Source organism: Manacus candei, unplaced genomic scaffold, assembly GCF_025592945.1.
Source record: "Manacus candei isolate 608988 ecotype Guabito, Panama unplaced genomic scaffold, ASM2559294v1 h1tg000017l, whole genome shotgun sequence".
Classification (NCBI taxonomy): Eukaryota; Metazoa; Chordata; class Aves; order Passeriformes; family Pipridae; genus Manacus; species Manacus candei.
Genome location: NW_026138065.1, coordinates 646,818 through 768,713, shown reverse-complemented (window position 1 = coordinate 768,713; position 121,896 = coordinate 646,818). Strand labels below are relative to the sequence as shown.

Below are 121,896 nucleotides of genomic sequence, written 5' to 3'. Positions count from 1 at the left end.
TTCATAATTTCACAAATTAAATTCCTTCTTTTATTCAGTTAGTGTGTTAAAGGTGATTCACATTGCTTATTGCAACTCTGATCCTCTGGCCTGATTACACACAGCATTAGCTCTGGTCATGGGCACATCCAGGGAGCAAAGCGCTGTGCTGCTGGGGGCAACTCCAACCATGACAGGGAACTCAGAGAAATTCTCATTTGGTTTATGGCACAGCTGAACATCCCGACTGACGTGTGGCTGATCTCACTGCAGGGGCTTGTAATCACGTCCTCAGGTCCCTCCTGCTGTGTGTGTCTATGGAGTGATGTGTGGAGACACCTGCCGTGCAGGTGCTGTGCTGTGTGTGGCTGTTCACATCCTAGGGAGCCCTGACAGCCCCCCCAGGGCATGTTCATGCCAACCCATCACCCTGATTATGCACATCTATGTTTCCAGCCCCTGCACTCATTTGGGATGAACAAACCTTCACTCTATGCTGAAGGCAAGCACTGTGGTTTCATCACTTCTTGATCTTGGATGTGATATCTCACAGCAGAAACTCATGGGTTTCTCATCAGGCACTGCTGTGGTGCAAAAAATCCAGAGAAAAGGAGAAAAGGAGCCTGTTTGTTGAAGAAGCTGATTGTATGAAAAGTCCAGACTGTCTTTCAGACCAGCATATTAAGGGTTGTCAATGCAGCTACTTACATGTTGAAAAGATTTCTGTAGTGGGTTGGTTTTTTGGATTTTTTAGGCCTTCCTTAGCAACGGGGTCAGAGATCTAAGGAAGTATTCCATATCATCTCCTTCCATAACACAACTTATTAAAAGGTGCAGATAAGAGGCCTTCGCCCTCTTTGCTCTTCCAGTGGCTGAAGACGACAGGTCCCTCTCGCAGACGGTTTTGCTTGTATAGACCAAAGCCTGCCTGCTCTGACCTGCCGTTATCTCCGTTCCACTCGGGAGGCGTGGGGAGTTAGTTCTGCTGTCCCATTCAGAGAAGGATTTAATCCATTTTTTTTTTGTACTTATTCGCTAGGTGTACTTATTGAAGGTGTATATTTAGAAGATATTTGGGTTTAGGTTTCTTTTTATCCCTGTTTCCCCCTCCCTTTTCCCTTTTTCCCCCTCGGGAGCTCCCTGTTGTGTATAATATATTCAAATTGTATATATAAATTGTAAATATATGTAATATATATATATTTGACATAATCCCGTTTCATTCAGACTTCTTTCAGGTTTTTTTTTCTGTTGTTCATTTTTTTTTTTCCCTCGCTTGGGGAGAGTGGGAGGGGGAAGGAGACAACCTGGACTTGGCGGGAGAACCAGGCCAAACTGATACGATTTCTGAGATCTTGGCTGTATTGAACAGCTTGACCTCACCTTTTTCAATACTGAGCAACTTCAGAAAAATAGTCCCCTCCTGGGGACTGGATCCATAGAGATATCAAATAGGTCAAGCAGTTTGCTGCTGGTTGCTTCTTTTGATGTTTTGTTTTCCCTGAAAATCTGCCTTTTTCTTAGGACAATTTAGGTGCAAACTAAATTTCTTCATGTGGAAAACACAAAATGATATGAAGAAACACTCTGAACAAATCAGACATGGCAGCTGCCCAACAGATAGTGGCAAGGGGTCAGTGTTGAGCCACACTTGTGCACAACTGGAGGTGCCAGGCAGCCTGGTCCCCAGCAGAGGCTTTGCAGCCACAGGGAAATAAGGGACACAGGGCCAAGGTGTGGGAGGCGTCTTTACTGTGGTTGTTGACAGAGACCCACTGTACCCCCACTTACATGTTCTCCTGTGAGACTTCTGCTCCTTAAGTGATTAAGGTTTAAACCAGGTCCTAGTCACTCGCTGACTTGGAGCTGTGAAACAGTGGCCATCCACAGATCACACATACCCGGTTTTGCCTGCAAATGCCACCTATTTGGCGTGCAGGTCATGGTTTCGGTGAATACCACTAGTGGTACAGACAAACCTTGCCAGGAAGAGCCAGAGCAGTTAAGGACAAAGGGCTAGTGCTGAGAGCTGGGATAGCCACCCATGTCCTTGTGTCCAGCCCGCCCTGCCCTGAGGTGGCTGGAAAGCATTGCTTGTGAGTGTTGGGGGGCATGCTGGGGACAGTGGTCCCCTTTCCTACGCCTGTGTGCAGACTACATTGAAAGGCTTTTTAAATTCAGTTCTTTCTAAAGAAAATGGCTCTATACTCAGTGGCTGGATAAAGATGCTGGCTTTTGCCTCTAATGGTCTTAGGGTGTAAACCTGTAACTTATGTTGCAGTATATTCTCTACATCCCTTCACCTACACACCCAGAGCACAACCAAACATCTTCCCCATGTATTTCAGAAAAGATCAAGACAGAAAAGCAACCGGTAATATATCTGACTGTATTTCAAAGTTGTTGATTGTAAACAAACTTTGTCGAATAAATAAAATCACATGACAAGATATCAGAGTGATACTATAAATCCATTTTGTTATTGTTGCCACACTTCACATTTTTGGAACTCAGAATTTAGCTCATGGTGTACAAAACTTGTAAAAATTTATTGCAAGCGTGCCTTTGTGTAGAACAAAACCGGTGTCACAAAAGTAGTTCCCTGTCCTGTGCAGAAATACAGTTGTGTATCTCTTACTGGAAAGAGGTCACACACCTGCATTTCCTGAAAGACTTGGCTGTTATAAAATTGCTCTGAGAAGGTTTTAAAAAAGAAGAAAAAAAAAAAAGCAATTTGCAGTGTATGGTTTACCTCTGGAATTTATGCTTTCAACAGGAATCTTTAGAATTATAAAGAATATGGAACTTTGCAACAGAACTGCAGTTGCTGATGGTGTGAGCACAGCCCAGTAGTCTTGAAAGCCTTTGGCCAGCTAAGGCCCATCCTCATGTTTGGTACTGTCACTGCATTTGATGGAATGTAAGTTGCACACATTGAAAATAAATGAAAAAAAAAAGTTGAGGGAGAGATTCCTTTTCCAGAATCCCCATTGTTCCTGTTTCTACTGTGGTGCTTCCACAGTCTGTTACTTCCATGCTGTGCTGACATGCAGCAGTGCTGTGACTCCAAGGTTGATGACTACTGATCATGTATAGTATAAGGAAAGGCATAGAGTGAGGCCAGGGATGTAGCTAAAGCAGGGTTTATGTTGCTAAAGCAGCTGTGCAGGACTGTATGTGTTAAACATCAGCCTTTTCTTTTTAATTCAAAGGTAGCAGGGGAGGGGGGCACACATGCTGGAATGATGAGAGTTGAAGGGATCATGTGGGTCCTCTCCCTCCACATACCCAGCCTCTGAAGTTTCCTCTGCCTCCTCAAACCCACTGTTCCTCTTGAATGCCTCCTTGTGTCAGACCATGCTGATTAGCTTTACAGGATCAGATTAATCTCTGGATTAAACCTGAGTTTTGTTATCTTTAATCTCACCCCCAGACCATGGGGTCAAGCTATTTTTTTTATTTTGGTACCGAAATGCCAGGCTTATAACTAGAAGAAAAATCCAGGTTGGAAAAGAAAGTCCAAAACACCTGCAAATTGTTTTCCATCAAATGAGTAACTCCATTTCATAGAGACATGCAAACTGTTCAGCAGTCATGTTTTGCATATACCTTGACACAGATTGAGAACAAGACCATAAAGTTACTTTGACACCAGCGGGTTTAGGTTCTGGATGGTGCTTTGCTTTTCACTTTCTAGGCTTTTATGGGGAACTACTGGAAACAGGTCAAAATACTCTGAAGTCTAGAGCACACTGTAAATACTTGAAGTGTGAAAGTATTTGCCAGATTCTTTATTTTTGAAACGGAGTTGCCAGGGCTGGGAGCAAACTGCATAGGCCTGGCATCTTCCCTGCCTTAGAAAAACATCTGAGATTGTCTTGACTATGAAGTCTGTTTGTCCAAGGAGATTGGATCCTAAATTACACTTATTCCTTCCCCCATTTGTGTATCTGGTCAGGTTGTACACACTGTGGTCCTACAGCACGGCATGATGGTCCACTCCCACTGGGTTCTTCATCCAGGTCACCCAGGCATTCAAGGGTTACTCAGTTACAGCAAATGATGCTTTCATGGGAAAGATTTTTGCACCACTGATCATGTGGACCACCTTGACATCTCATACAAGCAATTATTACTTCAGCAAAGTGATACAAAAGGGGTTTACCACTTAAGGCCTTTTTGTGATACCTAAAAGCTGTTCACCAGACCCATCAGAGTGGAAGGTTTTAAAAACAAAACAAACCCCCAAAAGACTCCCCAGACCCTGTCAAAGCCCCTCTCTGACAGTGATCCAGAGCTGAGGAATGTTACAGCCATTCCAGTTGGAGCAGTGGGTGTGGTGGTGCTGATGCCTGTTTTGTGTCCACAGGAACCTGACAGGGCAGCACTAATGGGGCAAAGCAGGCAACACCCTCACAGTGATTGCAATCAGTACAGGCTTCAGAAACAATACCCTGTTTCATCTGAGATTTGCAAAAAGGACCAGCAAAGCAATGCTATAAATGTAAACTGAAGGGCCAACTCTGTGTTGTCAACTCTTCCAGACTGACCAAGAACCTGCAGGATGACTTGGATGTGCTTTAAATGCTTGAAATGAGGGAAGCAAAGGAAAGCATAGGGCAGGAAACATCTCCAAGGCTACGTTTCTGAAGAGATGGAGCTTTTGCTCAAAAGAAGAGGAAGATACCCTTTCTGAACAAAGCACAGCTGTTCCTAACTGTTTTCAACAGTGATATGATGATGATACAGGGGTGCTTCCAGTTCATAATGCTTCTGGAAACAAAGGTAGCTTAGGGAAGAATTGTTACCAGAATGAATATCTATCAAGTAGCACTGGTGACAGGCTTGCATATGAGCAGATGATGTGATCTGTTGGTGCAAATATCCTAGTTAATAGCAGGCCAAATATATACCTGTTCTCAGCTTAAGAGTTCCTTGCCTCTGTGAAACAGCAGCCTTCAACACTTGAATGTTTTTCTCAACCAGATTGAGATGAGTTTGTTTTACAACCAATCTTACACCAGTCCTACCAAGAAGAAAGTGGCATGGCAAACTCCACAACAGAGATGGATGGAAGACTTCATATTCCATCTAAGCCTCACCAACTTTTCTCAACTCAGTAATTTTTTGCCTGAATTTCACACTCATTACTGGACTATCATAGAGCTTCACATTTTCCATTTATCTCCTTTAAGTTCCTCTGAACTGTTTGCGCTCCTATGTTTATCACATTTTTTCTTACCTTTGGTGCAACTTGGTTTTGACTCATGCTGGCCTGTATGATGGAACCTGTGCTAGGTCCCACAGCCCTTACTTCAGCGGGAGAATGATATTTAGCATGCTTTCATTTCTAGTTTGGAAAAGTGCATTTGAACAAGAACCAAGTAGCTGAAAACACAGAACATGGCCTTAATCACAGAAGTGCAAACTCCACTTTACAGTTTCATTACCCCTTTATCTGTGCTGTGCCTTGGTGTCTGATTAAGAAAGGGGAAGCTCCTGTTTGAGAAGCTAACGATGTCTCATGAGTGCTGAGGTTGTTAAACCACTTTGCAATCCTTGCTTGGAAACTACCACAGATGCGCAGAATTATCAGTGCAGCATAATCCCTAAAATCAGCTCTAGGACTAGGGGACTAAGGCATGTAAGAATAAGATATTGGAGGCTTCTTTCACTACTCACCAGCTCAAGACAGACTCCTAAATAAATGTTAGAAGGAAAGTAAAAAGTACCCTCTCTAGACCCAAAAAAAAAAAAAAAAAAAAAGAAGGCCACAGTAATATAGCTGGAGGTAAAGAATGGGAATGCTGTGTTTGAGTTGCTGTCCCTAATGTCAGTCTGGAAACAGGTAAATTCGTTTTTCTCTAGGAATTACCTGAAGAAAACAAAGTTGTACTTCTATAAATTAGGATTCTTGGACTACTTGTAAATATACAAGGGTTGAGGATAGAGAATAGAAATGGAAAATGAAGATGAGATTTCTTTATACTGTGCCCTAGTGTCAAGTGCACAGACGGGCTGAAGTAAAAAGTGGCAGAGTTTCTGCAAGCCCTTGAAGCATTTTTCAACTGAGACAACAGTGGAAACCACTTCACAGTGGCTTCCAAGCTCTAGTGAGCGTTATATCACACACTGGGAAAAGAAATGTTTTCCAAGAATGGATCGTGGCATGACAGACATTTCTTGAAAGTACTGTGCATAGAAGGTGATCAGTATGTCTTACCGATGCTCTCAGTTCTTTGAAACAAAGTTTGCATACCATAAATAAGTCCGTATCAGTTTTCAGAAGTACATGTGAATGAAAATTCAATTCAGCAGGAGAGAAATGAGCCATGCTGTGCTCCCTTGGCTTCTTCAGCATCAAAGTTTGTTGTTGTGGTGGTTTTTTTTTGGTTTGGTTTGGTTTGGGTTTTTTTGTTTGTTGTTGTTGTTTGGGGTTTGTTTGGGTTTTTTTGAGAAACTTTAGAGACATTCCTCTGTGACCCGGCTGGCATTTCCACTGCATTTCATCTACTGCTGAGTTTTACGATCTTACCTAGATTGTCTTAAGGCTACAAAAAAGCCCCCCAAAGAAACCAAACTATCATTTCACAAGTCATTGCACAATTAGACACACACACTATAACTAGCATCCTTGCACTACTTTGAGACTAACTTCCCCTCCCTCCCCCCCGCCCTTTAACTAGGGAGAAGCTTTAATATTATGAGCAGGTGGGGAACCAAATCTGAGAAAGCCAGTTTGCAGTAAACGAAATGTTACAGAGGCTGAGCTGCAGTTAACAAACTTTAGCCTTTTAAAAATTATTCAATTTCTTCCTTAATTACTTTGCCTTGTTTGTAGTAACAGAGAAAGTGCAAGATGCTTTTTCAACAAGCAGAAATCCTAACTTTCCCCAACCCTATCCACTTCCAGTCAATAAAAAGAAAAGATGAGGGGGAAGAGTCATCCATAGATCTAGGCTATGCTTTGGTGACTTTTGCTTGTTGGCTTCAAGAGCCAAAATTCAAGCATTTTGTACATATAAATATATATAAATATTTTTGCTTACTTATGGAATGTTTGTGCATGTTTAGAACACCAGTTCAAAATGATGAGGGATGGTTAAGGCTAAGAAAATGAAATTCATTGCAAAGCTATAATTTTGTTTTCATTTTTCTCCTTTACAAAGGAGACTAAAGCATCTTCCCTGTAATAGTCAGCCACTGTGTAATCCCCCATCAACACTAATTCTAGGGAAAACTACTCAGGACCCAGTCCCTGAGGCAAAAAGCTAGGACCTCATGATTTGAGCTCAAGTAATCCACATAATTAACAGCATACATTAGTGAAAAATTAAATATTCCAAGGCCTCAGACCTACTTTCACCTGAAAAAGAAAAGGCATTTTCTGTATGGGGTGGCCTAGATCCAGGCCTTTAAGCATACATAGTAATTTAACAATTGGCCAAGGGCTCCAGGTTTATCCCAGGGGCCCACAATACAGCTGGAGAGTGCTCTGCCTACTCCTCAGAAATACCAAGTGGCTCTGAGGTGGTCTTGCAAACCATCCCATCTCTGCTGGGGTAAAGGTACCCTGCAAATGCTCCAGCATGGCAGGGGAATGCAAGGAAGCAGATACTGTTCATTCAAGCCATCCCATCAGCAAAGTTCCAGCCAGACCTTTCCTTACTGCCCCAATTTTGACTACCATATATATTTATGGGATATAAGGAACTATTAGCTACTCTTCTTAATGCAATATCAGCTGGCATTGTCTGAAGCAGGGAGCAATAAGAACACCATTTGTCTTTTGGTACCTCTGTGAAATTTCCTGAAAAAAGGAAACTGTGGGCTTATATTGCTGAACATTTGTTTTTAATGCTTCAGGTTAGCTCCTCTCTCTGAATATGTAGAAGACTGACAATAACCAGCTATCGCACACAGTCTGAAGAGGGGTGGTCTCAGTTCTCTGTGGGGTTAAGAAGTTCTGAACTCATCCTTGGCTTCCTATGCAGCTTGGCATTGCCAAGGACTAGAGTGGTGCAAACCTTCTCCCTCCTTTTGAGGCTAGGAGGCCTCAGTGCACAGGGTTTTGTCCTTTCTCCCATGTTTCCCGGGAGGAGACCTTGTGGACTGAGAAGCGAAAAGGGATGCTTAGGAATCCCACTCTTGTATATTGTGCAGCCGGCAGGCAGAGCAGGACATGCGGGATAGGCTCCAGGCTGTATGACAAGCAGAATCACTGTGGAGTTGGCCATTCCCTTACTCTCCCTGCAACCAGATCTGCCTCTAAGTCTACTCCAAAAAATAAGACTTTGGTGGAAACAGAAAGGTATCAGTGCAAGACTACTCTATGGGCTAGTCATTAACTTACTAACCCCTGCTCCATTCTTTCTCTGTTATTATTTACATGCTGTGCATTTGCACATCACATAATGATGAAATCTCAGGAATTTTCAAATTCATGTTAGTTGCCCTCTATTGCCTCTTGCCAGATAGATACATATAACCTGGTGATTTATGATTGTAAATCATAAATCAATAAATCAGTTGATCACTCCATTCCTCTTGAATCAACTCAAGTCATTCTTCAGTAAAACTTTTCAGACTTGGGGACCTAAAACCAGGTGGTCCTCTAAGCAACATGGTTTCTGCCCCATAAGTTAATGCAATTCTGTTTGTGTTTGTCACTGCTAACCTTTAGAACATGGAGTTTTTTGCTGATTGAGTTGTGGACTGAAATCAATAAAGTGTAGAGGGCAGGGTAGCATTTCACTTCAGTATCGATTCTCCCTTGTTTCCGTCATACCTCTCTCTAGGTATTGTTTTCTGAAGCTCCAGCAGCCTTCAGATTCCACCAGCACCAAAATGGGGCATTTCAGCCTTGGCCACCAGCTCATGGTGATGCTTGTCCTCTACAGCGTTACTAAGAACAGAACTCTTTGGGCTTGCTCTGTTTTAGTGAGGTTTAAGGTCTGGTTGCAACTGGACTTCTTTTTGTAAAAAGCGATGCTATGTTACTTTGCTAAACATGTAATCTGCTCAGTTACAACTACTGTAACAAGCCCTGAATTCTAACTAAAAGAATTCCTACAGAACACACCACAGTGATAATGGGAAACACACGGCTATTAGTGACTTATTTTTTTCCTGCCAACAGTGTGTCAAATAGAGTTCTAAACTGGACCAAAAAACTCTTGACAGTTACAAAGGAAAAAGCAAGAAACTGCTGTTCCTAAAACCTTAACAGTCCATTAGATTAGCTTTTTAAGCAACATTTAAGATACAGTTGAAATCAAGAAAAAATACAGATGTTATACTCTGATTTCTCACCTGTACACTGACCGTGGCAGTTAAGATGTGAGGCAGTATTACTTAATGGTTTACTCATTGTTAATACTTACAGTATTAATCACTGTGTGTTTGTGTATAAAATGTTTTGTCCTGGTTAAAAAAGAAAATCAATATAATGTATTTTCATTTTAAATTCACTAATGTATTTGGTTTCTCCTAATTTTTCTGTGTACTAACTGGGATCAAATTGCCTTAGGTGACATTAATAAAAACAGGAAAAAGAAAAAAAACACAGAAAGAAAAAAATCTTGACCGGTCCTCAGTTCCTGGCTGCCTGCCTGTGAAGGTTTTGTTTGTCAATATGCTTGCTTCAGTGTTCATGTATCTGAACTGCTCCGTTTATCACACTGGGAGGACAGCAGCAACGCCCTACAGGATGGCAGGCACTCCCAGCCACAGCCCATGGTGCAGACTTACATTGCTTGTCCCAGAATTTAGTAACTCCAAGTACGCTATAGAGTTTTCCATAATACCTGTCTAGGACTGCTGAGCTATGCCAGCTTACGACAAGCTCTTGGCCCAAGAGTAACTTTACAAGATGACCCTGTTCAACAAATAGTATTGAGATGACAACTAGTTTAAGTCTTTTTTGGGTGTACAGATTCCCACAGGGCATTCACATATGCAATTTTGTGTCAGCTTTTCCAGTGGCACTTTCTGCACAACATGTCTACATCCAGCTGCTATCAGGAACAAAGTTTCCACCTCTCTAGTGGCATCACTTGGCATTTTTGGATGACAGCACTGGTGGTGTCACAAGTTCCTTGCTTTGCTGCTCCAGATGTGGTATCTTCTGCTTACCCTTCAGCCTCTGCCTACGCCACCAGGAACAATGCATCAATGGGAGGGTGAGGTGTCTTCCAAGCCCAGAAGCTCCTTTACAAGTCTCTCACCAAACTGTGCACGGCTGTACCTTGTCACATGGTAGGCCTCTGACATTTTGTAGAGGATGTAGGCATTATTTATGGCGATGCTGATGGCAAACCAGAATACTTGTTGCCAGGTCTTGTTTGGTTTGTGAGAAATGAAATACCTAAAAAGCCAAGAGAGTAGAGAAAAGCACTGTTAAGCCAAACAATTGCAGCTGGGATGCAAGAAATAATCTCAGACAAAGATCCTGCAGTCATAAAGGAGAAGTAGACCTGGGACTTCATACCTAGTTCAAATATCTTTTTAAGAAGTTTTGTACAATGTATTCGACAGTCATTTACAGCTAATTTGCACAATTTTGGAAATTTCTAGTAGTGTCTAAAAGAACAGACTTCCTTGCTCTCGGAAGCTCTTCTGAGCTTGAAGAAGTTGCAAGGTGCTTGCTTCAGCAACACTCTTACCTCTCTACCACTCCATTTAAATAAAAGTACTGATAAAGATTCCTAGAGCCTACCCATGACAAACATCCACATGAATGGAGCTGTGGGTCTGAATCCCTTCAATTTGCAACTAAAAAAGCCTCAGGCACATTATGTTACAGTTTTGGGAAGCTTGGTGATTCTTCTCCTCATGTTTATTGTGAGCAAAGAATGATTTCTGCTGCTGTCAACAGTAGGTGGGAGGATGTGGGGGTAGAGCCAGAGCGTACAGTGGTGATATGTGGAGCACTGCTCCATAAGGCAGAACTAGAAAGGACTGACATCCTTATATTTAGGTTCTGACTCATTCTAAGACTGCCAGAATATTCACTCTTCAGTCATAAGATTTCCCACTTTCCTACTTTAATTTTTTTAGTAATTATTTAAATCTACTACCTCAGCTCTTTTCCATATTGATTTCCTCAGATCAGATCCTAGTACCGTTCTCCAGCAACCACCTCCTCGTCTTTCGTATATTCTACTGAATTCTTGCTGCCTTGCCCAGAACTGGCATTAAAAACCCATGCTGCTCTTTCTCTCTCTTCAGTTTTTAGTTCTTGAAATCTTCTGCACCTCATCACTATTCCCACAACCAAGCCTCACCACTGCTATTCTTACTCATTTCTGTTTCTCCCTACTACATTAAGAGCTAACACTGAAGACCCCAACTGGAATGCAGAAGACAAAAGTTCTACATTCTGCCCTCTCAGATCATGTAGATCAGGTTTAGAGGCGCAACTGAATGTCTTTTTTCTTCTGGCTCCAGGTGACACAAATATCACCAGGACAGATAATCAAGTAAACACCATCTATTGCTAGAGGTGGAGATCTGAGCTAGCCTGAGAGACTTGTGGGGCTAGTAGACCCTTGCTGAATTCTTTATTTAGCCTTCAATTTGACGGGGCCAAGAGCATCGGCTTGCTGGCTTATCCTCCCAGCACTTCTCAAAAGTCATTTACAAGATGCTAAGGACCTGTGTCTCAACATCTCTTTTTGACTGGTGGATGTGGAGATAGAGCCAAAACAACAGCCTTGTGCAGAGCCAACTTCTGACCTTTGACTTAAACTGAAGTTTTGTCTGAGACTCGGTGAAAGCAGGATTGGGCCCTCAGCTGCAGCTCAACATGGAGGACTCAAGTATTGCAGCAAGAGAGAAGGTGTGAAAGGAATACACACATGCATGCACATATTCTTACTTACTTGCTGTATTTGTCATCATATTTGCAGATATAGCTAAGGTGAGCAGCAAAGGCTTCAACTGCCAATGGACATGGAATTTCTCCACTTTTTCTCTTAATTATAACTCCTGCATCAATTAGAAACATAACAGTCTCAAATTAACATCATAAGTCTAGCAATTAAAAGATATGGTTTCTATATACAGTTTTTTATAAAATAAAACTTATTGACAGTTTTTGCCCTAATACTGGGAAGTTATCTGTAACAGAGATGCTCACTTGATTTTTTTTCCCATTGGTAATACCTTGAGCAAGTGGAAGGAGAAGAAGAGGGATCATTTTTCAGCTGGAAATGAAGAGAGGTTAGACACAAACATCTTTGCCATACATTCAGAAAAAAGCATACATTGCTGTAGTCCCACAGTAGCCCCTTACAGACAGTATTAGTCTCTCCTTTTTTGGTTCACAATAAGTTGTGATCACCTCTAGAGTGGTGACCTGCTGTTATATGCTTTGAATTCTGAAGTCCCAAATGAGTCCCTTGAAATTAAATCCTTTGCTTATCTCCACCCACGGGGGCCAAGAGCAACATTACCTCCACTTTTCCAGATGCTAATTGACACAGAAGAGAAAATACAATAAGAAGGAGTCAACTGGATAAACTCAGTCAAGACAGAGGTGATGCTAGTGTGTGAGTTGAAGGAGCCACGCAATATCTCTGAAATGGAAAGCAGCCTGATTCCTGCTGTGGGGAGCCAGAGCTCAGATGTACACTTAGGTTGCTCAGTGGAGCTAAGCACACATTTCTCTGCCTGCGAGTGATGCTCCCTGCCCTGCCTGGTCAGCTGGCTTGGTAATTCAGCTCATCATGGGGGACAATTATGCTGCCTACTGCATTAGTCCATGGTAAGGCAACAGGTCACCTTCAGCCACCTACAAACCACTCTCTGCATTGACAGAGATGTGATGCCTAGAGCAGGTTACTCCAAAAATGGGCCCCGTTCCCTCACATGGTCTATCTTTGACCTGGTCTCATTCAATACTACAGCAGTAGCTCTCCTAAGAAACTCTCCTAGCTATTTTCTGATTTACTGTTCCTGTCCTCCTTCCCCACTCCTGGGGGACGCTCCTTGTAGGAGGGAAGGGTGATTAAAACAAACTTACAGTATAGGAGTCTGTTCCCTAACTTTTGACTTATGTCCCCAAAGGGTTCAATGGTCAGCTCTCCAAGGTGTGGACCACCCTTGTTCCATGTCTACGGCACTGTCTAGTGGGATCCATACTGTCTCCCTATATATACCAGCAAAATTTCTCCTGGTCTAGAGAAGCATAGGTTTTGTTGCATCCTTTCTCAGCATTGTTTCAGTACAGGTACAATTCTGGGCTTTCTCATTTCTCAGGCGTTCAAAAAAACCTTTCATTGCCTTCTTTCTGCCAACTCTTTTACAATCATCCCTAAAATGCTACTCACGTTTTGATTATAGACTTCACCATTTCATTCCTTCAACTGGAAGTCTCATTCCATTTGTTATCTCTGCCAAGCCCCCTGTGCTATTTTGAAGCAAGACTTGTGACACTTACTAAATGTTATGTTACAGCTGAGCCATGCAGCAACTTATTTGGGGTCTTTAAAGTCTGATTTTTCAAGAGTCCAAAATGATATCATCTCTAAATTGTTCAATGCACTCTCCTTTCACCTCTGCCTCACCCAAGATGGGTGTAAATGTAGCTCAAGTGGAGAGGAGTGGGGGGAGGAACAATCAAATAAATAAATCCTTCATTACATTCACATAATTATTATAGTGTGTTTTTGATCCTTTTAATGAGTACTACAAAATCTGACCAGCATGAGGTAAAGAGGACTGATACATCACCAGCCTGCTGCATCAGTGCCACAAAATCACTTGCCATCCCACCAGGGCAGTTCAGGAAAGGACAAGTATGTTCTGGTACCAGTGTTTAAAAAGAAAAATAAAATCCCCTTCTTTCTTCTCCTGCTCTCTTTTTCTTCCCTTTCTCTTCTTTTGGAGATTCGTATTTCCTTTGCAATTTGCTTAGTATTCATAATCCTTAAAAGAATGCATTGCAGTGGCAGCTATATGGGTACCATATATTCCCTCTCACTTGCTATTATATTCCACATAACATTCCTTTGTTTTGAGAATATAAATAGCTTTATAGGTACACTATTTTTTGGCCTTTCCTAGCCTTGCTTCATAGCCTTATGTCACCTCCCCATGGAAGACAACAGCTGGAGCTGGGTCCTTCCTGGCTGCAGGTCTCTGTGGCAAGCGGTCCAAAGCCAGCCCCAAGCCAGCTGACTCACCAGCACATCTGATGAGTTGTTTCCCCTCCTGGTCCTCCCCCAGCATCACTGTGTTCCCATCCTTGGAAGCACTCCAGTGAATGCACCGCCTGCACTGCAGCTACAGCCTGCCTTTGCCTCCATGCTGGAAGGGCTACCGGCTTCTGGTTTCCATGCTGTCACCTTAGGAAGGCATCAGCTTTTGGGGTTTTTTTAAACCCTTTTTCTTTTTTATTTAAAATTTTAGACTGTATGCTCATCAAGCAAAGCTTGGGAAATACCACTCCAAATGAAACAAGGAGAAAGACAAAGGTTTGTTGAGACGTGTTTGTTTCCTCAAAACACTTCTAAGCCTATCTGTGATTTTACAAGAATCATGAGTTGGGTTTTTTTTAAATGTGAGTCTCATTAATACCAGCACTTGCATCCAACTTGGCAAACACTGAGATTTCATAACAATATAACACTGCGTGATCCAAGTGCTATACGGCTTTTTATAAGGACTTTGATTTGTTACAGTTCTTGATCAAAATTGCAGACAGTCAGCATTGCACAATGTCTGATTGTTCAAGGTCTTCCCATCAAGGTCCTCTGGCCCCCTCCCCACTGTCAGCATACTTGGACATAACCTCCTGACTGTAGGCTCACAAAGGGCACATGGAAATGTAAAGCTGAAACCCTAAGCTCATCCATCCTGAAACATACTTTTTAACATTATGCTTCTTGCCTCAGACTTCTGAATTCTGGGCCAATCTTAAAAGCTGATTTTTTCAGGAAACTAGACTGTCACCAGACACTTCTCACTCCAGCTTCTCCTGGGCTAAGAACCACACAGGGACTTAAACAACTGCTTCATACAACTGTGATGGCTCCACAGCATCTCCCATCTCCTCACAAGTCACTTGCAAGATGCCAACACTCCATTTACAGCTCTTTACTCCTTGCATATGTGGCCCAAGCTTTGTTTTCTACCCTCAATTATTGTCTGTTCAGCTTTTAAGTAGAGCTAGTTGGTGAAGAGCACCTGTGACAGTTCTCAGAAAGAAGATACTTCTTAAAAAGATCTTGGATTCAACAGTTTTTTGATAGAGACATTATTCTGGTCATCTCGCTGTGCGGCAAGTGAGGCTGCTGCCTGCTTCATCCTGCTACATATGAAAAATAGAAAATATTGTAGACATTTCTAGAAGGTACTAATGGAGATGCTAGGGAAGTGGGCACCAGATCTAGAGTGAAAAAACAAAAAATGCAGTTTTGTCCCAGAGATGGGGAGATTTGGGCCAGCACATAGATCACCTGCTTTAGAATAAGGGTAACTTTTTACTCTCTAGAGGTCCCAATCTCTTTTGACTTCTCAGTTTTTCTACAATACGGGCACAACTCAAAATTAAACTCAAGTTAAAGCTTAAGGGAAATTAAAAATCCAATCAGATTTTGTTCTAGGCAGAAACTACATACTTGACAGCAGAGAAAGGAGGACATTTTTGCAGGACTAAAGGAATGAGACTCATCCTTTAGTATCTGAGATGATGCCTTATGACATGTGGGTTTAAAACATCCATAATAAATAACCTGCTGCATCTAAGAATAGTATTCCTAGATCAGCTCTGACAAGTGTACTGCCCTCCTGATGGCTCTGGCTAGGGTGGGATTTGCACTCCTAATACAGGCAAGTACCTTCTTGATTTGCCTCTAAATTGCAATAAATAGCTAATTATTAGCTATGTCCACCCCTTTTCTTATCCTAAGTGTTCTTTTGACCATCTCTTGCCTTCTGTTTTTAAGGTTTTCTCCTTATGGACTCCTGCAGCCTGCAAACATTTATGCTCAACCAAGTGCAAACACACACCATGCATCACCAGGCAATCCCACTGGTGCCACTCTCAGTTCAACTACCCTGCATAGGTTTTAATCCCCTTTGTCCTTACCTCCTCTCCCATATAACACATGTGCTCAGCAGGTGCTCACATGTGCTCACATTAGAGGCTTGCCTCAAGGAGCATACATTCCTCCCCTTCCTCCTCTATATTTACACACTTTAGAGGAGACTTTGGTGGTCTAGCTTCAAGTTGGCTTAAACTAGCTCTGCTGCACTGACTTTAGAGATGCCAAATCAGAGGCAGGCAATCTGGTCTCTTGCCTTCCCACTGAGTCTCCATCTGTTCCTAGGTCTTCACTAGAGACTCTCTTTCCCCAGCATCACTCTTTAAAAAGCCAGTCTCTGTTTTCTGCTCTGATTCACTGTGAACTATGTCAACTGTCCCAGCCAGCATTTGGTGAGCAATGTATTGGGCAGGCCTTGTCCATCACACACAGAGGTCCTAATTCGTGGATGTTAAACTACCTCACACATAGAGCCTACAATCCCATCTATGCCAAAACAGACCCAAGGTCAATCACAAGCACAACGGCTCACACCTCCATGTGCTCCTTGTAAGGACAGTTTGCTTTTGCTCCCCCTTTTAATGGGCCAGTTAACATTGATGTTTACAGAGTATTTTTCTAATAATATTTATGAATTATGGCCAAATGCTCCATGATTGTCTATAAAAAACAGGTGACATGTAGTGATAACTCTCATCCAGTTAGTGCAGCTGAATAATCTAAATCAGCAAAATGCACAAGGAAAACAGCACAAATCCTGATGGTGAATGCCCCTCATGGGAAGCAACACTGTTCCAGGGACTGACTTTAGCAGGGTCTCCAAAGTGTAGTGTTTCCTTCACATATTTTCAGCATTGTGCTCAGACACCAGCCCATCTGAGTCACCAAGTTGTCACTCCACTGGGGTGTCCAGCAGAATTCCTCTGGATGAGCCACGTTTTGTTAAGGTAGTAAACTTCCTGGGAAGGCATTGAACAACACACTAAGTCAGCTTCTCAGCTTACCATACAGTCATTTTTGGCATTAACTTTGCTTACGCAGCCTGTACACGCATGTGAGAGTTGCTTGGGATTCAGAAAATGAGTGTAGAAGGTGCCTTTGAATTGGTGGCTTTACATTTAAAGGTTTAGGTTATTCTTATTTGTTTCTAGCAGTTATACATAAATCTGAATAATAAAAATTATAAGAAACTGAAACAATATTTTCACCGAAAAACTAATTTTAAGGAGTTAGCTAGTCATATTGCATTTAACAGAAGTTTCCAAACATTCTTAATACCATCTGTATACTTTCAAAAAGGAAAAGACTTCAGTTGCAAGAAGCTCTTGCCATTATTTGAACCATCCAAATTATCTGTTTTGGGTTTTTTTCATCAACTGCTAAAATCAATTTAACATACAACAGGAAACCTTAATCATATTTACTTCTGGCAAAAAGATGTTTGTTTGTGACTAAGTTTTTACTGAGTAAGATAAATTAATTGTAGGATCTGCTCAGAGTTCTAAGTACATCATGATGTGTATTAATTTTTCTTTAGCAGCAATCCTAGAAGACGCTTTGCAAATGGGGCTAGTATAGTCTTATATAAGTCTTATATAGTCTTATATAGTCTTATATAATCATCTTCCCTTCTCTGACCATCACCAAAGATATAATCTTTCTACCTGAAAGGATACTGCCTCCACCAGCTCAGGCAAAGGAGGCTGCAGTAGGCTTTTAACCTTTGTATACGAAAAAAGAACAGCTGTAGGAAGACACAAAAGGGAATCACTACTGCTACTGTTTATCTAGAATGTTATGACCAATTATGATCAAGCTCTTTGTTCAGCCTTATTATCAAAATCAGTGACTCATTTTGCCTTATGACATAAAGCATGTGCACTTTTGAGATGAGAAGTAGGAATATTGCTTACCTTGTTGAACCGGTGAATAGGCATTGGTCAGAAAACGAAAGTGCCCTTTATTGTACCAGCAGATCAAGGACATGTTTCCCTTCATTCTTATTCTGTACTGCCCTCTGGACTGTGGAGTTTCAGAATTGTTCAGCATGGATGGAGGTAGACCTGTGCAGTCACTCTTCCTGGTGCTCAGCAACCCACAGCAGTAAATCTCTGCATATGAACAAACATATTCCCTCATTGCATGGACCCAAAGGGCAAAAACAGAAGAGCAAGTCTGAGGGACCTAAGTAGAGAAAGAACTTGCCCTACAACATTCTAGTCAAAGAGATATGTCAGCCAACTGGTTTTCTTCTGTAATACCAAAGATTTGTGTCCTATATTAATGTCTCTGGAAACAGAGACAAGTGGAGAAAGTCTGCTCTCTTGATTAAATGTATTCACACCTCCTGCATAGTCATGATGAAATGACAAGAAAAATAATTCAGGGTATCTTCCTAGCAATAACATCTACAATCTGTGTAACAGTCTTCACAACATGTTTAAAATTGGTCTGAAAAAAACCTCCAATGGTGATACGCATTATGGGACAAATCAGAATTTATTATCCCAGAGAGTCTTTGATGTTTAGCTAAGAGAATAAATTGTGGAGGGAGCAGAGAGGTAGAGAAAGCTATAGCATCTTAGATGATAACTGAAATAAATTCTCCTACATGACTCCCATGATGCTTTTAATCACAATATACATAGGTGGCAAACTCTGGTTTAATCTACTGCTTTCATTGTGCTGCCAAGTTCCTCATTTTCAGTTCACTACCCCTTGCGCCTGCATCATCTGGTTTACTAAGGAAATGCTGCTTAAGCAGTTAAAAAACACTGAAACCACTGGCTGATTTAAAAAATGCGTATGCCAGAAGGATGGAGAAGATGGAAATACAAGTTCAGTGAAAACTGATTTTGGGGAAAGGAGATAAAGCACACAGTGCCCTAGCTGAGCGAACATTGATCTTGTCCTGCACAGACATCATAGGCTCTGCAGGCGACACAGTCTGCTGCTCACAGCTTCTTGGCCTGTGAAAGAGGCAATGAATAAAATCTAACACCACAAAACACACCTCAGTGCAGCCAGGTGGGCACAAACAAGATTTGGAAACAATATTAATAATAATGCTTGAATTTGTCATTAGGCTGTGAAATAATAACAGCCTCTTTCTGTTCGTCCAAGAGAAGCAGATCTTGATCAAATTTTTCCAAGGAAATTTTGGATGGAAATTTCCATGGTCTCCCTCAGTTTTATGTTAACCCACTTGAATGGAAAAAAACAATGGGCATGGAAGCAGGTGACATCTGTGCACATCTTGTGGTGGTTTAAAGCTCATCTGTCAGCTAAGTCTGCTTGATCAAATTTTCCATCATGCCAAATTTTGCATGGTATCCTTACAGAGGAAACGCAAAGTCAGAATACAGTGTCTGGCTTCTCCTAACCACATTACCTCTGTTCTTGGGTTTCCTTTTATGTGGCTCTTCTGCCTCTGTCTTTCTGGAATGACCTAAGCTCTTCAGTACAGGTGAAGCTTTTGTCCTTGGTTCATACACTGATTGGCATGCTGAGCATTCCCTCAAGAGCTCACAGATACTACAGGAATACTAATAAAATAATTGAAAATACTCATTAATTAGTCCAGTTGCTGTGGGCCGATCTACAAGGAGCTATGGCTCTTCCATCAGAAATTTAAGCCACTTATGTCAGAAGGTGGTAACTAACACAGCAACGGGGAAACTTCATCCTCAAGGAGGAAACCTGCACTCCATTGGTTATTTCTAATGAATGAATCAGTCCCTGGAAATCAGTAAGTTCCTTCCACAAAAGACAGTGAGAGAAGCCTGATGACAACAATCAATATAAAGGTGTTTTTTTTTTAATGTCTTCTGTTGCTGAGGTACGTGAACAGCAGGGCACGTACCTGCAAACTTTGCCATTAACATAGCTAACTTTTAGAAAGCTTTCTTCTAGCCAATATTAAGATCTGCCTGCTCTGATAAGCGAGCCTGAGAAGAATTTCTTTAGCTGCCTAAAGTTTATGATTCACTGAAATGTGATACTTTCTCCAGCAGACTGCAATGGTATAAAACCAAGCTAATAACTACATTATTGTCGTAGAGTTTCAAAACAGCAACAGCCACCTCTGAGAGCCCATAATAATTAATTGTAGCCTTTCCTTTTATTGTAGGAATAAGCCTGCAGAAAGCCTCCAGCAGATGTTTCACTCCTCATACAGAATAATGGGAACCACTTTCTCTCTCAGGAACACATTGTGTAACCTTCCTGCTGTATAGCCTAGAAAAGTGCAGCACTTCTGCAGATTTACTAGCATCTCTCATCGTGGATGACACCCTTAATCTGTAGAATTTTTTAAAACCACCCAGTTACTATGGCAATAGAAGCAATAAAAATTATGTCCATCTGGCTCAATGAAGTTTTTGTGTGTAATTAAATCAGGATCACAACAGGTATTTGCCACACACATGGGAGTCAGTGGAGACAGGTTGTCCTTCTCTGGACTTCTTAAATTGGAAGTGCAATATAAATGAATAAACCTAAGACTGTTTAGCAAAGAAGAGGAAACGTGTAGTCACCAAAACTCATTCCCAGAGTCACCAGTCCCCAGAGAGCTTGTGCTGAAGCCTGTTTCACCACTTCTTCACTAGTACCATTCGCAAAGGACATCAGGCTAGAGCTAATTCTGGCAAACATACACATTCTGCAATCATTTATTCTGCATGAAACACTGGGTCAAGTCAGAAGCTGGGGGGGCTGTTGTGGGGTGGAGAAATGACCTTGCTTTAGTCCATGTGCTGGAGTTGCAGGATCCTGCAAAGCTTGTGGGAATGCCATGGTCACCCAGAACGATAGCACTTGCAGCTTTGCCAACACCAGCCCCTCTGCAGGACAAAGCCAGCTGTTTCTCCTGCTTCAGAATGTGCAAAAGGGACTTCCAGGAATCATTTGTTTAAGGGAAACATGAGACACAGGGCTTTAGGAGGTTCTGTCCTCTATAAAGAACACCACCAATGGTTAGAGAGGGAAAAAGGGACATGCACTATGAATGGATGTCACAGTGAATAGCAGTGACAGCTGTCTGCTTGCAGAACAGAGAATCTGGGGCATTTCAGTGCAGGTTTCCAGTTCTATTCAGCGGCCAGAGAAAGAAATTCTTTGTACATCCCTTGAAAAACAAAAAAGAGGTCTATTCAGGTTTTTGATTTGGAAAAAGATCAAAGTGTTCTGTCTTATTTTCTGAAGTTTTCTCAGTTCTTGGTATCTTCACAGACCTTACAATAATGTTCAGCGACATCTCTTTATATTACTAGGCACATTATTGTCTCGTGTGGTACAGTGAAGATGCTACACAGCAGGCTCTCAATAAAGAACACTGTGTTTTTATCATGTGGGGGCTAGGGTTAGGGAAAGTGAATGATGGTTAAGATTCCACAAAATTTTTATAGGATCACAGAATCCAATCGAGTAAAGCACAATTCAGGTTGAAAACCAACTTGGGAGGTCTCTAGTCCTATCCCCTGTCAGAGCAGGGTCAGCTCTGAGGCCAGACAGCACTGCTCAGGGCTTTATGTTGTCTGGGCTTGAAAACCTCCAAGATCAGAGACTACACAACCTGTCTGGACATCCTGCTTCACTGCCCTCAGGAAAAACCTTGCATCTAGCCTGAATATCTTTTGTTTCAGCCTGTGTCTGTTGTATTTTGTCGTTCCACAATGCATCACTGTAAAAAGCCAGCTCTGTTCTCTCAATAGGGTAGCATAAGGCTGCTGTTGCATTCCCACAAAGCCCCTTCCCAACCTGAACAAGAACAGTTCCCTCCCCACAGCAGAGCCTGTAGTACAGCCCCTGGTCAGGTTGGTGGCCCTGTGCTGAACTTACTCCAGTTTATCAATGCCTTTCTTCTACTGGGGGGCATGTTGTCCAAAACCGTAGGAGACAATAATCAGCTCCCTCAATCTATAGGCTACACTCCTGTTAACAGACCCCGGGACAGTGTTGAACAACTTTGCTGCCAGGGCACGCTGATGACTCCTGTTCAGCTCACTAGCTACCAAGACCCCAGATTCTTTTTCATTCAAGAATTTTGAGAGAAACTAATATCGGTTTAGTGGGTGATTCTTTCTAGATTTTCCAGAATTCCCTTTAGTTTCCTTAAACTTTTATGTTCTCACAAAGTTTATAGCTTCCAAGCATGAGCTTATTTAAATCTTCCCCTATTTCTCTGTTGACAGTCACGAGAAAAAGCCACAGAAACCCCAAACAATAAAGCACTTAAGATAATATCAATTTTTTTTTCAGTTCCCCATGAGATCTTTCTACTGCTGATCCTGCTTTAGCCCAGAAACTAAATTTTCTTTAACAAAAGAAGTAAATTCATCAGTTTAAGAATGGGTCTTGAACTGTCATGAGCACCTGAGCATAGTTGCTTTTCAACAGGCTCTCATGACACATCTTGGTCACGGTGTGCCCTTTTCAGATTTAGATGGCTAAGCCACCTACCAGAAAACCCCAACATGGACTTACTCTGATAGATCAGGAGAGATCTCTCTGTACAGTCCAGGCTTCTTTGCTTGCCTCTTCCCAAGTGTCCTGCCAATGCAGTAGAATCCCAGCAGGTGCTGGCAATACACCATCTGCTTTGCAGAGAGTCAGTAAACAGCATCTCCTTCAAGGCTCTTACTGACTTCACCACAGCTTGGCATGTCAAGCATCTCACTTCTCCCAGTGTCTCACAGTCTTTCCAGTTCAACATCCCCCCGCAAAACCTCTGAGCTAGCCCCTTGTAACTCCTGGCAAATGCAGACAATCCCATCACCTTATTACACAGAAATGCTTTGTTCCCCATGATCTTCTTGATATAGGAGTGCCATGCTATTTTGCAAAGTCAATAAACCTGCTGTCTTACTGTTAACCCCCCACCCACCTCATAACTTCACCCCTAGGAAGGTGATAGTGTGTACTAGATCTGAAATTTAATTTTGGAGGCAGCTGTCAAAGATCATAAAGTCTCATGAAGCTATATAACAAGTCATGAACCAAACTAAATTCTCAGTATTGCATTAGCATATTTGATCAGATAGTGAGTAAAAATTACATGCTTTAAAAAGACTACTGAATTTGTTACCTGCTAGAAACCATTAATTTGAATGATCTGGGCAGTGTAAAGCCCATGAATAATTCAACCTTGTGAACAATTTGAATTATCTGCAAGTAATAAACACTCAGCTGGTTTAGTAGCCATGCATCTTTTTCACCAGGGTTACAGATCAACTGGATCACACCAGATTGTCTTTATCCTTCCCTAGCTGAGCATAAAGGATGCAATTCAACAGTCAAGTTTTTGTCTGTCAGTCTTTGTATTTAAACCTTAAAATTTAATCTCAGGTACTAGGAGTATGTGTGTTATTCTCTCCATTTTTTTAAACCCACATTTTGCATCATTGATTTAGTAGTTTTAAAAATGTAATGCTTATAATCAGCTGTAAAAAACTATTTACTAAAGATCAGCCTCTGCTCAGAGGAAAAACTCCAGTGCGCTACAAATATGCTTGACTTCTTTCCCATTTGGCTGTTTGCAGCCGTTGGGAAAGCGTGGCTCTTTTACAAGAATATGCAGGTATTCCACTGTACTCAGTGAGCTTTCAGGTTATCTAAAACAATGTAGGAGCTAAGTCCTGCATGGAACTCAACAGAGACAGCCCTCAGTGCCAGCACAGTCTGAAGCGCTCAACTACAGCACTGGTGCAGCTCACTGATGTTCTCATTTTAAATAAGAATCAACATATTGTCTCAATTCCCAGACCTTACCCCTGCTTTGGGCCATGTTTCGTTAATATAATGGTTTGTGTGAGTTTAATTTTCTGCAATGCCAAAAGCAAAACTTGGACATCAGTGGTGTGTTGAAACAGGAAATGGCCTCGCCGTGATGCATCTTGGCAGCCTCCAGCCTTACTGCTATGAAGGACCTATTCTACACATCACACCAACTCTGTAAGGCCATGATGACCAAAGAACAAGCCAAGAGTTACATGGAATGACTTATAAGTGACTGGAAAGAGTGTAGTTCTGTAATTTAAGGGGAGTCACAAGTCCTCAGCATTGCTGAAAGTAAAGCAACACGTGGCTTTTCCACGTCCAAGGTGAGGGGGGATTCGACATAAAGGATGACCTGGGATTACTCTGCACTAGCATGAAACTTGCTGGGAGAGACATCATTCTGCTGGTTGGTGTGCTTTTGCTAATGTAGAGTTTATTATGCTTCCAAAACTAAAAACTGTCCTACCGAGGTATGTTGATACCAGCAAAACCACCCCAAAAACAAACAAAAAACCCCACACAAAACCCCAAACAAACAAACCAAAACCCAAACAAACAAACAAGCCCCCACTTTTCTAGGGCTTTTGCAGTGGCATAGAATATCATCTAGAGAAGTTATATCTCCAACAGATATTAAACCAACAAAGACTTCTAAGGTACATCCCTAAGGATTCATCCCACCCATAGTCTTTCACAACGGGAACAGAAAAATCACAAGCAGATAGGAGATCTCCTGAAAAGTCCCCCAGGCCATATAGATTTGACCTCCCATTTCTAAGGCAAAGGACAAAAGCAAGGGCTTTAAATAATCTTATTAAAATGTGGTTTACATCCTCATTTTGAAGACTTAAAGCATAAGACTTAAAGAACAACTTAGAAAGTCCTCTGTATAGTACCTTCTGGTGAATGAGAACATTTCTTAGTGATGAACAACTTACCTATACAAGGAATCAAAATATCAGTGAAGACTTTAGGAAGTTTTAGGACGTTGTTTTTGGCAGAAGGTATCTAGGTCTGTCACCATTAAAACCCAGTCAGTCACCCAATACACACCTTGCTTCTCAAATTCTTCAAAGAGATTCAGGCTGGTAATGCTTGGGCCTGTGAAGATGATGTAGTTCTTCCCAGAGGCGTTCTGACAAAGGCTTTTAGCCACCATACTGTGAAGCTGCGGTTTGTTCTTTAAAGCATCCAGCCCATCGGCACCACTCCCTTCTTTGAGATGGACATAAATCTTAAATAAGAAATGGTAAGAAAAGTCAGAAGGTTATAAGGAATCCAGAGAGAGCAGATGCAACTTATACAGCTCTATGTGAGACAAGCTGAAAATCAAGGCAGCAGACACTTTTTATAAAATGCTGATTAAAGTCCCTGTCAAGGGGCTGTTGCTTTAAAACCACCTCAGGTTAGCTGGCACAGTTACCAATAAATACAGCATCCTTCACCTCATCTTAAGGACTTCCTGAGGCTCCTCTCACTGTTGCGCAGTTTGAAAATTGTTTACTTGGCAGGAAAAGACTCCAATCATAATTGAGATTATGTGTTGTACTGAATCTGTCAGCAAAAGTCTGAGAGCATGGGACGGAAAAGGAGAGCATGGGAACTTCAGTTTCACGAAAGGCCAGTACAAGATGACCAGAAGGAAATGGCCCATTACCTTCACTGCATTAATATTCAGATTTATTTCCCATTGGCAGCAACTGTCAGGCTGTGATGAAAGTGTGTCTGCACCCCCATAAATGAGAGGAGCCAGCTAAACACATACCCAACCAGCCAGAACATCATCATCAAACTCTCCAGGCACAGTGCTAGTTCTTAGATCCTTTACTTAGATCATGATTTGGAGACAACCCACCAAAACAGACTGAACCAGAGGCTGGGCACAGCACAATACACTGTGGTTAGTAGGGAAATGCCTGTCTCGCTGCAGGAGCTTTAGCGCATACCCTGCTACAGTCAGTCCACAGGGCTATGTATTTCAAGAGCTGTCACCATCAGCTGTAGGTGGACACATGTGTTTGTGTTGGAGTGCAGGAACACTGACCCCTTAGTAATGAGACTATAATTAACCAAACAAAGTCCCAACAACTGAAAGAGCACTGAAGTCAAGCTATTGCTTCATTAGTACCAGAGACCCCTCCAGGACAGGAGTCTCCTACATTGCCATGCAGAGGGAGAAAATGTGTAACCCTTCCTTTGTATACAAATTTGTACACATTTGTACTCCCATTTTATTTCAATGACAGTATTTTACAAGTATAACTTTTACCAAAGTTCAACACCCAATAAAGCCAACTAGGCATCTAACCTTCGTCTTATTCTGAGAGTCAGCAAAATAACCTGCTGGAAAGAAAAATGAGAAGAGGCAGACACTGCTCAGTCACTCAAACAGTACTTTAACACCATGGAACTTGGAAAGATTTAAAAAACATACACGAATGCAAATTTTCTGAAAAAATTGTACAGGCCTGCCTTCATGACTTTGGCTCTAAAGTACTCAAAAGTTTTATGAATTCCAGAAAATTTTACCTGTCACAGAAAAAGCTGAAACTTGTTCAGTATTCAAGGGCAGGAAAAAGGAATTTTGCCTTGTTTTTTGGAGTGATGTATCCACAACGACTTTGCTAAATTTGTTTGAAACTTCAACCGTGCAAAGCATGAAGCATTGCTTTCCTGTATAGCCTATTTCTCTTACACCCTGTTATAAATGAAAGTTCATTGCAATGCTCAGAGAACAAAAATGCTCATGTTTGCAGTAGTGGTCCCAGGAATTTGTAACTCAATGATCTTAGAGAAGAAAAAAATTCAATTAAACAGCTTCTCCCTATTTTAGATGGTGCATCTCCCAGCACTGACATTCTATATATATTTTATGTAATATTCCCTAGCAATTCGTGTATTGTGGAATAGACTTCATCAGAGTCTGTTATGTATGAAATCTCTGAGAAATGAGACATAATTTGTATTTTGAAGGTACTGACATGCTAAAGAACAAAGTTGGTGGACGGACAAATGCGCACTAATTCCAAAAAGAAATAGAGCATGTATTAAAAAGGAAGTCTTAAATACACAGTGCTTAAAAAAAAAAAATTAAATCCCCTTTTTGATAGAAACAGCTTCCAGATGAGGACAAAGGCAGAAATGTTTGCAGACTCCCTGATCCTGCTCCACTTACTTTTGAAAACTGTCAAATTTGTGCGTTCCCCAATTCTAAGGCTGAGGACTAGCTAATTATGATAAGTCATTTAGGTTATTAATCAGGGATTCAGAAAGCAGCTTAACAGTGGAATGCATTCAAAGGGCAGATTGTTCCAAATTTACAGTAAAGGTGTTTCATGATTATTGGCAACAAAATTAAGATTAGGGTACTAGTACATCAGCACAGAGACCACACATCAAACTCTTAAAATCTACAGACATGGCAGTGAAGACAGAAGATGTGGACAATTAGTTTTGACCTTGGATTAGCAGTTGAGCTGAAAACAAAGCAGGAATCTAAGTCTATAAAAGTGTCCTACACCTTACCTCCCCTAATCCAGTAAGTCTTAGCCAACCAGGAATCTCTGCTGCACCATGCTCACTCCATGTTTCTTATAGAGTGCTGTCCCTCTAAGGGATGAGACAGTCTTCTGGCTCTGCTGGTGTGCCAACTGGTTCCTCGCTGTGGGTTGGTATGTGTCTGCAAGCAGCTACTTTAAAGAGCATGTCCACCATGCAACTGTCCACTGAGGTATCCCTATTTTCATAGTAGGATGCTACAAACTCCATAGGTTTTGTTAGCAGAATTCCCTGTGCACCTGGCTGTGATTCTCATCTCCCTTCGCTCTGTTCACCTCCCCAGTGCCCTTTACTCAAACATCCATACACACTGCTAAACCTTCCCTCCTTCTTCAATGTTAAATATACTTCTTTCTTTTCTCCTTGGACACTTACTTGCCTATCCAACAACAACCTTTGTTCTTGGCACAGTATTTCTTGTTTTGGAGAAGCATCATTCAAAACTTTATCATGTCCACCTCTACTGGAAAGATGGATGACAGCAGCACAATGTTGGAAGGCATAAAGGCTGCTGTGAAACAGTGGCTGGGTACAGACAACTGACAGCTTCAATTATTTTTGCAAATGCCTGAGATCCCATATGGCCTTTACTTTCCCCTCTCCCTGTCCTCTCATCCAGATTATTTCATTCTACCTCCCACAGCTTTCCCTCCTTTTCTGTAATACATTAGTAGTATTTAAGAATCTCAGTCTGCAGAAAAAGCATAAATTGCCAGAAATTGGCTACAAGACCTTCACAGTCACAGTTGGAAGCTGCTCCTCAAAAATGTTTGTTAAACCATATACTAGACTTTCTGTTTTGCCCTGGGACAGCGTTAGAGCTTTATGCCCTTTCCATGTGCACCACCAGCAATATATCATCGGAAGTACAGGCTGAACAACTCTTGCTGGATAACAGATGGAGATTCTGGCAGCCAATATCTTCTGCTTCTGCAGGTGACAGTCAAAGCGATGCTTCTTGAATATCTGCAGAGATCTCTTTCACTGTGTATCTTTTTCTAGTGGCTACCAATCCATTTGATCTACAGCACCAAATGGGATAACTTCTATAGATGCAACATCATACGTCTTAGGAGGCAACTACAGGTTGAAGATCTTTAACCTGCAGTACTGGGACAGAAATGGAGCTTTATCTAGTCATCCCTCAACTATTTGTTTCTTATCAGAACAACAACATGGTCAATTCTACCACGTCTCTATCTGTGGCAGCCCTACTGCACCAGATACATTCAATCCAATATGTTTTCATCATCCTCATGTGGAAGGTTCATAAGGTCTCACGGAGACTGAGTAAAATACTGAGCACTTAGGAACAAAAGCTGCATCTTGACTGTTCATTTAAGAGAATGTGCCCTAGAAACTAAAATATTAGCGATTCTGCTCATATTCAAAGTTCAGATGGCATATTGAAAGCACTTGTGAATAGCACATCCCAAATATTCCACCTTCATACATAATTGAAGCACCCCAGGGTACAATTCTCAAATGAAATAGATGGCATTTGGAAGAAAAAAAAGGGCAGAGGTAGTAATAAACAGAAGGAAGATTTTGAAAGCTACATTGTGCAAAAATATCTCACAAAGGGCAGATCCTAAACAACCACAAAACAGAAAGATGACACAGTTATAAAAGCAAGAGAACAAAGAAAAGCAGTCACACTTTTTGGATCCTAAAGAGCTATCAAAAAAAAAACCTTTATTTTTTTCTATAGACTTCACAGCCAAATACACAACTGCTAATTCCTAGCACTATTTTCTAGATCCTGCCTCACTCCGTTTTCCCCCTCTCATTCCAAACCTCATCTCTAATGGCTGCCATTACCAACACTGTTGGGAGATTCTCCCCTCCAGTCTCACCCTAAACCTGTTGCAGTTCATATTTCCCCCTTCTTTAATCATCTCTACCCAGACAGCTCTTAGGTCTAGCAGTTGTTGGTACCAGTAATGGTGCTCTACCAAGACCATATATTTTCATTTTTTTTGAGTCTCTCTTCATTCTGTTCCTACTATTCTAAAGACTACTTTCAAAATAGTATGCAAGAGAGACATAGTTTTCCCAATCTGTTCCCAGCTAGCTCTTGGTGTTCCTTACAAAGCTCTTTCCTTGGTCCCCTTCTTTTCTCCCTCTGCATCCTATTTTGAATTATTTCAATCTGCATGAACGTAAAAATCCAGCTAATATCTTTGTGCTGAGGACTGACAAATGTCTGTTTTGCCTGCACATGTTCTTCAAAGTTTTTAAATAGATCTTAGTGAGACTAGCAAAAAGATGCTGGTAGAGTTGACAATGCAAGTCCAGTATGGCTTAAGGTCATGACATCCCTCTTCCATGTTATTTCCTTACCACTGAGGGCACTACAACATCTTACCTGTATGGCAGACCAACAACCCATAGATCACCAAACACAGATTTCTCTCTGCACCTTCTTTCAGGCAGCCACATCTAGGTCAAGCAGATTCATTATTATGAATATAATAATTTCCTGTTCTTCCAAATACCTAAGAACTGACTGTCTCTCCTCTCAATTACTGCAATCATCCTTCTTTTCGTTGGCCCTGATGAAATGTATCTTGACATCCAGACAGTGCTCTGCCCCTCAAATCACTTGCCTAACCCTTTGCTTCAACCACATCAGCCGTCTGCCAGTTCCCTCTTCTTTGCAGCATTAAATGAAAATGGGGCTGGAAAATAGAGACAAGCCTTTATGGTTTAGGCTTCCCTATTGATCTCCTCCCATACCTTGTCAGTATACTGATTCCTGCCCGCATCTGCCCCATGAAGCTAGGCATCCAACCAGTAATGTCAAAGAAGCCCATATTTGCCTCTTTCCATGCTGCCCTTCTCCTGCCTGGTTGGAAATCACCACTAACCTTGGCAGAGCTCTCTCCTCTTGATCTTCAAAACCTTTCCTATAAAGCATGCAATCCCCACAAGGCAATTGCTAATCAATGCATTGGTCCTGCTGCTTCTTAATGCTGCTTTTCCAGGTTCCTTCCATGTAACTGGCAGCCCAGCTCAGGTCCATGGTTGAGGCTTCACTCTGGTGCCACACAATTGCGTAACACTGACTCAGTTTTTCTAAGAAAATTACTGCTGAGCTGTGAGAAGGTGTGTAACTGAGGAGATGTGAGAAGGTATATAAGTGATGCAAGTAAAGTATAAACTATCAGAAGTGCTGTTACTGCTGAGAGGACAACACATAGTAGCTACAGGAGGAATATACTTACATAAAAAGGGCATAAAGTCTTAAGATACAACCAGTAGATGACAAATCAGTAACATCAAGGACCCAGCTCATTTCCAAGGAGGAGCAACAAGGCTGATGACTACCTGGCCCATGCAGGCTCACTGGGAGTAGGATATATACTGGTGCCTAGCAGTGCGTTAGTCCCAACTCTGCTGTATGCATTAGCCAAGAAATACTGAAGCACTCAGCCTGCTTCCAGAGTTCTCTGGGCAGCCAAAATGTATCTGAACTAAAGTGATTTGCTGTGGGAAGCTTAAGCTTCCATCTTGCACTTAGATGCTAAGCTTGCTAGGGCAGGGATCATCTTTTTGTTCTACTTACAGCACCCAGCACAAAGGGATAGGATCCATGAGGGGCATTCCTATGGCGTACGGAAGAGTAGGAGGCTCTGGCCCTTTTAGCCTCCTCCCCCAGGCAGATTTGCACTGAGTGAGAAGAGCTGCAGAAAGGACACAACTATACAGGTAGTTTTATTGCCATAAACTCCAAGCACCTCAGACAGGAACTGAAAAAAAACCTTCATTCCCACCTGAAAATAGACACTAGGACTGCATGTAAACTCTGTGAGAGATCTTTGCATTAGGTCACATTTAGATGTTTGGTTTTCCCATTCATCTAGAAACATGGTAAGATTGTAAACTCCAAAAAATGAATAGAACTGGCCCATCATACATCTGCAAAACTACCTTCCCACTTAAAACCGGGGATCAAGAGGATAATTGACTTTCAACTGAGATCTAGGATTCTCAGATACTGATGATACAGAACCACATTCAATAAAAAGCCAGAGCCTGGTGGGTGCCAGAGGAAGAAAGCAGATAGGATTTTCCAGCTAACAGTGACTGACAAATGAAGGCAATCAGATTTTCTGGGATCCCCTTCCAGCCAAAGCCTGACCTTGAGAGCCTCCTCAAAGCAGCTGCTACATCTGTGTGTTCCAGGTGCAACTGTTCCAACAATAGGGGAATTATCAGTGCACTGTTTAAAGAAATGCAAGGGCTCAGACTAATCTCTAAACAGAACTTAAATAGGCTGAAACACTGCCATTTCTGAGCAGCTTTATTAAAAAAATGCACAGATGGTTAACTCTCCTGCAACTCTGACCTTGAAAACAAAACTCACTCCAGGTTTATTTACCTCTCCCTTTCCCATTGACTAAATGCACTTAAGTGGTGTGGTATGAAATTATAAATTCTTTGGGGCACAATCTCAGTTTCTCTAAATTCTGGAAGTAAATTCTTACTCTGTAAAATCAACAAGGTTACAAAGTATTCAAACTGATTGTACTTACCCTGTCTGAAATGAACTATAGCATTTATTATAAAAGCATGGTGTTTTCATTGTTTGGGGGTTTTTTGCTGCAACTGAGAGCTCTGCCACTGATCTGTGGAGTTACCTTAAACATCTCCCTTCACTGAGACTGCTGTTCTTTGGTGAGAGAACCCTTTCTTACCCTGTCAGGCAGGGGCCACCCTGATCCAAGTTTCACTCTTTAAACATAGCTATCATGCAAGTCACTGATCCTTCAGGAACATGGAAAGACTCAAGCTGCAGATACACAGTACTTTTCCTTAATCTGTTCTGACTCATCACTTCTTCAGGGTAAGCAGTGGAATATGGAAATTCAGTCCCAGCACAAGGACCTGAAGGACTTCATAAATCTGAGCAACATATTTCACAAGGATATTAGTGAAAATTAAATGCACTATTGCAAGAATTTTCTGCCAGGGAATAAAAGCGAGTGCAGAGCCCATATACTGGAGGCAGGGAAGGGGGTGTGGAAAGGGAAAAGTGTACAGTACAGCCTCAGAGAATAAAATTAATCTCAATGAATAGAGAAGGATATACACAGCCATAAAGTAATTTCTTTCTCACCGTGCTATCAGTTTTTTTAAGCTAATAATTACGTTGATGAGCTAATTCCATTACCGCCTATCACAGTAATTAATATTGCCTGACTGTCACTTTGCAGTGCTCTCTACCATCTACACACTGCCTTCCATTTTGTTGATTGATGGCTCTTTGGGTCAGGGACTGTCTTAGGGTTACATTTGTGCTAAGTGTCTGTGGTTCAGGATGAGGCAGTATGGGAATAGGCTTGCTCTGCCTGACTCTCCATGGGGTTCAGTGCTGAGGTTCACCAGCATCCTGTGCTTCCTTCTCCTGCAAAATAATCAGAAAACCTTCTTGTGCAAGAAGAGGTATGCAAGGACTAGGCATCACTTAGTAACAGGTACTCATAACCACACTCATTCCTTTTGAGCCACACAAAAAATGCAAAGAGAGAGTACAGTGCCCTACAAAGAACAAAGTAACTAGCCCTGACCAGATATTTGGCCGCTTACTTCATCATTTTTTGATGAGCAATATTGCTATATATAAAATGAAAAAGATTCTTACAAATCATATTTATGAACACCTTTTACAAACAAGAGTTACAGATTTTGAGAGAAAGAGAGAAATAAAAACTGACAAAAACCTGACCCAACTGGAGTTTTGATTTAAATAGGATGACTTACTCAGCAAATGCTCTAAGAAAGAAAGATTTCTTAGGTACTGCAACCATTTAAAATGCAATCAAGACATAAAAATATTGGTTTGAAAAGTGCCTTAGTGATAAGTAAAGAAATATAAGTGCTAACCAGTATATAGGGAAATACATTGGAGGGAAACAAGGAAAGCAAAGAGAAGACGGAGCAGAGAGGGACACCTGAGGTCCTGCAAGCTGAGTGTGTTGTTCTCACTGAATTAGAAGGAAAGAAATAAAAAGGCCCAAGCCCTCTCCTGCAGCAGCAGCTGCTGACACCTTGATGTCCCGTATCAAGGGCAGATGTAAAAGGCAACAGTATCAGGGCAGTTTTGCCATCTACTTTTCCAAAGTCAGCTCTACTGGAGCCCTTCCGAACCCTCTGAAAGGTTTTGTTCATGTTCCCAACTGCAGTAGACATACATTTACATTGTCTGAATGATGTGTCCTTCCTGCATGTTCCCACTTGGCCAGCTGACCGTGAAAAGATACTCAGCAACAAAGCTATTCACTGCAAGAAGATGCTTTGCTTGAGAAATTCCAAAGCAGAGATATGATCTGAAATTGTGCACCCACCTTAAAACAGAGACTTAACTGTCAGAGTGGAATCAGGTTACCTGTACTACAGAAAAGTAGTCTAATATATATACATTATTTGCATTATGCATATATAAGTTTACACACCTTCCTATATCCACAAGCAGCACTTGGGTTTTATGCCACTTCTGTTCCATGTATGGCTTATTGCGCTGGATTTTTAACCAAACACCATTTGCTTAAAAAAGTAAAGGATGAGTCATCAAACAGAAGTATTTGCTCACACCCAAAAACACAATTCAGCTTTGTTCATGAGAATTAGCAGAAAGAGAAATTTGGGGAATCAAACAGCTGAAATTCCTGACATTAACAACTGACCTGTGAGCTGCCAACCAGAGTTCACAGAGTAGCTCAGCATATGGCTTCAAAACACTGATAGCCATTTTACATTAGCAAAACAGACCAACAAACCCTTTTCATCGCAGGAAAAGCAGAACACTGGGAAAACTAGGATGTCTCCTCAAATGGAGATTTCTTTAACACCAGGCTTATCAATCAGGTTCAGAGGACCTTGTTTTTGGCCAGGAGCATCATAGACCTCTTGAAGTTCCTTCCATTCCTGAGAACCACTCATAAGTAGTTCAATTCTCTCGTCTGCTTGGGTGCCTCACTTTATTATAGATATATATTATTCAGACTTTTGAAACTGCATTAGCCTGATTTCTGAAGTATTGATAGTCCTATTTTATCTTGAATGAAAGGATCCCAATTTCACCATGAGGAAACAATGAGGGAGGGAATTCATCCAGGCAGTATAACAGAATTTCTGCATATTTCCAAGTGGGTCCTGAAGGTTTTTGTAACAGCAGACAGGTGCTAGACCAGTCAGTCCTTAACTAACAGGCAACTAGTCTTTCCTTCATGATGGCAGCTTCACAAGAGATGAATGGGAGGGTGTGCACACAAAGGGGAAAACATTGGATTTTCTACCAGTTTAGATCAATTCTCTCCATATGTTAAACACAGTGAAAAACCCCCTCTGTTTCAATACTGTAAATAAACCAAACAACCATCAAACAAGTGTTTTGGATTCTGCAAGATCCCTCATAAGTGTGACACAAAAACGAATATAGGATTTCCAGCATATAAAGTTGAAGATGCCCATCCTTCCCAGACTAGGTTTTTCCATTTAGCATGAATGTTCATGTTCCCATCTATTCTTTTTCACCCTTCTCTAAGGTCCCTTTCACCCAATCATTTTAGCATATTGATAATGACAGCCAAGTCATGGAATAGAAATAGAAGGCAGCTGGTAAAATAATCCTGGACATCATCCGGATGCAAGTGAAGCATGCATATCTAATTCATTAAGGGAGCAGGAGAATTAGGGTGGTGCTGAGCATCTATTCTGTCTAATTTTGCATTCCAATAATTTACTCTCTCAATAGACAGGATGGGAGGTGCAACATAATTATAGCTCAGAATATGAAATGTCTGGCATATCTGAAGACTCATTAGTTTGGTGGCAGTTGGCTGGGGGGTGCACGGCAAGAGAGATGAGCAAACTTTGTGCTCGCTATACCCAATATGCTTCAGTAATAAACTGTGTGTGGGACTAGTGGAGTTCTCCTAGGGGATCAAAACCACTGCCTCCATATAGAAAATGACTTTCCAAGAGCCTTGAGAGCAGAAACTTTAAAGGATACTTCACAAGGTGATTCCATTTTGTATCAGACAAAACAGCTGCTTTAAAACATGAATGGAAGATATATGATCCTACGTTTCTTCTCAGAGTGAACAGCACTGCTGAAAATGCAAATTCCTGTTCCCAGCGAGCCTCTTTTCTTGCACAGCTACTCAAACAGTTGTAATGATTCACTGACCAAACTTTACTCTGAAAAAATGTCCAACTGTAGCAAATCCACAGGCCCTGCAGTTCTGACATGCATTCAGCCTGAGCAAGCAATGTGCACAGGCTACCTGCATCTCTGAACCACCACTCTGAAATATATTTTTTTCACAAAAGCTCCTGGGAAAAAGAAGTATCAGAAAACATCTGCCCCCTGACCTCTAGGTTTCAAAATAAATGACCAGATTTTTCAAGAGGTCTGAAAATAAATCAGCAATTGAGCAATCTGAGAATTTGAAAAGATGTTCCCATTGCTTCACAACACTAAAAACAAGCCTTTTAGCATGTCGTCCTCTCCAGCTCACATTTCACCTCGAAGTCACATCAAATTTTATTTCTTTGATCGAGAAGTAAATGTGTGAAAAGATACATAATAGGAACCCCCATAATATGTTTCTCAAAATAAAATTGACATCTTGATACCATATTGATTTAGTTTACTGGACACCACTGGCTATTGCAGATGCAGTGTTATACTTAGAGAGAGGGAAGCTGACTCATTAAAAATGACAGAAGTCACAGTACCTAGCCATTTAGATAAATTTAGGATGTACAAACACACAGACCTTTTAACTGCATTTCAATTTAATTAGCTTAGGGCTGGCAGCCAGATGGACAGTACTAGAGACAGACACTCTCAGTTAAATCATACAGCAAACAGAGCATCAGGAACATGTCATCACTGTCCATTGGATCTACTATCTGCGGGAGTCAGAGACTGGCTGCATTCAGACTGTAGCCCCCGGCAACATAATGAAGAGAAGTGACTGTTACCTTTGGTCCTGCAATACATTTAGGGGCCTGCTGGAACTGAATCAAGACATTTGAAGAGGTAAAACCAACCTGGCAGATGAAACCAGTGGATGAGCACTGCCGAACCCAGAGACTGAATTTCCTCTTTTTCCTCTTGCGCAGCTCCCTCTCTGTGCAGGTAGCAATGAAAACAGGATCCTCATCAATGAGGGGCTCATGTAGTACCTGCAATTGACAAGAAAAGAGAAGGGGGAAAAAACAGAAGAATACACAACTGCAGAAAAAAAATGGTGCTTTAATTTCTTTCAAGGAAATACAACCCTTGCACTGTGCTTGTGCACATCACCCCATACAAGGAAGCAAACCCACTTTTGTTCCATGCTACCACCCAACAAAAACCAAAGCCTAGCGAAGCACACTCCGTTGTGGATAGCTGCTCTACATGTGGTTTGCAAACACTGCAAGGCATGGCTCTCACTTCTTCCTATCAGCTACAGTTCAACATCCCTCCAAAATGATGGGAGGGATGGGGCAAGGAGAATGAATTGTTAACAGCATCCTTCTCCAAGTTTCATCATAAGCTTCATCTTGTTTGGCAAAATGTCTTCCACCCAAACATCCCCTAAAATATATTGTAATGTACATTCCTTGGTTACAGTAAAGGAAAATACACATCAAAGAGAGGGAGAAGTTAAGGGAGAAAAAGATATTTTCTGCTGCCACTTAAGGAGGTGGTGCTCTCCTGGTGGCAGCAGCTTCAGGAAAGTCTCTCTTCCCTCAGGAGCTGAAAAATTTGACAAAAGGAGACAAAGATAAAGCACCAGAGGCAGGAATAGAAAAAGACAAGGCAGACTGGAGCAAGTAGCAATCTGCATTTTGCATCCAGATGATATAAGTGGTTCCCTGATCCTTCTAACTGTTTTGTTACACTTCATTAATTCAGTAGCAAAACTGTTAGGTTTTACACTGTGGAACTCACCTATAGAAAATTACTAGTACCATATATATATATATATGGGTATATATAAAGGAGCCCGTTCTTTTCCAGTGACCATCCCTCCAGGAGACAGGCTCAGAGACTCTCACCCCCAGATCAATCCTTTCCATGCCTGCATGTGTGCTGCTTTTGTGCGCATCTGTGCACAGTGGCGGAAATGAGAACAAAGCTGCATTAAACCTGCAAAATGCTTTCAGGAGAGATGTGAAGGGTAAGCAGTTAAGCACCAGTGATGAGCAGCTGCTGGCCTCCTGAATACAAGATGTTTGTTGAACATCATTGTCAACCCAAAATAGGCACCCGTGCCCTCCCCACGAAGTGATGGCTGCACACTGTCATTTACACGCACTGCACTTCTTAACGACTCATAAAACATTCACAGGACCATCTGAAAGCACTCTTGTGAAATGTTCAAATTATACACCAAAACGCAGATGTGAAAAAGGAGAGCTGCACACAAAGCTATTTGTTTTCATAGCTGCAGCTGCCCTGCTTCCCCACTGGAGCCAAATCTTCTCTCAAGGTCCACACATAACACGGTCCTTCCCTTCTAAAGGTCACCTGGGGCATTTCCCATGTCCACCTCAGAGGATTCTGATGGCATTTTGCAAATATTAAACATGCCCTCATCCGCATTTTTGCCTTTCTACCTCTCTAGTGCACATCCCTTGGGATGGGGTTGGATACACAGTTAAGAATTTCTCACTTCTGGAAATGCCTTCTACCTGCCAGATCCCACTGAGTGGTGTTCCACTAATCTCCCCTGCTGTAGGATGGAGAGTAGCATAAGGAAAAGGCTGTGTAAGCATCACTTTTACCCTCAGTCTAGCTTCTCTCCCTCAACTGCACCACAGTATCAACTCTCTTCACAGCAGCTCTACTGCATCCTGCTTACCCTTCACACTCTTTCTGCCTTCTATGACACAGTAAGGCCTGTCAGCCTTAAATTTAAAAAGCAAATCTGAATTTTTAAAACCTCTCCCCATCTTCTTCTTCTCCCTACCCATGCTCAGCCCTGCCTTCCTCTAGGACCCAGAGCTTCCCCTCCTTTGTTTCCCTGTACTGAACATTTAAGTCATTTCTCCATAAGAAGACTAATGTTCCACCGAAGTCTCTACCGAATGGCTGTGAAGAGGGAACAAAAATGTAAACAGAGTAGGGCAAGATTTGCTGTTGCTGCAAAGAAGGAATGTGGACAGGCAAGGAAAATGAAATGAAAACCCTGAAGCTTGCTCTTCCTGCTTCCGTTAGAGAGGGTGGGGAGACAAGTGTTGTCACCCCTCCATACGCAGCCACTGCTTCAACAGTTGTAAAGAACTTTGCAAGCAGAGTGCTCTATGGGCTGAGCCTGCTGGTGGAACAGCTGATCCCCATCTTGTTTTCAAAGGGAGCAATTTGTTCCTTCTGGCACTGACATGGTTTTATTATGACAAAAGTTAGCCCTGTTGCCACTGGCCAGTACTATTAGTTTGTTCACTCTCCTGCATTCTCAGTCTCCTTGCTCCTCCTGTAATCTCAAATCCATGTATTTGCCAAATCCCCATGCAAAGTGATATTTGCTCCTTCCCTATTCCCCTTTCTTGCTGAAATATACACTTTTACAGGAGTGAGCTTACTGCCCCCATGGCATATTCTTTCCTGCTTCTCATCTTGATAAAAATCTACATTCAGGCTTAATTGACTCCTACACATATTCCTGGCCGCCTCTTCACCATCTTTGACTCACTCCCCAAGCCCTCCCCTCTTCCTGACTTCCTTTGATGCCAGAAAATCTTGTGGATTTCTTCATACAAATCATTCCCATTTTCTTCTCTCAAATTCCCAGTTCTGTTTAGGTCTAAGAAGCTCCTCATCCAGTTGCTTTGCTTCCCCACAGCTATCACACTGGGTTTCTTATTTTTTTCCTCTGCTTTATGGTCATCCTCATCCCTGCTAGATTTACTTGCTAAACTTTCACTCTTTGTTTTCTCCTTAATATGTACATACACTCCAAGTGACAGAGAGGCAAGACTCCAAGATGAGACTCCAGCAATTGCTCCACCTTGCAACATCTTTCATTCCCAGAACAAAACAGATAGCCACTGTCAGGAGTGCCTTTCTTCTCCATTTTAGATAATTTCCAACTCTTTTGCCACGCCAAAGTTCCACCCATCTTGCTCTCACCACAGCCCAAACAGGCTTGTAGACAAAGCCCCAGGACCACTAAGCCTTGTACTTGGAATTCCTGCACTCCTTTTACTTAGATAATGAACCAACATGTCCTTGAGATAGCTCATCTTCTCCTTAGCTCCATGGCCATCCACAGCACAGGCTGTCTCTTCAGCCCATCTCCTGGAAAAACTGCCTCAGCTTGCCTTGTCTCTGGCTTTTGGTGGGTACCATCCAGCTGCAAACAGTCCTCTGGGTAACTGCACCTGTATGTACAGAGTCAGTCACTACTTCTGCAGTAGTAGCTTGAGCTTCTACTTCTTTGCTCCAAAGCTCCTCCTGTCTAAACTAAATTCTCTTGCTGGTATCTGACATCTCTGCTTGCACATCTAGCTATCAGTTCTGATTTCATTATGCTACATTTGAGAGCATCTCCCTCCCTTAAGAACCCCCTTACTATCTCCTTTTTTGGTCATTGCTGACGTCCCTCTCTTCCTGCTGCAGATCTCACTGGCCAGTGAATCTGAATGTCACTCTTTACCTCCTACTCCTTGCAAAGTCTTCTCAGCCAGGCAATGCTTGTATTTTCCATTCTTTCTGAGTAAGAGCTCTAAAATGTTACTCATTTTAGAGTAACAACTCACGCACCCAGCCAACTTTACATCCAAAGCCCACAACCACCCTGCAACAGTTTTAGTTTTGGCCTCCAGCTAAAGCAATGCTGCCCTAGAGACTGCTGCTGGAAAGCCATTTTCCTAGGCCATCACTCTGACCACATCATTTTTCTTTAATTCTCTCTGATAGTTCTCCTCCAATATATCACAAAGATTCTTTCTCTTCTCACTTTCAAAGTCTTGATTGACCTATCCACATTTTATGGATCCTCTTTGCCCTCATTCAAAGGTTAACTCCCACCTCCAATGGAGCCATGATTACATGCTCCTTTGCCCATTTGTTCAGTCTTCAATCAACGCTTTTAAAAAACAAAAACTCAGTTTTTACAGCACTCCATTACCATTAGGTAATTTAAAAATAGCAATAAATTTTCATCATTTTCTGTTGCCAAACTCTCCCTAAAATCTGGCTTCACCAAAGGATCAACTGGCCAAGAGCTCCAGAACATCAGAAATTTACCTTCCTGTTCAATATTCTTATTGCTCCTCAGACTGTCTTTCTGTTGCTCCACATCTTGCTCCACTGTGCCTCGCGTTCTCTGAATATTTATGTATCTGTGTCATAATCACAAAAGCCCTGAGACAGAACGGTCCTAGTTTGGAACCAGCACCCTCAACTCCTACAGAATCATTTTGAAAACAAAAAATCTGAAATATAGAGGTAGGACATGAGCAGGGTCTTATAATTTGGAAATGCTCAATGCCAAATGAACTTTTATGCGTGAGGACACAAAAGCAAGTTGATCAGCCTGTTTTTCCCCCTCTATGTTTTCAAAGAAGCTGTCATCCAATCTGTGAGCTTGTTTGGAAGAAATATGTTGAAATTGCTTTACCCTATGATACCACCAAGAGTGAAACACAAACAAGCTGCCTAGTAATAAGCCAAAGTTTAGCACCATGCCCTTGGAGCAAGAGGTTCAGTTCACCTCTCTTTCACTCCAGCTAGAGACAGGAACTTAAGCACACGTTTCCAGCTGACATTTCACTGGGCAGATGCAAAACTCTTTGGTTCCAAGACACCAAAGAGAAGGTACTTTGGAGGGATAGGGAAGGAGAGAGTACCTGGAGCTGTGCTCCTGACCCCTCCCACACAAGTCAGGGGTAGCCAAAGACAGAAATCCTGTCTAGTCACATCCTGGTGTCAAGCATATAAATACTCAGCAGGCACAGAAGGATATTTGAGCAGCAATGTTATTTTCCCTGAACTCCTCTGGTTTCTAGAATTCAGTGTACATCCTTGGCAGGCGAGTACCCTTGAATTTGGTGCAGTATACCTCCTGAGCGCAGGCAGGGCATGTTCCCTGCCTTCAGGCTTGCAGACAGCAGCAGCACAGCTACCAAGCTAAGCAGTGAAGAAACAACACTGATTACACGAACAGACCCAAAACTCCACCTCTTGTTGCTCAGGTAGAGGCAGCACTTATTTATACAGAAGATGTTGAGGAAGGATAAGATGTAGAGAATATTCCTGTCATTTTTTATCCAATCTAGGTCAGAACACCATTTTTTAACTTCAGAAACTGAAGCTAGCACTGCTGATACACAATTATTAATGTTCTGGGCTTTCAATTCTTTCATAAGCTGGAGCGTAATTATTTTCTTTTGTTTGCTCAGTATATTTAGCAAAATAATTATAATTCACTTGATTGTTTTCTTTGTTTTGGTATATTGGCATAGTTCTCTCTCTCCCTGTTTCTTTTCATAGCAACAGTGGTGCTATTTTTACAGGCACATTTTGGGGAGGGGGGGAGGGGTCACAGATGAGAAAAAAACCCCGTAAGCATTTTCTGACAGAAATTCCACTTGAAGAATCTTTTCTAGCTCTCCAAAAAAAATCAAATCTATAGAAGAAACAACTGTGAAGGCAGATGTTGCACTGACTCTGAATGCAGATTGTCTCTGCTCTGTCCATAGGGGTGAGTTAAACATGGTATCTTCCTAACTTCTGTGAGTCCACACTGCCAGAGGAAGAAGGTCAGTAACAAGTCTACGTACAAGCCCAAATAGCCCTGCTGCATTTTTCAGCAAGGAACACAAGTCATTCTGCTGCTTGATGCTGCTTACAAGATGGTAGCATAAAGCTTGAATGCAAGCCACCCAGGTACCAAAAGTTTCATCTTTAAGATACAGGTGTACTTTAAGCAGCAATTCCATTTTGAACTTGGGATTTTGGGTATCTCTGATTACAGAAAGCTGGGCTCCTCTTTCCAAACTGCTTTCAGAGGCAGCACATCCAAAAGCCCATCTAAATGGCTCTTTCCCCTCATCTTTTCCATTTGTTTCTGTGCAACTGGGTTATTATTTTTAATTATTTCTATTATTTCTCACTAGACCTGACATTCTGGGTTTTATGTTTACTGCAGTCTGCTAATCTGCACTCAAGACAATTTGCAGGGAGAGGTCTTTCCTGCTGTTCTAAGCAGATGGGGTCCTCATCTCTTGAGATAGGTAGTATGCAGCCCTGATTGATGGCACCCAGGAGGATGTTACGCAGAAGGCTCCTTTCAGGAGGAGGCCTGGAACATCCCCCAGTAGGCTACTGGAGGTACACTAGGGTATTTTTAACAACAGATTCAAACCCTTATTCTTTCTCACAGAGTTATTTTTGAAGCTGTATTTTACTGCTTTTTGTTCCACTCAATACCACAGAAACATGCTGCACAGAATTCACTGACGTAAACACTGACATGGGAGCAGAGAAGTGGAAGGGGAAGTAAGAGAACTGGCTGTCTCTACTTCTTCCCCCATATTTTTTAAGCAGCATCTCCTTATGAAGCTCAGGACAAACATACATTTTGCTTGTGGAGATTTAGATACTTTGCCACTGCAAACAGGATGCTGTGATTTTGTCAATTCAGTTCTCAAACCTTGCTCAGGACAGGGAATGGGAGAAAGGATATACATGCAAATCAAATTTATCCTTTAATGGATTTTCACTCACAGCATGTCCCGCAGCACACCATTATAAGCATTTACATTAGACACAGTGATCACATTTCTGAAGCCTTTATCTTCTGCCCACTGAAGTCAGCGGCCATAAAGATTAGATTTCATACCTTAATGAGAGCTCAGTCCCAACAATACCGTGTCTCTCACTCTCTGTTTTGACTTAATGGAAACGAACCTTGCTGGCATGGCTTAGTGAGAACACCCGCTCCTCCCCTCTCTACCTTAACAGCTTTTTAGGCAGCTGTGTTCTCATGAGTTATACAGGTTTGATTTTTATTGTCCATAAAATAAGCTGTAATCACTCCCCATTTATTTCAGGCACACTTTAATGGATGTGATGCATCTACGGCTTCATTAATTTTGTGCAGTGGGCAAAAATGTGATGCTTCAGAAGGGAAACAGGAAGAAAAAGAGGACCATGGGCACAATACCCTTCCCAAATGTCTAAGTGAAATATTTATATTCTGAAAACAGAGAGTTGATTCAGAAGTTATTTCAAGCGGTAATATATTTCATGCTTATTCCATTTTCTTTTCAGACTTCTGAACATGACCAGTAGCAACAGCTCCAAAAGCAGATCACTTATACTGGAACAAAGTTTAAACAGCGTATGATGAATACTAAGAAAAGATTTTCACCACTCCCTCCGCTTATCTTCCCTTGCTCAGTTGTGAGGAGGTGGCTCTGCTACTGGAACATATAGCAAACACCTTCTGCTAAGGTCAGGGACAGTCATTCCTTGCAAATTCAGCTCCTCCATCCAATCCTCAGCCTGTAGCAGAAGCAGCTACCAGCTTTCCTTCCAGTCCAGCTGCATCAGCTCTACCCTTTCCACTCTCCCTCACAGGCAAAGCCTGCACCCTCCCATCCTCAGGATAGCAAAACATAGCGGTGCCAGCCTCATTGAGAAGTCTCCAGGCACTAAAGCAAACAGCTCCAGCTCAGAGAGCACTATTCCCACTGAAACATGCTTGGTGCATGCACTGCAGCACTGCAGTCAGACACCGATGAGCACTCACACAGGACAGTGCTGCTTCCTCTCTTGTTTCATGGCGGCACCACAGCATGGCTTCACATTGTGAAGCCCCAGCTCTTCTTCAAGCAGTGATGCTCTGCACTATCCATCATAGTGAGACAACCAAGAGCGCACAGCTTGGATGTTCCCTGCCAGCAGGTTAACTCTTACCTGGGCTTGTGAAGGTCTAAAAGCAGAGTCAAAGCCATTCTGCAGAGAGTCCAGAAAAGGCTGGATTTTGTAGAGGCCATGCGTTGTCTGGCTCGAGCGGAAGGCCACAATGTGGAAGTATTTCAGGATCTTCTCAAACCGTGATTGCGTCATGATAAGTGCAATGCTCTTGTTGCTGTAGAAGCCGCTGCTCCAGATACTGAGAACAGACTCACAGTGGTGGATGCTGGTTGATATCATGTAGCCTAAGAAGGCCTTCATTTCTGTCAAGGTGACGTCAATCCAGGCATCGTCACTACCAAACCTCTCCTGGTACTTCTTGGCATACATGTTGGTTTGGACCACCATATTCTTTAGTACATTGTCAGGGACAAAGAGCTGAAAGAAGTCCATGGCACTGGCAGTCAGGGGCATTTTTCGTGTTGGACCTAGAATAAAAGCAAGAAGGGAAGATAGGCACACTCCTGATCACCACAAGGCATGTCTAACACCAGAAATTTAAAGCATAATTAACTTCCCTAGAGCAAAAAAACAAGGCCAAAGTGATGGCATGTACTCACTGTCTGACAGACTTCACCAGGAAACTTCCCCCCGTATTCTGTGTCTTCCTCTTATATGATACAACACAGTCCGAAAAGTTTCTTCCTCTGCTCTGCACACTTATTAGTTTGTAGCATGCAGGCCTTTTGGGCAGCATGCATTTAATTTCTCCACTTATACACTACCTGCACCTTTTATCCTCAGCAGCTTTTTTCAGATAGTCTTTTATTTGTCCATACCGTTGTTGAAGCAATGCCTTCCTCAAAATGTCCCAGAAGGACAGTGCCTGAGTCCTCCAGAGAGAGTGCTGCCCTCATCCCATATGACATGATTCCTAGGCACTAGAACCTGATCCCACCTTTTCTCTTGCAGTTCTAATCCCTGCCCAGTTCATTTTCATTAATTCTGTGACTCTCAAATCTGCCTCTGCTCCACACAGAGTCACACAGGTCATGTCTATGTGTTTCTGAGTTCTGTGTCTCTGCCACCACTCTGGAACCTTATCCTGCACTCTAATACTCCCAAGAGAGCACATTACCAGAACAAGTCACAGCTACCATGTGTTTAGTGTTGCTGTCCCACGTCACAGGGAATATTTTTAGCAGTACAATGCATATATACTGTGGTCCTCTTCCTCCCATAATGTAATAAGCCTTGCAGTCCCACGCTATCATTACTCTAGCTTTTCACTGATCTTGCACATTCTCTGCCAGTTTCAACTATTCCATAAAAGGAGGGGTAAAAAAAAAAGGGGAGGCTCTAAGGATTGGCAGCACTGTATCAGTGTAACGAGGTTAGCCAGTCAGACACCAGATTACATTAAGCCAAATTAGGAACATTGAGCCTGCAATACCAGGGACACAGACACCAGTCCTTACAACCCTCTCTCCTCTAATCCCTTCCATAAATTAATTAAGCTCCATTTAAAAAGTGGTAGTTTATGCTTCCACCTCATGGCAGTGTCTTAGTCACCAGGTAAGGGCAGGGGACATTCTCTATTCCCCTAGCGAAGCAGTGAAAACCAATACACCTGAGAAGAGCAGCATGGACAAACCCAATGGACAGGGGAGTACTTAAGAGTAGTTTCACCTCCCTGTGAAAAAGACAGTGACAAGCGTATAATCCCAAACCAAGAGTTGGACAAATAAATACTGCACCTTAGTTCAGCAGCCTTCAGCCTTGGGACTGTCTGAAAAACACCTTCCTGATCAAAAGCAGGAGGCACACAGCTTCTCACTTGAAGTTCTGCCTAACAAGAGCAAGTCTTCCTTGCACTATGTGGCTGCTTGGATCTCAGCATCAGCTCTCCCCCTGGATCAGAGCATGGGATTTGCCATTCTACAATCTGGCTCTCCAAAGATCCACTACCATGTCAGTCAGGTCTCATTCTCCAGTACTGCTGTGTCTCAGCTCACATTCTTAGTTACAGCAACAACTATAGCTTGCAGAAATTTTCCATGAAACTACACAAATACTGTGTTTGGACTTGCTCTTAAGCCTTAATGTTTGGGGGCACTCTGGTGAACGCAAGCTATTAGAAGGATGGAAAGATAGCATCAAGACATTGAAACAGTAAACCTTCAGATTGCAAAGAATGCCAAAAAAACCAAACAGAAGTGGATTTTTTTTTACAACCTGTAAAAAATGGTGAAAAAAATATCTATTTAAAGATTACTTTCCAGTTTTGATTGGTGAGATTGAGAAAATGGAAGTGAAACACTTCGGCTGAAAGCACATTACTCTACATAGTAAGACCAGAGTAAAGAGCCCCACACAAACCATGTTTGGACAGAGAAGAAAATTTCAGTTTAAATGATAGAAGGTTTTCATTAACAAGTGAAAACTATGAGGCTAGAGTATATATACTAACTTAATCTCAACTGCTAGTGCAATAATAAGGCCTCTTAACAAAAAGTTCTCTTATTCTGATAAGGAGATTTATATTCCGCTATCACCTACTTGAGTATTACAGCTGACATAAAATGCTCTACAAATGATTCTGTGTGAACAACTTATAGCACCTCACTTCCTTCTTCCCCACAACTTAATCAGGTTTTTATATTCTACAGTAGTAATGGCTTTCTGATAACAACACAAAGCACAGAGTGTATTCCTAGTTATGGAATCCTGAGTAGCTATTGAATTCAACTCCAGTGCTCAGGCAACTTTCCAGGTAGAGTGCAGAGATAGTTTTTAAATTCCTGCCTTCAGAAGCAGAAGCTGGGAGTGGGGGTAACATTTTAAATCTTGTCTACAGCAAACAGGAATTCATAAAGCATTAAGTCTTATGAAGTGAAATATGCTGGTCTTGAGACACATGGATATGGACAATAGGTACATGCTGGACTCCATCTTTAGGGAGACAAGAGCAGTCAGAAGCACAAAAAAGTAGTTTAGTGTAGTTAAATTTTCAGTAGCTGCACAAGTTTATCTTGGTAAGTGAGTATGGAAAACTGCCAGGTATACTGGATAGGACTATCCTTTCTTACCCAGCAGTCCTGCTCCAGCCACATAGAATCTGCTACCTTCTCTCCTTCCTGAAATAAATATGCAGGCTTGGTGTCTCACTGGTCATGCAGAACCCACACAGCTCTAAAAAAGCAAGCTGAATCACTTTCTGACTCAAACGTCAATCTAATTGTTGATTAAATAAAATTATGAAAGTCCCTGTATAATCTCATTGTCTTAAAAAACAGCCTTTATTGGCAATGTGAGTACAACTGATTCATAATTTGCTGATATGCATATAACAAGAATGACACCGAATTTCAGTAGGAAAAGAACTGAATTTTAACATGAATTGGGTTATGCATAGTTAATGACCAGCCTAAAATAAATTATTTAAAGATGACTTTCTATCTAAGTACACAAATATAGCCCATATAGAGAGCCAACTGTCTGCACAAGAAACTCAAATAGCAAATTTGCACTTTTTAAGGATTTTTACATCGACTTAAATGACACTTACCCAGAAAATACTGACATGAAAAGAGTTCAGTGTTCCATACATGCACTGTTTACTTTTCAAAGCTTACTCAGTCAAATGAAAGAGTGGCTTTGCCTAGTTGTCTATTCTCAGAATAATTATACAATTACGACTGTACATAAAATTCAGATTTTTCTCTCTCCTCTGCCATAAAGGGTGTGCATGGAGAATATATTTACTTACATAGGGTTTTTTGCTCTAAAAGCCAATCAGGGTTTTCAATACAAGTTATAGAGTCAGAGTGAAAAAGCACTCTTGGAGTGTCCAAACATGCAGGTAGACCCAGTATTCTGTGCACACTCAGGACAGGGTCAGAGCTCCACGGAGTAACCTCTGACTGGGCAGCACACACGGCAGCACTACCACTTTGGGTTTGCTTTATGTGACCTTGTAGAACATGGAAAATAACAAACAACTTCTGCTATGATACAATGTACAAACTCAAGCTCTTTTTCCTCATCCTGTCTGCCAGCAAAAAGTTGCATGTGCAATCCGCAGCAACCAGCTTGCAAGTCATTACTGCTACTGTGACTACTTGGTTCCATCTTCTATTTTGCACTCAGAATGTCTCCAACAGGGCCACAGCTATTTCAAATTGTAAGAATAGACTCAAAATAAATGAAAAAAACTAAACAGGAAAAGCTATTTTTGTTTCCATAGTGGAGATATGACTGTGAAGTAGAGGCTGGCACCTCACCCTCCGGCTGTGTGCATTGCAGAGCCCATTTTGGTTCAACTCAGCTCAGGGCAAACTGCAGCATCCTTGTGGGTCTGATGCCTAGCAAGAGAGCAGGTTGCATGCTCAACTTCTCAGCAAACAAAGACATTGAGGACAACCAGAAAGATTTAAGAAAAAGTTCAGATGAAACTTCCATATGACAATCCTTCAGGCAGCCCCTCCATGTCCTCCTACAATCTCTGCTTTCTCTCTTGAGTGGGTCCCCACCAGTCACATTCTTCCCCCCACTTCAATCCCACCAGTGTTTCTAGTCTTCCTCATGGAACAACACGTTACAAAAAAAATAAGAACTCCAAGTGAATTAACTGGTTTTTTCTTACTTAGCTGGTTTGCAGAACTAAGTAATTTGAGTGCATTTTTAAGAAGTTCATGTATCCTTTTTCACTTTTTCTGTTCTGATTACCAACCTGTAATTTAGTAGCTCAGAGTTCACAGACTCAGAATAAAGGATGGATAAAAGATGGAAAGCTATCAGTGCTTACAACATAGCATATAATTCTTAAGGAGGTCAAGAGCATTGTCATTTTGGGCAAGATAAATCAGATTTGTAAGAAGATAACACAGTGAAAGAAAATTCTCCTTTTGCTCTGTTGTGCAAAAAACTCTGTTCTTACTCAAAATGTAATGGAGGTTCATAATAAAATATACCATTATGTTGATAGGCCCAGGTATTACCTTACAAATGATAATCCAAATTGCATGACTTGGAAACAAACCTTGTGCAGAGCTAACCAGGGCTGATTTTGAAATTAATGTAACTTCATTTGCAACTTGGCAGACCCCAATACTCCCAAATCAGGCACGGGAGTGGGTAGAAGTATCAGTTTGAGAATCTAAAAGTAATTTTATTGCCTTCTTTGAGGAAAAATCTAAAAATTTATAGTCACCCATGAGGATAGCACATTTAAGTATATTAAACACAGATACCTATCTAAGAAAAATTGATGCAGAAACTGTTATTTTTTGGCCATAACGAAGTACTTTCTCCTCCAACATATGGCACAGCTTTCAAAGACCAAGGTTTGAAAAGACAATTAATTTCTCCTTCCTAAGTCCAGATAATTAGAGACTGTTTCATATTCCTGAGAAGTTACCTTTGCAAAAGTACAATTGGATTTTTGGGTCTTATTTAGAGAACATTAAAAAGTGCTGACAGAAGACTTCTGTCAGAAAATACACATTCATCAAAAAAATCACGATGTCTTCATGGAAAGTGTTGATTGATGAAATATGACAGAATTAAAACAACTTATCATCTTTTTCAATATGTAGAGAGGAATACAAAGAGCTAATAAAATAGCAACAAAATCAAAAACTATGTTCTAATATTTGCTAAGTGAGATTTTTCAGAATTTCTGTTCACACTAAGTTTCCTCACGTAAGCTTTGGAAGCACTGGAGCTTATCTGACTTTCCAGAATATCAGTTCTTATAAGCTCTATTCTTAATGGCCTGGAAGAAATGTGTATCAGACCATCCTCAAACCATAGCCAGTTTGACAGCCTTATGACAAGCCTGTCAAGACAGCTTAAAGTAAGTGCATGTAACAGTTCTCTTCTGAGTTTTATTCCAGTTTATTTCAGATACTTGCTACTTGCTGCCCAGTTCCTACAGAAGAGCAGTATCCAGGATATTCAGGATATTATGCTGCATGTATTTTGTTCATCTTCATTAGAAAAAGCTACAAAAGCTTCAGTGACAAGCCTACTTTGCTAAGTCAAAGGAGTCATCCTAGTTTATACCAGCTGTGGTTCTGATCAGTATTTTAGGGCAAGTAGATGTCTGCATCTGTTATTTTGGTAGATGAATCTTAGTTTCCTTTAGGACTGCCTAGCACAAAAACTCAATATAAATGATGAAAACATGATCCATACTGTGGCATTGCTTAGAGCTGAGAGCCAACCTATGAAGATGAAATAAAAAAGCCGACAACTCCCAAACAGACACTATATCGGCTTAGAAAGAAGAAAATGGACATAGTCCTTATGAAGATGGTTCTCTTAGACCATAAGAGCTCTCTCTCAGCAGTCCATGCTTCTGGTTAAGTTTTTACAAGGTCACCTTCCCCTGGAAACTTATTTTGCACTTTTGCGTGGGCACTCAGTAGAGGCATTTCCGCTCTACATTTGGGTTCAGTTAAGTTTATTCCAAGCTATTTAGCAAAGTGTGATTTAACTGCACCCTTCCAACCTTATAAGTAAGCCTTTGACAATGCCTCCACGTCTGCACCTAATAACCGTAGTCAAAAAAATTGTTCCAAACAGCTTCTGTGAAAGGCCACTTTCTCTTCCCTCCCCGGCATTAAAAAGGATTGTTTTCCTCACAGCGTCAGCAATAAAGCGATCCACACACTGCAGTCTGACTTCTATCCATAGAGAGCATTAAGAGCTGTGTCTCAAAGCAACCCAAGGACAAATGAAAGAGGACTGAAAATCAGCACACAGCTGCTATGTGCTGACTCTGGTCAAAAGAGTCCCTGGCCTCCACAGCAGACACCGCTGAGTTAATGACAAATTAAATAGAGAACTTATTTAGTAAATCAAACAGCAAAATTTAAATTAAATGGTAAAATTTAACAAAGTATTTAGCAAACCACAGAACTTCCTGCAATTCAGCTTGTTTTCCTGCTGTATACTGAATCCAGACTGTCATCCAGCTTTCTTCAGCATTACAGCAAAACCCCTTGAGAGTCAAGTCTAAGCAGGTCAACCTGGCATAGGTCAGGGACAAATAATTTACCCAACACCAGACAACCTTCCCACTCAATGTGATGGTGACCCAAGGCCCGTGGTGATAACCAAGGCAGCCTGCCCATTCCTCCTTCCCTGTAGTGTTGTGTGCTAGCTGGCAGTTCAACCCAGAAAAGGTGAAGAGCTTCCATGGGGCACCCAAGAACAAGACTGGGATGCCAAAGGTAAAGAATTTTAGGTATTAGTCAGTAGATTACCATGTGTGATAAGACACTGTAGAAAACAATTGAATTTCTGGACATTTTCAGTGGATCAGGCAGCCAGGTCTTACACCTTTCCCATTGACCACATGTATGTTGTACAACCAACAGCATTGGTCTGAGAATGAGAACATGTGAGGCATGTTGTGGCAGTCTTCCATGGAAGTGTGGTTTGTTGCAGATTAAAGCCATGGTAAAAAACCATTTAATTAAGAAAGTATTTCTTTGTGTTTACCATCACGTTTTAAAGCTACAAAGCTTTCAAGTTGCGACAAGTACAAAGAATAAAAAGCCCACTGCAGCTAATGTTGACATCTTTAATTATATAATTGATTTCTCTGGTGAGATCTTGCAACCTACCAACCACCATTATCAACAGAACCTCCCAAAACACTGGTACAAGTCTTATGGTTAAAATAATTTCAAAAAGCCAAACACCTTTAAGCAGCAGAGTCAACGCTACACCAGTACCATACTGTGTTAGTTTACAAAATCCTTTTCACATTATTCATTTGGTTGTGAGACTAAATATGCTTGTCCCTCATCAGGGGGACTCCTGCTGCAGCAGCTCCCTCGGCAATAGTCCACTGCACTTTCTTTTGCCACTGTATTTTTTTATTAACATTTTACTGCACTCAACCATCAGAGCAGACTTGCTGCTCCTGGCAGACCAGATGACACTGAGCATATCTAGCAGATTAGAGACAACCATCAACGTGCTGACTTCATACATCATCTGTAATACAGCTTTTAGTAGATCACGTAGCAGTTACACATCTGGCTGGAAACAGAGCTGTGCACATTTATGAAATAACTCTACAAAGCAGAATGGATTGTTTTATGTCAGCACAACTTCCACTACCAGCAGGGTGACCTTCATAACTAAATCCCAGAAGGCTGCCTTGGGATGGTTCCATGGCGGAGCCCCCCGCTGCGCTGGCAACTCTTGCAGATGCAATCCACGATCACATCTTTCTGTCCCAGGCTCCTGGTCTGTTCTAGTGCACATTGTTCACACATGCAACTTGCTCCTTTCCAGAAATTTAAAATAAAAATCCACCTGTATAAGCGTCAGCAATATTTGATGTCAGGACCCTGCCTTAAAAGGTAGGGCTTTTGTGTTTGAAGGAGGGAAAATAGCCTAGTATGTATTCCAAGCAAATCATCAGAACATTTCATTTATCTTTTGTAAATAAAAGTCAATAAGCAAATGACCCAACTAATGAGATGCTGAAAGCCTTCACATCAGCACCTGCATTTACATGCAACACACACATATGCCACTGAAACTTCCTCGCTCTGAGCAAGTCTCATGAGGAAATGTTTTTCTGCTTTGTTCAAAAATTGATTATTTAAAAAAAAATCAACCAAGAAATCCAGATAGTTTAGAAAAGCATTAGAGACAACCTTATCATGCAAGAATGTTGATTTCAGTACAGAACCTCTTAACAATTCATTTCCATCCCAACTGAGCTAAGGTAGCTACAGTACTGATCTCTGCAGTTGCTTCCCAGCAGCAACAGGCTCTTCCTGCAGAAGACAGAGAGTAGTTGTCAGGGTAAGCACATAGTTCCCAAAGTGTTTGATGCTACTTCCCATGAACAGAACTAAGCATGTACTGCTGCACTCACCTGGGATAGGGTGATGAGCGGGGTGCTCTTGCTGCTGCCCTGCTAGAAGAGCTCAAAACCTAGAATCTGCCAAGGAGACGGATAACAGGAGCTGCATGGGAATAATATTCAGGCTCTTTTTCCAACCTGCTTCTTTTGGGTTGTATCAGCCTCCCACAAATTTTACTACTCTCTGTAGGAAAGTGTGCACATGCATTTCTAAGTGAGTTTCATCTAGACGAGCTAGCCTGGAGAAAAGGAGGCTCAGCTACAACTCCCTGAAAGGAGGTGGTAGCCAGGTGGGGGTCAGCATCTTCTCACAGAAAACCAGCAAGAGGACAAGAGCACATAGCCTTAAGCTGTGCCAGAGGAGGTTTAGGTGGACATTAGGAAGAATTTCTTCACAGAAGGGATTAAACATTGGAATGGACTGCCCAGGGAGGTGGAGGAGTCACCATCCCAAGAGGTGTTTAAAGAAAGACTGGATGTGGCACTTAGTGCCATGGTCTAGTTGGCCTAGTGGTGTTCATAGGTTGGACTCAATGACCTCAGAGGTCTTTTCCAACCTAATTGATTCTGTGATTCATGAACTGACCAGTAAGACAAGGTTTCTCTGCTGCTCTCACCCCAGACTAGGAGGCAGAGGAGCTCTTGTCACTCCAAAATGCATCTGCATTTACACACCTGCTTTTAAACTTGTAACTTTCTCACTTTCTATTCTCCATGTTCTTTCTCAACACCCTCAAAAACCTTAGAACAAGAAATTACAAGCCACGTCTCTCTGCTGGTGCATTAGGCTTAGGGGCAGATGAACGTTTAAATATTTTCTTAGGACACATAAGGTGCAAGTGGAGGTCACATGTGCAATCTTGCTAGAGTCAGGGCTCCTTTACACATGCACAGTATCACTTTGTGTGCTTTCTGTTTTATTTTTGTACTTTTTCTCCTGCCCCTGTTGTTAGACTGCCTTTTTCCATTCTTTTTCTGCCTGCCCTTAGAAGTGACCAGTGTTACAGGCTGTCTGAACATCTCAACTCAAAATAGGCAAGTAGCCAGAAAGTTCAATAAATGACTTCTTTATACTGTGTACACCAACATCCCTAATCCTCTTACCACACGCGGGACACATGGCACACTCCACAGCACTCCAACTGCTTAGGGTTCCTAATAAGTCTTATAAATCTAGACTTCGTCAGTTTTAAGAAATCAGTGCATTTCTTCAACAACGAAGACTGAAGAAAAAAGGCAGTCACCTGTGAAAGAGATGGATTTATTACTTGTACTGCCTGTGTTAACTTTGGGGTGACACCAACATGTTTACAAGTCACTGCACCCCCAGGGAAGGCTTTCAGGGAGTTGTATCTGCAGAGAGCAAGCCAGAAGCACAACTCAGAGCTAAATAGTGCATGAAGTCAGAGCAGGATCCTCAGTGGCACAGCACCACTCATCCTCAGCAGTCCTTCAGCAACACAGCACCGCTCCTGCACCCTCTGCCCAGCTGCTATGTGCAGCCTGCAGAACTGCTTCGCATCACGGCCCACGCCACGCCGCACAGCTGCCGGGGTGCAAGTGGAGCTGGAACCAGGCCATGGAACTAAGTTTGCAAAGAAAAGCATTGTGTGCTTTCCCCCACAGCCTTACAGGCAAGATGCTTTGTTACTCTGGAGCCAAAGTCTATCTCTTCAAACACAGGGTTAGTAGGCTGTACTCTGAGATTAGGCAGGTAAAAGATTTGAGGTCATCAGACTGGTATTGCTTACTGGTAGTCATCTAGAAACCCAGATCACAGCTATACTTGGAGGTCATCTTGTCCAGGCTTCTTGGGGGTTGTCAACATGTGAAACAATAAAGGCTGAAACATTTCATAAGAATTAATTGCTATAAGAACATACTTCAGTTTATAAAGGGAGAAAGTAGCTTCTATTTCTCATCTTGGACCTAGCAGCAACAGACATTTCATACAGCAGAGATTTTCAAAGAACTTCACAGTGTGCTGACATTAAAAAAAAATTTAAAAATGGTTCTTGGTGATGAAATCTGGGTCATATTAAGTAGTGGAGTGGAAGACAAAGTCAATAAATCTTTCTGCTATATATAAAACAGAAACAAACACCAGTTCTTTGAATCTGCAAATATAATTATAAAGCATGCACCTGCAAGGTAAATTTAAATTAGTAACATGGGAATAACTACTGCAAAGGGTGTCCTTCTGTTTGCAAAGTGCCAAGCACCTCACATTAAGGATTCCTACAGAGGCTTCTGGGCATTATCACAACAGAAATAATAGCTTCCCACTCTGTAACCACAGATTAGGATATTTATAGCTTGAGACCTCAGTGACTGGAGCTTCACATTTCCTAGCTATAGTATTTCTCTTACAGAAGAAGTACACAGTCTTCACAGTAGGGTTCAGAACAGATCTTTGAATGACTATACCAGAGCTAGATCCTCCACAATTTGAAAATTATCTACCTGGAACAAAAGCCAATGACAATTAGAGGCCATAGACAGCGACACAGACATGCAGAGTCAAATGCATGTTTAAGGTAAAGTTTTACTAACATAGCAATAAGGAAGTTCACAGTATGTTTTTTGCTCTGTAAATCCTGGCCCCATGTCCTGCCCTGCACGCTCTTATCTACTTAAAGATTGATTTTCTAAAAAGCGAAAAGATGTAAGCTGCTGTCTTCGTATCAGGGTGGCTTATGGTTTCATGATATGATGGAGTCTATTTACTCAGTGACAAGTAACTGGAAAAGTTTTCATTTAAATAAGGGCTGTGAATTTTGACTGTCACTCAGACAGAAGTGGTGCTTCCCTTCCAAACTGCCTGCCCATCGAGATATAGAAAATATTTCCTGAGTTCAGGAACTGGAAGTGAGCCTCCATAAATGTTTCAGTCTGTGACTGATATGCTCTAATATCTCTGGTTAATCATATCATCTGTTTTTCTGGCTTATCATGTCTCAGGCTGGTACTGGAACCTATGCCCTGCTCTCCTTTGCTCCATTCTGCACATTCTCAGCCTTCACAGCTGCTTGCTGTTATCTGACCCTGACCTTCACCCAGCTCCACTTCTCTGCTGCTTTCTCCTCCATTCCTCCTGCATTTTTGAGACACTGCCATACCTCAAAGTTTCCCATTCCATTGGCATTTCACTGAAGTAATGAGATGAGGTTTATTTAGTATGAATTTTTCAAGTCTACAACTGCTGTTTCTAAGGTCACATGTTCTGAGACAGTTTGAAGACAGTGTAACGTTACATAAAAGTGCTGAAATTTGTATTCTCTGCCTCTATTCCTACAATCCACAGATGTGAGCATGCCACATCTACACTCTCTTCAATCATCCTCAACATAATGAAAACACTGAAAACCTTAAAGCATGGATTCAAATCTATAGGCTTAAAATCAAAACACCAGTAAGGTGACATACATACTTCCGTAAGTGATCAAAGGCAGAAATGTAACCTTCTATATAGCTCAGACGGCCAGGCCACCAAAATCAATTTAATTACACAGTAGATGTGAAACAATTCACATAGAGCTACTCTTGCAAGTCTCCTCCTTGCGTTGGCCAGTTTCTGTTGGCAAGGAAATGCCCAACATCTGTGTGGAGCACATCAGTGTTTATCCAGTACCATAACATTTTCTGCGAGGAAAACTCAATTCTCTAGATGTCTCAGCCTCCACTTATGCAACAATTGAGGGTTATTTAAGCAAGTCACTGTTCTCACATGGCAAAATTCTTTTTCCTTTTACTGCTACTGACATCCAAGCATCTCTGTCTCTTTACCACTGTGTTTCATAGAAAGTTGAGAACTCCTTTCATGCCCTCACTAAGACAAGGCCTTAGCCAGTGTTCATCCATCAGAAGCCCTGGTGTCAACCTGCTTTCTGGAAGAGATCAGCATATGCTGCTGCTCCAGTCAGGATAACAGCACTGCACCTGTTTCCAAATCTTCTTTCATTTTCTAGGTTTTTTAAGCGCTTTTTGAATATGGAATCCCCCAGGGAAAGGAGTATCCGAGAACCTCAAGTTTTCATTGCTAAGTCTCTCATTGCTCTCTTGGCTCTGTATGTAGAAACAGTAAGGCAAATACAGAAGAAGAATATACATCTCCACAGGGAGCCTCCCGCTTCCTAAGCCTTCTGGACCTAACTGCTGAAGTTGGGTTTAGACAGATTTGCTCCTTTACGTGGCCCTTCCAGTTCCTTGGCCACCTGTTGCTATGTTCACAAAGCTCTCATTTAAACATTTTATTCTTTTAATTTTATTTTATTCTCAAATTCACTCTTTATTTATGTTGAATGCCTCATAAACTAAAATTAAGAAAAGAGACCTGCTGCATCTCATTCAACCCCATCAGTTTCTTCTATCATCTGATGCAGCTCCTTTCCTGCTTATTGTGAATAGTTCTGAATAGGTGAATTCTACCTTCCACATGAAGAACTTATTACATTCCTCCCTTAAGGGCCAGACTCTACTAAGTCTGAAATGCTATAACCCCCATTGATGTTTTAGCAGGAAATAAAAAAGCCTTCAGATTATTAGCAAAGCTGGGCCTGGAGTTTTTATAACCTTGCATGATCAAAACCCCAAGCCTGCTAGGCAAGCTAGAATCTTATTTATCTGGGAAGGAGAGAGAAGACAGAGAAAGCAGGTGAACATACTGCTTTTCATCACAGCTACATCTGGGTCTGGTAGTACCCCTGGCAGAGAGATTTAAGCCACTTTACAGAAATTATCTTTCTGAATCTGGACTGAAGCAGTTTGCCAGAGCAGGACACAAATGACCACAGTCCTGCTTGCCAGGCACTGTCTGCTTGGCCGTGAACTTTGTATCAAGATCCTTTCATAGGCTCTAGCACAGTGGTTTCCAACATGGGGTGCTGCACAAGACAATCTACTAGGGTGCTGAAAGAAAGTATTTTTTTGTATTGTTAACAAATACAAAATAAACAAATTACATTGTGTTTACTTCAACTTTATCTCATCTCGGTTTAATTTCTATTTTTGTGCATGCTTTGTAATGCACATAGTATACTAGTACAGCAGTGCATGTATATAATCTGTAAATAAATAAATATACATAGATTCGGGGTACCTGATGAAAAAGCTTCTGCTGATAGGGGTAAATGATCAAAAATGTTTGGAGAACACTGCTCTAGAGTTCTTCAGTAATTGCACTCAGGACTAAAGTAGCTTAGCAGATACAGTTCACCCTCTCTTTAGCAGAGAGCTGAGTGTGCACTCAAATCCTATGAGCTTCAGCTGATCTACTATAGGTTTTATACCAGTATAAAAAGGAGTCATTTCCCTTTGTCCCACTAGAAAACTGACTTCTTGTAAGAACAGGGGAGTGGTGTTATCAGTCAGAAGTACTTCTGCGTTAGTATAACAGTTTTCATGTCACTATACTCTATCCCTAAAGTAGTACCACAAATGCATTTATTTAAGCACATGCTCATACGCTTGTCTGGATTTAAAGAATAATGTACTATATTCACATCCCTCAATATTCACCTTTTTAATTTGCATCACTCACAAATCAAAAGGACATGTAACAGCCTTGTGTTTCTCCCTAGTGGAAACAGGTTTCCAGAGCACAAACTCATTTTGCAGTCAGCCATGCAAATTATTAATCTTAAAAGCAAAACTGAGGCTGCAATATGCGTAGCAGTAGGGAAAGAGGGGGATGTCTTTTTACTACAAAAATGCTCTGCAGTCTATCCTGCAAGTCCTGTTGTCCCTATTCTGGGCCTTCCAACTACCACTCCATAGATTATGGCCACTCTTCGCAAACCTTGGCAAGCAAATTGAAACTCGTGTTCTTCAGGAAACATGGATTTTTCCTTTTGATCATGGGACTTAATGTTAGTTTCTACCACTCAGACCTGATACCAAATTTTCTACTGTTATAAGGATGTAAAGCAAACAAGTTGTACTTTCAATAAACATCAAAAGGGATCTCTTCTAAGAAATTCTGAGGCTACAGTTTGGGAGTTAATTGACAACACTAATCTCTTCTAGGGTCTTTTCAGCTCCAGCCCAGCAGAAAGCATCTGAGGTAGATATTTAACCTTAAACTACAATGATCAAATTATTCTTAGGTATCAGTGCAACCCTACACTGAAGTGCAAGTTTTTAAAGTGAGATTAAGCATACTTCTTCTGGCCAAGGGTTGTTCCAAAGAAATGACTTAGTGACATAAGTATTACAATGCCAGGTGATGCAGTCTGTAAAAAAACCCAGAAAACAGACTGCAAAAGAATGGGTAGTGACAAGTATAGTAGAGAGTCCTTGAAGACATAGCAGAAGATGTGCTTAAAGACTCTGCTTGGAAAAAAACTTTTTTTTTACTTCAGTTTAAAAGCTTGCTTACTTTCTCCTCCCTCTTCTAAATTACAGACAAGGCAACTTACAATGGATGTTTTAAGCAAAACTTAAAATGTATCTGTGTGTTGTCTCCTTTCTTTAGGAAGCATTCAAGCTCCACCAGTATGCAGAACAGATAGTTCAGCTAGTCTCAAAGAGAAGAAAAACAACAGCCACACCAAAACTGCTTAAACAAATATAACATTTTGTTTTCTTTATAAATATTATCACTTGGTTTTGTCCACTTCCCCCTGACTCTAGAACCAGTGTATGGGGAATAAGGGACTCCAGGGTACACTGAGCAAAGCAAGGGAAGAACCAGACACAGGAAACCCAATGTCCACTCACACATATAAAGGTGAGGGAGAAGGGAGAATATCCCTTAAATGCTTGCTGTAAAGAATTGGGCCCATTACTCAGTGCATTGGCCTCTAAACTTCCACTGGTCTCTTCTATTAGGCAGCAGGAGCACAGATGTATTTACACCTTGGACCCAACAAAATGCTAACTCAAAACTCAATGCAGGGGCAGCTGACACCCATGAAGTGCAATCTTCATGAAAAAGAAAATTGAATAATCATGGGATAACCAAACTCATAGATAAACACCACTTTTAGAACTGAACTCAAATTTTGTTGGGCTGCATGCTGTATTCCTTCCAGTTTTTCAGAGATAAGTTTGATGTTGTAGTGGGTGTGACAGTTGTTCACATATTGCATCTCCCACAAAAGCAGATCTGGAACATCAGCTGTAGCAGGAGAGTGTGAGCAGTGTGGTCAGGGGCATCCGGCCATAATTTTGGTATATTAGAAGTACCAGATGTCATCTTTATGTGACAGTATGAAGGAAAGAACAGGTAGAGTCTAGTTTCACATGACCTTGCTTTTCAACACCAACTAGCTTTTTCATCACAGGAAATGCCATCGGAGCCTACAGGTTCTTCTCACTACAAATGTGCTATCTAATAAGGACTGAACTCAAGCAAACCATCTTTCAGCAAGGGTAGTTCAAAAGGCTGTCACCCCTAACAGTTACTTTTGTGTAAGCTAGGTGAGAACTTAAAATCTGGAAGACCTTCACCTTCTCCTGGACACATGGAGCAGAGCAAAATTGTAAAAAGCTTGGCTTACTAAGCAGCAAAATTTGATGGATCCCTGCTCCTGACTGGCTGCAATTTTAACAGGAACAGTGAAGACATGATGTCCAGCAGAGTAAAATTCCAGAAGAATAAAAGAAAGGAAGTTTCATAATGACTGAGAACATGATGTTAAAATGTGAAGTACTGGTAGAATCTGTATTAAGATATAAGAGAAATGTTCATTTTTATGACAGCAGAGAATTCTAGGAAGCAAAATACAATTAGAGAAACTAAATGCTGCAGCAGAGAAGAACAGGTTAGGAAGAGGTTATCGTACAGATTAAAAGGATTCAGTAGAAACTGAAAGCTTGGAAGTAAAGTTTTGAACAGCTGTTGTTACACTTATTTCTTGCTCCTTCTCTGATTAAAGTATTGTGCTTAGGAATTCTCCCTTTAGCTGCCCATTTCAGCTTAAAAAGAAAGAATCCTATCTCCCTTTTATTTTAGGAAGAAAGCTGGCATTAGAACAATTGGCAGTGCACTGCTCGATGTCAAGCTGCTCCAGGTCAATACTCGGACCCCTTCTGAGTCAATCTTTCAGCAAAAGACTTGAAGAAAAGGCACAGTTTTTATTTTAACATCTCTCTCACTCTACTACAATATCTGCCCATAGAATGCTATCAAATGTTTCTGTTTCAGCATACAATATAAATGGCTCCTTTTAAAGAAACTAATGGTCACTTAGCTTATTTTCACTCAGCAAAAAAAAAAAAAAAGAAATTTAAAAAGGGGTACAATCTCAACAACAGCATTAACAGCATCAAGTCCATTTTGTATTTCTAGAACCATTTCATATTCAGTATCCACTTTGACAGTACGAATTCAAAAACATCCACAGCTGAATATTTTACATTCACCATCTGTCCCAGAAAGCAGGTAGGTGCTTGCACTACTATTTGCACTTGACATAGTTCAATGTGTTTTGAATTTACCCAGGTCTAAGTGGGATTGTAGGCTTAGGTACTTCTGGCTGTACTCACCCCCCTCTTAACCAGAAACAGCCATGCCTTATACACAAAGATTAAAAATGCTCTTTAACCAAATAAAAGGTAGATGAAGGGGAATAACGAGGAAGTGAAGCCAGAGTAATTTTCATGACAGAGAGATTCATGATGACCTAGGTGTGTTTCAGCTGCTAGGGCAAGGATTTTGGCTTCATTCTGAAGGCAGATACTGAGGTTCATAACAGACTAAGTTTCATGAATCTGAGGACAGGACATCAGAAGCTGCAATACCTGTATCACAGATAAGGACATAAAAAAATTCAAATCTTGGAGTTTAGTATATATTTTTGTTTCTCAAATACTTGGAGCCCCATAGCAAGAACATAAATGAATCCATGCTCAAGGTAACATGTTAAGCTGTGAAAACAAAAATTTTTGAAAAGAAATAAGACCTTGGTGACTTTAACTTGCTACTCTGATTCCAATATTTCTCAAAGATTGAGTAGATTTTGGAGGGAAGACTAATCAAGGACATCAAGACAAATGCACAGTATTTGTATCATACACAGGTCACCTTAAAATCATTTTTAGTGGGAAAGCTTCTGAGATATGACTTACAGCAAAGCCAAATTTATCTGTTCTAGCTAGATACTTGTTAATTGGCAGCAGCAGGGATGAGTAAGAGTATTAATGTCTCCTGTTTATCCAGATCCTTGACTGCTAAAGGAGTTATCTGGCTAAAGGTAGGTGACTTTGGGAGGGATTTTATTTCTTTTTTTACCAGGACATGGAACTAGAACCAAGTATATGCTCAAAACACAAACAAGGAATACTAGGCTGATCATCCTACTAGATAGTATTTGGATTTGTTGGCCAAAATAAATCTTACAAACCAGTATTGAAAGTTTTTTCTCTAATTATCTGCTCAAATCAGACACAATCTCTTATTCTGCAGAAGTGATACACACAATTGACTTCTAAAACAGTGGTTTTTTAAGTAGCATTAAGTAGGTTAGTAGTTATCTTTTGTAGAGATAGTGACATATTAGTATCTTTGAACAAGGAACCATAAAACCTTACTTAGAAACCTGTGCAATTTGTCAACACACAGTTGATCCTACACCGGAAAAGACAGGGAACTACTACTAGAAGAAGTAGGGGTGTATTCTTGCAAGGAAAGATTGTGAAGAAATCTGTTATTCTCTTATTTTTAGCCTAGGAGGGGGAGAAGGAAAAAAAAAGAGACAAAAACTAAGAGAAAGCTAAAAAAACCCCACAATAAAAACCAAAAATCAAATGTCTTTAAATATATTTGAGGTAAATATCAGGGCAAAAAAGAAGACCTAAGTGCCAATAGTAGTCTTTGAAGATGAAATAATTTTGTAATGCTCACAAAGAAGTGCAGAAACAACCTTCTGATACCCAGCCCATGAACTGAAGACACACGAATATGGAGCAGACATTCTGTTGTCCTTTCTCGGTAAGACATGAGTTACATGGTCATCAGTTATTGCAGGCATCTGGACCAGGATTTAGCTGGGCCTTTTCCAGACCTGCGCTTGTCTTCCTCCATGCATCCATTCTCATGGTCTACAGAGGTCTGTGTTGGGATTCAGTTGCAAGGAAGCTCTTTATATCTCAAAAAAGTGTCATAAACAAAGACATGTACAAACTTAGACCCCACTGGATGATACAGTAACTGCTTCCAGAGTGTAGCATTACTGATCTCCCAGATATGGATAGTGTCATATCAGGCATCCCTATCATAAGAAGATTAGTGCTTTTAACATAAAGAAGGAGCCTCAGAATAGGTCTTTTGAGTAGAGATACAAGGTTCATGAACACACAACTTATTACCATAGAAGTGAGGGTGGGAACAATACCCTAACCATCATGTGTGCCTGGACCACTTTACCTGGGCAAAGCGAAGGAGATAGGTTCATCTTAACAGATCAGGTGGCCTTTTGCAAGCACACAGCTTTCTCGTAAGCTACTACATTCCAACATACAACTTGCCACTAAAGCAGCTTCCCTAGTGTTTGCATTTATCTTAACCAATCTAAAACAAAGGAAAAGAGTGCTAGAGAGGGCCTCAGGAAGTCCTTCAGTCCAAGGCCTCTATCCCCATTCAGCACACATACTGGAGTCAGTCTATTACAACAGATACAAAAGGTTAATGACACTTGTTCTTAGGTTTTCAGTGACACATTTCATCTTCTGCAGTCCTGCACTGTCTTAGAGTTTCTGTCATGTCTGATTTAATTATCCATCAATTTATACCCATTATTTCTTATATTCAGTTTTCAGAGCAGGTAAGGCAGATAATTCCCTTTCCTATAATAGCCCTTACTTATCCATACAGCCCCTTAGCTTTAAACCTGAATACTAAAAGGTGGCCAAGTGAGTAGAGTTTCTGCTTCTCAGTCCTTTCTCTTCACAGTTAACTGTGTGCTTCTCACCTGGGCTGGCGACCCACACTCTCTCTCCTAAATGGCAAACCAGTCTCATTTCAAGTCTTGTACACTCCGTTTAAATAGCTGAGGAGGATGTTCGCCTTTTCACAACAACATGACACTGAGTCACACTTGTCTGGTGTTCAGCTTCAATGTCCAGTTCTTTTTTCTCCTAGACAGTTCTCCTTCATTTTCCATTTCTGCTGTTAGTCACTGCTGCCTTCACACTAAGCATTTCCCTCTTGCACCATGCCATCATGCCCCCCACACCAGGTTATTCCAGGCTATGAAGAACCTTGGAAATTCCCAGCTTGTTCTCCAGTGTACATGGAGTCACTTCCAACTTCATGCTATCAAAACATTTAATAAACAAATTCAATAACCGCAGCTTCATTCAGGAAGGAACTTTCAAATTCTCAAATAAAAATAAAAATTCTTCCATCAGAACATTTAAGCTTTTGCCAGATTCTTATGAGACACATTTTTGGAGATGCTGGGCCAGACATACCCAATTCAAATGGAGACAAACAGGCATTTGCCATTATGACAATTTTAGTGAGAATACCTGACAGGGACTAGATAGTATTTATTCAGTCAGAGGTTTCTGCATCTGCCTGCTTCTCCCCATTATATATTTTTATATCTGCAATGTTTGTAGTGTAACACAAAGCACAACGTGAAACTTGGAGCTGGTACTGCAGAGATGATTCGTGCCTCAAGAATTCAGCACAGAAAACAAGGCAGTAAGTCTGTCATGGAATGCAGTGACCAGGGTGGGCCTCTGCAAGGCTCAGCAAGCTCCTAATTTTGCACAGCTGCTTCACACACCACAACCACCACAAGCTGGTACTTTGTTTCATACATGAAAAATAAACACCAAAGGTAATTTCAACCAAAAGGAGCTTGCAGGGCACCTATGAAACAGAAAGACTGTACTATCTGCCAGTCACCCTGTGGAACCAGCCAGGCTCTCCACAGTTGAGGGAATGGCTGGCTACCAACAGCCTGAGCTGTACAGACAGAGCACAGAGAACCCAGAGCCATTGCGGAGGGGGTTAGAAGGACGGCCCAACTGAGCACTGACAAATTCCTTCTGAACATCTTTTTTGTGGAAAAGACATTATAGAAAGTAATGGCTTTTGCCAAGGAGTTTGTTTCAAGGAGCTGCTGCCAGTGCCCCAAGGTCACCACCATGCCTGACTGTCCCTACCTGGCCCTCCTGGCCCAGGTCCCCATGTCAGCCCTCCAGGGCATCAGCCCCCACCCCATGAAGGCCAGGCTGCAGTTTGGCACAGCCCTGCCCAGCCATGGGCCCCACCAAGCCAGACCCACCCACACACACATCCTGACCCAGCCTCGGCCTGTCCCCAGGGAGGTGCCCAGTGCCTGCAGCTGTCTCAGTGCCCTTGGCTGCAATTGTCCTGCTGGGGTGGTAGGATGGGCCCTGGCTGCCAAGCCCTGCTCTGACAGACCCCCCAGGGGAGCCCCCATAGCACCCTGCCTGTAGGGAGCCCCCACACCCCACAGGACACAATGACAGGGGGCTGCTGTAGAGGTTTGACAAGCTGTTTTAGACCACCTCTAATGTCAGTTTAAATGTGAGTCATTACCCAGTAGTACAGAAGTAGATGCAGAAAGGCCTTTTTTGAGACGTCATTCCTTATTCATCAACTACAACCCCATCAAGTGGAAAGAGCATGATGTCATCTACTCCAAAACCCATCACTCTTTTCCCAATGGGGGAGGTTTCTGATATGCTTAAAGCTACCTCCCTTCTTTAAAGACCCTTAAAAGAAAGGACTGAAACTATTTGCAACAATGTTAGCCCCATGAAAATAGCTACATATCACTTAAACACATCCCAAATTTTAATGCTTAATTTCTTTTCATCTCAAAGCCAGTGACAAGAGGGAATTCATGCAGATCTCACAAGTATAAACCTTCAAACACTATTTTGCTTCATCTCAAACCAATCAAAAACTATGTAAAAGGACAAGTTTAGAAGCAAGGAGTAACTATAATGGCCAAAAAATAAGAAAAAGTCTTCAGTTTAAGGTCTCATTTAGTGATCCTGTTCAGGAATACAGTCCAGCAAGCTACAAGTCCTTTGAAAAACTAAATAAGAATTTATATCCACATATGTATTTATATCCATAATGTAACATATCCACAAAGACAGATGTAAGAGCATCTTGCATTTTTCAAGATCATCTTGGGAATATCTCACCCCAAACCAAACCTGGTCAAATTTCACTCATCTGCTACAGCAAGAGGTTTATGAACCACCACCCCATCTCTGAGAAGGGCTGGCCTCCTCTTGCCCTGCAGTCCAGTTGATCTGTTTACCCTGTACTGGGGCAGAACAAGCAAAACCAGATCCCCATCCCAAACGCTCTGTTATATGGCTTTATGAAAAGCAGGTCCTGCTTGATCAACCTGATCTCCTCCTGTGAAAAGGTGACCTACTGAGTGAATGTCGTGGGTTAAGGTGGCCAAACATGATTCATCAGTGTGTCCAGGTAGCCAAGAAGACCAATGGTACCCTGGCTTGTATAAGCAATAGTGTTGCCAGCAGGATGATGCCTTAAGCCCCTATTAGTTTCTTATTTTTCTAATTTTGTAAGCTTTAAAAGTTTTATAAGAAGTAGAAGCAGCAGCCCTTGTTCCCTCACCCTGTAGCACAAGTAGTTTACACATTCCTCAACCCTCTTACCCCATTCCATGCTCCCCATATCAATCCTACCCCTGAATTCAGTAGAAATGTTTAGTCTTTTGTCAAGGCAAGGCCTACGCTGTTTAGAGAACACTCATATCTTGGCCTGAACAACAGAATACAGTCAGGAACTAGGTGACCCTGTACCCTTTGTGCTCTGAGGATGATAAGAATGATGAAGAGGGGGTCCTGAAATACACCCCAGACTCAATTCCCAGGAGGTGGGTCCGGGGCGGACCAGAGCAAAGGCTACGGGGTGGAAACACTTGGGATTGGACAGATAGTATTATTATAAAATGTAACATCTCAGGCCCAGCCGGCCAGCATCCTGTAACATCTATGCCTTGGTACAAATTAAACCCTTTCCTTATCTCACCCTCAATTAACTGTTCCTGAGTTGTTTTTTTTTTAGCCTCAGCACAGGCATCAAGGACCAGGGCAGTGATTGTCCCTCTATACTCAGCACTGGTGAGGCCTCACCTCAAGTCCTGTGTTCAGTTTCAGTCTCCTCACTACAGGAAGGACATTGAGGTGCTGGAGTGAGTCCAGAAAAGGGCAATGGAGCTGGTGAAGGGCCTGGAGCACAAGTCTTACGAGGAGCAGCTGAGGGAGCTGGAGTTGTTTAGCCTAGAGAAAAGGAGGCTCAGGGGGACCTTATCAGTCTCTACAATTACCTGAAAGGAGGGAGTAGCCAGGTGGGGGTTGGTCTCTTCTCCCAGGTAACTAGTGACAGGATGAGAGGAAGTGACCTCAAATTGCACCAGGGGAGGTTTAGATTAGAAACTAGGAAATTTTTTTTCATGGAAAGTGTTGTAAAGCATTGGAACAGACTGCCCAGGGAAGTGGTGGAGTCACCATCCCCGCAAATGTTCAAAAAACTTGTGAATATGGCACTTGAGGACATGGTTTAATGGTGAACGTAGTGGTGGTACTGGGTTGACAGTTGGACTTGATGATTTTAAAGGTCATTTCCAACCATAACAATTCCATGATCCTATATGCCTACGTGCATACATGTATGAGTTTCAATACATACAACCTCTTCAAAGTAGTTTTTCTGGGCATGAACTGACATGATTACCATTTTCCAAGGCCCTGTAACAGCAGGGTGCATCCAGGAGCTGATAGCACCATGACATCAGTGGGAATAGCTACACACTCAAGCTACATGCTGACCCCAGACTGCACACCTACAAGTGCTACCCACTTGGAAGTTAGCCAGCATCTACTACCTTTCCAAAAAAAGCAGAGATGATCAGACTTTCCACAACAGTGAATTTTGCAAGCAACTTAAGAAGAGGAAGATATTCTCATTTTTTGCTTCAATTTAATCTTTCATACACACCCACCTCCCTGCCATATGTAATCAGAAATGAATCACAGTTATAACAGCAGCTGCTTTACATCTTTTTTCTGCTTTTTCTTCACTAGAAATAACACTTCCATTTGTACCCGCTGTATCTTTTATGTCAGTCCAGTAATCTTCCCATCCCATACACAGCTAATTCCCCCATCCATACAGATGTACATGATATTCTTGGCTTCTGTATCTCCTGTTTATCCCCCTCTGACATGATTTTTGCATCCTTACAGTGTGCTCCATCAACTACTCTTCAACTTGCCCAGTTTGCAGCTGCAAACAAAGTTACAGCTTTGTATTGCTTGCTGAATAGAAGTTGCTTGGTTTTATTCTCTGTCCTTCCTAATAGCAAGTATAGTTTGTCAATACAGGTCATGTGAATCCCTCATGTTATCCAAGAAAGCAGAATCAAGAGCATGTTTTCTATCACGTGACATTAATATTAGTTGTTTTCACAGAAAATACAATGATAATCCAGGAGTAATTTATAGAGAGTCAAAATAATCACAGGAGCTTTCCAAGCCTATTTCCCCGCAATCTCTTGACAATGAACTCTGGCTTAATTTTTTTAAGTCCTACTCAGCTATGTGTTCGTTTATTTTCAAACAGAGCCAGTGACTGATTAACATGCTGTTCTTTAAGGAATATGAAGTGGGATATTGGATAAGCTCCTAAAAAGGATGCCTTGCCACAAAGAAGCGAGACGTCAAACAGTAGTATTCTCATGCACTTGTCTTAGCCATGCATTCCTTTTGAGTCCACCTGTTCTGTTTTCTAATAACATGCCCGATTTTTAACAGTACTCAGAAGAAAGAGGTATTTCAGTGATTATACTCCACTGACCTCTAGTTAGGATGTGTAATTATTTCCATGATTACCTTCCCTTTGGGAAGTACCTTGTATTTCTAAACTGCTAAATCCATCTACTCCAAAATTTTAGAAGCTTGAACACAGGAGAGAAACAAAACACCTATATAAACAAGAACACCTAAGAGACATTTCCAGATTCTTTTAAGTGTGTGGCATCCAGGACAACTTCCTGTGACCTAGCAGTCTATACAGAGTTATCAAATCAACTCCACTATTAGCATCCTCATTAGACTCAGCAGAGAGGCTGACTTGCTCTCTAGATTGACTTAAAGGTATGCAGACAAGGAAATTGTTTGCTGTACGGTTTCTGGGATGTAGACAAAAGGACATGAGTGGCTGCAGGAACCGATCTACTTCTTTTAAATGACCCCATCAATAGCTGCAAGGAGAAAAGACTCATTTTATGCAGTAAAAGATCTAGGAGTAAATATGCTTTTTCTCTTTCAAAGGCTAGATGGTGTCTATGGAGAAGACCTTGATCTGCAGTGCTTACAGACTTCCATATCTCAAGTACTGACCAAAACACACTCTCTTCATAAAAGCAGAGAAGAACAGGTTTGGGTTTTTTTCTGTGAAGTTTATCTACACACTCGGGTATTCCCCAAATGCATGTTTAATGGCAGAGGTATGGGCAAAAGGAAGAAGGGAACATGGATAGCTAAGTTGCACTAAATTTTAGAATCAATAAGGCTGTCACATGTACTTTGTTCACTTCAGTCATGATGGAAGTAGGAAAATGTGCTCTAAAGTCAGTAAAGCCTCCTGAAAGGCACATCTAGGTTTTGTAAGACATAGAAAATATTAAGCCTTTGCATAATTCACTTATTTAGCAAAACTTCAAGCCTTTAAGTCATCCTATAAAGGCTTTGCAAAGTAGTAATGTACATCCTTGTGACCTACTTATCATATCCTCCTGGAAGTGTTGTGATACTGTCATTATAAGTAATTTCTAATTAGAATGCAAGAACAGATTATACAGATATGTCTTTTTTCCCAGTATGGTTATGCAAGTCAAAAGTAGCTAAGTTCTCTGATGACATAATTAAGCAAGAACAAGTCACATCTACATCACTTTATCCACTTACAGACAGAGAATTTGGCCCAGATGTTTCTGAAGCAGAATTCACCATAAGTGACTAAGTAGCTTTCATACTTTTTTTCCTCTAGAATCTTTAGATATTGACATCAATATAGTAAGACTAAAACCTTCAGATTCTATTCTGGACTTGAACCAATTCACCACAACTATTAGGTGGTAGTAGATATATGTCCCTCTTTTATGGCCCAGCCTGACCCAAGAGCTCTTCCTCCAGGTTTCTTGCTGCTGGAATGCTGCCTTCCCATCTGCCTGTCCATGCTCTTGAACTAAAATCTACTTTAAATATTTGCTTAAACCTCTTCAAGATGGCAAGTTTGCTAAACATGGTCTATGTGACCTCTTCCCAAGAGCATGCTGTTCTACTGGAGCATGTTCTTCAAAGGTGGTAACTTACAGCACAATTAATGTTTCGGAGAAATATTTTGGAAATCCATAAAAGCTACTTTCACTCTCTAAATGCAACTCAAAGAGAAGCTGCTATGGTCTTTGAACAAGGAACATTCTTAACATTTTGTCCTTGGGTATAGGCTTAAGAATAGGGTTTGGAGGGCATAGAAATTGAAGGAAACTGTAGCACTAATTGCCCATAACTTTGAGGACTTCAACATTAACTTTAGCTTAGGCTTCCCTGCTATTGTTGCCACCTTAAAGCATAACAATAACATAACGTCCTAACAGTAAACAAGTGCTCCTACATTTGAGGTCAAATTCTCTGGTCACTGAACTACATGGACATAGGAACCATTGGATCCTAGGAAGAAAACACCAGCTAACTCAAATCAGGAAAATCAAGGAGCAGCAATACCAGGATATTTGCACCTTTTAAGACCTCCACAACTAGAGACCAGAACCAATACTGCCTCTATCTATTACCAAACAGTTCCTGGTCAGATTACTGAGCTAACAAGGGAAAGCATCACCCAGAGCCACTCTGCTCCTGAAGGAAGAACACACCAATTAAATCTGAGGCAGGAGCGACCAGAAATGAAGTGTTTGCATTGAGTTGCTGGCATATACTAGCTTGTAATAGTTGTTGCTTGCTCTCCCTCTCTCTAGTTCAATTATGCTTTCCCTATCCTAGCAGCAGTTTGTTCTCTTATTCTTTTGCACTCTACAACCAGCTCAATAACCTTGGATCCAACATTAGATCATGGATGCCATCAGCCTTTCAAACACACACAGTGACCTACTGTAGCCAGGAGCTCTGTGAAGGAAAGGCATTTCAGCAACTGCCTCCAAGATCTCCTATCCATTACTGATATCCCAGTACTTCAGAACTCACATTACTGCTTTAGTATTTGTGACAGGCAATTGTTCCTCAATCTGTTTTAATTAGAACTACACAGTGACACAAGTTACCAGTTTAAAAATCAGGGCACCACAATATGGTTGGGATTTTTCTCAGCAACTAAAAGAATGATTTCGCAGACTAGCTTAACTTGAAATAACACCAAGTGCCAGTAAGCCATCTGTTCTAACCTCTGTGTTAAAGTTAACAGCTATTTTGGATTTCAACAAAGGAAGTCAGCTACAGCTAGTAATGCTGGTTTGTTTTGGTTTTTTTTTCCCCCATGGAGTCTAAGTACCCACTATTTTTATTAAATGGAACAGGAACAACAGTAACTGGAGATCCCTGAAGAAGGGGCAGAAAACAAAAATCTGGGACACAAACAGCACTGTGTTGCATTGCAATGCCAGTCACTTTTCTCCTCACACATAAGTCAAATCAGACCTTTCCCAGTTTGTCAGAACCTGCCACACAAGGAAGGCAGGCGTCACCATGAATACACACAGTGACTGACTGCAGATTGAGGACATACTGAACCATCTAACACACTGCCAGCAGTCCCCAGCACATCTGGGTCTCTAGTATATTTTCAGGATGAAGTATCAGTTAGCCTGTCTGTGCTCAAGATTAAATCTAGGGACGGATACAATCCTTTTTAAAGACATAAGTTTAATACTGAGACTTGGAAGGGAAAGGCAGTATTAAGTAATTTATTCAAAAGGCAAAAAAGAAGTTATAGTGTTTTCTACTTGTAGTTAAAAAGACCATGAGTTTTCTAAGTGGGTCTTTATTTTTTCTCATGGGAGCTTTACCTCATTCTCATTAACTAACTTAAATCTTCTCTTCCCCCACACCGTCCCTTTCATGAAGGGCCAGTCTCCCAAACCAGAGGTTGACAGTAGCTTTGATCCTAGTCTAATTTAAGGATTTATTTCCAGCATCAATGGGGCTGAAGTCTCATGAGACATTTGTCTTCTGGTACCAGATGATATCAAGTACTTGCTACTAGGCAAACCTTGAGATTTTGACCAAAAGGCCACAATCTGAAGTTTTGATGCTAACCAAAAATATTTTTTATCTCAATCTCATGTAAACATCTTCCTTTTAATCTCACAACCTAGAAAGAAAGCATTTTACATCCAGCATATTTGAACTGAGAATACAGACTTGTCAGTGCTCTATCTGACCCCACATTTCTTGCTTGTACTCCATTAGGGACTGAAAGACATGCTGTCACTGCTAAGAACAGCTGTCTTCACCTCAGTGGAGACCTTTTCCTCAGGATGTATGAATCCAAACTTTTGGGTCAGAACAGTGTCCAATGAAGCAACAAGGGTGCCAGTACAAGTATGTTTAGCATGACTCCAGTGATGATATCTGCATGGTTTAAAGCAGTCAATCTACAAACTAGAATTATAAGAGCTCAGTTATATGCAATGCAGTAGTTTCCACAGCTTAAAATATGAGTAGTCAAAAATAAAAATATCACAAAGGGTACATGTTTCACATATATCAAATCATGACACTAACTGAACTTCTGCCAAACCAAATCACCGTGCTATGAAGAACAAGCAGCATCTATCATCATGATCAACAGAATGAAAGGGCGGCAGCAACCTCTTCTCCATCTATTATTACCAGGGGAAATATTCACAGCAATATACATACACTTTCCTCACGAAACATCTATATTATTTCTGTCAACCATAAATCTGACTCCTTTATTTCAAAGGAAACATGAATTCTCAGATTAACAGGTCACCAACTCAATTCTTTTCCAAACCAGTATTAAAACAGTAATCCCAATTCTGTGTTAAAAAGGATATTACTATAAAGTAATGATATGAAGAAATAAGCCATCAAAGGTAGAGAAAATAAATGAAAATTGATGCTGAAATAGCATCACGCCATGAAGCTTATGGTCCAAAGCCTCATCTTAGATATGCTTATAAATAAGAACCTTACAGAGGCACCTAACGGTGATTTTTAAACATTTTACAGGGTCTACCTATTTCTAGAGGTAGATAGCTTTTATCTGCACATTTGTCAGAAACGCAACTGAACTTTCTCTGGGCTCCAGTGCTAGTTCCACCTTCCTCCCTCATCCCAAGCTGCTTCCTCAGATAGGTTTCTGCCTGCCCCATTGCACAAATTTCAGCACACTACTCCTCAGCATTTATTTTCAACAGCAAAATGAGGGAATTAAACACTACTGAAAAAAAGCAAAGACAAGCAACCTTAGGCCAGGCAAACTGTCGATTCAATTGACAGCAATCATCACATCCTATTCTCAGATGCAAATGCTGAATTTCACATCCCAGCTCTTCATAGCCATTAACCGCTTTTTTGCAATGCCTTGTTGCTCTACTGAACAGTCAACTTGGCTGTCGAGGCCTGCAGAGAGATATGTTATAATGGCTCTCCTGGCAAACCAGTGGTGCAGCTCTCCACACCAGCCAGTCCAGGGAGATCTCCGTGCTGTGCACTGCTACTGCACGCCACACCGTGTCATTTCACCACTCCTGGTATTCGCTCTGCCCAAAAGCCACACTAGAAGGGTTAAGGTCAGGGACGGCTGCAGAGAACACCTTGCAGCCAGGGGGAATCCCAGTCCCATTCCCAGAGCCCTTCTGCACAGCGCAGGGCAGGTCACCCGCAGCGCCCTGACCAGTGGCTTTCCCCACCCGAGAGTGGGGACGAGGAGCCACCCGCGCACCAGAGCATAGACACAGCAGGGGCCTGGGCACCCCATACTGTCTGCTTCTCGCGGCGGACCCGGCGCTGCCGGGCTTGGGACACGGCCACAGCCCCACCGGGGAGGGGATGGCTGTGACTAAGCACACGCGGCCTCTCCTCGCCCTCCCACTCGCGTGGGCACCAGCGGTCAGACGGGGGGGCCGCTCCCGGGAAGGGACCGGGCAGGAGGCACCTGCCGTCTCCCGCCCCCGCGGCCGGGCAGCAGCCCAGGCCGGCAGCCGGGCCCACGGGGCTTTCCGTCCCACGGCTGCGCCGCGACCCGAACGCGAGGGCCGCGCTCCGGGCACCCCGCACGGGCACCCCAATGGCCGCCCAGGCTCGCCGCCCCCGGCCCCTCCAGCCTGCCCTCCTCGTACCGCTGCCATCCTTGAAGGGAGGGGGTGGGACGTCTCGTAGCGATCGGGTCCAGCCCCCCTTCTCCGCTTCCTCCTCCTCCTCCTCCATAGGGCCGGGGCCGCACGGGACGGCGCTGCCGCCGCAGAGCTGCCGCTGCCGCCGCCGCTCCGCCGGGGTGGCCGCCGCCCGGGGAGAGCGGCGCCGGGCCGCCCTGCCCCGCGGGCTTGGCGCCCCCGGGCGCCCCTCGTCCTCCTCGTCGTCCTCCTCGTCCTGGGAAGAGGCGGCGGAGCGGGAGTCGGCCGAGGTGCTGTAGAAGGGGTTCCCGCTGCTATCTTGGCCCGACTCCCCGAAGACGTCGTCGGAGATCTGCAGGCTCTCATAGCGGGATCGGGCCGCCTCCAGCAGAGACAGCGCCTTCCTGCGCGCCGGCCCGCCGCCGCCCTCCGCCATCATCTCGGCCGCCGCCAGCAGCCGCCCGCGCTCCCCTCGGCCCGGCTCGGTCGGGTCCTGCGGCCGCAGGCAGCAGCCCAGCAGCAGGAGCGGCTCGGGCACAGCGGCGGGCAGGCAGCGAGTCGGGGAAGCCCCGCCGCCGCCGCCGGGGCTGAGCCCTGCCTCCCGCTCCCGCCCGCACCACCCGCCCCTGTGTGTGTGCAGGGACATGGGGGGAAGGAGCCAGCTCAACATCTCCAAGTACCACATCCAGCCAATTGCCGCGGCACTCCGCGCTCGGGAGGTGGGGTTATATGGGCGCCGCGGGCCAGCGCGGGCCGCCCACCGCCCGGCCCGCCGCCTGTCGCCGCTCCGCCCATTTAAAACCACAGCGCCGGCTGCCGCGGGGCCGCCGCTGCGCCCCGCCGCCGGGAGGGGGGTGCGCTCCCGCTCCCGCTCCCGCTCCCGGCCCCGGCCCCGGCCCCGGCCCCGACCGGAGCTGTCCGCCGCCGCGGTGCTGCAGCCGCGCAGGGCAGAGACAGGAGCGCTGGCCTCGGTGCCTGCGGGCCCGTCAGTAGCTCCCGCTGTCCTGGGGGGGCGGAGGGCTGGGAGCAGAAAGGCGCTGAGGGATTGACCTGGCGGGTCCGAGCCCCGACGGCGTGGCCGGGGCCACACAGCCCCTCATGCACGAGAGCGTGAGCAGTCGGGGCCCTGATGTCGCTGCCCCAAAATAGGGCACAGAACTCCCGCGCTGGGGCGGACCCTGAAGGAAAGTGAGGAAGGTGCTGGAGCACAGGACTGTGGGACACCTGTCACCAGATGCTCGCTGGCTGCTGGACCTGCCACCGGGCTTGGGCTCCGGGGAGGCTTTGCACTGGTCTGGAGTGGCACACATACTCCTGCCCATCCAGCTCTCTGCAGGCTGTGGGGCTGAGCGCCTGTGGCATCTGGTTGGTTTCTGAAGCAAGTACAGTGTGAAGTAACCATTCTTCCCAAATTACCACTGATCTAAAAGCAATATCGTGGCACAAGTAAAATGAGGAAAGTGAAAACACCCGTGCCCTAGCTGGGTTAGTTAAACATGATTCAGAAGTATCTCTGGAGTAATCTAAGGATTTCATACAGTAGCTGAGGCCCCCAGGTGTGCAGGAGTCAGAAGAGTCTGTCTGATGTTACCAGAATGTATGAAATCTCTGATCAAGGTTTATTATTATTGCTATTGGGCATCCCGCTGTGCTGGTTACTGTACAAATACTCATTAAGGCGACAGTCCCTGCCTCCCTTCTTGCCAACAGCGATAGCAGCTATCGAGCCCACCCTTTCACAGCAGCACTTTCAAAATAAACAGTAATCGGATTCTGTGGATCTATCATATGCAACTGGGGGGGGCAGGGACCGGCATATTATTTGCTTTTTTTGATGCAAACTGTCAGTGTAGGTTGATCTGAAAATCTGGTAGTGCTACAGATTTAATAAGTTTTATAGCACTGAATGTTTCTGTCTTTAAAAAAGGAAGGTTAATGTCCTCATGGTTCTGAAGGACTCTAGCATAACATGGAAAATTATAAAAGCTGGACTCCATAGGTATTTAAAAGACCAATCTTGTGTTCTATTTAGGTATTTTTAAATTGTAATGACTTCGTTAAAGCTTTGAAGTTCTATATACTGCATACAGCCAAATACAGAGAAAAGAATCTGTCTCCTGTGCATCCTTAAGGAAACAGAAAAGCCCAGTGTAATTTTAGGCGTGAGATTTAAGCTGTATTTCTACTTTAAAAAATCTCAAAAGTGTCTTATTGATTATATTAAAATATTACTAAGTTTATATACAAATGGATTTTTAATTTTTTTTTTATTGCAAGCTCTGCCAACTTAGCTGGCAATTTGGCATTGCACTGGGTTTGTTTCATCTCACTAGTCACCAGAAATCACAACTCTATCGGCCAAGCTAACAGTTAATTGATCCTTGCCACCCCGTACCTTCAGAATACCCTGATGGGAAGTCAAGACTGGATATGCAAAACTTTTCTTACTGGTAATGATGAGTGACCAGCTTGTGGAAGGATGGAGGTGTTCATCCAGGTGACGTATAATTCACCTTGGCATCCAGATTCTATGAAAGTGCCCATAGACTCTCAGATGTCTTTAAATTTGCTGGGTTTTTTCTGTAAAACACAACAGCTGGAAGGAGTGCTCTGAAGCCCAGGACAGAAAAAGATTTATCACGATAGACTCCCAGCAAAAGTATTCATGGGAACAGTCCAGTGACCAGAGAAACCCACATAGCCACCTCTATCTGCTTGTTGCAGCGAGGACAATTTCTCCCAACTCTTGCACTCTTTATGCCAAAACCAGGTTCCGTTCACAGCTGTCTGATGCACACTGCCAGGATTTTCCCTCCTAATGGCATGCCAAACATTAGAAGTGTTCATTATTTTTAAGAGAATATTGGAGACAAGAGCTCTGGGAGGAGACTAATGCACTGACAGACAGGGGTAGGACTGACCCTTGCGTCTACCAATCCAACATGACATTTTAATGATGAAGTCTCCTGCCGTACACACACATTCAATTTTTGTTGGTGGAACTTTCCGCTTTTTCAGCTTAGTCTATACAAAGACAAATCACTCTTCTGCCTGTTCCACAAGCAGAGAAACTCTCTGCATGCATGGGAAGGTAAGATCACTTTTCTGAGATAGGACTATGGAGGCTCCCACATAGGGTGGGGTGCCTAAGGTTTTTGCTTGCCTCATGGTCTAAGACAGAGCTTTTCACATGTTCCCCTCAGACCAGCCATGGAAACTGCTAATTAGATTACTGTAACCCAAAATGAGGGTTCTGGATTGTGAAAATTGCCATGTGTGACATGCTAATAGTCATTTGATCCCAAACAATTGCAGAAACACAGAGATATGACAGGTGGTTCTAAAAATGGTTTAATCAGTCCATTGGGGTTTTATGAACAATTCAGACAACGGTCACCAGTGGTGGTTTGCACTTGAAAGATTTAATTATATAAACCTAATGGAACAGTATAACCAGAGCCCTGTTTTCTCCTTAGTCACTTAAACTTGTGTTTAGCCGCTAGAAAACACTACTAGAGTAAATGGACTTTTGTAGCCATGGCAACCTGTGGATCCACTTTTAATTTGCCTACAGAGAAAATGTTTGGATTCTTTCTCCTTGAAGTTTTCTGTTTTATTGCTACAGCAAAGGTGCCTTCTGTACACTCCTTCTGGCCCTGCTGATCTGTAAGGTTAATACTGTGATAGTGGGAAGTCCTGTCACTTCTCAGTAATTTATTCTTCATAGTTAACTCTTTGAGGAAGGGTCTTGTGCCATCTTGCACTATATTTTACCTTATCAAACCTTGGCCTAGGTCCAACAGAATATTGACATTTCCGTTTCCTACTTAAGCTTCCTCACTTCCTATTGATTTCACAGAGTTTGTAGACCTAAGCTCTAGTGTGTGCCTGGTCCTTTCATAGCACAAATACATTGAGATGGAATAATATTTAATCAGGTTTCATAATTATTCTTTTCTAGTCCTCTGCTCTGAAAGTGCAGCCCAGAATCTGAATTTCAAACTGTCTTCCATCTCAATGCCCCCCTAAAAGGAGTTTGTAGTGTCAGAATCGAGTTGTTCATCCAGCATGAGGCCAATAGGCTCCAGTTCCTTCTTCCATTACTGCACTGCCTTGGGTGAGCAGGAAAACTTGGAAAAAAGGCTTCATCAAGACTTAAAACAATAATGACTTCAACCAGCAGACTGTTTCCTCCAAAGCCCCTGAGAGAAGGGCAAGGAAGGGCTGTCCCATCCCTGGAAGAGACATTGGTTCAAGCTGATTCTCAAGCACATCCTCATGTGATGTCCCTACTTTGCAGGGAAGAAACCTGTAAGACCACAACCAGTCCTGTTACATTGCTCTCCACATTCTTTCATAAAGGTTTCTGTTATGTGCCTTGCAGAAGGACACAGAGAAAAGCAGCTCTGTAGGGATTGATTGGCCACTTCACTGCCCTGCATAATATACTGTTCCATACAGGTTGTTGTGGAGCTCTTTCTCATCCTCCCTACAACTTGATAAATAACATTGATAATAGATGAGTTTATATTTTTTTTATTTGAAACTCATCAAGTATTTACAGCATATGGAATGTTGGATACAATAAAAATGCTTGCCTAGGTATTTCCTTTTTGCTTTCTGTTTTCCAGCAGCTTTATAGTGTTTGAACCCTATATTTCTTGGATTGGTATTTAACATTCCCCAAATACGACATTAACCCAAAACTCAAGGAAAAAAAGCAAGCTGCTGTTTTCACATGAGAGAAAGGGAATTAATATGGTTTTTTTTCTCATAGTATAAAAGGGAGAGGTGATTTTTGACACTTCTAATACTGAAGAAGGAGTAGGCTGAAATTTAAAATTTAACAGAACAATTTCAGTATTTCAGTGATGAACACTTGATTTTTGGCTTAAAAACCTTTGGAAACCATGTTTTGTGCATGCCCAGTACATTTTTAGCAAAAGGTGTATTATGAACAAGTCTCACCTAAGCTCCAAAGGGAAAGATAAGGTATGTTGCTCATGCATGCATGGAAAACTAGCTGTTTCATCAATAATTTATGGAGGGTCCATAAAGTACGCTGCAGTGGTGTGCAGAAGTCCTGCCTGGCTCTCTGGTGTGCGCATGAAGCAGAAACTATGTGTGCAGCAGGCCAGAAGCACAGAGCTGTGCTGCCACTCAAAAATCAGAGTGCTGTAATGCTGTGCTTATTTTTTGATTGAAAACCATGCACTTTTGAAATGCACTTTTTAAAGGGCTGACCCCATGCACACACTTCCCAATAAGACCTAATCCGGTAAAGCAGAACTTCAGGGGAGCACTGTTAAAGGCTGCAGTCCTTAAACCAATGCTCTATAAGAGCCTGTGTCCCCCCTGGAGTGTAAGTCATGTTCAGCTTTTGATCAACATGGGAGTTGAACCTGGAAAGTCCCTGGGATTGGGAGTGTGGTACCATCTGGAGGCTCTTTGTTTAGCTAGTTAATTCTATTAAAACACACTACAGGATTATTAAGTTTGCAGAGCTTGATGCCCAAACTTAGTGATAGGAACTTTGCTCCTCAGGACCTACAACTTCACAATTATGTCTGTAAGAACCTGCAGATTTCCAAGTTCACTTTCTTGAGATCTTTCTCGAAGGATGCTTCAGCTGCCAAACCAGGTGCCTGCCTGCCTGCCTGCCTTCCTGAATGCATAGGTGCAGCCATATTCTGTCTATTTGCTCCACAGACTACATTGGCATCTTCCCATCGCAGTGCAAACTGGAAAGGTTCTTCAGCTGCAGAATGTGCTCATTCTTTCTGTGTATCAGCTTGTAAATTTACCTTTCCAACACAAGAGTGGTAAAATCATTAAATATTACAATAATCTTTGATAATAAATATTTTATCATTAATTACTAGTTTAAATTATCATATATATTATTATTAAACCATTAATAGTATCATATTAATAATATTACATTATTAGAATAATAATATAATAATATCAGATACTATTGAGAGGCCACAAATATACGCTAACATTATGAATACCTCTTCTGGGAGACAGAAAACATAAGCCATGAGTAGGTAGAAGAGCCACAATACCCAGAAACAGTTCCTCAAGTTGTTTATCTTTGTCATCTGTCATAATTTTCTTTTGTATGTGGAAATGCATTCTGGTTTCTAGCATCTTTTCCTAAAATGCCCTATGAAGCCACTAGGAAATACAGTTACCCAGCTGGCAGTTGCCAAGATGCATTGATTAGTGTTATCTGAATAGTCTCCAACCTGTCAATAACCTATGCTAAACCTTCTCATAAGATATTATCTCTTTTCTCCTTTTTTTTTTTTTTTGTAGTAACCTATAGGACAATTTTAATCCTACTGAAATGAGTAGTCCTTGCAAAGCAGTACAGGTTAGCAAAGTAAGTTTAAACTTGCACTCTGTTGCATTTCATCAGATACTAGACAGATTCATTTATGTTTTGGTTAAAAGCAGCCCCCTTGATCACATTTTTTAAGGGATTCAACTACAAGGGATTCAACTACTCTCCAGAGGGGAAAAAAAAGAGGCTGAAAAGGTTAAATTATCTTCTGCATAGGTGATTTGAATTGCTTAAGGATCTGAAATGGAATCACATCTTCTCACAAGACAGAATAATGCTAGTCGTAGAGTGTGGCAGATGTCTGTTAGTCACCATTATATTAAGAGAGCTTACCCACTCTGTTCAATCAATACAAACATGAGATAGATCAGTTCCCAAATAGCTGCAGCAAAAGAAGTCTTTCAGAAGTCAAAATCTGATCATAAAAGGGGGCAATACTGAAAATATGTAAGGGGACAGGGAAGAGGAGAGACAGACTATTTTCATTAACAAAAAGAATTGTTAATCTCAAAAGTACCTTCTGTTTGACATCTGCTACCACATAGGAGATAATTTCTTTTTCCAAGCAGAGGCTGAAAGTCTAGCCATCAGAAAATAAGTGGGCTTTGCTCTTGAGGGTAATTGAACTGCTGCAGCAGTGAATGAAATACACAAACGCTTCCCAGCTCTCAGGATTTGGCCCATCAAGTGGCCCTTTCAGGACACGTCACTGGCTGCTGGCTCAGCACACTTAATTTCTATTCTGAGATGCACCACTGAAAGCTACCAATTCCAGAAGATGAAGTCTCTAAATAGCTTGTAATGTTGTTAGAAATAGGATATTTAAAAGACATCTGGAAAAAAATGTTTGTGAACCTCTGTCAGAAAGAGCTTATTTGCATGCCATTTTTTCTCCAGATATTCAGTTGTGATACGAAAGAGGAACATTTCCAAAGAATATTGTCAAAATAAAAATCAGAGTTCTTGGTACTGAGAGATGCAGAAAACTATTAGCTGAAGTGAATTTTCGAAGCTCCCTCTATGTAATGCTGAAAATAATTTTGCAAAAATGAAAAAATAGTATAGATCAGCTTTTATGTCAGATTTATGTTCTCCTTTCAGTGTTTTTTCTTTTGTGTAGCTTAGATAGTTTGGTTAATGGCTGTTACTTTCATTCAGGTGGGTACACCCTGTCAAACTCCTTGTTTTTTCATTGTTAGGTGACCTTGTTTTGTGTTGTGTTGATTACTTTTCCAGAGAAGCTTAAAATTTTCTTTAAAAAGCCTGTTCCAACTAATTTGAGGAAACATGAGAACATTCTTATGTGATGGAATCCTACTCTGAGCCTTTTTTTTGCAGGGAGATGATGTGGTCTGAGAGGCATTAAAGCAATGCTAGTGACCAGAGGCAGCAACTCAAGCCAGAGCACTGCTCTTCCACGTGTGCCGTGTCATTGCTACATGGTGGATCACTGAATGAATCACCACTGCAGAGGCCTGCCAGCAGTGCCCCAGCTATTGCATTGTCTTCTTCCTGACAGTACTAGCCTAGAGATTAAATCCAACATGAGCTATAGAGCCATTGTTTCTTGTTGTATCTCAGTTTATTGCAGAACATGATCATATGGTGTAGAGCTACTTCCTCTGCACTGGGACTTCATGGCAGCCCATTCCTCAGACCTTGGAACATTTTCTAGTGGCTTTACTTGGGGATTATTCTTCGTAAATTGTCAGAGACTGCTTGTAGAGATCAATTCTGTCTTTGTACTTATTCTGTCACTGGTCAGACACTCAAGTTGTAGTTTGTCTGAAGACTTACCACTCTTTTTCAATCAGAGTGTCATCCAACTACCAGAACTCTACAAAAATTGGGCAGAGCACATTGGCCTGGATTTGAACAGGCACTTGTTCCTACATCAGAGTATTAGCCTTCCCTGTTGTCTGTTTTCTCAAAAAAGGGACAAGAAAACACAACTTTTACATGTTCTTTTTAATATATATACTAAAAAAATCCTGCAAGGTGAGTACTGCTTTTCTGAGACTGTTTTCCTGGCAAAGCTATGTATGCTGAAAGCAGCAGAATGTTCATGGTAATTCAGCTACCACTGTAAATCTGTCAGTGGTTCATGTGTCATGTCCTAGTCTGCTTAATTTCATGAAGTAAATGGAAAACTACAATGGGTAAAGGCACTAGGTCTTCACTAAATTCTGGAGGGATATTGATATTTGTCAGATACTTAATTATTACTCCCTCAAAGTTGCGCTGTAACATGGAGTCTAGTATAAAAGAAAGTTAAAGAAGATAAATTCTTCTTAAGGCCAGTTTAGTTATTGAAGTTTAAAATAGATATTTTGCAAAATAATCTAGCTGCATGCTATCAAATCATTCATTTGTACACTGCAGTACCCATTTAACTTTTCCTCACCTGGGCCACCTGTCTTTTCAAAGCACTTTACAAGTAAGATTGGTCCTGGAGGAGATTGCACAAGTTACATAAGGAAATATGGTGTTATTCTCCTGATTTACACAATATCTTCATCTTTCCTCATCTTCTCCATTTTATACAACTATTGTTTTTTCCTTTGGGAAGTCTGCTGTCACAGATGAGAGCTTCCTTTGCTGCCTGTACACTGAGGGCACACTGATTCCCTGCATTTCCCTTAAACACAGCCTGACTTGATCTGTCTCCCATTTGGCCCACCTGTCTCATCAGGACTGGTAGGGTTTTTGTCACTGATTTAATTAGCATATTTTATTTTAGGAGTCCTTTCCTGCAGTGGCTTGCTGTTTCTCTTTGGTTTTAGGTTTTTTGGGTTTTGTTTGTTTGGTTTTTTTTTTTTAATTCTCTTCTCCTACATTCTCAAAATATAGAAAAGAAATTAAAAATTAATATCACTCCCTGGTATCTGTTTAGGAAGTAATGAGGAATTAGTAACTGACTGACTTAACTGACACAAAAATATCTTGTGGTTTTTTGAATTTATAGTAATTACTCTAAAAAAAAGGTTTCACGGCTTGATTTCCCCCTGGTCATCATTGTTAGTGGATTGCTACAATTGCAGAGGGAACATTCTCTTCTGAGTACAATTCCTTACCCATTAAAGAGGGAAAATCATGCTGCTCTGTAGACTCAGCCTTCCTTCACAATCTGTACTTTGGAACAGCTTGCCATTCTCACAGGCATGGACTGAATAGCCTCAGAGCCACCATAGTCCCTGAAGCTTCTCTCCTTCCTCCATCCCTGGCTAAATCTGTACCTGCCATTCCTGGGACTATGTTTTCCTATGTTTTCCTACATAACCCATGTCATTGCCTTCCAGAAAGAAGACAAAATCTAGTTCATGGTTTCTTCCCATCCTCAGTTACTGCTCCTAGGTGTCTCCTCTGAGCTCTGTCTTTCCCAGGAAAATTTCTCAGTTGCTTTTATATCCTGGATATCTTCAACCACTTTAACACCTATTGGCAAGCTCAGGAACACACTGACACTATTATACCCCCATCCCAAAACCAATTAGTCTTAGCAGTACTTAAAGACTGGTATGTCAATTACATTTCTCTGGAGCCTTGAATTTCTTAGTAAAGTAGGCATTTGCTTCAGGCAGATGCATTACAACTCAAACCAATTTATTTAGTGTAGATTAATAATTTGATACAATTATTTTCCAAGGACACTTATTAGGGTTATTTTTGAATGTTCAGTCATTTCATGGCCTTAAATGTACTGTATGATGAAAGTAGCTGAATTTATACTTTGAAGTAATCTTTGTTTAATTTCAACTCTTTTTTTCCAAGCAGAGACTCTACAAAGATGAGCAGAAGTCAAACCATCATCTGCTGGCTTTAACACTGTTCCCTTTCTTCTAGTTCAGTGAGTTCAGATTTCCCTGATCTTGAAATACACAAAAGCATACTGAAAGCTAAAAGAGAAACCTGAGCATTTAGCTGTCTTGGAAATGTACTTCCAAATATATATTCTGCAAGATTTATCTCACAAAGCTTGTTAAGCAGATGCATTCAGTACTGGGCACCTTTTGTCTGGTGGTTTAAGTAAAGAGACATTGATTCCACTGAGAGAAAATAATAAGTAAAGACTACTAACAAAATAGCTGACTGTATATTTGCACTTCTTTAGGAATAAGGGCATATATTTGAATTTCTGTAATTGTGGAAAATCACAGAATCACATAACAGTTAAGGTTGGAAGGGACCTCTAGAGATCATCTAGTCCAAGCCCCCTTCCAAGGCAGGGTCACCTAGAGCAGGTTACACAAGAACATGTCCAGGTGGGTTTTGAATGTCTCCAGTCAGGTAGACTCCACGACCTCCCTGGGCAGCCTGTTCCAGTGCTGTTAAGTTCTTCCTCATGTTGAGTTGAAACTTCCTGTGTTTTAGTTTGTGGCCGTTGATCCTTGTCCTGTTGCTGGACACCACCAAAAGGAGTCTGGCACCAATGTACCCATGTTTTAAGGACAGTTCGTCTACTCCTTCGTCACATAAACATATTTATAATTTGCCATGTCAATGAATGGTTGCTTGTTCACGAGGATATGTGTTTGCAGCAGGTACCAAGATCAATAAATAAGTTAGGCCAGATAATCTGAGGTGGGAACTATGATTCAATAATATTGCACCCTATTACTCTTACCTGGCTGTGATCTTCCCTGATCACATCAGGGAAGCCTCCATTTGTCAGTGCTTGCACTTGCAGTTTTTCCCCTCCTCTGCCTGTACACAGAATGGGAAACAGAACAAAAATGCAGGCTCACCAGACTCATAGGCTGGATCCCATGAGACATGGACAAGATCCACCTTATTAGTGCCCCTTTTTCCTTTACGAAGGCTCTGACATGTTCTTTAAGAAAGGCACTTCAGACAGCAGAGAGCCAGCTTCTGGCTGGATGAGCTGTTCTAGCAGTGACAGCCAGCTCAGAGTGACTGGATATATGCCCATCCCATTAATTAAGAGATCAGTGTTGTCTCTGGGCGGTGGGTATGTCAGGCTGCTTGATGGAGAGTGCCAGATGCCATGCTCAGATGCCACATGAATGTCCTGTCGCAAGACAGATGTTGGGCCACGTTGTTGCATCCTCCATCAGAAGCATCCCTCTCTGGCATGAGCATGGAGCCTCCTTTCCGTGAAGGCTTTTCTGGGCAGGATTTCAGATGTCTCCATAACTACCCTACTTTTTCTGCATTAACTCAGAAACAAAACTTATTCCCTTGATCAATGCTGAATACAGAGTGCACCCATCCATCTCTTATTTCTTTCTCTTATTTCTGTTTTCATATTGATCTCTGCTACCACAAGAAAGTCTGTGAGATGTAGGTATGATATTATGAAGCTGGAAGTTACAGTGACATTTTTTCATCCCTGAGGGCATTCTCAGCAATCTGCAAATGCTAAAAAAGAATGACACCTTTGAAAAATCAGTTGAGGTTTCAGTTCAGGTTATGACATACACTAAAAGGCCTATCATGATGAGTTTTCAGGACAAATCCATACCCAGAAATTCTTGCGAAAGAGATGGAGAAGGTTTTCAGTGGGAATTGTGACCTGCAGGAGAGGAAGAGAAAAAGAGAAATAGTCCCAGCAAGAGGGAAGGAAAGAAAATAAGAATGATAATGCTTAGGAATGTTCACAGACAGATGTAACTACACCTTTCTGTCTAATGGTCTTGGTAGGCTTTATTTCCAATCCTTTTTCTAATTCTTTTTTGAGCTAACTTGTACTTACAGCTTTCTCAACACCCTTTGCAGCATACTGTGACAATGAATTTCACAATTTAAGAACAGTTCATGAAGTATTTCCTTTGGTTTTAACCTGCCACATAACCACTTAATTTGATATTCCCCAGTACTTGTACTATGAGAAACAGTCAACAATTATTCCTCATTTATTGTCTCTGTGGCATTCATGAATTTATAGATACATGTTATTTAAAAAATATTATTTTATATTATTTTGTACTTTTTCAAGTTTTACCATATCCTTTTAAACACTGATTAGTCAAAACTGTATGAATTTTTACTAGGTGTTACTTGCAGACTTTGGCAATGAGTTATTGATGTTTTCTATTTTCTACTTCTTTCTTACTAGTTTTTAGCCTTCTCTTTTTCTATTTCACGGATGCTGAATAGTGAACTGATGTTTTCTGGAGCTAGTCAGAAAAAAATCCAGTTTCTCTTTCATGGATTGCTGATTAGAACATAATGAGGTGCAGAACTTTAGAATGAAGATGTTTTAATCTATTGCAAAGACAGAGAAAAAAGTGTGGAAAAGGAAATAAGAATGCAAGCATTTCATAGGAAGAGAAATAATACAGACTTTTACTTCCTCAGCCCATCTTCAGAAAGAAGAGGTTGCTGGATGAGAGGAAGCTACAGAGAACCAAGTTGCAGTGAGAGATAAGAGATGACCAAGATGTGGATCATACAACCTCTCTTTTCAGAATTGGATGAAGGAGACATCAGCAAGGAATAATAGCATTTAGTGTAATTCCTGATGAGGATAGAGACTAATCGAAATGCCGCAATTGGAAAAATGATGGCATTTCAGTAGTGACAGGAGAAGATGAAAAGATGAGAGAAGAAATGATGTGGCATGCAACTGCACCAGGGACCAGTTGTCAGAGGGTCCAGATGCAGGCTAGGAAGATGGGGGAAGCAAGGGGTGAATTTCAGCAGCCGGTGGGATAAACAGCCTCATTTCGATTAATCCCTGATGCCTGAGTGCTGCAGGGCACAATACCACTAATGATGAATGCAAAATGAGCAGACAAGACCCAAGTTTCCTTTCTCTTGTTTTTTAAATTGTGAAAAGATGAAAATAATTATTTTGATTAAATTTTCCCTCTGTTTATTGTCAGTAAGGTTTTTTACATGTAATATAGTATCTCTGTTAATAAATTGCATACAAATTCAGAGCCATTACTGCCTTAAGAGGCTTCTGGCAGTTCTGTCTTACTTAGAACATTTCATGTGAAAATTCATATGCTCCAAAGCATTATTACTCTTTATTGCACTTAGGGGATTATGGTGCACACATGTTTGCTTTATACTATCTGAATAGTTTATTCATTTCACTCCCTTACAAGGAGATAACCATTGGTCAAAGTGATATTTATACTTCTCTGTTCACCCCAAGAAAGTCTAAATTCACTTGTTTTATCCTTATTACTTTAGGAAAAATTGTTACTAGACAGGATGAAGGCTAGACAGTTTCTCTGTATTTAGTTATAAATCTGATTTTTCCTCTTTTATTATTTTTAATTGACTAATTGATTTGGCTTCAGTTAGTTGCTCTTGGTTACTTGGAGGTCTAAGGAAAAAAAAAATCTTGAAAGCCTGAAGGAAAATGAACAGTTTTACGGAACAGTGGTTTTATTCCAGCTATCTTTGCTTTAAAATAATTGTTTAGCATAATGTAGCAATTTTCAGAATGGTCAAGTCAGTGAATTACAAAAGAAATATTTAAGAAATGTGATAAATGTACTCATTATCAGACTTAAAAAGCATATTAAAAGCAGACCTAAATGGGGTAGAGAAGCCAGCACTGAAAAAAATAATAGCAGCTTTGGAAACTGGTTCATTCTGTCCCCTTTTATGAACAGGTCAGAGTGGAAAGAGGCAGCTTCTTCCAAACAAAAGCAAACACTACACTGTTATCTAGAAAAATATGCAGAATTACAGCAGCTTTCCCCAGGGTTTGGAGAGTATCTGACTTGTCCCACTGCTTCACTAGAGGTCTCACATAGAGATAATGAATGGCCCTTACAGTCCTCTGGTGATATCCCCTGGGCATCAGAGATAGAAAATCTTAGAAGAGGAAAACTTATTGTGCCTTGCTGACAATTTTCTCCTTTTCCTCTGGTGGAAACAGCAAAGACAACTCAGTGGATCTTGTCCCTAAGCATTGAGAAACATCAGTCTGCACCAGGGTAGCAGTCACATGGCTGGCTGTGGCTGGGAGCTTCTCCTCAGGCTTCAGCAGAGCTCCACACAGGAGAGGTGTACCTGGCTGGTATGTGCTCACCTCTGACAGGCTTGAGGCCACACAGGCTATCCAAAAGAGATGTTGGGTACAGGTAAAGGCATCCAGCAAAACTGAGTATTTTTGCTTCCTGTTCAAAGTGCCCTGTCACCCTACCAGAGGGGACATCTTCAGGCCGAGACATATATATGTGTATATACATGTATATACATATATGTATATAAATATATATATATGGATATATATGGCCAATATATATATATGTCTATGATGGTTGAGTCTGATCTAGAAACCTGGCCAGCTTCCGTATTTAACTGCTGTTGTAGATAAATATTTCTGATACCTTGTAGCACTATTTTCATACACACTGTTACAAATGACGATGAAACAGCAGAAGTCTGCCTCCACCTCCTCCAGTACCTGGGGTTAGACTCTGTGTCCAGACCAAGGGGCTGTTGCCACTTACAGAAGCCCCACTACATGAACTGATACCCTGGAGAAATTATGAAGTCTCTTGGACCTCCATGAATTGGAGTGCATAAAATAAAATGCTAGGGAAAATCTGAAGTTCAAGGCTTTCTTTCTCTTAAGACACTTCTGTTTCCACTTCACTTGTTATTTGAATCATGCCTTGACTACTTTTAAAATCACCTCTTGCACAGCAACCTTGTCTCATATTCTGATTTCAGTCATCTTCTAAGGCAACTAAAAGCTAGTGGCTGCTGTTTCAGGAGCAACCCTGATTGCTGTCCCCGATAGTAAGGAGTTTGCCTTTTTTTTCCAGATGGATGCATTTGGAAAGCACAGTACACTTACATAAAATAGTTATTATATTCAAAAGAGTAGCTCTCTGAAGTAGTCATGTCAAAGACTTAATCAGCATAAGAAATCATATCATCTCGACTTGCTATTCAGTGTGGCAAAAGTTTCTTCTAGACCAACCCTGGACAAAAATGTCAAATCAGAGAAGGGTTGCATTAATTTTATTTGGCAGTTCTCTGCAGAACATAAGGAGGTAGACCTCTGGTCTATATTTATTTTATTGGAAGAAGTAGGAAGCTCGTCACAGATCAAAGTCTTCCAGCTGCTCTCCTGGGAGGGCACCACTTCTTCTGCTGGGTCTATGGAGCTCTAAGAGCACCAGGCATACAAGTAAGAATAAATAATATATAATAATTACTTGTGATTACTTTCAGTATTCATCTGTTTGGATAGTATAAGCTAAACTTTCAGTTGTCATCAGACAGTAAGCAGAGTGTTATTTAAAAGTGCCTGCTGGAAGCAGCTGCCAAATCATATATATACCCATTTCCAATAAAATGTGATTTCCCCCTCTCCATATTTCACAGAAATACACCAATTTCTTTCCCATGTTCAATAGGGGACAGTGATAAATAGCTTGGTTTTGTTTTGTTTTGATAATTTAATTTAGCTTGCATTGTTCTTATTCACATAATTTTGACTTGTTAAAATATTAATACTATGCTACATAGAATGTTATATTTTTCAGTACACGCACTAAATATATTTATATTATGTGTTTACACTTTATTAAATGTTTCAGTAGAATCAGAATAAAGTATTTAACATGTAAATTAATTTAAATTCAGAATTTAAGTTTTTATTATTTCAAGTGAATCGCATTTTTGGGTACAAAATGCAAACTCTTTTTGCAACGTTTTATTGCCCACAAAAAGATGCTGAAGATCTGGCCAAATTTTTATCATTCATCCTTTCTGCAGATATTGGGAGCTTGCTGAAAAACTGCTTCTTCTGAACTAACTCTTTACATTTAGGAATCTCATCTGGTGAGGAGCCTTTGCCTGCATCTGAGAGGCCTCTTTTAGGCTGAAGCCACTTATAGTAACAAAAACTGTTAGTATTTTTTAATAATTTGTTCATTACAGATCCCTTTGACTTTCATGTCTGTCATTTCGGAGACTGGGCTCAGACACATCTAATAACAGAGAAGTACAATCCCATACACCTACAACTATCTGTTTCCCTCTCTAATTTTGATGATATTTTCCACATTCCAAAAGTTATGCCACAGAATAAAATATCAGGTTTCCAGTTCCCTGTACCTCCTATACCATCTCTGTTAGTCCAGCTATTTTTAAAATGACTTCCACTTCTATTCGATTTCAGATTTGACTGCAACTAGACCCTTTCTTTCCTACTCTTTTCTATGCCTATAATTGAAAATCAGAACTCACTTCTTTGCTCAACTCCAAGAATGCTGAAGCCTGAAAGAATGGAAATTAAACTGCGGATAAATTTCCATATATGGTCATCCTATTTAACAGGGATTCAGTTTTTTAATAATCCATAGTGTGATTAGAGAATTAAAGAGCAAGGAAAATCTGAAAAAGAAAAAAAAAAAGAGAAGGACCAATTACCAAAATGAAACAAACTAATGCACCCTAAGATGAATGATGCTTACTTAAAAATGATACTTTATTGAATCAGGCAGAACTTGACCTATATTGGAAACAGAAGAAATTATAGTGATTATGCTGGGATAATGTCAGAAAGCAGCTTGGCTGCATTATTAAGCTTGAATGAATCAGCTGCTGCTATAAAATGCATCACTAAACAGACAAGGACAGTAACAAATTATACAAAGGAAAGTGAGGGAGTTGAGGCCATTTTGTCACTGCACTGTCAGCGTGCAAGCATTGATCATCCATTTTGCTGAGGACAGTCCAAGGAGGTGGGGAAATACCTGTATTCTCAGGAAACTAAATCAAGCCTTGGCGCAAGGACAGCATGGAGGGATCGTATCTGACCATGTTGAAACCCAGGTGGCAGCTCATCCATCAATACATTTAACGGGATACTGTGGCTGGATCAAGGTCCTTTGGGAAGAGGCAAGTTCTTTTCACCTGCAGGAATGGTCTCGTGTTGTGCCTGTTTGCCATCTTGCCATTTCTAACAAGGCAAACAGTAGAATGCAGGCATTGTTTGTTAAAGATGATGAGAATACAAATATACTCATAACACGAAATATAGTCCCATAAAATGCCAGGGTGAGAAGAACAATTACAAATGAAGATTAATTCAGTCTTGGTTATGCCTTTCGTACCTCTGCAATGCTTGTGGAACTGCTCAGTTGTGAGTAAAGTTAGTTTTTAAGCCAATAGAAATGAATATTCCCTTGCAGACCATAGCAGGAACACATATGCCACTGTCATTTATGCATTTTAAAAGTTAGTACTCTCAGGACCAAGAGATGCTAAACAATAAACAATGATGGAAGAACATAGCCCAGGTCACCTTCTGCTTCTAAAAGACAGATACAAATTATAACTAGTGCATGGAGGATTTAATGTGCCAACGTGCATGAAGGGGTAGAAGTGACCTGATGCTACCTTGGAAGAGAAGATGGTTGAATGACACAAACTGATCTTCTAATTGCCAAGATGAGGCTGCGCGTCAGCATAAAAAATAACTTGTTATTAATGGATCATATTTTTTCAGTGAGAGGTCTTTTGGACATACAATACATTATAACCACAGATGTTAATATTTAGCAGTGGAACTTGAGGCTGGTCTTGAAGCTTTCAACTGCAAAAATTTCCCTGGTGCTAATTTTTGCTGAGGGTTAAGAACAGCCTATAGAATTCACACAGGAATTTTTAGACCTTTATTGTGTTTTCATAAGCTACAGGCTCATTCCCCTCTGTTAGTGCATCTCTCATGGGCTTGATTCACCATCTGTAATTTCCTTATGGTGCTGAACTTTAAGACATTGGTTTCTTTCACAACTTAATCAGGGTCCTTTGAAAAAAAAAAACAGTACAAGTACTAGCCAGTGTTTTCAAACTAACTTATGTACTAAATGTAGATATATTCACACAGATTTTTTTTATTAGGAAAAACAATTTAAAAAATGAAATAAAAGAATTTCATTTTTCTACAGACCAAGGTGAAATCCTGGGATTTGGTGGATTTTGGGGGTTGTTTTTTGTTTGGTGTTTTAAGAAAGAAATTTAAGAAAGAAATTTAATTTTTGTCAATTTTTTTGTTTCAAAATCTTTAAAATATTTCCACCCAATTTTCACTATTATCTTACTCAAACCATGGATAGTGTTTCAACATAGGGAAATTCTCTAAACATAAGAGAAATATGCTGTAATTGGAAAAATAGGTGTGTTGACATTTTTTTAATCACTTCAAAAATTTTTGATGGTAAAAAGAAGTGTCAGAACTGACACTTTGCTGCAAAAGGTTTTAGCTTGAATGAATCAGCATTATTCCATAGGAAACTAGCTTGATGAACAATACCTTGATGGTCCAAAGCTCCATTCAAAGCTGACGATTATGCATCACAGTTGTCATCCACTGTAATTCTTTGATGCAAAAGGGTTATCTTCAACCAAGGGTAAATTTGGTCTCAGAACTCTTTAGGAGAGTTTACTTCCATGTAGTCCCTTACCTAAATGCATACATTTTCACTCATAAAAAACTGTCTAAGGAACTCCATTATATGTTAGAAATACATTTTTATTATTTAATTCCAGCAAGCATAATCTGGATCAACTAATTTGGGGGTGGGGATGTGTTGAAATCTGATCTTTTCAGTCTCATCCCAATTTGGCTTTTTGATTTTAAGTTTAACAGAAATTCTTTGGCTCTCTGATTCCTTCAGCTGTATATAAGTTAAGAGAAACCAATTTAGAAATTAGATGCATGAATTATTCAGCAGTGGCCAGAAAAGAACCTTCCTTTTTGTACTTGGCTGAGTCCAAATTTCTCTTCTAAGTGCTATACTATTAATTCTACTTTGAGGTGAATTAGATCAGTTTTTAGAAAATACCAGGAGTTTTCAGCGGAAACATTCCAATTGAAAAAACCTGGTTTTTTAATGATTTTAGGTTGATCCAAATTTGGACTGATCAGGTACTCTGCTCTGTGAAGTGCTAGGCTTGAGGGTGATCCCTCTTCTGATGCAAAATGTCCCTGGGATCACACCAGCATGCAGGAAGACAAATCATAACAAACCTGGCCTCTGGAGAGAAAGGAGGCAATCGGGAATCACAATCAGAGCTGCTCCTTCCACTGACTATGGCACATTCAGGATTCCATCCTTGTTTATAAAACCAGAAACACAACACGATTTTTCTGTTCCTTGGGTAACTGATGAGGTTAGTTTATGTACATTTACTAAACATTTAGACTTCCCCAGTGGAACAACTGCTACAGCTCAATGTTTTATAAAAACAACACATAAGGGTTGTTGCAAGGTAACATAATCTTCAACAAGGACACTATTTTAAGAAAAACAATTCATTTAATATTTTTGATCTCAAAATCAAGAAGAAAATTACTTTTATTTAGCACTTCAGTGGGCTTTACAGATATTTTTCTAGATAATATATCTGAAAGTGGAACATTTAAAACTCACTAACCAGAACTTTTCCTGTATTGACATTTTTGTTCATCTCTTTGAAAGGTACACACGTGGCGTACTGTAAAGTGTTAAGTCAAAACCACAGTGGAAGTTATAGTCTGTGATACTCTCTAGTGCTTTACTCAAGAATGTGTGGGAAAGAGTGTTTTCTATATCCTGTAAGCAAACAGACCAGTGCTGTCCTTGGGTTACAATGAAATTAGTTTTATCAGCTGCAGATGTGGCCCACTGTTTTGAATGCTGGTAAGGAGAGTGAGCTCTGCATCTCTGACTGCACACCCTTATTGTTTCTTAGCTGGCCGCCTCCCTGTCTATATCCAAAAAGTATGTTAAAGCACCAAAGTTATTCAGCGTAGAGTAAGCAAAAAGGATGTCCTTCAGTCATTTTTAAGATTAGAAAACTCTTCCTCCCTTTGGGATGCATACAGAGGCAAAGATGATTTCACCTCAGTTTGATCTTAGGCATATTTGATGTCTCTGTCAAAAGTGCCTGTCCTATTCCATTACCTTGCTTCTTCAGCTTCACCCTTAACTCTACACATTCGAGAACATGGAGGAAAAACGCAGTTCACTAGGTCTTTTAAATTCTTTGCTTCTAAGCTATTTTGAGGACTGTAAGTTGGTGAAGAAAACTGATAATGCTAACCTATAGATCAATGTTTTTTTATTTGGAGAACCAAGAAAAGGTGTTCACACCAGAAGCCTCTGAAAAAAACCACCCCTGCAACAACTTGGCATCTGTCTGACAAGACACTGATATGATGAATGGACGAAAGGCATTACAGCACGAGATGCACACCAGGTAGATTTGTATTGCATAACTTGGAGCTGTTTGTCAATAGTTTCCTGCATGACAGAGATAGTGCTGGAAAATGTTAGGATCAGTGTCATGTTTGTCTCCTGCACATACAGGCAGCTTAGACATTTCTTAGACATAGCAAGGATTCAGAGATTACTGTTGCTCCCCACTGGTCTACTGACCTAATATGATTTATGCTTGAGTTCAGCTCAAGCACTGATCCCAAGAATCCTCCTGTAAATGGCCACACATGCACAATACAGCACATAACCGAGAGCCCCTCTTGAGAAACAGTAGCTTGGGCAATGTCTGACAGTATGTGTGTTTGTTGGTGGAGCTGTTAGTCCTGATGTCAGTGGTGGTCCCAGCATGTCCCCTGGCAAGTCTGCTACTGAAAATTGGGCAAGGCATTTTCAAACATGATGCTGGTGATTTGTGTTCCCAGATGCACAGAGAAGGCTGGGTCGTGGAGTGAGTTCTGTGCCAGTGACAGTGTGAGCTACTAAAACATAAAAAGTTCTTGGCAAGGGGCTCTCAGCTAGCCTTGAGGACAGGCATGGACCTACCAGGGTGCTGTTGTAGGTCTCAGCCTTTTCCTCCCCATCTGCTCCACAAGAATGTGTCACAGAGCATCAAACCAAGCAGCAGTGTTTTCTTCCCTGGAGTCAGATGATGACAGTTTCAACCCCTCAGTGGCCTTCACAAGGGCAGGAGCATACCTACATTTTCAACATGCATGAGAAATATTCCATGAGAAGAGTTCAGAATACTTGTCTCTATATAGGGACAGAAATGACAAATGAGTCACAATTACCAAAATATTGATTTTTTTTTTACCTTTGTTACATAGATAACATTTGATCCTAGTCCCTTGTACTCTTAGAAGGTGTTGCTGTAGAAACATTATTATCAAAGGTAAACACTAGTTTAAAATGTTGGGCAATATTCCTGACTGCAGTAACTAAGGTAGAGAGAAAGGGGCTTTTATAACCTTCATCCACTGTTTCCCTGCTGCTGAAGGGGCCATGGGTGAGCTCAGTCCCCCACAGAATTCGGAGCAGTTCATGGGCTGCCATACCTTTTCACTTCTTTGGATCACCCCTCCTCTCCTTTGGACACTACTCCTTCAGCGACTGACCCTGGCAGAGGGATCCTTCTCTGACAGCAGCCCCCTGCCCATCACAAAGGGAATGGCAGAGCTTCCTCCAGCCTGTTTTCCCCATGCAAGGCCCCAGCTTAGCTGCGGTGGCTGCAGCCCCCGGGATGCCATTACTGGCCTGTCTGTCATGTTGCTAATAGCGTGACTGAGAGAAATGACTCTAGCCAGTAAAAGGCATTAGCAGAGGTCATTAATGAAAGGTTCTGGGTATTCTTAGAAAATTACAGCATTAGTGGGATGATTTGAAATATTTATTAACGTGGGGAATTATGTCAGTTTGCAGATTTCTCTCATTATCCTTCATTTTTATTTTTTTTTCAGCTTGTTGCAAGGCTACCAAGCAGGCCTGTGAGGAATCCAGCAGTGGTCTCTTCAATCACAGAAAGTGCTTTTAGAAAACATTATGGTAATGCTCAGCACTAAATACTGTCTGTCCCTGAAAAACAGAAAAATCATCATGAAGAAAATGAGAAAGTAGCACGGGGAGAAGAGTGTTTGCTGGAGGAAATGTGCTTCTTTTCTCCATCTGTGAATGTTTTTCGAATTCAAAATCAAGATGGCTTTGAGCAAAAAAAGTCAGATGGCAAACAGTCCCCAGGCTTGAATACAGGTAATGGCCTAGTCAAACAAGAAGGCAAAATCATTGTTTTCATCAGGTTTCCTTTTGCTCACCAGGAGTGTTTCAAGAAAAAACATGTAGACATGGTTAAGGAACTGGTATTTGGGGCAATTTTTTACCTAGTTTTTAAAACAAATATCTAATGATCATTTGCAGGTCCGTTGTAGGTGATGAGGGGTCAATGTCACAAAATTTGAACCCTCTCTTTAGAGACAGTAAACTGGTTTTCAAATGCTTTTCCTAACTACTTTATTTTGCATCATTTGGATCCATGTCATGCTCTGTAGATGCTAATGATGCCTGCCTACAACTGTAGGCTGGAAAAGTAGGGAAAATATAGAGAATCAAGGTAGAGGAGGGGCTTTCAATCTATACTCTCAAGGCCCATGTAGAATCTGACTCATGAAGGAGAACTGCTACCAGAAAAGTCATCTTTGAGACTTATATCCACTCATATCTCCACCTGAGCACTAGCACCCACTCAAAGTGAGTCTGTGCACTGATGGGTGAGCATGCTTGTTTAAATTGTTGCAGCAATGGAGATGTTGTTAAAGTTAACTGATGAAAGGGAAAATGATGATAGCCTTCAAATTGGTGAGAAGAATGTAGGTGACTGTCATAAACAGGCAAAAAGAGCATTTGTCATTTGTGTACAATACCAGGCAGAAGTTGCTATGTGGGTGTGTAGTTTTGCATATGTTTGTTGTGGTTGACTTAGCTTAAGTCAATAATTCTGCTGAGATAAGTATCTGAAATGCCAGAGGCAAATCAATGAAGGAAAATGCAGGTATCTGAACTTCTCCAGAATTGAAATAAATCCCCAGTGTAATACCTACACAGTTAAAGACACAATCTAAAGAGAAATAAGGAGTTAGTTTTGAACAGAATTTGAGTTACACTGAAAAACCATCAAAATGTAAAAATTCATTGCATGATAAAGACAATAAAAGGATTTTGATGTTATTGTTGTTTTTAGCAATTGACTTTGTGATTAATCATTTACCTTTCCTGAATCTGAAAAAACTAAGGGTAACGGGGTGAAGAGAGATGTGAATAATTCTGTAAGCATGGACTTTAGAAATTTTCTTGTAAACCTGCCCCAGTCATTCTTTTTGGTAATGGGGGAACACATTGAAGAAGGAAGCATATCTGGTAATAATAATAACAGGAATTATATTAAAATTTTTAAATTAAGGAACACAGAATCTACAACAAATATTGTCTGTTTGAATCATTAAGGGAAGTCTGAGGGGCTCAAAGCCAAAGGAAAAATGTAGACTCAGGATTATACCATGCAAATCTGATACTACATGGTAGTTTCCCACTAATGCAAGGGAAAGCATTTCATTATTGATAAGCTGTTAGTAGCTGGAGTCAAGACAAGGACTAAATTAACATGCATGTTTACTATGCATATCCCAAACTTGGATCAAAACAAATAGAAAGTGACCCTAGAATCTGTATTTCAGACACTGTTTACAAATCTGTATATGTGACTTATAACTGTTTTGGTCAGTCACCTTCTTCATTAGAGAAGGAACAAAGACAGCATTGCTAAGATTTCTTCCCAAAGTTATGTGTGATTATCTGTAGAAGTGCAGAAGTTTTACACTGTTTTCTCATTCATTTAAGTAGGATTCCTCATGTGACTAAGGGCTCATTGGCAGGAATAAAGCTTGATAAAGTCTGGCGCTGAAAAGATCTTCATGCTATTGACAGATGGATTTTATTCTCGTACCGTTTATTAAAAATATCAGATACCTCAAACAGGAGCATGGTTGCCTATATTTCCTGGTTATATTTCATGGTTACTGCATGTCCCTGAACTGGAAGAATATCACTTTTGGAAGCAAATTTCTAGAGAAATTATTCCTTTGTATAAATGCAAAATGTATTTCTTCATTTTTGCCATCATTATTATTACCACTTTTCTTGTTGTTGTTGTTAATGAAAATGCTCTCCAGAGTGCTTCTTACTGGAGTATTCACACACAAGGAAACTATTACACTCTTATCCATTTTTTTTAATTATACTTTTTGTGCTGTTATTCCGCTGCAAATATTGATCTTTTACAGTATATGAGGAATTAAGGAGTTTTTTGATGGTAAACAAATTAGTCATCGGGTACCTTGCTTTCATATTAAAGGGAATGCTGAGACACAGCACTGTGGCACATGCAAAATAGAAGTGAAGCTCACCACTTCTTTCAGGAAGCTCTAGAAATGGACTCCTATAGCTTTCTGCAGCTGGAATGTGAGAGGTTTCTCTTTTCTTTGGTTAAAACTTTATTTTTATTCCTTATGCCAAAAAATTATTTCAGAACTCCTGTTGTCTTTCTGCACAACATCCTATGGCCTTAGGAAGACCTCTGCTCTGAATGGACTCTGGGAACAACACTCAAGTATCTAAATGGAGTTCAACTGAAATTTATCTTAAAATGACCATAACTTTTAGTGAAAAATGATGCCTTCCCCAGAACTTTAAAATGCTACAGACAGCATATCAACGTATCTGAAAAATTGTACATTTTCACCTTTTAAAGGTCTAGACAGCAACAACAAACAATCCCCCAAATTAATGATTTCTGAAGCCCCATATTGTGGCAATGCCATTTTGAGAACCTATCAGCAGTTGCAAAGATGAAACTGGTGCCTGACCAGTTTGATTTTTATGCTGAGTAATGTGTATGGGTGTCGAAGAAGCTCTGTCTAAAGACAGCTGCTGTCTGTCCTGCCTTCGACAGCCCCTGTGCCTTTTCATGCATGATCATTGAGATGCTGGTGGCATGGCAGGTCATGGTTCCCAAAACTCCAGCAAGAGAAAAGAGACTTACAGCTGTGCTCAGGAAATGAAACTGCAGTTGAGATGAGAGGAAAAGTGTAGTGAAAAATGAGGACAAGTTCTAAGCCCTCAGAAACTAATTGGCACCAAAGCCAGCTTCATTCACTAAGACATGGGTATGAAACCAAATTGCTTTCTCATCATGAAAATATTGAGATTTTTTAATACTCTTTTTCATCCCTTTTATTGGTTTTCCCCTGTAGTTTTATTCTTTCCTTCTGTCTGATCATTGACCTTCTGTTCCCCCTTTTCTCTCTCATTTCTAGCATTTTTGCTTTTCTCTGTTCCTCAAACAAACACTTAAACTCAGCATTTATTTCCCCCCTTTAAATAGTCCCTGTTTTAAGCACCTTTTTTCCCTCTGCTAGTTTGGCTCCCTCACCTTCTGTCTTCTCTACTAACTCACACCCACCCAAACACAAAGTTACTATTTTTTTTCTTTTCTACTTGAAAAATGTGAATGAATGGGCAACGGGTGGGTGTGAAGGGGTTTTCCCAGAATGAGTGTCTTCAACTCCAACCATCAAATTCCCGACGAAAACTGATTAGCAAATGTGTTGGGATAAAGGCAGAGAAGATGGCAAGGAGGTTTTTGAAGGTCTTTTTACTACTCTGGAAAGCTGGAGACAAGGATGTCCAAGACAAAAGTTTTGCATGGAAATAGAGCTAACTTTTCAAGTGTCTAACTTTTCAAGCAAATAACCCTCTGGGAGTTTACCATAGTCTGAGAAGAACACATACACACACACACACACTATACTCTCTCTGACATGGAATTTTTCTTTTATCTTTGTTATCTGAAATTTTAATTAAAGTCATCCAAATTGAAAGAGTTTTTGACTCTGTGCATGGCATAACAAAAATCACCACTAGCATGGCACACTGCAACACATCATAATGAACTCTATCTTTTCATGCAGCAAAACAATTCCTTCAGTGGTAAACCAGTTACATTTCTATGATGAAACATGAGAGGACTGCAAAGAAATGCTAGCTCTTTTCCCTATTATTCTGTTGGTGACATAACTACATACAAAGAAGGAATTTTCTGATATGTGATTAAAAGCCCTGCCTCAGTTGACTAAAACATATTTGGGGGGTTTTTTATAATAAACTCAGGTTCACAGTCAGCGATCACTTTGCTTCAAATAGATCATGTGGTATTTTTATTTCCTTGCCTACTTTAAAACATATATTAACACTGCATAAGGAGTGGTTTGAAATGGAAGTCTGGGGCATAAAAATACATTTGATTAAATACCCCAATTTTATTACTGAGAAGGACAATTTGGTGGCTGCAGGCTCCATGTGCCCTTATGAAGATGGATTGGGCAGGCAACACATACGAAAAGCCAAGGCTGAGGAAGGAAGAGGCAACTTCATATATTTTTCAAAACAAATTTTCAACCTCTCTCTCAAAATGATGTAACATAAATCTGCTTGATCATAGGTAAGCAGTGGCATAAAGAGCAAATAGAGTAGGCTGAGTGAAAGATCTCACCAACCAAAATTGTATGTCCTCAGTCATCAGTACAAGCCCACTCAAAATGGATTTGCTGATGGGCTGCAAATGAGGTTTTTCATCCTATCCAGACAGTCTTCAGCTTCTCTGCCGGCACCTTTCATCACTAACAGACTGAAACAAGACTGGCTTTGTGCTCTGTCTCCTCAAGATTTATTGTGGGACAAACTAAGATGCCCACCTCCACTATCTCTCTGAAGAGCTATTCCACCTCTGAATTGCCACCCAAAGAGGAACTGTACACACTAACAGGCTTTGTCATAAGAACTGGCCCAGGCATGGAGCAGACAAACAGAGGAAATTCTATGTTCTGCTATTTGAATGACTGCTTGTAAATAGAGATTCATACTGTACTCAGATGGGCCACGAGATGCTAATACGTCTTAAGCAACACAGTCTTGATCTGGATTTAAACTGACAATCAAAGAGAAATGAGACATATAGCATTTCCTTTGAGTCATCTAATCCTTTTTCTGTGACGTGATTTTAATATAATTCTTTGCATTCGCATAGCGTGGCTTAATCTGAATTAGCTTTCTGAGCAAGACCTGATATGGGCTGATCTTTAGCCTCTCCAATCGGTTTTCTCTCAGACAGACCTAGTTTTAGGTCTCCTTAATATTTCTCCAGCTGTTTTGTTGTGACCTTCAGCAGCTCTAGCTCCCTCCGGCTGACCCAGATGCTTTGCTTCTGTGATCTGAATCCCCAGTTCTCAGAGGCTGCCTCTGCTCCACTGCTCCTTTCTAAGCTTGCAATAAGCTCTCACAGAAAGCTCATAAAGGAATACAATCATCATGGCACAGAAAAGAAGTCACTCTTGCAATTAGAATCTGCTTATGGTCATAAGCATAGGGAAATGAAGATACAAACAAATGGTCATTTTTCATAAAGAAGGGAAATTACCACTAAGAATCGCAAAAGTTGTGTGCTCGGACTTGTGTAACAACTACAGATGACAGGCAAAGGAGGTGCATGCCTAGCTGACAAACTTCTTGTGATAATTAAAAATGATTTAGTAAAATCAGTTCTAAAGTTGACTGCAAAAAGTGTCTGAAGGATTTCACGATGTTGAATAGCTGCAAGACAAAATGGTAGGTGAAACATAAGGTTAAGACCATTGTATCACATACAGGAAAAACACTTCTAAGTGAATGGGCTCTAATTTAGCTACTGACACAGGGGGAAGGAAAGAATGGGAATCACAAATAGAAACCATAATTAATTTGATAAGTACACTGTGTGCCCATGCTTTTTCAGAGATTTTTTTTCTGTAAAATGTGGACAAAGAAAAGTCCGTTCGAAGCTATGGAAATAGCTTAGCGCCTTTTAACTTGGAAAAGATATGAATGAGGGAAAATATGATCAGGGCTTATGAAATTACAATGGTTTGGAAAAGGACAACAGGTCACCGCTTCTCATAATGAAAGAATTAAACTGCACCAAAACAAAATAGCCAGCAGCAAATATAAATAAAATAAAAAGAAGTGCTTTTTTGCACAGCAGGCAGTTAAACCACGTAACCCTTCATCGTAGGTGTTGAGGAGACAAAAGCAAGAATGGGTTGAAAAAAACAGTTAGATATATTCATTAATGTAGAAGTTGATCAAGGATTGCTTAACATAAACTCCAGTTAAATCTTTGAGATGAAGAAAATCTCCTGGTCCAAAAACCTCCAGCTCTTGATCCTAAGGCATCAAGAAATAGAAGAAAGATTGGAAATAGAAGAAAAATTGTTTTATATTTGCCCTTTTTCTTACTTTCTTCTTCTAAGTAGCTGGTATTGGCCAGTATCAGAGACACAAAGCCGAGTTAGAGTTGTCTTTGTTCTGACTCACTACAGGCATCCATCTGTAATTAAGGAGAAAACGTTATACAGAAACTGTTGACCAAAAGAATCTTTAATATGAGAATGGAGAGAAGTAAATACAATCTCCAGCTTAGGTACTTCCAATATGCAATTAAAACAGCCCCCAAACAGATTACAAAGATAGCAATGATATTTGTAAGTGCAGAAAGTGAATTTCAAGGGCAGAACCAGCCAAGGAAAAATCTAGGCAAGGAAGAGTCTTGTTTAGATCTTGCATTGTGCAGATATTTGGATGCAGGGTTAACAGAAGCCCTCGTGTGAGCCATCCTGCTCAGGGCAATTTTGTGAACCAGCCTCCATGGTCAAATACTCTGCTGCATGAGGGAGGAGCTGATGATGATTTCAAATGAGCTATATGTAAACTGAAGGGCATTAAACAAGCAAGTCACACAGAATCACAGAATAGTTTTAGTTGGAAGGGACCTTTAAAGGTCATCTAGTCCAACCATCCTGCAATGACCAGGGGCATCTTCAACTAGATCAGATTGCCCACAGCCACTTACAATCTGACCTTGAATGTTTCCAGGGATGGGGCATCTACTACCTCTCTGGGCAACCTGTTCCAGTGTTTCACCACCCTCACTATAAGAAGTCTTCCTTGTATCTAACCTAAATCTACCCTCTTTTAATTTAAAACTATTACCTCTTGTCCTATTCACAACAGACCCTGCTAAAAAGTCCTTCTCCATCTTTCTTGTAGGCCATCTTTAGGTACTGGAAGGCTGCTATAAGGTCTCCCCTGAGCCTTCTCTTCTCCAGGCTGAACAACCCCAACTCTCTCAGCCCTTATCCATAGCAGAGGTGTTCCATCTCTCTGACTGTTTTCGTGGCCCTCCCCTGGACCTGTTCCAACAGGTCCACGTCCTTGTTGCGCAGAGGATCCCAGATCTGGATGCAGTACTCCAGGTGGGGCTTCATGAGAATGGAGCAGAGGAGCAGAATCACCTCCTTTGACCTGCTGGCCACACTCCTTTTGATGCAACCCAGGATATGACTGACTTTCTGGAGTGCAACCACACATTGCTGTGTGATGTCCAGCCTCTCACCCACCAGCACCTCCAAGTCCTTCATGGATGTGATTGAAATTAGCAATTCTGAGGAACAATAACAAGTTCTTGTGGAGGAAAAGTAGAGCCCACACAACGATGATTTTGCCAACAGACCAGGCTTTGTATCAGGTGTAGAGAGCAGATGGCAACAGAAGGAAATCTGAGCTACATGTAGCTGTTGTCACAGGCACACTCTAAATGCAACAAGCCAAAACTGCCGTAAGAGATAGGCCAAAAGCTGTTTACATAACTACATGGAGAAGAAAAAGGAAGCAAAATATGATCCAAACAGGATGTTGCATTTCAGGACATAAGGTGGGAAGTGTTAGTCACAGCATTATGCATGCATGTCTTTAATCCAGCAAGAGGAACTGTTTGTGTGAAGGCATTGCCTCTACTTTCCAAAACTGTCTGGTACAGTGTGTTTTCAAAGGATGCAGTGAAAGTTCATGAAATGAGACTTTGAGTGGTGGGGTATGTCGTGTCAGATGGAAATGTTAATCTTCGCCTTTGGTACTGAATCAGAGCGAGCAATCTCTCTGAAGTTCTGCAGCCTGTAAATTTCTACCCTCTATGAAAACAGCATTCAATTCAATTCCATTCACCCAAAGTGTTAAGAAGCCACAACTTTTCCTGAAAACAATGTTACCAGAAGCTTGGAAATGAATGAGATTTCTAAGCACACAATAATAAAAAAACAAAACAGGTGACATGTAAATGCAGACAATCAAAGTAACAGATTCATAGTTTTAAGATATCTATTTCAAATATTTTATTTCTCAAAGTTCAGTATCAAATCAAGATTTGAAGGCAAGAGCTACAGAAATGATTCATAATCTGACAACTCTTACCACTCCTATCACTAACAGAAATTTCAGCTCAGGGTGTATTTATAGACCAGTGTTCTGAATCCAGATATGACTGATTGATTCTTCAGTTTCGTTTAGCTGATTTGGTAGAACTGGCAATGGTATAAAAACAACCAGTGTTTTACCACTGCAAGTCATATTAAAAATATGACTTTGACCAGGATATCAGAACTCAAGAAGAAAATATTTTCTACATTCTACATTATACATTTTATACATTATACAGACATTATGGCTTTTTACTTCAAATTGTTGCAGAAGGATTCTTTGAGAATGAAAAAAGAAAGACAGAAAAGCTCAGCACCTCTGCAGCTTCAGCAGTCATGCTTAGAAAAAGTACAGCTTTAGTGAGTTTGTTTGTGTTACCACTGATTTCCTCTGTTTTTAATAAAATAGAGATGTGACCATCTCTTCCAAAGGCAGTGTGTCCTTTATACACTTACCTAAAACATAGTGCTGGGTTTGGCTGGGGTAGAGTTAATTTTCTTCACAGTGGCTAGTGTGGGGCTGTGTTTGGGTTTGTGCCGAACACAGTGATGATAATATAGTGATGTTTTTATTATTGCTGAGCAGTGCTCACACAGAGACAAGGCCTTTTCTGCTCCTTGAACTGCCATGCTGGCAAGAATGTTGAGGGTGCATGGGAGGCTGGGAGGAGACACAGCCAGGATAGGTGACCCAAACTGACCAAAGGGATGTTCCATACCATAAGAAATTATGCTCAGAATATAAAATGGAGGGAAGAAGGAAGAAGTGGGGATGTTTGGAATGATGGCATTTGACTTCTCAAGTAACAATTACACATCATGGGGCCCTACTTTCCTGGGGATGGCTGAACACCTGCCTGCCCTTGGGAAGCAGTGAATTAATTCCATGTTTTGCTTTGCTTGCACGCACAGCATTGGCTTTCCCTATCAGACTGTTGTTATCTCAACCCAGGAGTTTTCTGGGTTTTACCCTTCCATTTCTGTCCCTGATCCTGCTGGTAGGGGAGGGACTGAGTGGCTGCATAGGGCTTGTTGGCTGGCTGGGGTTAAACCATGACATCCATAAACACTTCAGAGAAATGAGGACCAGCCCCTAAAACCTTTGTGGCTTATCTCTGAGTCGTGTGCCTTGGACTGGTCCATCGGGCACTCTCTGTTCACTGGAAATGAGGTCTGAGTCTGTCATATGTTGTTTGGTTTCTGCAGAGCATGCTGAAGCTAAGGGATGTCAGCAGCATTTACAGAAGCAGGAATGATCCATCCTTCACAACTAACCATGAGTGGGCATGACTGAACTGAAGGATGAGAATGAGCCTCAATGAACTTAGGCATACATGGGGTAATGGCTGAGGAAAGGGATGGAGAGGCTCAGGATAGAGTGACAGTTTTTACACAATTCATCCTTCTATACAGGACACATGGGATCTGAGCCGCTGACAGGTGAAGTCAGAAAGCACTTTTGGAGCACTGGTCTCAAAGCACAAAGGAACAGTCACCCTGTAAAGTTAGCATGCAAAGCCTGGCTGCCTCCTCACCCAAAGACATGCCACTGCATTTGCAGCTCCCAACACCACCTACGGCTGCCTCTTGCAAGGATCAGAATACCTGTAGAGGTTTAGTCTCTCCTCTTCATTACTGGTAAAGCTGTTCAACTTTGCTCTTCTCAATTTCAGAAAAATAGATCTGATGTACTGCACCGCCTTGCAAAACTGAGAAGTTGTCACATTCCATCACAGAAACAGTGGTCTCTTAAAATGGATAGATCACTGAACGAGGCTGAGATTTCCAAGGACAGAGCATTGCTACTTAAGTTAAAGAAGCAGGCACGGTTTTTAATTTGCTTATGGCAGTAGCAACATGTATCATAATCCATTAAAAAGGCTTTTCTAGACAGACCTGGTTTGTAAGATGCCATTCTGGAATTTACTGTTCCAGATGGTAAACATTAGAGAAAGCTTTCCTGGAGTTTCTTTTCTGTTATTGAGTATTCGGGTGGCTTTAAAAAAAAAAAGAAAAAAAAAGAATCTATTTGTGGCAGTCACCCAGTAAGGCATGTTTCATCCTAAGCAGCTAAAGAGTTATATAATTACAGTCAACAGAAAGCAGTCTTATCTGGAAAGTGTCAAGCAGGCTTACTTACAGGCAGTGACAGAAACTCAGTCCCTGCTACAATATGATCTTTCATGTTTATTCTCCTTTTTATTGTTTCCTGTGTGTAACTTTTTGCCCTGATTTTACCTGGATTGTACTGGTTCAGTATTAGTCTTCTGTAAAATCAATGAAGCCTCTGAATTAAAAAAATATAGATTGAAAGGGAAAAGAAAGATTTTTTCCAACAGAATATTAATGACTTGTCAAGACAGCTAAGCTTGGCATATGCAGGCAGCTTTCTTTGGCTATCCAAAAACATTTCTACAGTAATTGGCTTCTTTCTCACATTTTTGAAGGTTGTATCCCCAGTACAGTAGTATGCAACTGATGATTTATGCTTCTTATCCAAGTGAGGAAACTACAGGAAAAATAGTCTAAGTGCCTAAACCACACTTGGAAAAAAAATGACTATAACACATCTACCAGAACTTTCTTAAGCCGCTTTAAAAATAAAGAGGTGAGGATACTGTAACAAATCTCAAATCAGTAAAGCCTGAGCTTCTCACAAACTGCAAAGTCATTGCAATAGTCAATGAATGGAGAAGCTATTTCTCTAGATGACTATAAAATAACTTCTACAAAACAATCTGTAGCAATTGTGGAGGAGGTTTTTTTAGCAACTGAGCTGTGTTGTCCTACAGGGACACCAAAGAGCAGCAGCTCTGGATTTTGGCATGCTGCACTTCGATTGGGGCCTATATGTGCATTGACTTGGAAGGTGATGCCCCCTGCCTTTGAGAAGAGTGGGAAATGGTAACAACCAGAACAAGGGCTCAGGTATTTCTTAAGCTCTTTTTCCTGGTGGCTTTGTGAGAGATTAATTGACAGGGCAGAGCATAGTTACTGTAAGTGCCTGTGCAAGCAGGCTCTACCCAGCCAGTTGCTGGTGTCATCTGCAACCTCTGCACACCTTCACCTGTCTAGTCCTGGGTACAGAATATCCATTCAAGGCAGAAACACCTCCACATGCAAAAGTGATGCTCCTGCTCACCTCCAGTGCAAGGAGAGGAGCTTTGCAGGTCCTAGGAAACAGAGGAACTCTAGGGCAAACAATCATACGCCCCTCCCTCTCTGCAAAATGGAATGAAGTCCAGACTATTTTCTAGTCTGATAGTCAAAAATATCACTATAAGGACTGATAGCTAATGCACAGAATTTGCATGACAGATAAGGAGTCCTGGGTTTTCCTTTAGCAACACAGTCCATCACATAAAAGAGAACAAAAAATAGAACAAATAGTACTGGCTAGTCATGTCTTGTAGTAACAAAATTATGCTAATGCAATAAAAGATACAGGTCTAAGAATGTGCTGTATTAGCAATGAATGGATGAATAATCCCCACAGCTATGCTTTCAAAAACACTCTATCCCATTACTTTTCAGAAGCCTCTAAGAACATAGAAACCCGCCCTGGGTGATGCACTCATCCTAGGGTAGTATGACAGCTTATAATAGCCACAGGACCAAAAAACCCATCAAAATGACAGGTCAGTCACACTCACGTTGTCCTTGATGCTCTCCTTGGGCCAGATTGTGGGCCAACTTTGCTGAACATCTATCTGCATTTGTGCTTTGCTATTCTACTCAGAGCTGGAAGTCATTAAGCCTTAGTTTAAGGAGAGGAGAGAGTGAAAGGACAGAGGTTAGCCATGACCTTTATCATCCGGAGATGAACAGTGCTCTCCATGAAACTGCCTCATGCCGGGAATCAATGAGAGGTTTAAGATGTTGAGGGATGTGCTGAAAGAAGAGTCAGAGAAAGAAGAGAACAACCCAATCGACCTTTCTTGTTTCCTCAGATATGGCGGGAGCTCCATTTCCTTTATGCCTGCAGAAGTCATTGTGACTTGTGTTGACACCTCATAGTGGCGTTCTCCAATGGCTCTGTTGTTGGCTGAGTTTAGAATGACTTGAGTGCTTCCTAGCTTGTTGACAGGCTTCTACATTGTGCTTTCTGCAGCTTAATCACATTCTGTCAGACACTAATGGGGATGCTAATTAACTAATTATGATTTATTGGTAGCTGATCTTCCTGGGAATGCAAGGGAAGCTTCTCTTCACTTACATCACTAGGAGAGTCTTGCTCCCCGCTTAATCAGAGATTTTCACTTGTTGATTTGGGGTTTTTTTGCAAAAACAAAGCTGGGAATGTATATACTACACAGTCTTTCTCACGTCACAGATCCCAAGAACATGCACCTATCAGTGGGAGAGGCAGTGGTGGGGAAGAGAAACAGAGGATTAGCCACTTGAGTACAGCCATGTATATTCCACAAGTCATCCTAAGAAACTGGGCTTGATCCCCATTGTAGCAACTTTTAGAGGAACTTCTCTTGTCTGTTGGCCACAGCAAGAATAAGGGACTAAATGCCTAATATATTAGATACAATGGACAAATCAATTGAGTGGAAAAGGACATCTTCAAAAATTGGTTCCAGATTTTAGGTAAGACATAGCTTGTGCAAGAAAGCAAAAATTGTGATGGGTATTTTCTTCAAGGGAATACTGATACTGCTGTAATAAGACATGTTTATGAGACAGTTTGGGTGTTACAATAAAAGAGCTCCAGCTAATTCAGAAATTAAGGAACATGCACAAGGTCTACCAATAGACTATATTTCTGCAAAGTTAAAAACCAGCATATGGGACAGAGTCACCAAATTCTAATGTGTGATCTGTGCTGTGGAAGAAGGTACCAGATATGCCAACCTCCTGTTCTTGTTATGCTATTTTTGTCTATAGCTGAAATGGAGTGATTTCCCTTGGTTAAAATGGATTTTAAATCTGATCCAGGATTCACAGGATCCATTTGAATATCTAGGATATTCCCCTAAGAATGTTAAAGTGGAGAACTGGAATGGAAGAGTGGACAGAAAAGGGAGAAAAAACTGTTGGAAAATGCATAAGAGAGGGGGGAAAAGAGACAATTAATGCATTTCAGAATAGGTATGTAAGCAAGAGATACACCACACAAAAATAAGTGAAAAAAGGCTCCAAAATGAAAGAAGAGAACATTTCTATTCATATCTCTCTCTGATTATAATTTCTGATAATGTCAGAGGGACAAGGCATCACTCCTATTAAAACTGTCTTATGGTTGTAGAACGGAATTATGTTGCATATATGTTCCCACTTCAGGGAATAGTCAAAAAATGACTGACTGTATGGGCTTTGCACAGTTTGAACAACTAATTGTTTGATAAGAAATACTGGAGATAACCATCCAGCCATCTACTAGCCTTTCGGGCAGGAGAGACAGCAAAAAAATAGTGATGAGTTTTGGTGCAGTTGACACTTCTTTTGAGCGTTATGCAGTTCTGATCCTAGAGAGGACTGCAATTTGTTAAAAATGTGCTCCTATCTTCTATGTCACAGTGTCCTATCAATCATCACAGCAGTGTTAGGATTTCTGCACACAGGTACAATGCTGCCATGTCACAGGTTTGCCATAATGACTTTGAGGAAAGGACAGTGCCAAAACAAGGATATTTTTAAGGAGATTATATATATGCTTCAGAAATAGTTACTTTAAAATCAACCCTAGTTATCTGCAAAGAAGGGATGTGAATAAAAGTAAGATAGTAAATAATATTTTAAATAGTAGATTTCAATATTACTAAATAAAAATTCTATTTTTTTCCCTCGTGGTTGGATCTTTTGCTGAATTATTTTGTTACTGGAATAAAATGGAGGTAGGGAATTGATAAAGCTACATGATACTAGAAATCAGTTCTTCATGCTACCATTTCTTTTATGCACAGTCATAGACAGATAACATAATTTCTGTACCTTGGTTTCCCTATGAGGTAAGGAATAGGTATTCCTATTAATAACACCATGATTTCTTTAAAGGAGTGAAATGAGACTTAAATAACACTAAGAACTTTCAGATCTACCGAGAGTAAATGCTAAAAAAGATTTCAAGTGTTGTTGTTACCGTAAATGGTTTTCCACAGAAGACAAAAAACAAGTTGAGAGAAAACAGTAAATGGTAAGCCTCTTGAATGAATGACCTGAATTTTCTAAATAAAATTCCATCCAAATAAGGTGGTACTGGTTTTTTTAGTTTCTCTTGAGTTAGCATCACTTCTCATCTTTGCTGCTGCACATATTATATCTGGAGTTCATTAGCTGCATGGCCAAAAGGGGGACGGGAATGGGGGGAGTTGCACTACCTCATCCCATGTCACATAAGCCATCGCTGAGGCTATCTGAGCAGTGGATGTCCTTTTATCTGCAATGGTAAATCTGTGTTTTCTTTCTTTGCATTGAAGCAGTGGAGAAGCAGAAATAACTGGGGCAAAGTTCTAAAGGGCAGGATTGTGTAGCTTTTATTCCCTTGTTGCATAACACGTTATATGAGTGTCTGAAACACCAAGTTAAGACTTATCTTGAATTTAATGATGCAATTGCCCCATTCCATAGCAAACTGCAGGAATCACTAATTATATCTCTTAGAGGCCAAGTTATTCGGCTTACATCAAATGAGAGACTGGAAAAAATAATTACTGTTAACAACTGAACTGAAACTATTATGCAAACTTCCCCAGTGTGCAGAAGCTGCAAGCCATAATCTGAATGACATGGAGGATAATAAACAACAAATATCGTTAGAGCACATGGATTTTCCTGTGTCCTGTTTTAAAAAGAAAACAAAATAAAACAAAAATAAAATTAAAAAAATAAAATCTAAGAGATCAGTGCAAAAAATGCAAGCACATATTTCTGCCCTAGGATCACAAAGACAAATTGGGATGCTGATGAGACACTGCTCTCTGCAAAGCCTCTGAGATGAAGGAACAAATTACATTATTGCCATCAACCAGGCCAGTTGAAGACCAGTTCAAAGTCTGCTTTCCCTTTTCCACTCTATCTGCTTCCAGCTGGCCCTGTCAGCTCAGATGTTGTAAAGAAAATTCTCTTCCTTCTCTGGTGAGAAGTGAATGCATGCTATAAAGCCTAGCTTGAAATAAAACTGGGCCACCTGCCAAACTTGGATTCAGGGCTCCAAGTTGTCCTAAAATAAGCACATTTACCTTCCCCCACATGGTGAAAGCCCATCCCATGGTTGTTTTCATTCTTTCCACCTCTCCTGTGTTCTCTTTACTCACCTCCAGTGATTCACCCCACAGTATAACCTTCTTCCCAAGCTTCGCTAGGGCTTTTACAGGGCAGTGCTGATCCTAACACTGGCTCAGTGTTTGCACAGGGTGCTGTAGAAGAGATCTGGGAGCTGCAAACCCATCACCTCCTACAAGAACACATCTGTTGCTCCAGCATCACTGCTAACTTGTGCTGCGGTCCACATCAAGCTGTCTTTCCTTCAAAGGGAAAGAGGCCTTCAATTATCTTGGATTATCCTCCACAGCAGTAGTTGCTGCAGACAGTTGGCTTGATAGGATGCAGAACTGGGCAGGGTTTGGGCAAGATCCTTCTAAGCACATAGTTATGACAGTCATTGGACTATTTATGCCTGAAGCTGGATCTAACTGTAAGTTGAAGTCTTGGTCTTTTGTTTCATTAATGGAGACATTGGAATCACTGTTTGGTATAAGAAGAGATTTTTTTGACATCTCAGGTTGTTAATTTGCTTTGAGGCATCTGAGTCCTTTTGAGCATTGTCTAGGGAGAGATTTCTGTAGAATATCTCCCAGGGATTTAATAAATATTCCTAATTTTTTTAGACACCATGAAAGACAGAATGTAGGTCCAGCTGAGCTGGCAATCGGACTTTCTGTAGCAACTGCTATCATCTTAAAACTTGAATTAGAAACATTTTTGATTTACAGCGGGGACTAGACAAAACTATTTAGGACAGGGATGTTGCAGAATGGGAGAGAGCTGGAACAGCAGAGCAGAACCGAAACTTCACCTGCCGTATTTTATGAGACAATGGGAGAAAATAGCAGTGAGTTTTATTTGTAGCAAGGTGACCCACAGTGCTTTCATGGTTGAACTCACAACTTGCACAAAATAGTCATGGTTTAGGGCCTGTGAGTCAGAAATAAATTTAAACCCTGTATTTTTTATACTGCCAGCAGTACTCCTTTCTTTCTTCTCCTGTCCTTGCTGAGTGTGACACTTAGAGCCTGTGATTTTGGGACTCTTAGAGAAGAGAGGCAGGTGTGATGATAGCTTTAGTCTATTTATACCTACTCAAAGTGTACCTCAACCTTGAAAATTCTCCCAGGCTCTTTTTCCTCTTTATCAAACAATGTCATTGCTGTGGATGGTTAAATACCCAGTTGGGAATCACTTAATATGGCCATGTGAAATACAGTTTATGAGACTTCAGATGGATACAAAACCCATCAGGCAATGGAGACACATTTAGAGGTACCTGGTCAAGCAGAATCAAGCTGTGAACAGTAAGGGAAATAGTCATCACAGAACACCAGATGACTCAGCACTGCCAAGAATTTCAAAGGCAATGCTTTAGAGGTAAGTTTCAGAAAGGCTTAAAAATATTATAGCCTCATTGTTTTCCTCATGAGTCTCTCTCATAATTGAAACAGGAACTATTCCTTCCCTTGAGTTCAATGCACTTTCTTTGGCATTCCCAGATGCCCTGTAACTCTTTCAGGTTCATTTCCTGCGGTTCCGTTACTTCAAATGCTTCACGCAGCACTCTTGGGCATCTTAGAAGCACCAGTATACAGGTTTACCGAGTAAGATCAGACTACTCGGGCTCCTTCATTACCTTTCTTTCTCTCTTTGCTCTCTTGCTCTCCTTACCTGAGATACAAATATACTAAAATGCAAAACAGTGCTCAGTATGGTCTGGGGCTTCCTCAATGCCACAACCTTTTAAAGAAAGCAATCCAGGAAACACTCTCAAAACCACCTGTCAGGCCACCTCTGGATTGCACTCTGTATCTAAGAAGTGTGAAACTCTCATCTCAGCCTGAGAAGTTCTCCTAATTTCTCTAACTGTCAACCAAACACCTATGCCCGGTCCCCCGTACATGCCCCCAAGGATTCATCCAACTGCTGAAAATCAGTTGTTGTCCATTCTGCCATTTGGCTATGGCAAAGAGAAGTGAAATAGGAACTCAAGGAAACAAATGCTGTATCATGAGACTTACAATAAAAATTACCAGCAAGCAGCATGTGTGAGAGCACTGAGGGCAGCTGACAAAAATGTTTCTTTCACACTGGCAGTTGCCCCACAATGGGGTGTCTCAGGGGTAGTTGTCTCTATCAGTTTACAGAAAGGCCACATGTAATATTGTGTGCACCCCAGCACCCTGCCCTCCACCTGGGGTGACTCTGGGGCACTGCAGCAGAAAACTCCATATATCCAGTGCCCCTCACATGAGATTTACATAATAGGATCACACATATTTGCTCAGGAAGTGGAGAATGGCCAGTAACCTTGATCAGTAATGGAGGAATAGTTCTTCACAGCAAAAGATATTTAGCACTCCTGCTTCTAATCAATCTCTGTTGCACTTTTTTTCCATATCTTACAAGAACCATATAGTCAAAGGCATCAGAAAAGATGAAAACACAGTTTCTGCTTTTGAAGAACTGGATCAGGCTGGGCACAATGATTTTTTTTTTTTTTTAATAAAAAATGCTGACCACTTCCTCAAGGCAAGTCCTTTTAATCTATATAAAGAAGTCATATCTTGCTTTCAGTCTTCTTCACCCCAAATTTATGCTTATTTGAGCTGTTTGTGTTCTTTATTGCACAGCAATTATCCTGCTGGGAAGGGATAGATTTAATGACCAATCAGGTAATTTCTATTGCTGATTTCTTTGCTTATATCTCAGGAGGATGCATGCTAAAAATTGTTTTTAATAAAAAGAGCTTTCTTAACCTAGTGCATATAATTAAATCACTGGTAAAGCACAGATAGGTTCTACTTTTTTAATAAATGACTCATCATCCTGCCTGCCTTGCTTTTCAGATGCTGAATGTGATCCATCTTGTAGGGACCTGATTCATAAGAACCCTCAAGCGTGGCTTTTGAATATGCAGTCCCTTCGAAATGTCATGAACTGCCTAAACAAAAAGCACCATAAAACTAGTAGATTGAAAATTTCATCTGCAATTACAATATCCTTCTGTAACTGAGGCCAGTGGAAACTCTTTTTTTTAACAGAGGCACATAGCTGCACAAGTGTCCTGACAAGAGCCATTCCTTAAGTCTAAATGGCAGAGGACAAGCAGAAAATGGTGGAATCAACATAAAATACGAGCTCATGTCCAATCATTTATTGCCATGTGTAAATTATTTGGTAGCCTAAGTGAGACTCTGACAAAGCTGGCCTATGGACGGAATGAGGATTGAAGATTATAACCTTGTGGATTTGTTTTTTTTCCCAGCTCTAACTGTGCAGCAAGCACTAGACAAAATTTTGCTTGGGAAAAATGAGAGGATCTCTCACATTTGCCTATGATTTCTAGGCAGTTGTCCTTATTTCTCAGTAGGTCCAACCAAGCTATTGTATACGTGCAATGCTGGGGTATTTCCTCAGAGCATCAGTAGACCAGATTTATGGTGCTTGACCTGAAGGACCAACACATGAACGTGAGGATGGTTTAGCACATGTGCTCATGGCCCCTATCCTTCTCAGAAGCACCAGCTGATTAGCACATGTGCACGCCCAGGAGAGTGTAACATATCACAGAAGCATTGAATACTCTACATGGCTTGTAGTAATTAGCTGAATCTTACAACTTATGGAGCATCAGAAATGTTAATTTAACAAATCCAATACAAAGATAGTAAAATTTTCTGAGCAGATAAAAAAGGTTAGTTCCCAATGAGTAATTATGCTAACACTTATCTACCTGCACGTTAACCGGAAACCGTAGCATGGAAAAATATGAAAAAGGAATGACACATACATTATTTCTATGATTTCTTGAAACTGTCAAGATGTTCAGATTTTTTCACAAATATTTGAATAGAAAGACAGAGCACTTCCCCTGGCAATGAGTCAAATTCAAGTCCTTTACCTACAAGTGTATTTTTGGTGATTTGAGGGCAAATATAGCATTTCCTTATACAGTTGCATCAGAAAGATGCTTTAAATGACTTCTGAAGACCATGGATTTCTATATTCTGAGAGTGCACATGAATCTGCAATCTGCACAGCACTTGAATTATCAACTGCCTGAAACTGGTCAAGACATTGCGGACTTTACCAACAGAGAAAGCCAACCAGGCATGGTATAAAAGAATGGAAAAACCCCAGACCATTCTCTTTTAAAATCACCTTGCTGCAGCACAGGAGAGCTTTCTGTGGAGAGATGCCATGCCAAGTTAATGACAAGCGTCTGCTCAGACACCTGCTGTCCTAAACAAGTTGACATGCCTTAATCACTGAGCAGTCTGGGGTGGAGCTGGGGAGAAGAAGGCTGACGGCCGGCTGGGGAAGCAAATGGCATCCACAGGGCAGCCGTGCATCGGGGAATGTGTTCTGCCAAGGGAAAACAGGTAGCAATGCAGTGCCTCACTGGCCCTCTTCCCTGTGAGCTCTGCCAACAGCAAACAGCTTTAAATCCCCTCTCAACTGATACATAGCCTTTCCCTGCTGATCCTATTCACTTTTTGGGATGGCTCCCAGCACCTAGCAGTCATGAGAGATTGCCACCGTTTCATGATGCTGCTCCCACTCCCCCAGGAGAAGCTAGGAGCCAGAGGAAGATGGTGTGAGGAGCAGATCTTGGCCTCTTTGGTATACAGCAATAAACCTGTGGGGTTGGCAGGGACAGGACAGATCTTGCCAGGATGGGAATAAGAAAGATTTTTCATTTCTTATTTCCACTTTGTTTCTGATTACTTGCTCTGTTACAGGCTGAAGTGCCAGTGTGTACTTCAGCACAGAAAATAGGAGACTCAGATGAAGCCTGAACTCACTCGTTGCTAAGAGAATAACCCAATTTACAGCAGATGGTGTTTATTGTTACTTCCCATCTGCATGAGGATTAAGAATTCTTCTCAGAAGAAAATTATGCATCTTGACAGCATCCTGGTAAGAACAGGCAAACTTAATTCCAATCAAATACGGCTTTGCTCCTAAAAGACAGGTTTTTCTGAACTTTTGGGTAAGCTTAAGTTAAATGAAGTTTAGGATTTTTTAAAAAATAGTATCATTCAAAGTTGCTAGCCTTGCAGAGTCATTTAAAAAAATGTGCAGGAATGGAATTAAGTAAAGTGAAGGTTAAGCACATTGCCTCTAATCAAAAAGCAACCTAATGTCAGAGCTGAGATTAAAGTTTCAGCTCTCCAAGGCCTTAGACCAGGATGGAGATTCACAAAGGAACTGATAGCACATCTTGTAAGCATCTATCCTTGGCCTTAGCACAGATAAAAGAGAGTAGATGTCTCTCTTGTATTCAGCTCCCATTGACCCATGGTGCCTCACGGCTCAGCATGTCTTTTTGTACACGTTAAAAAACTAAATTTTTATTCTATTTATATAATCCATCCAAAATCATAAGAGTTATACCAAGATGGTTAGCACACTGAACCTCAATAAAGTCTGCCTGAGGTTTTTTTGTAACGCATACCCATAAAATTGACATATACCACTGCCACTATTATTTGCAGTTGTGCCTGGGCTTTAGTAAGCACTCAAACACTGATATGACTACAACTTAGAAACCAGGATGAAACTTAAAAATGGAAATTGAAGGAATTGACAGTGGACAAAGCAAAAAATAATAGTATTCAAAGCACAGATAACAAAAAAACCAAAGACTGAAATGACAATTTGATCAAATATGTGTTTACAAATAAGGAAATCTTGCCTTAATATGTGGGCCAGCCCCCAGACTGCAATGGTTGTACTGTATTTACAGTGGTGCTTTACTTCTGCTGTCTACATTCTTGCTTATAGATTCATTTTTTGGTTGGCATGCCCTCTTTTCCTTCCTTCAGTTTAAGTCCTAGAAGAAAAAGCAGAGTCTGGTTATTTTTCCACAATTTCTAGAAATCAGGCATCCCCTGGCATATGGCTGGTGGTGCATGAGAAGATTGACTGGGTACGTCAGGAAATTCATGGCATTCCAGGCAACAGGAATGTGTCTGAGGCCAGTGGACCTGACCAACACCTGCCTGGACTGCAGCAGACAGAATCCCTTGCACGACGGCTGCACAGTTGATCTGTACATTCACAGCAAATCTGAAGCAGCTGGGGTATGTCTGATATCTGGCATATGTGCTTCATAAATAAAAATCACTCTCTAGGATTTCGTGAACAGAAGTCTAGAAGTTCTACACACATCTGCAGCAGGTATTCTAGTGGTTGCTAATTTAATGCAAAAATCATGACAACATTAAGTCATTTGGTAAGTTCTCGCCTTGAGACTTCCAGTGCAAAAGGCACTGCAGTGGTGGCACCTATATGGAGATGTTTTCCAGAAGATGCTTTGCCATTTTAAATACATTTATTAAAATCCTCAGATGAGTATTTGCCTCTTAATTGCTTCATACAATGATGGCACATCTGAACCTTTTTCATTATTTCGTCTCTTGTGCTCTTATTATGTGGACTCCATGTGTGTGAATGCACACTTATTTACAATACCCATTATATATACACTGCAACTGACACTCAGGTTTTCCCGTGGAGAGTCTTCCAGCTTAGTTATGCTCATACCTCTTAACTGAGCTGTGCAAGAAACTTTGCAGTCTTTGTTCCCCAGAATCTTATATCAGAGGATCTGTTTGCTACCTGAAAAGTCATCAAGTTCAACACAACTTGGCAAGCCCAACCAGATCCCTGCTTACTTCACACTAATAAAATTTTCTCCCATTTCAGATAGAAATGCTTCACATTCAAACCTTGTGCTCTTCAAGTAATTTTTTACCCTTTGGAAAAAGTGCACATATTTCTATGTTTCTGTGAACCATTACTGACATCCAGTGGCTAAAATGCTAAAAATCTATAGTTCCTATTGTCTAGGGACACCTTCCATCTCTTTCTTTAACAGAAACCTAGTAGAAAAAGGAGAAAGATGAAAAATTATGTTCCCTGACTCTTCCACAACACATTCTTATTGTGGATTTGATTAAACCTCATGAACGTGCAACATACCACTGTTATCTTTCGTTTGTGATGACGGGAAATAACTATAAAGCTCCATTAAGAAACCAAGTGGCTGAAACCTTGCCATGTCCAATCAAAACACAGATACATATTACAATAAGAAACAAACAAATACATGAAAACATTGAGAAATATAAACCAGATACACATAAGGGTTTCACTAGGTAGTGTTCCAGGGAGGGATGTACCTGTCAGAGTGAGACGTGCTGAAGAAACGGGACAGAATGAAAGGAAAGCAACAGTAGGGATCTTCTGGACAGTCACAGCATTGTAGAACCAGAGAACTAAAGAATGATTTGGGTTGGAAGGGACCTTTAAAGATCATCTAGTTCAACTCCCCTGCCATAGGCAGGGACGTCTTCCACTAGATCAGGTTGCACAAAGCTTGACCTTCAACACTTCCAGTGGTGGGATATACACAACTTCTCTGGACAACCTGTTCCTATGTCTCACTACCCTCAAAGTAAAAAATTTTCTTCCTTATATCTAATCTAAATCAACCTTCTTTCAGTTTAAAACTGTTGTTTCTTGTCCTGACACTACAAGTCTTGATAAAATGTCACTCTCCATCCTTCTACAAGCCCCCTAGAAAGGCTGAAATAAGGTCTCACAGACCTTTCTCTTCTCCACGTTGAAAATCCTCAACTCTCTCAGCCTTTCTTCATTAGAGAGGTGTTCCAGCCCTATGATGATTTTCATGGCTCTCCTTGTGAATAATGTAATCCCAGCCAAAAGCTTAAGAGATATTTTTGAGCTAAGCACTGGCTAAAGGAGATCTAGTTCTATAAACCAATATATTGTGCTGTTGTTTGAATAGTCTTGTCCTAAAAAGGTAGGCTTTTGTAATCTCTTGTAATAAGCACATCATCAAAGAAATAAACAACTCTACCATTTGTTTTTCCTCCTAATGGAAATAAGTTGATAATCCCTGAATTTTGGGCAAGAGTCTGCTGAATCAGATATAGGCAGTTATCTCAGTTCCAGTTTTGCCACATCTGTGATGCCTGGGGTATCACTGAACTCCGATTAGCCAGCTAATGACTCAACAACCAAGAAGAAATTTTTGGATTAACTCAAAATAATTAAGTTCCATTTTGAAAGCTTTCCTCATTGTCATTGTGAGCATGTCAGGAGGAGCTGAAGGTGGAAACCCAGAGCCTTTTTTTCATTTATTTGGGGCTTTGAGGCAGGATGTTTTAAGTTAAGCAGCTCCTTTATGCTATGATGTTTTTGGGCATAGCAGCTTGAGCAAGGGAGAGCTGAAGCCTCCTCCTTCCCACCCCTCCCATCTCTCTCTTTCCTCTTGTCTCTGCATTCAACATATCTTTGTTGTAAAGTATCAGCCTGCACTTACCCTATCAGGGAAAGGGGACAATTCTGCAACATTTTAACATGATATATGCTCAAAACAGTTTTAAGTTGGTGGACTTTCCTAACACAGTTCTACATTTTACATACATTCACTATAGATCTTGTAAGTAGGTATCACAGATTCATAGAATAGCCCAGGTTGGAAGAGACCTCCAGAGATCATCTGGTCCAACCTCTCACGTGAAAGGGAGCCCAGGTGAGATTATCTAGCGTCCTGTCCAATTGCTTCTTGAAAAGCTCCAGTGATGGGGACTCCACCATGTCTCTGGGAAGGCTGTTCCAGCGAACGATTGTTTCAAAAATTTCTTTTTTATGTCAAGATGTATGTTTATATCATACATATAAATTAATATTTTGATATAACCACAAACCAATGACATTACTACAATATTATAGTTGTCTTCCAAGACCCATCACCTGAGGAATTTTCAAATTTCTTTAGTTTGTTTACTTAGGACTAAGGCTTTTTTAAGTTACTTACTGATATTAAGCATGACTAGAGCCTCAATGGCTCAGCAGGATTATTTACACCTTTGGAGTTAGGTGACTGACAGCTACCCACAGAAATCACTCACTTCAGTGTTCAGGACTGGAGTCAGGTATATAAACTCTTCTACCTTTATTTATGTATTTAATTCCATTTCCAAAAGAAAACAAAATAAAGGGACTCAGTAATGTCAATATTAGGAAAATAATATTTTCTGCCTTGAACTTCTATTTATTAATTGATGCTTGTTGTTTTGAAGGTCTACTGTGAGCAGTTAAAATAGAAGTTTTCTTCCACAGTTTTGCTGGAGGGCCTAAAGATACACTGATGGAGATGTCACTTTAGGAAGGCAAGGTACTCAAAATAACACATCAACCCTGGTACCTTAGTTTCCCTAATGCTATCTACATTTTTTGAAGATTGTCAGTACCTAGTGTGTTCTACCCCAAATTCATTGTAGTATATCTGTCCCTACATGTTTCACACGGTCACACTCTTCCTTTTTATCATGAGTTGTGATGTCTTTAGTTTTTTTAAATAATAAAACCAGAGAAGACTTTTAAGAATGTGATGGAAGCTATAACTGACTGCTTTCCTTCCCAATCTTTTATATACTGGTATTTCCAAGATAGTGGATTAGTCATTGGCAGCCCTCAGTAAAATGATGATACAATTATACTAAACATAATTTGACGTATCATTATGCCTCCCTTGAAATGTTCTTTATTTGAGAATAAGAAAGGTTGCTGGAATCTTTAAAATTCAGCACCCACTCAACAGCAAAAAGTAGCTCTTCTACTCTTGTGCGCCTACATCATCCCTATTCAGATAACAGCAATAATACTGAGACAGACTTTCAGATGCTCTCTCTTCATTCACCTAATGGGTCCATTAATGATATGTTATCCAAAACTT

General features: G+C 41.1%; 1 protein-coding gene across 1 annotated transcript; it reads right to left on the bottom strand.

Annotated features, from left to right (window-relative positions):
• Positions 1-2,347: 2,347 nt before the first annotated feature.
• Positions 2,348-75,343, bottom strand: PGBD5 (piggyBac transposable element derived 5). The gene is made up of 7 exons (XM_051783520.1): positions 74,470-75,343; positions 44,290-44,717; positions 36,426-36,560; positions 24,858-25,038; positions 17,942-18,139; positions 11,862-11,967; positions 2,348-10,345 (listed from the first exon to the last, which is right to left on the bottom strand). The coding sequence occupies exons 1-7, from the start codon at positions 75,146-75,148 to the stop codon at positions 10,150-10,152; spliced, it is 1,923 nt and encodes a 640-aa protein (XP_051639480.1). The 5' UTR covers positions 75,149-75,343; the 3' UTR covers positions 2,348-10,149.
• Between the last annotated feature and the right edge of the window lie 46,553 nt (positions 75,344-121,896).

Excerpts from the sequence above, each read along its gene's own strand:
- PGBD5 (XM_051783520.1), bottom strand. The coding sequence starts at position 75,148 with ATGTGGTACTTGGAGATGTTGAGCTGGCTCCTTCCCCCCATGTCCCTG. Across the intron at positions 18,140-24,857 it reads TGAAGAATTTGAGAAGCAAG|AGATTTACTGCTGTGGGTTG; the intron begins GTGTGTATTGGG and ends GTTCATATGCAG. Across the intron at positions 10,346-11,861 it reads TATGATGACAAATACAGCAA|GTATTTCATTTCTCACAAAC; the intron begins GTAAGTAAGAAT and ends TTGGCTTTTTAG.